Source organism: Phyllobates terribilis, unplaced genomic scaffold (genome assembly GCF_046119375.1).
Source record: "Phyllobates terribilis strain yellow unplaced genomic scaffold, ASM4611937v1 Scaffold_11__3_contigs__length_659146591, whole genome shotgun sequence".
In the NCBI taxonomy this organism is placed as follows: Eukaryota; Metazoa; Chordata; class Amphibia; order Anura; family Dendrobatidae; genus Phyllobates; species Phyllobates terribilis.
Genome location: NW_027362771.1, coordinates 173,531,952 through 173,676,130, shown reverse-complemented (window position 1 = coordinate 173,676,130; position 144,179 = coordinate 173,531,952).

Below are 144,179 nucleotides of genomic sequence, written 5' to 3'. Positions count from 1 at the left end.
TGAGCGAGCATGCTCGACACTGCTAGTTACTCGCCCGAGCATCACTCTACTCAGGATGTTCGACGAGCACCGAGCATTTCCGGGTTACTCAGGCGGGAGCTCTGGTCTCCACCCTGCAAGTTTGGCGCTCTTTACAGAGCCAATGAACATGCAGGGATTTCCAGCCAGTCACTGTAATGCCGCAGCCATGTTGTTTGTGGGCATTACAGTGATTGGCTAGCCGCACAGCGTCACCTCGAGTATTTAAAACCGGGCGCTGCCATCTTGAACACAGTCGCTCCGGATCAGCCAGTGTAGGGTCAGTGCTGCTGAGTTAGGGAGAGAGATATAGTGCGAAATAGGTAGTGTAGGGTCTCTAAAGCCTGCCAAATCAAACAAACAGTCCTTCTCAGGACTAATATCCATACCAGATATCACACAGGCAGGCAGGCAGGCTGTATAGGAGACGCAGCGGTTATACAGCAAACGCTGCATTACAGTCGTGTGTGCTCCTGTTTGTCAAATTGCTAGACTTATCCCCCGGTATCAGGGGCCAGGAAAAAATTTTTTTTTCTTCATCTAAATCCTGTATTTATTTTTTGTCCCCCCAAAAAAAAAATAATAATTTAGTGCGTCTGTGACTGTTCAGACACCAATATATCTGTTTAAGAGAGTCTGGTGTAGGCCAGAAAAATAGTACTGTGGTTTTGCAGTTCCACGGGTCAAATCTCTGTATTATCCTGCTGTTTTGCATTTTGGTTGCTGATGTGGCTGTTGGTTGTGGCACATTTCCACCTTGGCCACGGCCCCGTCCTCTACACGCACCATCACAGGAAAGTGCAGTTCCACGTCCCTTGCCACGCACCTTGCCCATTGTAAATGAAGTAAAATAGCTTACACTCGCATTATCAATGGAAAAATGGTAATAAAAAGGAGAATAAAACCGTGGAAGAGGAAAACCACAGTTCTATTTGTCTGGCCTACACCAGACTCTTTTAAACAGATATATTGGTGTCTGAACAGACAGAGAGACACTATTACTGTTTTTTTTTACTTAAAACAGGCCAAAAGCAGGATAATACAGAGATTTGAAACGTTTAACTGCAAAACCACAGTTCTAATTTACTGGCATATACCAGACTTTTTTAAACAGATATATTTGGGGTTGAACAGTCATCGACACACTCCAGCTGTTTTTTTTCATGTAAAAAAGACCCAAAAGTGGCTAATACACAGATTTGACCCGTGGAACTGCAAAACCACACTTCTATTTCTCGGGCCTACACCAGAATCTTTTAAACAGATATATTGGTGTCTGAACAGTCAGGGAGACACAATTACTGTTTTGCAAATTCGCAGCCAACGCCCCACAGGCCACAATCCTAAATTCGCACATTTCACGACTGCTTGCATTGGAAATGCTGCCTTTTAGGCTGGTGCAGACGGAATCCTTCCGCAACCTTATGGCTATGGCTGTCCCTCAGTACTCGGTCCCCAACCGACACTATTTTGCCCGGTGTGCCATCCCCGCACTACACAAGCACGTGTCCCAAAACATCTGCCGTGCCCTCAACAACGCAGTTACTGGGAGAGTCCACCTGACAACGGACACGTGGACAAGTGCTTGTGGCCAGGGACGGTACATCTCCCTGACGGCACACTGGGTAAACATAGTGGAAGCCGGGACCCAGTCGGACCTTGGGACGGAACACATCCTCCCCACACCGAGGAATGCGGGCCCTATGTCAGTCAGAGTTGCCCCCACAGTGTACAGCTCCTGCATATCATCCTCCTCCTCCTCATGTTCAGCCTCCATCTCAGATATCACATCAGTTACAAGCTGGAAGCACTGAAGAATTGCCTCAGCCAAGCGGCAACAGGCTGTGCTGAAACTCATAAGCTTAGGTGATAAACCTCACACTGCTTGTGAGTTGTGGACAGCTGTGAAAGAGCAGGCAGATCTGTGGCTGAGACTGCTGAGCCTACATCCAGGCATGGTCATGTGTGACAAATGGCAGTAACCAGGTGGCGGCTCTGAGACGAGGCGAGGCGAGATCACACACGTACCATGCCTGGCTCATGTGCTTAACCTCGTGGTTCAGTGGCTTCTTAAATCGTACCCCGAGTTGCCAGATCTGCTTGTCAAAGTACGCCGCCTGTCAGCTCATTTTTACTAGTCGGCTACAGCTTCCGCCGCCCTTGCTGTGTTGCAGCAGCGTTTTCAGCTTCCGGTATACCGACTGGTGTGTGATGTCCTCACACGTTGGAACTCTACCCTCCACATGTTGCAAAGGATTTGTGAGCAGAAGAGAGCAGTTGTGGAGTACCAGCTGCAACAAGGCCGTCGATATTCAGGTCAGACTCCACACACAAGACCTCAGGAGTGGACCTGGATGTCTGACATATGTACCATCCTGACAAACTTTGAGGAGTCCACCAAGATGGTGAGTGGCTATGATGCCATCATTAGCATCAGCATCCCACTTGTCTGTCTTGTGCAACACTCTCTGCAGAGAATTAAAGAGGAGGCATTGCAACCAGAGTATGAGGAGATGGATCAAGAAGCCGTAGCGGGCGATTACACAGCCCAGCCTCATCTCATCCCAACGTGCATTGGGGGACAATGAGGGAGAGGAGGAGGAGGTGAAGGAGGAGAAGGAGGAGGATGAACAGGAGCTGGTATCATGCGCTGTAGACGGTAGTACCTGTACAAATGTCATACCGTCGGTTCAGCTTGGGTGGCCTGAGGACAGGGGGGAGGAGGAGGTGGAGGAGGAGAGAATAGACAGTCATCATCATGGTGAGGACACGGAAGTCTTGCCCGTTACCAGTCTGGCACCCATGGCTGACTTTATGTTACGCTGCCTTAACCGTGACCCTCGCATTGTCAAAATGTTGGGTGACAGTCATTACTGGTTGGTGACACTTTTAGACCCCAGCTACAAGGAGAACTTTCAATCTCTTATTCCTGAGGTGGAGAGGTCAACAAAAATGGGGCAGTACCATAAGGCCCTTGCTGCAGAACTGTTAAAAAAAATTCCCATCTGAACAGGCTAGCGGCAGAGGTCACAGTTCGTTGCCCAACCAAGGCATACAGGTGAGAGAGACGCAACTCCAATCCAGCAGAGGCAGGGGAACACTGTCAACGTTCTTGGACAGTTTTCTGAGACCCGCCCAGCTTACAGGCCCTGAAGCGCGGGGTACTCTCACAAGGAGTGGAAAGTTTCAAAAGATGGTGAGGGAGTACCTTGCCGACCGTACCAGGGTCCTCCGTGATTCCTCTGTGCCTTTTAATTATTGGGTATCCATGCTGGACACTTGGAATGAACTTGCTCTGTACGCCTTGGAGGTTCTGGCCTGCCCTGCCGCTAGCGTGTTATCGGAGCGTGTTTTAGTGCAGCTGGGGGAATTATAATTGATAAGCGCACTCGCCTGTCAACTGACAATGCTGACAAGCTGATCCTTATCAAAATGAACAAGGGCTGGATTGGGCCAGACTTCTCATCACCACCAAATGACAGCAGAGTAACAAAGTCAAATCCACTGGGTTATTTCGGGAGGTGCATTCCCATGCACTGCTTCACACCCACACATGGGTATACGCTTCCTCATTTCGGATGTATTTTGCTCTTCTCCTTATCCTCAGCCTCCACCACTATACCACAAGGGTGACCTTGGTCCGTGTTGCCAGCATTGCAAGTTCCTCCATCCTAATTTTTGGCAGCTTTTGCTTGGAAGGCATAGGCAAAGACTATGGGAGACCCACTCCCCAATAATGGGAATAATGTTTTTAAGATGCTGTACTGCATGGCTCTTGTTTGCCAGCATGGCAATTTCCTCATTCCTAATTTTTGGCAGCTTTTGCTTGGAAGGCATAGGCAAAGACTATTGGAGACCCACTCCCCAATAATGGGAATAATGTTTTTAAGATGCTGTACTGCATGGCTCTTCCAAGGGGCATTTAAACCGTCTTGTTAAGCTACTGCGACCTCCACCACTTTTCCCAGGGGAATTGATAGTCTTTTTATTCCACTGCGACCTCCACGTCTCTTCCAAGGGGCATTAAAACCGTCTTGTTAAGCTACTGCAACCTCCACGTCTCTTCCAAGGGTCATTAAAACCGTCTTGTTAAGCTACTGCAACCTCCACGTCTCTTCCAAGGGTCATTAAAACCGTCTTGTTAAGCTACTGTGACCTCCACCACTTTTCCCAGGGGCATTGATATTGTCTTTTTATTCCACTGCGACCTCCACAATTCTTCCAATGGGCATTGCATTTCCTCCTAATTTTAGTCAGCTTTTACTTTTCAATGCATAGGCGAACACTAAGGGAGACCCACTCCCCAATAATGGGTAGAAGGTTTTTAGTATGCTGTAATCCATGTCTGATTCAAGGGGCATTGCAGTTCCTCATAATTTTTGGAAAGCATTACATTCACTGCTTAGGCCAACAGTGCACAGGAGACCCAGTTGCTATAAATGGAAAAAACAGTTTAGTTAAGGCCCTCTGACCTCCATGTCACTTCCAAGGGGCATTGGAGTGCCTCGAAAGTTTTGGTAGGAATTGCACTCACTGTATGCCCTATAACTGTGTAGCCGAACCTCTCCTTTTAGTACAGAAACATATCCTACAAGACATGTGTGGTTGACTGGCCTGATATTGATGTGAATGGTCCCTGTTCCTCCTGCTCTTTCTCCTTTGCCACCACCTCATCCATCATTCATCACCTGAAGCTTTGTTTTAACGGAAGTCATAGTACTGGGATAGTAGCAGGAAAACTTCCAGCAATCCTCAGAGGAGGTAGGATATGCGCCAAAACGCTGACCACCTCAGGCCTAGCCACTACTACTTACATGCGCTTGCATTCCAAGAAAACAAAGCAGACGCTAACTTCTATCATCATCATGGTCCTCACCTTGGCACGCTCAACTCCCCTGATGGAGAAGCCAAGGCCCACCGGAGGAGTCTGGTTCTCTGGTGGGCTCGTCCAATGCTGCCCTAAAGCAGGCTAGGCTAAGAAAAGTGTGGAGGAAGTTTCAAGGAGAAATAGGGACGGCTGGAGACCGTTTATGGACACCCGACTGCCCCCAGGCGGCTGGGGACCGTGTGTGGACACCCGGCCTCTGGGCGTCTGGCGACTGAGTATGGATACCTCACTGCTGAAGCAGCCATGAGGTAGTGGCCTGCTTCGGCCTCCTCCAAACTAAAAGGCCCCATTTCAAGTGCAAGCAAGCTAGCAGTATGGTATTGCAGCCTGGGGGTGGGTGGGTGGCAGGCTGCATACTTGCGCTTGCATTGCAAGGAATGGGGGAGGTACAATTGAACACTGCCCTGGGACAAGGACTTGCACAGGGATAGTTGCAAGTCTGCATCTTCTGATGCGGTAAAGATCACTTCTGATGGGCACTCTTTTAGGTAGTGACCTGGGTGTCAGAGATGCTTCCATGGGTCTTCCTCATGCGATTCCAATGTCTTTTCAGCTCTGTATGCATGTGTCACACAACACATGGCCAGATAAGATTGTAAAATGTTAAAATGACATTTCCCGGTGAATGCATTTGTCACAGTTAAAAGCAATACAAAAGTGCAAAAACGCATAAAAATGCTACTTGTGAATATAGCCCAAGGTGTGGAGGAGTATTTTTGTTTTAGCTATTTATTTTACCTTCTACTCAAGTCTTTACCCTGGAAAGGAAGTTCCTTAACATATTTCACAGGAAAACCGTTTCAGTTTCGTTTTTGAACGTTTTATTGTGAGCCCCTTAAAGTGGCTTAATACCTCTGACCACGTTATTGACAGCAGTGACCTGGGGGTCAGAAATGCTTCCTGGGGCGATGCCCATGCTATCCCCATATCTTTGGAGCACTGTCACTATCATTTTGGGCACTTTTTAGGCTTTCTACAGACTGCCGGGGGTGCCGTCGCAAAAATGCTCGGGTCTCCCATAGACTAACATTGGGCTCGTTGCTCGGGTCGAGCACCCGAGTATCACGGTGAGCTCGGCCCGAGCTTCGAGCACCCGAGCATTTTAGTGTTCACTCAACACTACTAGAGATGAGTGAATATGTTCGAAAAAGGTTCGCCAATTTCAAATTCGGCAGGAATATGGCACATACAGATTCATGATAGGACACACGAGCATTTATTCTTAAAATCTGCAATGTTTGGCAAAAAGCCGGTAAAAGTGCAGGAAATTATTGCGTTGACACTAAAGTATTTTCATCACTTTGGCTAGGATAGTGGTGGTGGTATGATGATCGGGGGGTGACGTGTTTGATGAGGGGAGGGGGTGGGGCGAGCTCAGAGGAGCGGTGTGCTTGAAAACTTTTTTTTTTCCTAACTTTATTTGTGAAAATTGTGGCGAGCCATTCAGGGCGCAGGAACCATCCACAATGTCCAGACACAAGGGCTTTCAGCCAGTGGTTGCTGTATGACATGTCTCTCTCTATATAAAGAGCAGACATGTTGTTTTAGCGCCATTTTGTCAGTGTAAGAGCACATAGAGGATGCTCCTGGTCTGCTCCTGGATTCATTAGAGATTTTAGATAGTTAGCTAGGTGGTTGCTTCTAAGTCAGATAGTTTAGATAGATAATGTCCTGTGTGGCTGTGAAATTAACCTTCTAGCATATTTTTTTTTCTTGTGCCATTAGTGAGGTCCAGACAAAGACAGCAGGGCACATTTCATAGATGACTGTTGTACAGTGCTTCTATTGTACTCTATGCACGAGTACATCTTTAAAAATCTTTTTTTTTCAGTTGTTACCTTGATACAGCAAGCCATATCTCACCGTGTAATTTTTTGGTGCTGAAATTCAGCTGTTGCAGAGTTAATAAAAAATGTTTTTTTTCAGCTGCTAACATCATTCAGCCCGCCATATCTCACCTTGTCATTTTGTGGCGCTGAAATTTAGCTGTATACAGAGCTCATGCACAACAAAAAAATATATTTTTCCAGGACATCCCTCCTGACAGCACCATGAAGGTTGTCCTTCTATCCTTATAGGGACGGGAAACACATGAGACCCCTCCCACCCACACCCACCAGTGTTTTTCCTGTCTCTGTAAGGACAGATGCGAGAGAAGATGGACGGGGTATTACAGCCTAGCACGGATTACCTAATGGGCTCAAAGGATAATGGGGTCCATCCTCTCCTTCCCTCTGTCAAGTGGTCCAAGGCTGACACCGGTTCCTCAGCCACATATTCAGTTGAACTGGTGTTCCTGGTGCTTGAGCCGCTTCCCTCCCAGCGGGGCCTCTCTGCTCTCACCACCGGCCGAAGAGCGGCTGCTGGAGTGCAGGGAGATGCACTTCCGGTGATGTTAGATTCCGCACCACGTGCTTCTGGCCTGCGTTCCACGGTGGAGCGCAGAGGGTGCCGGGGGCCAGATGGAGATACAGCGCGTACTACCATTTTTCTGGCGTGGGCTCCAGTGTGGAGCGCAGGTGGCACCGGGGATCGGGAGGGATCCGTACCTCATGGTGTGGGGTCTTCCCAACGCGCAGTCCCAAGATGGAGACGCCGCAGACCTCGGTAGACCCAGGTGGCGAGTTCTGATGATGTCATCCTTGTGTAAACAGCAGGGATTTCTGGAGGGGGCGTTTTCTCCAGGTGGTGTCCAGGAAATTACCGAAGACAAGGTAGGCCATATAAAGCTGCCTTGCCTTGTGCAAACACATACACTACTGTGATAGAGTACACCTCTAGATCAGTATGGAGGAAATGTGAAAGGATGAGACTCCTGCTGAGCAGTCCCTGGTGTCAGTAAGTGGCCTCTATTTTGGAGTACCCTCACCCACTTTTTACTACAGGCCTATACTAATAGTCTGTCCTATATTGTACACTAGGAGAAGGTGGTAGCAGCCACCATGACATCCTCTTCAAAAAGAACAGGCAGATCCTCGGGGAACACCAAGAGATGTGCCATTTGTAATATTAAACTACCCAACTCATGGACAAAACAGCTATATGAAGGTTGCACCCTACATGCGTACCATAGTTAGAGAGGAGGTCCAGGCCTCCATCTCTAATCTGTTGCCAGCACAGTCATCTCAGCCAGGCCCACGTGCCATAAGATGGAGTTGACTTCAGATGAAGAGGTCCAGTCCATGAGCTCTGACCTGGAAGATGAGGGAGAGATCAAATCAGAACCCTGGGAAGTAGGCAAGAGGTATCTCTTTTCCTCAGAGGACACCGGCGAACTACTCCAGGCAGTAAGAAGCACTATGCAGATCAAAGAGGCTCTGAAACTCCAGTCGATCCAATATGAAATGTTTGGGGGCCTGATGTTTCAGAAACATTGTGTTTTCCCTGTGAAGAGCCACATCCGGGCAATGATGCTGGAAAAGTGGGAGGATGCAGATAAACGTCTAGTCATCCCTCAGGATTTCAGACTGTGACTACTATTTGAATCGGAGGACACTAAGACTTGGTAGGAGATCCAGAAGATAGATGTCCCAGTGGCCAGGGTGGCCAAGTAAATTTTAATTCCATTTGAAGATTCATCCAGTTTTAGAGAATCCATGGACAGAAAGGCCAATGGCCTCCTGAAAAGAGCTTGGGAGACGTCAGCCGTGGTTATGTAAACTAACTTAGCTGCTACTTCAGTTGCTAGATCCATGCATCTGTGGGTCCGCCAGCTGGAGGAGCAGTTAAGGGGGAAGACACCTAGAGATGACATGTTAGAATGTCTCCCCTTAATGAAATTGGTGTCAAGCTTCTTAGCTGATGCATCTGCAGAGTCTATTAGGTTCACGGCCAGAAAAAACTCTCTATCCAATGCAGCTTGTATAGCCATCTGGATGAAGACTTGGTCGGATGACAATCAGTCTAAGAATAAGCTTTGTTCTATACTCTTTTCAGGGTTAAGAGTGTTTGGTCCAGTACTGGACAGTATTCTAGAAGGTTCCTCAGATAAAAAGGGGTTCCCTGAGGATATGTTAAAAAGATCCTTCCTCTTTCAGAGATCCCGTCCCTCCCAGAGGTAGGAGTTTCGGGGTAAAGATAAAGGCAATCGTTGGAGCTAACCCAAAGGGGGTAGAGGCAGACCCCCCCCCTCCATTTGGGTCAGAGTCAGGAAGTAGTAAACAATTATTCCATAAGAGATGGCGGACGTCTAAAGGAGTTTGTGGACTCATGGCGTCGCATCTCCCGAATTCAGTGGGTGCAGAAAACTATCTCCCAGGAGTATTTTCTAGAATTTACCCGGGAACCTCTGGAGAGATTTGAGGTCACAAATCCACCGATCGGTTCTTTCCATTCTCCTATATGGTCAGACATCAGGGAATTAATAGTCTCAGGAGTGGTAGTTCCAGTTCCCAAATAGGAGCTAGGTCTAGGTCATTACTCGAGTCTTCACTATCAAAAAACCATCAGGAGAAAGCCGCACCATAATAAATCTAAAACCACTAAACCGGTGGATAAGGTACAAGAGATTCAAGATGGAGTCTATAAAGTCCACCATTCCTCTTATAGACAGGGACTCCGTGTTGTGTACAATAAATATAAAGCACGCTTAATATCACATTCCCATTAGTGATGAGTGAGCATGCTCGCTACTGCTCGGTGCTCGCCCAAGCATCTCACTGCTCGAGATGCTCGGCACTCGCCGAGTATTTCCGGGTTGCTCAAGAGGGAACTCTGGTTCCCTACCTGCATGTTTGGCACTCTTTAGAGAGCCAATGAACATGCAGGGATTGCCTGCAATGCACTGCTATGCTGTAGCCACGTTGGTTGTGGGCATTACAGTGATTGGCTGGCCGCACAGCGTCATCAGGTCTATACCAGACCTGGCGCCGCCATGCTCGTCATTGTCACTCCGGAATCAGACAGTGTAGGGAGAGGTGCTGCTGCGTCAGGGAGAGATTTGCTTGTGTATTAGGTAGTGTAGGGAGAAAAAACGTACATTACACATATCCATCTTAAACAGTCCTTCTGAGGACTAATCCATCTGCAGAGATATCAGGCAGGCAGGATGTATAGGCAGGCAGTCTATATAGCAGACTGCAGTGCATATAGCACAAGAGGCTCCATTCCAATTCTGCCTTCTGCTGCTGTTAGATATTTCTATACAAAGGCCCAGGTCTCAGGGGCCAGGAATATTTTCCTTTGGATCTTAATCCTCATTATTTGCTTAAAAAGCAATCCAGAGAACACCATTTTTCTGCGCGATTTGGTTGTTGGCATTGCAGAATACAGCCAGGTCCTTTCCATATTACAACGCTAGAAATCCAGCTATTTAAAACTGTGTTTTCTCCGTCAAATGGATCACATACACGTGGTCAGAAAATAATGCCATTTCTGGCCTCCATTAAAAATTTCTTTCAGTGTGTCTTTGAAGCAATTCACAGCAGTTTGCTGTTCAAACTACTTACCTACAGGCCATCTAAATAAAATTCTGTTTTCTCCATCACACGGATCACATATACGTTGTCAGAAAATACTGCCATTTCTGGCCTCCATTAAAAATTTCCTTCAGTGTGTCAGTGAAGCAATTCACAGCAGTTTGCTGTTCAAACTACTTACGTACAGGCCAGGTATTTAAGACTCACAGCAGTTTGCTCAGGGCCGTATTTGGAGTTTCTGCTGCCCTAGGCACTGTCAGTGGTCGCCTGCCTCCCCCCCCCCCCCAACCCCGGAGCCACCCGGCCGGCTCGGGGCACGAATCAAAAAAAAAATCACAAAAAAAAAACACGCTCAGGCGCCGGCCTCCCCGAATTCCAGCGCCCTAGGCAGGTGCCTAACAGTGCCTAAGGGCAAATACGGCCCTGTAAAGCATAGAGAAAGTAGACCAGTTGCCCTAGCAACCAATGGTGTCCAAACAACCAATCATATCTCTGTTTGCATTTTCAACTCCACCTTAGGAAAATGTAAGCTGAGCTGTGATTAGATACTGAAAAATGTGCTCTGTTGCATGTAAATAAAGAGCATAGAGAAGGTGGAACCGTTGCCCCCAGCAACCAATGGCATCAAACATCCAATCAGACGTCTATTTACATTTTTAAATGTGCCTTGTAAGAATGTCAGCTGCGATGTGATTGGGTGAACCCGGCAGTTCTCTGCACTGTACGCTGTAGTAGAGGCTGGGAGGGGCGGCGGGGCAGGGCTCGGAGGATGGGCAGGTGTGCGGCTATAAATCTCGGTGATGTCAGCGGCTCCGGCAGACTCTGTAGTAGCGCTCGTCGGTGTCTATGAGTGGTTAGAGCTGCGCTGTTATCTTCCATATAAGAAGTGTCACTGGGGTGGACGCCATGGCGGTGAGTGGATATTACACGTCGGGGAGGCTGCTGTTGCTGCTCGGCTGCCTGCACATCACGGTAACGTCTCTCCCCTTCTCAGGGCTTATTTGTTCTCTGGACATGGGGGGCCCAGCACGGTGTGAGCCTCCTCCTTGCGGCCGCAGCCCTCTATATAGCGAGGTAAATTAGAAAAGTTTGGATATATAGATTCATAAGTTATATGCAAGGAGTTTCCCAAGTAAGTCAAGAGCGTCTATTAAATCTCCCTTAGTTATGTGTATAGAAATCACATGGAGTAGTCATATAGATTCATTTAGATACTTTATTAGACACAGCACACAGAAAGCTTTTTATAAAATATCATCTCCGCCCATAAAAACACCAATAGAAAATTCCCAGGCAGTGTGGTTTAGATATATCCTTAAGGCATATGGGTAGTAGTGGATGCCAATGCAAAAGTAAAAAATATACTAGTATATCCCTTTTAAAAGTGTAGAGAGTGAATACAATTTTCTCCAATCAGATATCAAAAGATATTTTTACATGATTAGTACCCCAATTATAACATTATATGCAAGATGGATAGCAACATATTCTTTCAAATATATGAGAGATAGATACAGATCTCTCAGTATAAAGTATTTCACATTATATACGTAATTGATTATCTTTCAAAGAGAGGTTTGTATAGAAGATTAAAGTAGGTTACACTTAATCAGCATTAGGATATTCTAAATATTCCAAGGTAAATAGAAACAAATTCTCACAGGAGTACAAAGAATAGGTATACATCTCTTGAATCAAATATTAGTAAGGCTTTATACTGATGTATACCACAATCAAGTATCCACAATTAGTCCTGTCTATAGAAAGGGATTACTGTAATCAAATATTCAAATACAGACCATTGGCCCTAATAGAAGGTTCCACACTGCCCAGCAAAATTGTATTCACTCTCTACACTTTTAAAAGGGATATACTAGTATATTTTTTACTTTTGCATTGGCATCCACTACTACCCATATGCCTTAAGGATATATCTAAACCACACTGCCTGGGAATTTTCTATTGGTGTTTTTATGGGCGGAGATGATATTTTATAAAAAGCTTTGTGTGCTGTGTCTAATAAAGTATCTAAATTAATCTATATGACTACTCCATGTGATTTCTCTATATAGCGAGGGACTGACTGGCTGGGCCTGGGTGGGGGGGGGTGGAGCCACCAGGCCAGCTCAGGGCACAAAGCAAAAAAAAACAAAAACACCCCCCCAAAAAAAAAAAAAAAACACGCTCAGGCGCCGCCCTCCCCGAATTCCGGCGCCCTAGGCAAGTGCCTACAAGTGCCCAAGGGCAAATACGGCCCTGAGTTTGCTGTTCAAACTACTTACCTACAGGCCAGGTATTTAAAACTCTGTTTTCTCCGTCACACGGCTCACATATACATTGTCAGAAAATGCTGATATTTCTGGCCTTCATTAAAAATTTCTTTCAGTGTGTCAGTGAAGCAATTCACACCAGTTTGCTGTTCAAACTACTTACCTACAGGCCAGATATTTAAAACTGCTTTCTCCATCACACGGATCACATTTAAGTTTGCTCCAAACTCCGTTATTTGTAGTGAGCGTGAAAGATACTGTCCTCCATTTCAAATTGGCAAGGCACGCGGCAAGGGACGTGGAACTGGACATGATGGTAATGGTGCATGCAGAGGCCAAGGACAAGGCCGTGGGCAAGCTAAAATTGTGCCACAACACCCACATCTTCAAACCTGACCTTCCTGTCCCAAGTTCTAGTGGACCACAGCACATCACTATTGAACCCAGAGCAGTGTCAAAAGGTTGTTGGTTGAATAGCGGATAATGCTTCCAGTCACTTTGCCACCACCACCACCAACACCCTGTCTTCCACACGGTCAAGTCTCAGTAGCCATGAGTCTGGAAAGCATATTCCTCAACCTAATCCTCCTTCTTCCCACCATGCCGAGTATCCAGAGACAACTGATCCCACAGTTGGACACTCTGAAGAGCTGTTCACTTTTCCATTTATAGATTCGGGCCTCTTGCCCGGTCCACTTGAAGCTGGGCAAGAGGAGATCACGTGTAGCGATGCCCCAATATTTGAGCAGCCACGGTCACAAGAAGGCAATGGTGGGAAAGTGTCACAAGAGGTGGACGGTGAGACAATTGCCAGAAAGTCAGGAGGAGGACCAGGGTGCGGGAGTGGAAGACGAAGTGGTGGATGATGTAAGAACTGACCCAACCAGGCAGGAGGACATGCAGAGCGAGGACAGCAGCACACAGGGGGAGGGAGGCAGAGCACCCCAACAGGCAGGAAGAAGCAGTCTGGTGGCTGCAGACAGAAGACAGGCAACCGTTCCCTGTAACACCAACACGAAGGAATTTGCCAGTACAACTGTTAGGTCTTCCAGAGTTTGGTTGTTTTTTAAAGACTCTGCCGATAACCACAAAAGGCCCTTTGCACCACCTGCCAGGCCAGCATCAGCAGGGGTGGCAAATCGACCAGCCTGACCACCACCAGCATGATCAGGCACATGGCAACAAAGCACCCGACTTTGTGGGCCGAACCCCAGGGTCCAGGAACAGTGTCTGCGGGTGGCACCATTGCTTTTTCTGCTGAATTGCATGCAAACCAATCCCCTGTCCATGGTGCTTGCGAAGATGCCTCCTGCCCTGCACCTGTCGTGGCAAACTCTCAAGTACAGTGGTGGCCAAAAGTATTGGCACCCCTGCAATTCTGTCAGATAATACTCAGTTTCTTCCTGAAAATGATTGCAATCACAAATTCTTTGGTATTATTCTCTTCATTTAATTTGTCTTCAATGAAAAAACAAAAAGAATTGTCCTAAAGCCAAATTGGATACAATTCCACACCAAACCTATAAAAAGGGGGTGGACAAAAGTATTGGCACTGTTTGAAAAATCATGCGATGCTTCTCTAATTCGTGTAATTAACAGCACCTGAAACTTACCTGTGGCACCTAACAGGTATTGGCAATAACTAAATCACACTTGCAGCCAGTTAACATGGATTAAAGTTGACTCAACCTCTGTCCTGTGTCTGTGTGTACCACATTGAGCATGGAGAAAATAAAGAAGACCAAAGAACTGTCTGAGGACTTGAGAAACCAAATTGTGAGGAAGCATGAGCAATTTCAAGGCTACAAGTCCATCTCCAAAGACCTGAATGTTCCTGTGTCTTCCGTGCGCAGTGTCATCAAGAAGTTTAAAGCCCATGGCACTATGGCTACCATCCCTAGATGTGGACGGAAAAGAAAAATTGACGAGAGATTTCAACGCAAGATTATCCACCATCCGCACAAAGAACCTCGACTAACATCCAAACAAGTTCAAGCTGCCCCTCAGTCCGAGGCTACAACAGTGTCAACCCGTACTATCCGTCGGCGTCTGAATGAAAAGGGACTGTATGGTAGGATACCCTGGAAGACCCCACTTCTTACCCCGAGACATAAAAAAGCCAGGCTGGAGTTTGCCAAAACTTACCTGAGAAAGCCTAAAATGTTTTGGAAGAATGTTCTCTGGTCAGATGAGACAAAAGTAGAGCTTTTTGGGAAAAAGCATCAACATAGAGTGTACAGGAAAAAAAAAGAGGCATTCAAAGAAAAGAACACTGTCCCTACAGTCAAACATGGCGGAGGTTCCCTGATGTTTTGGGGTTGCTTTGCTGCCTCTGGCACTGGGCTGCTTGACCGTGTGCATGGCATTATGAAGTCTGAAGACTACCAACAAATTTTGCAGCATAATGTAGGGCCCAGTGTGAGAAAGCTGGGTCTCCCTCAGAGGTCATGGGTCTTCCAGCAGGACAATGACCCAAAACACACTTCCAAAAGCACTATAAAATGGTTTGAGAGAAAGCACTGGAGACTTCTAAGGTGGCCAGCAATGAGTCCAGACCTGAATCCCATAGAACACCTGTGGAGAGATCTCAAAATGGCAGTTTGGAGAAGGCACCCTTCAAATATCAGGGACCTGGAGCAGTTTGCCAAAGAAGAATGGTCTACAATTTCAGCAGAGCAATGTAAGAAACTCATTGATGGTTACTGGAAGCGGTTGTTCGCAGCTATTTTGGCTAAAGGCTGTGCAACCAAGTATTAGGCTGAGGGTGCAATACTTTTGTCTGGCCCATTTTTGGAGTTTTGTGTGAAATGATCAATGATTTGTTTTTTGCTTCATTCTCTTGTGTGTTTTTTCCTTGCAAGCAAATTAAATGAAGATAATAAGACCAAAGAATTTGTGATTGCAATCATTTTCAGGAAGAAACTGAGTATTATCTGACAGTATTGCAGGGGTGTCAATACTTTTGGCCACCACTGTAGCAGCATCAGGAATCACGTCCTTGTCGTTGTCCCAGCGCAGTGTTTAGTTGTCCATAACCCAGTCCTTGAAACGCAAGCGCAAATATGCAGCCAACGCCCCACAGGCCACACTACTAAATTCTCACCTTTCACGACTGCTTGCGCACAAAATGTTGCCTTTTAGGCTCGTGGAGACAGAAGCATTCTGCAACCTGATGGCAGCGGCCGTCCCTCGGTACTCGGTCCCCAGCCGCCACTATTTCTCCCGTGTGCCGTCTCCGCATTACACAAGCACTTTTCCCAAAACATTAGCCGTGCCGTTAATGCAGTTACCGGTAAAAACCACCTAACCACGGACACGAGGACAAATGCTTGTGGGCAGGGATGGTACATCTCGCTGACGGCACACTGGGTCAACAGTGGAATCCGGGACCCAGTCGGACCTTGGGACTGATCACGTCCTCCCAATGCCAAGGATTGTGGGCCCTAGGTCAATGAGGGTTGCCCCCACAGTCTACAGGTCCTGCACCTCACCCTCCTCAGCCTCCTCCTCCTCTTCAGCCTCCATCTCCGAAATGACTACATCAGTCACAAGCTGGAAGCACTGCAGCACTGCCTCGGCCAAGCGGCAACAGGTTGTGCAGAAGCTAATATGCTTAAGTGACAAACCGCACAATGCTGAAGAGTTGTGGACAGCTCTGAAAGTGCAGGAAGATCTGTGGCTCACACTGCTGAACCTACAGCCAGGCATGGTCATGTGTGACAATGGCCGGAACCTGGTGGCGGCTCTGAGGCGGGCGAGCTCACACACGTACCATGCCTGGCCCATGTGGTGAACCTCGTGGTTCAGCGGTTTCTCAAATCCTACCCGGAGCTGCCGGATCTGCATGTTAAAGTACGCTGCCTGTGTGCCCATTTTAGAAAGTCAGCTACAGCTTCGCTGCCCTTGCAGTGTTTCAGCAGGGTTTGCAGGTTCCGGCTCACAGACTGTTGTGTGATGTCCCCATGCGTTGGAACTCTACACTGCAGATATTGGAAAGGATATGTAAGCAGAAGAGGGCAGTTGTTGAGTACCAGCATCAACAAGGCCGTCGGTATTCAGTTCAGACTCCACACATAAGACCTCAGGAGTGGACATGGATGTCAGATATATGTATCATCCTCCAAAACTTTGAGGACTCCACCAATATGGTGAGCGGCGATGAAGTCATAATTAGCATCACCATCCCGCTTCTCTGTCTTCTGAAACGCTTTCTGCTCACAATCAAAGAGGATGCATTGCAGGCGGAGCACGATGAGATGGAGCAAGGAACCATACAGGGTGATTACACAGCCAAGCCTCATCTCATCCAAACATGGTTTGGGTGACAATGAGGAAGAGGAGGAGGAGGAGGAAGGACAGGAGCTAGTTTCATGCACTATAGACGGTACTACCTGCACAGCTGTCATACCGTCTGTTCAGCATAGATGGCCAGAGGACAGAGAGGAGGAGGAGGAGAGCATGGTCTGTCATCCTCTTGGTGAGGACATGGAAGTCTTGCCTGTTAGTAGTCTGGCACGCATTGCTGAGTTTATGTTTCACTGCCTTTCCCATGACCCTAGCGTTCTCAAAATTTTGGGTGACAGTCATAACTGGTTGGTGACACTACTAGACCCACGCTACAAGGAGAACTTTATATCTCTTATTCCTAAGGCAGACAGGTCTACAAAAATGCTGCTGTACCAGTAGGCCCTTGTTGTGGAGGTATTAAAAAAACTAGATGGTGGCCCAATTCTAATGCATCGGGTATTCTAGAATATGTATGCGGCCGACCAGGCACAATTAGCAGAGCGGTGTTTAAATTTGGCGGCAATATCGGTGATTGGTCGCGGCCGGCGGTCACTACAAATCAGCAGAGTGTTGTTTAAATCTGGCGCCAATCTCGCAGAGCGGTATTTAAATTTGACGCCAAAATTGCTGATTGGTTGCGGTCGGAGGCGGCCGCGACCAATCAGTATAGCGTTTATAAATCTGGTGCCAAAATCGCCGATTGGTCACGGCCGGCGGCCGCGACTAATCAGCAGAGCAGAGTTTAAATTTTCCGCCCATATCGCTGATTGGTCGCAGGCGTCGACCGCGACCAGTGTCATATTAGTGAGGACCGGGGAGCGGCGCTGCCTGAGCGGCTACTTCCGCTGCGAGAATCCTGGAGATGAGCGGCTGCTCACAGCAGAAGCATCCCGACCGGCGGCGCCACTCCCCGGCCCTCCGTTCACACTTGCCCTCCGATGATCAGCGGGCCAAGCCGCTGATCTCCTGACGTTAGCCGCATGGAGGTGTGCGGTGCCGCCTGTCGGGGTACTTGTGCTGCCAGCAGCGGGGAGATGAGCGGCTAGCGCCGGTCATCTCCCTGCTGCATCGCCGCTGACCTCCGTCCTGCAGATGAGCCTCTAACGGCCGCCATCTTTTTCTGAAATCCCGCGTCGCTGATTGGCCGTGGCCGGACCAATCAGCGACGTGGGATTTCCTGGACAGACAGACAGACCGACCGAAAGACCGACCGAAAGACCGACCGAAAGACCGACCGAAAGACAGACCGAAAGACAGACCGACGGGATAAGACGATTATATATATATATAGATTCCCATCTGAAAACGCTGGCGGCAGAGGGCACACTTCATTGGACAACCAAGGAGTACAGGCGAGAAAGACACAACTTCAATCCAGCAGAGGCAGGGGAACAATGTCAAAGTTCTGGGAGAGTTTTCTCAGACCCTCCCATCGCACAGGACCTGAGGCACGGGGTACTCTCACAAGGAGTGCAAAGTTTAGGAAGGTGCTGAGGGAGTACCTTGCCGACCGTACCAATGTCCTCCGTGATTCAGCTGTGCCCTATAATTATTAGGTATCCAAGTTGGATACGTGGAATGAACTGGCTCTCTATGCCTTGGAGGTCCTGGCCTGCCCTGCCGCCAGCATTTTATCAGAGCGGGTTTTTAGTGCCACTGGTGGAATTATAACTGATAAGCGCATCCGCCTGTCAACTGAAAATGCTGACAGGCTGACTCTTCTAAAAATGAACAAGGGCTGGATTGGGCCAGACTTCTCAACACCACCAAATCATTGCAGCTTAACATATACTCCAATCCAGTGTCTTTTCTTGGGAGGTGTATTCCCATGCACCTTTTCACACCCACACATGGGTATACGCTTCCTGATTTTGGCTATTTGCTCTTGTCCTCCTCCTTCTCCACATCCTCCACCACCATATCACCAGGGTGACCGTGGTCCGTGAAGCAACACCCACATAATTTTTTTAAAGGGTGTTTATGATGCCCGTAAAAAATTTTTTTTGCAGTATGTTCATGTATACCCCCCAGGGGTAAATGTTTGTCAGCCCATACATTTAATGCATGAGCATTTCAAGTACAGGAGGCCCGCTCCTTTCTAATGGGAACATTTTTTTTATGAGGCCCTCCTCCATGTTTCTTCCTAGGGGCATTGAAGTGCCTCCAAATTTTTGGCAGCCCTTGCATTCACTGCATAGGCCAACACTATGGGAGACTCTCTCCTTTCTAATGGGAATTTGTCGTTACTGTGGCCCTGCTCTATGTGCCTTTAAATTCTTAGTGGGGTTCTACCCAAATTTTGGCAGCCCTTGCATTCACAGCATGGGCATTACCAGCATAGGAGACCCGCTCCTTTATAATGGGGACATTTTTTTTACTGAATCCCTCCTCTGTCTCTTCAAAAGGGTATTGGGTTGCGTCCAAATTTTTGGCAGCCCTTGCAGTCACTGGATTCGCAATAACAGTATAGGAGACCCACTTGTTAATAATGGGAACAACAAAGCATAGCCAGCAAAATGGCTCTCTAACAATAGCAAGGGCCGTCTGATGGCCCTAAAAAATAAGCTTTATGACTTTCAGAGTCCCTCCATCACAAATGAAACAGGATGGGTCTGATGTGTCACACACCACATTGCCAGATACGGTTGTAAAATGTTAAAATGACAATTCCCGGTGAATGCATTTGTCTTAAAAAAATAACGTAAAAAAAACAAAACAATAGGATCTTTCTTTAGTAGAGATGAGCGGTGTTCAACTCGAACTGTTCGCCAATCTCAAATTCGAGCTGTTTTGGGCGTGTTCGAGCCGTTCGATGAACCCAAACGATTTGCAAAAAATCCGGCTGTTTGAGGTTATGTTCGATAACTGTTCGTGCACCAAAATCGTAACTGGATTTTTTCACAGTAATACTGTTAATCAATGTTAATAGACAGTTTCAGTGTAGAGGGGGCGGGGGGAGGGGCAGGGGATGGATCTCTGCAGAAATAATGAAGATCTCCATTTTTTTTTTCTTTTCCGCATTTACAGTGGGGAGGTGCAGTCTGTCAGCCTATCAGCAGCGCACACACGCAGCGAAGTGCTTTTTGTTCACACAAGCAAGGGCATGTGTCATTGGCAGTGTATGTCACATGTCCTTGCCCTATAAGACTCAGCCATTTTCCCCGTCGCCACCATTTTCTCACTGCTGCAGCTGAGTGTTAGAAGGCACAGCTGCTGCTGTGGGCGCTATACTTTGTAACTGTGTGAATTGCAAGTGAATTTGCTCTTAAATAGACAGATAGGTTTAGGGAGTAGGGACTAGTTCTAATTGCAGCCCTTTTGAGGGCTAGGTTACATCAGTTCCTATCAGTTTTTGCCAGGCAGGTCTGTGCCAGTGCTGTGCAAGTTTTTTTCACAGCATTTGGCTAAATCTAGCAAAGCTAATCCTTTTTGGCCTATTGCAGAGTGTGTTAGTCAGTGGAGTAGCCCATCTGTGTTGCAAGCTACACCACCTGTGTATCTAATACCAATTTTTTACTGCACCTAGCCAAGTAAAATCTTTTGGGCATAGTAGCAGTGTCTGTTACTCATTGTAGTAGCCCATCTGTACCAAGCTACACCACCTTTGTATTTAATAACAATTTTTTACTGCATCTAGCCCAGTAAATACTTTTGGGCATAGTAGCAGTGTTTGTTACTCATTGGAGTAGCCCATCTGTACGGATATGCAGCGATACTAAATAACCAATGGTGCACAAGCTTATGGCCTCCGTATTGGGCAGAACGAGAGCTGACAAAAAACAGACACTCCTGGAACTCTTCCCAATAGTGGAAGCAATAGAAATATTGGGTGCGCGCCTGGCTAACAAAAATATATGCTTTTAACAAAAAAACACCAGCCTAGCGCACTGCATTAATAAGATGGCATCATTGTCTCTCCCAGTGCTAGGCCTACTACGCCAGCTAGCATTCCTGTGCCTAAAACACAATGTATGGGTCCACGCTAGACAAGATGCTGAGGGGTCTAACGCTGCTGCTAATGCTTTATCACAATTCAATTGGCAGATTTTCACAGAGCTCCTCCCCAACGCCCACCCATCGGGCAACAGTTGCCCACCCTCCCTATGGGATTTAGTGGCGAATAGTTGATGCCATTAATCAGAGCGTCAGTTGCCCCGTTGATGTGGCAAGCATATGGTAAGGCATAGGAAGAGTGGACACGACTAGTAGCAGGCAGACGGGTTGACCAATGTGAACAAGCCAGATTACAAGTCACCATAGAATTTCTCCACCAGCTAATGATGAGGGGCATATCAGGGGCATCAGCGCAGCGGTGTCTGACCGGAGTAGCATTTCACTTCCAACTACTGAATTGGGGAGATGTGACAGATTCATCATCAGACAATCCATAAAAGGGTGGAAAATCGGTCAGCCAAGTCAGAAGTGTAGACGTCCCGTCCCGTGTCACAAACTGATTTCTCAAATCATATCCCTGACACCACTAACATGACACTCACAATTTGAAGCAACACTACTGTCTACTGCATTTGCGATCGCCTTCTTCGGGGCGCTATACATAAGCGAATTAGTCCCTCAATCCAAAATTACCACCAGTGGAGGCTTATTACACCAGGATGTAGTCATAGCCAATAATGCAATACGTCTATGCATACGCAAATCGAAAATGGTTCCAGTGGGCAGGGGCACTTGGGTACTTCTAGAACCCACAAACAGTACACTGAGTCGGGTAACAATAGTAAAAACATATGTAACCATCAGATCACAAAGTAATTTCTTCCTATCACACATTGATGGAACGCCATTATCAAGATACAGTACCAGTTCCAAGCTATATTTAATAAATGCCCAACATCGGCAGGGAACCACCCCAAAGATTACGGGACACACTCATTCCGCATAGGTGCGGCCACGGAAGCAGCAAGAGCAGGACTGTCAGAAACGGAAGTTCAAAGGATAGGGAGATGGCGATCCACGTGTTTGGCGAGATACATAAGACCGGACTTGTTATCCTAACGTGGTTTGCTTCTTTTACAGGTGACGCTAAGCCAACAGTGTGGGTGATAGGCCACTCGTATATATATTGGGCAGAAAAAAGGGCGAAAGTCTGCCAAGGCGGGAGGAAATTAGAGTTTCATAACACATATTTCAACTGGAGAGGTATTAGAGGCCTTCTATGGCCACAGGTACTAATGGAGGTAATCAAGGTAGGGAGAGAGGCAAGAGGTCTGGTCATCTTAGTTATACAGGCCGGGGGAAACGACCTAGGTCATCACAAGAGCGCATAACTAATGGCAATAATGAAACTAGACACTGAGCACTTCAGAGAATTTTTCACAAAACTAACTATAGTACGGTCAAAGATTGTGCCGATAGCGGTATGGCAAGGTGCGCGAGACATCACGGCCATCGAATGGACAAGGCGGGTAATAAATATTCGGATGGCAAAATTTAGAAGAGACAGAGGCGGTGTAGTGATACGACCCCGACAGCTGGAAGGAGATAAAGCAGGCCTCATACGGCCCGACGGTGTTCACTTAATGGATATTGAACTGGACATATTCCTGTCAGGACTCCAGGACGGAGTGGAACAAGCGTTAAGAGTGATGGGTGGGGGTCAGAGTCCTGCATAAGAGTACGCAGGATCCTCCATGGCCTGGAAATAGAAAGGACTTGTTGGAGAGTTACACTAGTTGGCCAACTTGCCAGTGTGGAGACATAGGGCATGCTGCAACAAGTTGAATTATTTTAGAAATAAAATGCCTTTCTAATGTAATGAGTATAAAGAGTTAATAAAGCTGTGACCGATCCTCACCCATCTAGTTGTAAGAGTTACATTATTGTATTGTCAAGGAAAGGGGGGCGGTAGGGGGGCTGAGCGTCTGGGTTTGGTTGGGGGTCCCCACAGTCTGCCTAGGCTAGATGCAGTTAAAAATTCTTATTAGATACCCAGGTGGTGTAAATTGCTTCAGAGCTGGGCTGCTACACTGACTAGCAGACACTGAAGCTTTGGAGCAGACCTCTGAGTAAACAGCTCTTCAAACTCAACTATCTGTGTTACCCCAAGCCATAGTGTATGTAGATTCTTACGGTTAAGAGTGGGGGAGGGGCGACCCAACCCACCTGGAATTGACGATGCCAATGTCACGTAAAACACAGGAAGGGGACTCCAAAAAGAGTCTCCATTTTTTCCAAAAATTGTGGCACAGACACCACTTAAGTGGCATCAATTGCCCCAGAGTTGCTTAAAATGGTTGGTGAGGTGATTTTACCAAATCTTCAAGCTTTTACTCTCCCCAGGACGACACAGGGGTAGAAAAGTCCTTGCGGATCCATGATTTGTTCATCTTTATGAACGCGAGTCTGTCTACATTCTCAGTGGACAGCCGCGTGCGCTTATCTGTCAGCACACCACCAGCAGCGCTGAACACAGGTTCAAAGAGAACGCTGGCTGCGGGGCATGACAAGATCTCCAAGGCGTGAGTGGCGAGCTCCGGACATTTTTCCAGATTAGAAGCCCAAAATGAGCAAGGGTCCAGTGACACAGTCATGGCTTCTATGTTCACTTGGAGATACTCCTGTACCATCCTCTCTAGGCGTTGACTGTGTGTCAAACTTCTTGTCTCCTGTGGCCTTGCAAAGGATGGGCTAAAAAAGTGGTGAAACGATTCCACAAAATTGCTGTTACCAGCAGATACTGTGTTACTGTTACGGTTTGAGTGATGAAGACTCGACAGTCCCACGGTTGGCAAGTTAGAACTGTGAGATTCACTACGTGCACCACTGGTGTTTTGTGGAAAAGCACATGTAAGATTCTTTAACAGCCTCTGCTGACACTCCTGCATGCGTGAATCCCTTTCTATGGCAGGAATTATTTTGGCAAATTTACTTTTGTACCGGGGATCTAAGAGTGTGGTAACTCAGTAGCCGGGATTACTTCGAATTCTGACAATCCGAGGGTCATGTTGCAGGTAGTGCAGCAAGAAGGCACTCATGTGTCTTGCGTATCCAGGAGGAACAAGTCCTTGTTGTGTTGGTAGTGAGGTAAGAATCATGCTTCTTTCCTCTGCCCTCTCCCCCCAGCCTAGCACAACAGAAATGTGATCAAGGTCTCCCTCATCTGATGAGTCTTCCATGCCCATCGCCAGTTCGTCCTCCACTTCTTCCTCGGCTCCTCCACCTTCCTTAACAGTTTGGCTGCTACCATGCACCCTGGTTAATCCCTCTCCCCCACCCTCCCATGCCTGCCGCCTTGGTGCTGCCGACCGTCTGGACCTTGGAGATGTTATCCCTTCCGCATACGACTCCTCCTCTACATCCTCCACCTCCTCTTGTCCCACCAAGTGACTCTGAATTCTGTTTAACATGTGCTCCAGCATGTAAATCACCGGAATAGTCACGCTGATAAAAGGCATCGTCAGCACTATACATCTTCGTCGCCATTTCAAAACTGTGCAGAAGGGTGCATAGGTCCCTGATCTGAGACCACTCCTGCAGCGAGATTTGCCCCACCTCTGGATCTCGTTGGCCCAGGCTATACGTCAGAACGTATTGCACCAGGGCTTGTCGGTGCTGCCACAGTCGCTGCAACATGTGCAGAGTTGAATTCCACCATGTCGGCACATCTCATTTCAGCCGGTGAACTGGCAGGCCCAACGACTTCTGTAGAGATGTAAGTCGCTGAGCTGCGGGATGCGAACGGCGGAAGTGAGCACACAACGACCTTGCCCTCTGCAGAAGACCATCTAGTCCTGGATAGTGGACTAAAAATTGCTGGACAACCAGGTTCAACACGTGAGCCATACAAGGCACGTGTGTGACATTGCCCCGGCGAAGGGCCGCACCCAGGTTTGCAGCATTGTCACACACTGCCTTCCCTGGTTGCAGGTCCAGTGGAGACAACCATTCATGAAGCTGGGTCTCCAGAGCTGACCACAATTCCTCAGCTGTGTTACTCACATTTCCCAGACATTTCAAAGTAAACACCGCCTGATGCCGTTGCCCTGCTGCCTGCAAAGTAAGGAGGTGTGCAGGATTCCTTCTGTGCAATTAGAAAGCGGGTGGCATTACCAGACAGGCTTTCGGTGCAGGTGGAGGACCAACAGGAGGTTGATGAGGCAGAAGCAGTGGAGGAACTTCTAGATACGAGGATGGACGCACAACTCGTCGGGACGGAAAGACTTGGACAGCAGCCCTTTGTCCTGCTGTCACCATAGTTACCCAGTGCCCAGTCAGCGACATGTAACGCCCCTGTCCATGCCTACTCGTCCAAGTGTCTGTGGTGAAATGCACCCTGTCACACACAGTTTCTCAAAGAAGCAGGGATATTGTGTGCGACATGCTGGTGTAGCGAAGGCACACCTTTCTTTGAGAAGTAGTGCTGACTGGGCATCTGGTACTGGGGCATTGCGACGGACATAAGGTCTCGAAAATCCTCTGTGTCCACCAGGAGGAAAGGCAGCATTTCTGAAGCCAACAGCTTGCAGATGGTGAAATTCAACCTCTTAGTTTTGTCTTGGCTAGGAGGAAATGCTCTTTTACTTGTCCACATCTGAGGGACCGAGGGCTGGCTGTTGTGCTTACACGGGGTTGAGTAGGGTGTCCCCGGCAAACTGAAGGTCTGTGAGGAAGATGCAGGCGGAAAAGTTAGGTTGCCTTGGTCCAAAGGTGGTGCTCTCGATGTCGGAGAGCGCTCAGCACCAGCTGGTGTTTCCACTTCCAAATGAAATGATGACTTGCCAATCACACTGGCTGTTGCGGGTAAAGAGGTGGCAGGTCTGCGTCCAAAAACATGTGTGACTGCTGTCCCCCCAGTCACAGAGGATGACGAGGCCACGGATGCACAAGATGGGGCAGACGGTGGTTGGCCCGGCCTGCTATGCTGCATTGTAGCACAGTGAGCTTCCCACTGCAACTTATGCTTCATATCCATGTGACGGTTCATGCATGAAGTACTCAAACTATGGATTTTTTGGCCTCTAAATAGCTTTTGGTGACAAATATTACACATATTACAGATAACACGAGTTGGGTCATCCTTATCGATCTGAAAAAATGCCCAGGCTATGCAAGGCTTAGAGCCCATGCGACCTGAAGAGCCACCACGACTTGTGGTCAGAGGCAGAGTTGTGGTTGAGGATGCAGTTGTTGACGTGCTTCCAGTACTCCGTCTCTGTCCAGGAAGGTGCAACCTAACCTCGTCATCAATAGCATCCTCCTCCACCTCATCTGCTGACCTCATCGACTGGCTGACTGTGGGTTGACAGTAAGTGGGATCTCCAACCCATCACCCTGTGTGCTCTCACACCTGTTATCCTCAGAGCCAACCTCTTCCTGCCCTGACTGAAAAGTCAAGTTGTCACTCCAATCAGGTATTTGAGTCTCATCATCGTCTTCATCATTGTCTCCACCAACAGGAGTTACAGTTTGGGAAAGAGGGTCTACATTATGCTCAGAACCTTCTTCCTCTGGTCCTGGATCCGACTCAAAGATTCTGGGCATCAGTGCAGATCATTTCCTCGTCTGGATTAACAGAAGCTCTGGAGCAGACCTCCGTTTCCCAGGCTATAGTATGAGTAAACAGCTGTGCAGACTCAAACATCTGTGTTACCCCATACTCAGATGGGCAGCTGGAGACTTGGGAGCTGTGAGGAAGCAAGTGCGATTGGGGTGACACCTCTGAGGACTGGAGTATTTGTGATGTTGAAGTTGAGGTGGAGGAGAGCCCACTTGAAGGAGCACTTGATATCCGTTGAAGCACCTGCTGTTTTTGTGCCTCATCTGGAATTTGTAGCGATGGGCGTGTCCGTAAGAAAGGGATCGTATCACATTGTCCACGAAAAGAAGTAGGCATCTTAGTTTGGCTTGAAGATGGTCTTTCTTCTGCAGATGTTACTCCCCCCCCCCCCCCCACTGCGGGCAGGCATCCGTATTGGGAGAAGGGGGCTGGCCGTCAGGGTCCACCGTGGCTCTGGCACAAACGCGGCGACACGGAGGTCGCACGGGCAGGAACCGACTGGCCGTGTCTGCTTCGCGTAGTCCCTCTGCCCACTCGCGCCCGTAACCTCAAAGGGATGCTCAAGCGGCTTTTCTTCCCAGGGCTGTTCCCCGCCCAGCAGGAACGTGGGGGAGCTCAGGTCGGCCTTCCACTGTACTCCCTTACCTCCCTCACCCTCTTTCCTTCTTCCGTTCTCCATCTAACCCCTCGGCTCTGTGGAGTCCGCTCTCCCTCCAGCTTTCTCCTTCTCACAGGTGGTGGACTACCGCGTGTATTCACACTGTGGCAAATCTTTTGGGCCCAGGCATAAGAAGTTGTCGAGGTAATGGATAAGATGTGCCCCCTTAGAAGCATCCATTACAACCCTTTCGAGGAAGCAACTAAACGCCTCAAATAGTGAGCAGGATCTGGACCACCCCCATGGGCAAACAGCGATCTATATAGTATGCTCCTTCCCAGAAGCAGCCCAATAGGTGGACACTATTCGGAGGCACAGGTAGTAAGTAACCGGAACACCGCATCAATGTCTGTTTTGGCCATTAGGGTGACCCTTCCCAACTTCTTGATCCGCCTGATTGCCTTGTCAAAGGATGTACAGTATATACTACTGTACTTGGTTCCGCGTCGATGTTGTCATTTACTGACCTGCCCCTTGGATATAACAAATGGTGGATTAGTCCGAATGTATTGGGTTCCGTTTTTGGCACAACTCACAACAGGGATACCACTACGTCTTTTAAGGAAGGTGTTCTGAATGGAACCGACATTATACCTAAAGATATTTCTTTTTTTTAATCTTGTCACGACGTCTGGGTGTTGGTAGGCTGATTTTAGATTTTTACTCCAGCCTTTCTTGATTTTAGAAGGGCATGACATGCCTATATCTGTGTCTCCCCCTCTTTTTACTCCTCCACCTCTTTTCTTTTCGCATGACTATATGTACTGGTCACTTTTCCATGTGTTAGTTGTGTCTTCTGAGCAGTTTGTCAGCTTTTGGACACCTTTGAAGGTCTTTTCTATGTGTTTTTGTTTGCCTGCCATTGGTTTTAACGGTGTTCGACGAACAGTTCGACGAACAGTTCGGCAAACATACCGGTGTTCGACGAACAAAACCCCAACACTACGGGGGTGGCTCAACTCTATTCTTTAGTATAAAAAACAGCATCACCAATTTAACTTCAATGCAATCACATTGTTCAGCTCCGGCACCTCCTCCTCCATCTCCGAAATGACCACATCAGTCACAAGCTGACAGCACTGCAGCACTGCCTTTGCCAAATGGCAACAGGCTGTGTGGAAGATAACATGCATAATGCTTAATTGACAAACCGCCCAGCGCTGCAGAGTTGTTGACAGCTGTAACAGCAGCCTGATCTGTGGCTCTCACCACTGAACATACAACCAGGCATGGTCGTGTGTGACAATGGGCGGAACATGGTGACGGAGAAATGACAGCCGGAGTAGATACGGTTTCCCTCTATGCCAGTCCTTTCACTGAGCTAAATACAACTGTCAGCAAAAAAAGTTGTGGACTGGCTCCGTACCGTCCCTGGCCACATGTTTGTGGTTAGGCGGTCCTTCCCACTAAGTGCACTGGGGAGGGCACAGGTAATGTTGTGGGACCCGTGCTTGTGGAAGGCGGAGACGATTCTGGGAGAAATAATGGCGGCTGGGAACAGAGTATGGACACCCGGCCACCGCCGGCATGAGGTTGTGAAAAGCTTCCACCTCCACGAGCTTAAAAGGCCCATTTCAAGTGCAAGCAGCTGCCCAGAAATCTGGCAGTTTAGTGTTGCGGCCTGTGGGTGGGTGGGTGGCTGGCTGCATACTTGCACTTGCATTCCAAGTAACAGAAAACTAAGCAGATGGTGGCCTCTATCATCATCATGGCCTCATCTCGGCACTATGAACTCTCCTGAAGGAGAAGCCAGGGCCCGCCGGAGGAGTCTCCGGTTCTCTGGTGGGCACGTCCAACACTGCCGAGAAGCAGCCCTGGCTAAGAAAAGTGTGGCGGAAGGTTCCCAGACACTCTATGGCTGCTTTTTTAACGTGGATCGGCCGTGCTTATGCATGTTATTTCTTAAACCGCATTACAGATCATGCCATTGTCCAACTCTGCATTCAAGAAATTAAGTGCGCAAAGAAAGATGTGTGTGTGTCAAAGCACCATCGACAAGTGCGAGTTGATGTTGGACGGACTGCCATTGCTTCCGCAACAAGCTGCATTAGAGAACTTCCTGGGAGAAATGACACCCAGGGTAGATACGGTTTCCCTCTATGCCAGTCCTTTCACCAAGCTAAATACAACTCTCACCAAAAAAAGTTGTGGACTGGCTCCGTACCGTCCCTGGCCACATTCACCTGTCCACATGTTTGTGGTTAGGCGGTCCTTCCCAGTAAGTGCACTGGGAAGGGCATGGGTAATGTTGTGGGACCCGTGCTTGTGGAAGGCGGAGGCGACACCGGGAGAAACACCGCCGGCATGAGGTTATGGAAAGCTTCCGCCTCCACGAGCCTAAAAGGCCACATTTCAAGTGAAATCAGCTGTCAAATATTTGGCAGTATAGTATTGAAGCCTGTGGGTGGGTGGGTGGCTGGTTGCATACTTGCATTCCAAGGAATGGGGTAGGGACAACTGAACACTGCACTGGGACAAGGACGTGGACGGTGATTGTTGAAAGTCTGCAATGACAGGTGCATGGCGGGAGGCATCTTCGCATGCGCCAAGGACCACTTATGATGGGCACACTTTTAGGCAGTGACCTGGGAGTCAGAAATGCTTCCAGAGGTCTTCCCCATGCTGTTCCCATGGATTTTCAGCACTGTATGCATGTGTCTGATGATGTGTCACACACCACATGGCCAGATAAGGTTGTAAAATGTTAAAATGACATTTCCCAGTGAATGCATTTGTCTTTGTTGAAAGCAATGCAAAAGTGCAAAAATGCATCAAAAACGCTACGTGTGAACATAGCCCAAGGTGTGGAGGAGTATTTTGTTTTTGGTTATTTATTTTGCTTTATATACATTGTACATGTCATGGAAAGGATGTTCCTTAACATATTTCCCAGGAAAATCCATTTTGTTTTTGTTTTGGTATGTTTTATTGTGAGTCCGTAAAAGTGGCGTAATACCTCTGACAACGTTGTTGACAGCAGTGACCTGGGAGTCAAAAATGCTTCCAGGTGTCTTCCTCATGCTGTCCCCATGTCATTTGAGCACTGTTCCCATCGATTTGGGCACTTTTTAGGCCCTTTGCAGACCGCCGGGGGAGCAGCCTTAAAAATGCTCGAGTTTCCCATATACTTACATTGGGCTCGTTGCTGGGGTCGAGCACCCGAGTATTCCAATTTGCTCGACCCGAGCACCCGAGTATTTTAATGCTCGCTCATCACTAATTCCAATCCAACCCTACTGTCAAAAGTATCTACGTTTTGCAATAAAGCAGGGAAATCAGAACTGTCACTTTCAATTCCAATGCGTTCCTTTCAGTCTGGTTTTGGCTCCCCTATTATTTACCAAACTGATAGCATAAATTGTAGCTTACCTAAGAGAAAAAAAAGATTATTATAGTTCTCTGTTGATATCCGTATCAGTGACAGATTTAAAAAATCAACTCAGGACGGTCATTGCGACATTAAAAGATCTGGGTTGGATCATAAATCCAGGTAAGTCGGACCTGGTGCCAGTAACCAAGAAGAAGTTTCTGGGAGCTATCCTGCACTGCAGTCGAAGGATCTTTCTGTTACCAGTGGAGAAACAGAGAACTGTGAAGAACAGAGTTCGGCTGTTATTACGGAATCGATCGTTAATAAGAATGGCAATGAAGGTCCAGGGGACTCTCACGGCTTGCATGTGGGGTCAATTCCACACAAGACAGCTTGAGAGATCAATTCTTTCATCCTGTGACAGGTGACAAACTTCCCTGGACAAGGAAATTCCCTTATCCACAGGGGTCAGAAGATCTCTGGAATGGTGGACCATTTCTGAAAACCTCATTTTAAGAGTACCATGGGTGTTGTCTCCTTGCGTCACTATCGTGACAGATGCAAAGAAGGATGGGGAGCTCACATAGGAGAAGAAGTTTTCCAGGGGGTCTGGCCCCTAAACATCCAAACTCAGTCCTGAAACTACAGAGAGCTGCACGCTGTTTGGGAAACCTTAAAACAGAACTACGCTTATTTAATAAAACAACACTTAAAAATTATATCAGACAACATAACGACGGTGTCATTCCTTCGCCACTAGGGGGGCCCAAGACATCATCGGCTGCAGGATTTAAACACGAAAATATTTTCTTGGACAGAGAAGAACGTCTTGTCAATATCTGTGGTACATCTGGAGGGATCCTGAAACTCCATGACGGACTACCTAAGCAGGCAGAATATTCGTCCTACAGAGTGGGAACTCAATGGGGAGGTCTTTCAATTCCTGTGCCATTTATGGGGGACTCCCCAGCTAGACCTTTTCACAACCAAGAAAAATGCGAAGGTTCAGAGATTCTATTCTCTCAATCCAAGGGACCAACCAGAGGGTATTGGTGCCTTAAATCAGGTATGGAAGGGAAATCTGTTGTACGCCTTCCCTCCCATAGCTTTAATCCTGAAAGTATTCAGGAATATTTAAGAAGACAGAGCAAGGATATTGCTTATAGTCTCATTTTGGCAGAGAAGAAGTTGGTTCCCCTTGCTGTGAAAGATGTGCCTGAAGGATCTAGTCCTACTACCAGAGAGGAAAGACCTTTTTTCTCAGGATCCAGTGTTTCACCCGGACCTGGAAAACCTACACCTGTCAGCTTGATCCTGAAAGGGAGATCCTAAGAGCCAGGGGTTTGTCAGACAAAGTGATTTCAAAAATTCAGGCTAGCCGAAAACCAGTCACATCAGCTATCTATAATAAGATCTGGAAGAAGTTTTGTTTGGAGTGTGGCAGTTCTTCAATAGACACCTCCCACCCCGATATTACAACAATTCTAGATTTCCTGCAGGCAAGGTTTAATAAGGGGTTAAGACCCAGCACTTTAATAGTACAGATAGTGGCATTGAGCGTATTTTTTTTTCTCCCCTAGCGTCCCATCCTTGGGTAGCAAGATTTTCTAGAGCCATTCAAAGCATAAGACCCACGTTAAGGAGGTCGGTTCCCCTGTGGGATTTAATTTAGTTCTCAATGTCCTATGTAAAGCCCCTTATGAGCCTGTAGGAGAGATTACTATTGCTAAGCTCACGTTTAAAACAATCTTCATGGTAGCGATCACCTCAGCCAAAATATTCAGTGAACTTCAGGCCCTTTCAGTACAGAACAGTTATATCCAGATCTTCAACGACCGGATAATTCTAAAATTAGATCCAGCATTCCTACCCAATGTGGTCACTTCCCAAAATCTAAAACAGGAGATTGTGCTACCTTTCTTCTACCAACAGCCAAAAAAACTCAAAGCGAGTTTCTTTCATTCTCTAGATGTAAGACAATCAGTCATTCGCTACATGGAGGTCACTAGTGAATGGAGACAGGATAATAACCTATTCATTCAGTATGGGGGCAGAAATAAGGGGAAAAAAGCTTCCAAACCTACAGTAGCAAAGTGGATAACATCCACCATTAGCTCAGCATATGAACCTGCAGGCGAGCCTTTACCTGATGGTCTAAAAGCCCTTTTCCACTAGAGCTATTGCTACATCCTGGACATGGAGAGCCTGGGCATCGGTGGAGCGGATTTGACAGGCAGCTTCTTGGTCTTCCCTTAAAATATTTTGTAGACATTATAAGTTAGATACCATGCTAAGTCACCAAATGGCCTTTGGTAGGAAGGTTCTACAGGCAGTAGTCCCACCCTAAATGTTTCATGCTTTGGTATTCCCCATGGTGCTGTCAGCAGGGACGTTCTGGAAAACGGGGATTAGACCTACTGGTAATATTCTTTGCAGGAGTCCATCCTGACAGCACTGTTACTTTCCTCCCCCTTTTTTTTGTTAATTCTTGTGGTATTGTGAAGGTTAACCTGTACAGGCATTTAATAAATTTGAGTTGCATCCATCCTGGTGTGGTACTAGGAAAATACACTGGTGGGTGAGGGTGGGAGGGATCTTTTTACCCTCTCGTGTGTTTCCTGTCCCTATAAGGATAGAAGCACAACCTCCATGGTGCTGTCAGGATGGACTCCTGGAAACAATATTACTGGTAGGTCTAATTCCCGTTTTTTTAGCTGCTAGCGTGATACTTCAAATCATATCTCACCTTGTCATTTTGTGGCACTGAAATTAGTAAAAAAAAAAAATTTTCAGTTGTTAACGTGATACAGCATGTCATATCTTACCTTGTCATTTTGTGGCGCTGAAATTCAGCTGTGTGCAGAGTAAAAAGAACTATTTTTTTTCTGTTGATAACGTGATACAACGCGCCATATCTCACCTTGTCATTTTGTGGTGCTGAAATTCAGCTGTATGCATAGCTCATGCAGAGTAAAAAAATCATTTTTTTTTCTGTGACTAACTTGACGCTGCACATCACATTTCCCCTGGTTATTTTGTGGCGGTGAAATTATTTCTGTTACAAACGTGATACAGCACGCCATACCTCACCTTGTCATTTTGTGGCGCTGAAATTAAGCTGTATGCAGAACTTGTTCAGAGTCGAAAAATCTATTCTTTGAAGCATATATTCTATGTTATAGAGGCCTCTTCCACAGTAAAATAAAATATTTCTTCTGTTATTAACGTGGTACAGTAGGGGGAATCTCAGTTTGAAATAGTTTGGAGCATATATTCTATGTTATGCAGGCCTCATCCACAGTAAAAAAAATACTTTCTTCTGTTACTAACGTGATACAGCAGGCTAGATCGGAGTTTGAAATTTCTTGGAGAATATATTCTATGTTATACAGGCCTCATCCGAAGTAAAAAAAAATATTTCTTCTGTTAGTAACATCATACAGCAGGCTAGACGTCAGTTTGAAATTTTTGGGTGCTGATATGGTTCGTCACACAGTTGTACACATGATAAAATCAAAATTGGTTTTCTTACTATTATGCTACCTAAAGCAGGCTACATTTCATCTTTTAATTCTTTGGTGGCTATATTCTTCTTCATACAGGGGTTGACATGATGAAATATAAATTTTTTCTGTTACTACCGTGCTATAAAAAGTAGGCCACATCTGAGGTTATAATTTTTTTACACTGAGATTTTGCTTTATCCAAGGATTGTCCACAGTAAAAAAAAAAAAATCTATTTTTTTCTGTTACTACCGTACTACATACAGTAGGCCACATTTTATCTTTTTATTATTTTGTGCTAGTATTGTTCTCCAGCCAGGAGTCCACATTTCACAATATAAATTCTTTGTACTAATAGCGTGGTCCTGAAACCTTGCCACATGTAAGCATTGGACACGGCTTGGAGCAGTATTTCTAGCTTAAAGTTTGATCAGTAACTGGTGGATGAGTGACATGTGTAAGCTTGGTGCTCTGAGAGCGCTGCCAAACTCAGGAAACACAAATGAAGGCTACCTAACTTGGAGACTAAACTTTTTCAAAAATTATGGGCAGATACCACTAAAGTGGCATCAATTTCTATTTATTTATTTTACTCACTTACACAGTGCCAATAATTCCACAGCACTTTACAGACATTTACAGACATTAGTGGCTCTTTGCTTTGACATGTGTAGGAGGAAACAATCTTTTATGTGACCACAACTGTGTGATTGAGGGCTGGCTGCTGTGCTAAGAGAGTGTTGAGTAGGATGAACACAAGCTGCTGGACTGTGAGAAAGGTCCAGGCAGAGATGCTACGGTGGATTGAGAAAGATAAGATATGCTCAGTGTCTGAGATCAGCTAAAAACAGCAGGTATGTCCACTTCCGTAACAGCTGACATTCTCTAACTCACACTGACTGTAGCGGGTAAACAAGTGGAGGTTCTGCGGGAGGAGACCTGAGTCAGAACACTTGCCATAATGACCAAGGAGGAAGAAGCAGAACATGCGGTTGATGGGGCGGTGAGTGGTTGGTGAGGCCTGTTAGTCTGCATTTTAGCACAGTGAAATTCCCAGATTAAAGCATGTTCATCGCGCATGTGCCAGTTTATGCATGTAGTAGTCAAATTGTTGCATATTTTTTCTCTACTCTGTCGTTTTTAATAAAGTTGGTAGATAACATGAGTTGTGTCATTTTTTGCGGTCTCAAAAAAGACCCAGGCTAGGCACCTGCAGACCCACGAATGCTGCTGACCATTTCCAGAGTTGGGGCTGAGGATGCAGTGCTTGTCGTGGTTGCATAATTCGGTGTCTGAGGGAAGCTGCAACGTAACCTCCTTGTCTTCCCTAATTCATCCGGCCCCGGATCAAACTGAAAAAAATTTTGGGCATCGCTGCACATGCTTTCCCCTTCTTGAGCCTGTGAAGCTTTGGATCAGACCTCTGATGCCCAAGAAGAGAATGTGTGAACAGCTCTGCAGACTCATCCATCTGTGGTTCCCCACAGTCAGTTGGGCGGTTGGAGAGTTCCAACATGGGTGAAAACAAGGGTAATTGGGGTGCAACCTCTGAGGACTGTACTGTACTTAAGGTGGAGGAAAAGGAGCAAAGGCCACTTGATGCAGCGCTTGCCAACTACTGGAGAACATGTTCTTTTTGGCTCTCACCTACAAGGCACCGCTGTGTGGCTGCCAAAGAAAGGGAGTGGAGTAGCCCGTCCAGTAACATAAGTTGTCAAAATGCTGCGCAATTGCTCACTGCTGCAAAACAAACCTACTTCTCATCTGTCATATCATACCTGTCTCAACCCTAAACAGCTTTTCAGTACTTTGAAGTCTCTCCTCCACCAACTCCCTCTCCTCTCATCTCAGTTGAAGACTTAGCCTCATTCTTCAAGCAGAAGATTGACAATGTATTGCAAAGCTTTTGTTTAAAGCCCCCACAGCCCCTCCTCAAAACTACTCAACTCTCCTCTTCCAAAACCAGCTTGTCCGCCATCACGAAAGATCATCTTTACTCTCCAAATCACATCCTTACGACCTGTGAACTTGACAATACCATCCCACCTCATTCCAAACCTTACCATAGTCTTCATCCCAAGCCTATCGCACCTCTTCAACCTGTTACTAACAACTGGTGTCTTCCCCTCATGATTCAAACATACCTCAATCACACCCATCCTCAAAAAGCCCTCCCTTGACCCATCCTCTTGTCTAGCTATTTCCCCATCTCACTTCTCCCCTATGCATCCAAACTACTGGAACACCACATCCATTTTAAACTGTCCTCCCACCTCTTCTCTTGCTTCTTCTTTGACCGCTTACAATCTGGCTTCTGACTGCACCATTCCACTGAAACTGCCCTGACTAAGGTCACCAACGACCTACTAACCGCCAAATCCAAGCAATGCTAGTTTGTCCTCCTCCTCCTGCACCTGGCATCTGCCTTTGACACAGTAGACCATTCCCTCTTACTACAGACATTCTGATCTCTTGGCATTACAGACTTTGCCCTTTGTTGGATCTCCTCGTACCTAACAGACAGGACATTCAGTGTCTCCCACTCACACACCACCTCCTCATCTCGCCCCCTATATGTCGGTGTCACCCAAGGTTCAGTTCTAGGACCCCTGCTCTTCTCCATCTACACCTTCAGCGTGGGACAGCTCATAGTGTCTCACAGCTTTCATTATCACCTCTACACTGATGACACACAAATCTACCTCCCACAATGTCTGTCCACTTTGTAAGGTGGCTAATGGTCATGTAATCAATGGGAGGTATGTATCACAGAGATGGCTGGTCTCTGATGTAACCCGGTGTATTTTCTCTAGTGCATGCATGCACTAAGAGGATTAATTGGTGCACATGGGAGCTGGGGCATGGGTTGCTAGGAGAGAATGGGCGGGTCCAGCAACCCACATACCTCACCTCTGGGTGAGGCTAACAGCCTATAAAATGGAGGCTGTTTGGCACATGGTCTGTGTGCTTGGAGGGAGAAGGCCTCCTGTGTGTGTCTTCAGACCAAGCCAGGACACTGGACGCTACCCCAGCTTGTGTGCCACACAGGCCTGAATGAGCAGAGACTTGCTAAGGACGTTTTCTTTGTTTGCCTGAACTCACGGCCATTTGCTCTTCAGTGTTGCTTCTGGGTTTATGGAGCAATAAACCCACATGAACTTTTAAAGGAACATGCCTCCTGTTTTCCTCCCATTGCACCCCAGTCAGTAAAACCCCTACAATTGGTGTTAGACATGCGGGCAGTGTTCCCAGCAGAGACATGTGACTGCTACAGGAAGGACTGCATGTCTTCGGTCAAGTCTGTCGCAAACCAGCAAGTATTGCCAGACAAAATGGAGGACACTTGGTCCAGTCACAGCAACAGCAGCAGGAGACCAACCGGCTGTTGCTACAGCAGATCCAGCAGCACCAGCAGGAACAACGGCAGCAGATGCAGCTTCTGGCCACCGCCATCCAGGGCAGGACGAGCTCCCCAACCGCAGGTCCAGCTGATGATACCCAAGTCCGGAAGGCGGTAAGACAGACTTTGCAGAAAATGACCCCGGGGGATGATGTTGAAGCCTTCCTGACCGTGTTTGAAAGGGTCGCCGAGAGGAAGCAGTGGGCAGAGGTACTGGTGCCATACTTGACGGGAGAGCCCCAGATGGCGTACTATGCCTTAACTTTCCAGGGCGCCAAAGAGTATGGCAAGCTAAAATCAGAGATCCTTGCACGCTGGGGGTGACAATGACTATCCGGACACAGCGAGTTCACCGCTGGGCGTATCACCGGGACAAACCACCTCGCTCCCGAATGTTTGACTTGTTATACCTGGTCCAGAAGTGGCTGCAGCCAGAATCCGCTACACCTGTGCAGATGGTAGAGGGGGTGGTGATGGACCGGTTTGTGCATGCTCTACCGAGGCCCATACAGGCTTGGGTTGCACAGAATGCGGATGAACTGATCTGACTGGTTGAGAGATACCAGAGGGTCGAAGGTTCAGGGGTGGGGCGTCCAAGGTTCAAAGGGGCGGGGGAGGTGGTGCCCAAGGTCCCTACTGGAGATGTTGTTTGCTGGAGATGCCAGGGCCCAGGCCATATAGCCACCCATTGTCCCCTGACCTCTGAGCCTATGTACTGCAGCATAGGATGCCATTGTTCATATTATGCATATGCGGCCTGCAATGTGAACTGTCCACCCAGTGAGGGGACACAAGCATGTCCTGTGAAGGTGAATGGATGGCCAGTAATGGCACTGCTAGACTCTGGGGTCTGGTGACCCTTGTGAGGGCCACCCTTCCTCTCCAACTGATACCGGCGAAAAAAGTCGGTGTACGGTGCATCCATGGTGGTGCTAAGGACTACCCTATAGCCAGAGTGGACATTGAAATGGCCCATGGTCCTGAGTCACACGAGGTCGGCATCATTCAGGACTTGTTGCACCCTATAATTATTGGCCGAGACTTTTGTTTATTTTGGGTTCTGTGGGGGAAGGGTTCGGGGTTCGCTGGTTCAGATAGGAAACCAGTTAACCCTGATGAGTTGTCACCACACCCAGAGTTAGACAAGTTTTCTCTTTGTGTCCTTGTGGGGGATGAGGAGGTAGTGTCAGGGAGTTAGGAGTGACCAGAGAGAATTTTGGGTCTGTCCAACATAGGGACCTAACTCTGAAGGAAGCCTTCAATAATGTTACGGTTGCACAGGAGCCTGGGGCTGACACATGGTTTCCCTATTTTATGTTGAGTGGGGAATTGTTGTACCATGTTACAAAAGTAAGGGAGTAGCTGGTAGAACAGTTATTGGTGTCGGGGCCCTATAGACAGAAGGTGTTGGACATGGACCATTCACATATCTTGGGGGGACATCTAGGGGTGGAAAAACGCAGGAACGATCATGCAGAGGTTCTATTGGCCCAGGTGTCGCTAGGAAATATTAAAATATTGCAGGCCCTACATAGCAATTAACCGCCCCCACCTCTCACTTTCGCAGTCCCCTCATGCCATTGCCCATTATTGAGGTGCCATTCGAGAGAATTGCCATGGACTTGGTCAGTCCCTTGGTTAAATCTGCTAGTGGACATCAATATAGTTTGGTCATCTAGGACTATGCCATCCGCAATCCTGAAGCGATCCCGCTGAGAAACTCCTCCGCAAAACTATAGCCCGTGAGTTAGTCCATATTTTCTCCCGGACAGGGTTGCCAAGGGAGATCCTGACTGACCAGGGAACACCCTTTATGAGTAAGGTAATGAGGGAATTGTGCAAGGTCCTGCAAATCTCCCAGCTGAGAACATCAGTGTACCATCCTCAGACAGATGGCCTCGTAGAGAGGTTCAACAAAACTCTGAAGAGTATGCTGAGGAAGGCCATAAAAAAGATGGAGGAGATTGGGACTGTCTCCTGCCGTATCTGTTGTTCTCTATCTGAGAGGTTCCACAGGCCTCTACGGGGTTCTCGCCATTCAAACTCCTGTATGGCAGACATCCGCGGGGTCTCCTGGATGTAGCAAAGGAAACCTGGGAAGCCGAAGTCACGCCCCACAGGAGCGTCATCGAGCACACAGATCTGATGGAGAGGATAGCGAAAGTGATGCCCATCATAAAAGAACATCTCCTCCAGGCACAAGAGGCGCAGGCCAGGGTCTACAAACACTCATCCAGAGTTTGGAAATTCAATCCTGGTGACAGAGTACTTGATCTGATAACTACCGTGGAAAGCAAGTTCTTGGCCAAGTGGCAAGGACCGTATGAGGTGGTGGAAAAGGTTTGAGAAGTGAATTATAAGGTTCACCAACCGGGACGACGTAAGCCGTACCAGATGTACCACATCAACCTCATCAAGCCGTAGCAAGACAGGGAAGCTGTGGAAGCTCAATGCTTGCTGGGCAAGCCAGAAGGTGATGTTGGAGGAGTTGCAATAGTGGAAACGCTAACGAAGACCCAGAAACAGCAGTGTCGGGAGCTACTGCAGAGGAACCGGGATCTGTTCTCGGAATTGCCAGGCCGCACAAGCTTCATAGAACATGAGTTTCTGACTGAGCCACATATGTGGGTGAATTTGAAGCTCTATCGGATACCTGAGGCCCGTTGAGAGTTGATTTCCAAAGAGATGGCTCGTATGCTGAAGCTCGGTGTCATCGAAGAATCCAAGAGCGGTTGGTCGAGCCCAATCGTCTTGGTCCCAAAACCCGATGGTGAGTGGAGATTTTGCAACGACTATCGGAAGATGAATGAAGTCTCCAAATTCGACGCATATCCCATGCCACGCATCGACGAGCTTATCGAGAGGCTTGGGCCAGCAAGGTACATAACCACCTTGGATGCGACGAAGGGATATTGGTAAATTCCCATGGCTCAGAGAGCAAAGGAGAAGACTGCATTTTCTACGCCGGATGGACACTTCCAGTATGTTTGGATGCCGTTTGGACTGCGGAGGGCCCCTGCAACCTACCAGAGAGCTATGTATCGAATTCTTGCACCCTATAAGCAATACGCCGCAGCATACCTCGACGATATTGTTATCTTCAGGCCAGACTGGGAGAGTCATCTAGAAAAGGTCCAAGCGGTGTTTGATGCTCTCAGGAAGGCAGGGTTTTCAATTAACCAGATGAAATGTGCCATGGGGAAAGAAGAAGCCATGTACCTGGGTTATGTGGTTGGTAGAGGCGAGATCAAACCCTAAATCAGTAAAGTGGAGGCAATCCAAACCTGTCCGAGACCACTGTCAAAAAAACAGATTAGAGCCTTCCTGGGGATCGTCGGCTACTACAGAAGGTTCATCCCAAACTTCGCCATGATGGCCGCATCCCTGACTGACCTTCTTAAAGGGACAAAATCAGCCATGGCCAAGTGGACTGCAGAGGTAGAGACGGCCTTTCAAAATTTTAAAGTGGCTCCATGTAGGCAACTGGTCCTGGTTGCCCCTGACTTCAAGAAAGAGTTTATACTCCAGACAGATGCCTTGGATGTCGGCTTGGGAGCAGTCCTTTCCCATACACGGGGAGGAACACCCTGTCCTCTACCTGAGTAGGAAGCTGTCCTCCTGCGAGAAAAATGATGCAGTCATAGAGAAGGAGTGCTTGGCCATAAAGTTGGCGGTGGACACGTTGCGGTACTATCTGCTAGGTGGAAATTTAGATTGGTATCCGACCATGCCCCACTCAGATGGATCAGGGAAACAGAGGGGAAAAAAGTCAGGGTCACCCACTGGTTTTTAGCCCTACAGGATTTCAACTTCCATGTAGAACATTGAGCAGGGAAGCTACATGGTAATGCTGAAGTCCTATCGAGAATCCCCTATCTAGTGGTAGAAGGTGCCAAGCCCCACAGCTTTAGGCAGAGGGGGAGGTATGTATGGTGGTTAACGGTCGTGTAGTCGATAGGAGGTATGTGTCACAGAGATGGCTAGTCTGTGATGTAACCCGGTGTATTTTCTCTAGTGCACGAATGCACTAACAGGATTAATTGGTGCACCTGGGAGGCGGGGTACGGGTTGCTAGGAGAGAATGGGTGGGTCCAGCAACCCACATACCTCACCTCTGGGTGAGGCTAACAGCCTATAAAATGGAGGCTATTGTTTGGCACATGGTCTGTGTGCTTGTAGGGAGAAGGCCTCCTGTGTGTATTTGTCTTCAGACCAAGCCAGGACACTGGATGCTACCCCAGCTTGTGTTCCACAAAGTCCTGAGCGAGTAGAGACTTGCTAAGAATGTTTTCTTTGTTTTCAAGGCCATTTGCTTTTCAGTTTTGCTTCTGGGTTTATGAAGCAATAAACCCACATGAACTTTTAAATATATATGCCTTCTGTTTTCCTCCCGTTGCACCCCAGCGAGTAAAACTCCTACAGCTTTTTCATCTTTCTTCTCTGCTAGATTTGTAAAAATTAACATGGATAAAACCGAATTCATCATTTTTCCACCATCTCATTCATCCCCCCAAGTGACCTATCTATCAAAGTCAATGGCTTCCCACTCTTCCCAGTCCTGCAAGCTTGACTCTGATCTGTCCTTCAAACATCAGATCCAAGCCCTTTCCACTTGCTTTCGACTCCAACTCCAAAATATCTCCGGGATGCACACATTCTTCAACCATGAATCTATAAAAACACCAGTGCACGCCCTCATCATCTCCCGCCTCAACTACTGCAAGTTCCTGCTCTGTGGCCTCCCTTCTACCACTCTTGTACCCTTCCAATCTATCCTAAATAGCGTTGAGCGAGTATGTTCTATTAACCCTTTCGCAGAGTATGCTCGGGCCGAGCTCCAAGTATTTACCACTGCTCGGTGATCAGGATAAATCGCTCCCGTGTGCATGATTTGCAACGGTTTGACAGTTTTATTACATGTGAGGAATGTGTAAGAAATAGACATTCCTCACATGTAATAAAGCTGTCAAACAGTTGAAAATCATGCACACGGGAGCGATTTAACCTCATCACCGAGCAACTATAAATACTCGGAGCTCGACCCGAGCATACTCGGACAGAACATACTCGCTCAACCCTAATCCTAAACTGTGCTGGCCGACTAATCCACCTGTCACCCCGCTATTCCCAGGTTTCACCCCTCTGTCAATCCCTGCACTGGCTCCCCGTTGCCCAGAGACCCCAGTTGAAAAGCCTAACTTTGGCATACAAAGCGATCCAAAACCTGTCTCCTCCATATATCTGTGATGTCCCTGTACTTACCTGCATGCAACCTCCCATCCTCACAAGATATCCTTCTCCGCTTCCCTCTTATTTCTTCTTACCACAATCGCATACAAGATTTGTCCTATGTGTGACGCCTCTACTCGGAAGCCCCTGTTTACCCTGGGAGATGGGGGACTCTGAGTCGGGTCCTGTGATGGAGAGATGGGGTGCAGCCGTGGCCCGGACCCGACCCGTGCTCAGGGCCGTCACATTAAAAAGGATGGTGTGGGCTTATCTGGGTTGAGTGGCTGATTCCGACTACGCCACCTGTGGCACCCGGTGAAGGCCACGAGCGCTGCCGCAGTCCGCTGAGGCCTGGTGTTAGGGCAGCCGTCATTGTTACTACTCCCCACAGGTGGAGCAGGGCCTCAGGGCAGAGAGACCGGATGGAGGGGGTAGTAGTAGAGGAGAACGGGTGCCGTATCATGCGGTGTAGCGCAGAATAAACAGTCCGGAGGCCATAGGGGTGAACTTCCAAGGCTTTACTCACATCAGAGATGGCAGTAGGAAGGCGACTCCCTGCTCACCGCGGAGTCCTGCGGTCACCAGGGACGGGGATCCGACAACCTCCGAGCAAGTCCAGCATTCAATCGGGACCCCGCACCAGAGTGTTCCTGAACTACAGACCGCATCCTCTACTGTCTGTGTGTGTGAATAGGCCGGGTCTCCCTCTGAGCGCCTCTCAGAACAAGGGCACGGGTGGCAGCTCTGCTCCGTCCGATACCCGGTGGGATCCTCAGGGCCTACTGGGCTTTCCCGACCAAGATGTGGAGTAGCAAGGTCGGGTGTCGGGGGCCGGTACCCCTCTTGCAGCCGGACTCCCTCTAAATATATCAGGTGGTGAGGACAGGTGGCGTACGCCGCTCCGTCTGCATCCTCCCCGGGATCCATTTGCTGTGGAGCTACACTCCTAAGCTCCGGGCCTTCTTGGTCGTGGTCCTTGACCAGGTTGAGACATTCCTCGTCTGCAACCTGCCCGTCGTCCCAAGGCCGGGGTACGAGGGCCGTGTCCCCATCCGCTGCAGGTCCACACAGGATCCACTTTCAGGGTAGGAGATCACAGTACATGACAGCCAGGCAGGTTAACTAACCAGGACCGTCAAAGAATTAAACTCCAAGGACCAAAAACCAAGATGGCTTTTTATTAAATATGAAATTTTAAGTGTCACTAAATTGTGAGTCCTCCACCCTCACCCACTTACTGGTTCCCCTAACTCTTGGTTCCCCAGCCTCCTTGTAACCAGGAGGGCAGCACCTAGTGCATAGTAGCCCCCTCTGGTGGAGAAATGTGGTGTTGGATGCAAGGGTTGGGTCCCGACCATCACGCTGTTCTTACCTCAGAGGAGGAACACTACACTCCATTAGAGAAGTGCAGCATCCCTGTGGCGGTCGAACCCTCAGGGGCGCCACATATGCATCTCCCCTACTGTGGTACTCTCTACCCCAGCACATCAGACACTTGTCGACTGTGGATGCCTTCAAAAGGAAGCTGAAGACCCACTTCTTCTGACAAGCAAACAACCTGCAGCAACCCTGGCACCAGCATACTGCTGCATAACCAGCTGTACCCTCACCTTCTGTATCCTCACCCATCGCTTGTAGGTTCTTTGTGATCCCTTTTGGGCAGGGATATCTCTCCTCCTGTACCAGTCGGTGATCCCTTTTCACATGTAAAGTGCCATGGACTAAATGGCGCCATAATAACAATAATAATTATACTACTTGTACTCTGGGTCAATTGATGACACTTTCCTGGTGTCTGCCCCTAATTTTATCTGTTTTGGCAGCTTTTGGGCCTGTTCAAAGGTGTTGTGTATGCGTTTTGTTCTGCCTCCCATTGAATCCAATGGGGTTCAGATATTTTCGGCAAACTTTCGACAAATTAATTGGCGAATATTGCTAATTCGCCAATTGGAAACCGAACAATGAAATGTTCACTCATCTCTACTACCTACCCCAACCAGTAGCACCTCGGTTTTGGCAGGTACCCATAGAAAAGAGATAGCGGCAAGATTAGGAAGCTGACAGTACAATGAGGTATGTGGCCAGGTGACCTGACTGTCCCAACCCGAGTTCTCCAAATGTCTTTGTGGATTCAGTGATGGGAAGTGGAGTAGATCTGCATTCCAACAGTTTGAACCATGGTTCCTTGGCTACTGTTGTGTAGAGTCTCACTGGAGAGGGAGAGAGGCCCTTTTTATACCCAAATCTCTCATTCAGGGCATTCTCACACATGATTGTGGGAAGGTAGGGGAGGTTATACCATATTGTTTTATTGTTCAATTAATCTGAAAATTTGTCCTCTAAGTTGTGTAGACTAGTAAATTGCAGGGGCCGATACAATATGTAATCAGCAGGCATTCAACAAATTAACAAACATCGGTTGTTCAATTAACCTGCGTATTTTTCTTCCAAGTCTGTCAACTAGTAAACTGCAGGGGCTGATACTATATCTAATCATTCCACAGATTACCATACAATAATAGTCAATGTACAGGCTCATATGAACATTGTCTCATGACCCTTGACTTACTGAACAATATGCCTGGCATAACAAATAAACGCTGTGTCGTGAGAAGCGTCAGCAAAGTTTGCAAGTACATCTTAAGTACATCAATGTTAGCAAATTCATAATTGTACAATTTATGTTTGACAGACTAAATACTATATTTTTGGGGGACTCTAGAACACAGCTTACTTTAAGGTCATCTTCATACATCAGTATAAAACAAGTTCCAGAAAAAACAGTACCAGTGTCATCAGTGTTTTGGATCAGTGTGTCATTAGCGTGCCATCAGTGAACATTCAGTGTGCCATCAGTTTTTTTCTGGTATGGCAAAAGAAAAGAAATGACAAAGTCTCCTATACTTTGCAATATTAAACACATACAGCACACGGATGGCACACGGATACTATCCGTGTGCTGTATGTGTTTTACACGGACACAGACTTGTATTGGCCCTGGTCATTGGTAAGATCTCCTTCACACTTCCATGTTTCCAGTACATGTGTTATCCGGTTATTTTTCACTGATCCCACACATACCCATTATAACCTACGCTGCTGTGCACATGTCCATATTTTTACACATGGAGACATGTCCATTTTTTCCAGCAGCACAGATGACAAGAGATGTACATGTTTAACATTGCAAAGTATAGGAGAAGCATTGTAATATAATTCTCTCTTTATCCATACGAGAAAAACGTTAATACTAAAAACTAGCACATGGATGACACACTGATGACACACTGATTCAAAACACCAATACCGCTCTTTCACATATATGTTTAAACACGGTCATGTGAAAGAGGCTTAAAAACAGACATGTGTGTGTGTTTTGCACGGACACACGGTCTGTGTAAAAACATGGACATGTGCATAGCAGCACACTTTATAATGGATACTTGCGGCATCTGTGAAAAAATATAGTCCACAAGTACTGCAAACATGGACATGTGAAGGGGGCCTAATCGATGAAGCTTTTGCACAGCATATAGTTGCCAGGCCCATGTATAACTAGGGGACTGCAACTTGTCAAACAATGGAAAATCTTTTTCAACAGTTTTTTTGTAATTAATGTTTTAATATTTTTTTCATAATTTTTTATCTTTTTATTTATTTTTAAATACTGATGATGACCCTTCACCCACTCCCCTTTAACCCATCTATTTCCTACTGAGTCAACATTTCTATCATCTGCCGCCATTCCACAGGTCAGGTCATAAATTTAATTGTCAGAAAGGTTTAAATTGATTAAAATTATCAAATGCAAATTATTTCACTTCCGTGTAGTTAGCATCAATTGCAATATATATTACCTAATGGTTTATCTGTCAGTGCAACAAACTGAAATGCATCAGCAAACAGAGTTGCACTGCTTGATAAGACAGGTGCCATCCTGGTAATGTTAAGTGAGGGCAATAACCCTTCACGGTTGACCAAGTGAGTGTCAAATTATTATGTTGATTGCGCAATCCACAGAAAACCAAACGAAGGCAATGCGTGCTCTGTATTTGGAGGATTAAAAGAATCTCTGATCCAGTTTATTTTGCTTAGCATTTTATATTGTTTTGGGTATATCAATAGCCAATCAACTCTACAGCCATATTACAGTACTACAAGTTAACAAATGTTAGTACAATTATTACGGAAACACATATATGGTCATATTATCGTTCGTTCGAAGCACGCTGGAAATTTACAAGGTCAATCCTGGCCTAGACTAGTTAGATAACAGGAGCAGAGTGTCTTGCAGAATGTTCTCTTGAGAAAAAGTTAGTGTGAGAAAGTTGCATGGGAAGAGAAAGAAATAAGTATGTTATGCAAGGAGTGATAATAACATGATTTTAAAGCAAGCAGACAAAATGGAGTTGCTCTAGCATGAGTATCAATATGTCCTTTACACTTAGATAGCATGAATATTAATATGTCCTTAACAGTAAAATAGAAAAATCTTTTTATTCTGCGAAATACAGTGCAACGTTTCGACAATACCAGTCTTTATCATGATTTATGCTTGAAAAAAAATGGTATTGTTGAAACGTTGCACTGTATTTGTCAGAACAAAAAGAAGATTTTTTTAATTTACGTTCAAGTGTGTTTAATGGCCTTGTGTGAACATGCATTTACATTTTTCATGCACATCAACTTACGTTTCAGTTCAGACCTTCAGGTTTTTTTTTTTTTGGTTCAAGCTTGGATGCTGTCCTTCTATTCTAGTGATGATTCATTTTTCCAAGTGAGCTCCATGGAGATCAGGACGCTGCATCCATGTGGGTATGATGACCTGGTTTCTGGAAGTCATGATAGAGTGCTGCTGATAATTTTCTACTTTCAAGGTTCCAGCATGGTGTCCTTTATCCAGCAGATACCCTGAACTCCTATTACATGGATTACTAGGTCAGCAGGTTGGACCACTGTAGAGATCTGGCCCTGTTTACTGCCATGTCCAGTCTCCAGTGTAATACTAGAGTGTTCAATTAAGCTTTGTCACACCAAAATGGAGCAGGTTTATCTGCCACAAGAATGGAAAACCTAAGATTGGTCAAAATGAATCAGGTATGGACAAGTACCGACATTCATTCACCTATTGGCGGATTCCAATAAATTGATCATTCCATCTGCCTGCCTGCTTGTCTGACTGTCCATTGCTTGTCTTCTACAATGGTCTACTGCCACCAGTGTCTATGACCCACTCTCAATCGGGCATCTACTTCCTGTTCATCATGTCATCTGTACTGTCATGCTACTGCTGCTGGAGCCGCCTTTGCCGGCACAACAATACTTAGAACATCCGATTGCCTGCTCTGTACTAACTCTTCCATGCAGCTTCTGCCACTGCCATTGCCTCTGCAGAGCCATGCCATACATCTCCTGGCTGAGTTTCATAGTGTTTGACTGTACAGTTGCTGCCAGGGCTATCATTGCTGGATTATAAATCTCTGCCTGCCCAGTGTTAACTGTCTACGATGCTGCTCTTTTCACTGCATTTCCACACCAGCCATACATCTTCTGGTTGCCACCTGTGTTTCATAGTGCTAGACTCTACTGTTTCAGACAAGCCTGCTATTACTGCCAGACATCATCTTGCTAGTCCTGTCTTAATTTCCTACTGTGTGGCTTCTTTGGCTGCCACTTCCACAGTATAGCCACATAAGCCACAGATATCTTGACTTCCCACTGAGTTTTATAGAGCTAGGCAGTACTACTGGTGTTTGGAAATGTGCTCTCTTGAGGGTATACAAACATGAAACAGCTCCCAGTATTCAGCTAATTTTTGAAAAGGCTTGGTGACAAGTTATAGCTTTTTCACTTTGAAAACAATTCTCTTTATTCTCCTTAAAAAAGGGAATAATTTTTGGAAGGTTTGACAAAAAGCTTTGCTAACTGATTGATCCTTTTCTAATTAAAAAAAAAAATGTTCTGGAACCCAAAAAAACTTGATTTTTTCATTTCTTTCTGTGAGGCCATTACTTATTCAATTTCAAAGCAGTACACCTGTTTTGTCTTTGCCTAATTAAAGAGGTCTTTTTAAATGGCTTGTGAAACAGCTATCACTTATTCATTTAGCAAAGTGCAAAGCTCTTGATTCTACCCAAACAGCAATAATTTTTGCACCCAACTTTGATAATATGTGAAAGCTTCTTTTGCTTGTGCTGCGTGTCAATAAACAAAAGTAAGGCAGGCATCTGCCCCAAAAAAGGAATACTTTTTAATTTTTTTAAACAATATAAATAGTCTACAAAGTCTGAAATTGCAGCGTGTGATTAAATAGGCCACTGGTTACCACCAATTCCCATCTGTTGCTTTATAGTCAGATGGGTTCAGGTCGCTTGGATATTAAAAAGCCGGAGTTAGCATTATAAAATGGGTTCAAACATACTTTCAAGGCAATTAGAGGCTTTTTAGTTATGTAATTCCTGTGAAAATTCAGAAAAGCTGTCAAATTCGAATTTCAAAAGATTCACTCGTCTCTATTGATTTTCTAAGTGCCTTACGTATGCAATTGCCAAAGGTGTTTACTCAAAGGATGAGGCTAAAATAATAGGAGTAAGTTTAAATGAATTAACGTTAGTTTCTATAGGCTAGATTCAAACTTGGGTTTATAATTTAATAAATTCCATAGTTTATTTTTCTATGCCAAATATAAGACATTTACTACACAGAACATTTCAGCTTTCTAGTTAACACCAAAAGTATTTGTTTTAATTATTCTTATTGCTTAATTATACTGTGTATGTTTTTTTTGCCAGTTGTTTTTGTTTTTCTTTCTGTTGCCTTCCAAATCCAATGTAATTTAGATACAAACAATTAATTTGAGTGCTGGCTCAAATTAGCGCTGGCTATCAAAGTACAAAGCAAACCATTACACATATTTGGAACATATAGTATTTCTTTTCGACAGTCGTAATTGAAAATATGTTTATGCACTTGATAGTAGTGTACTTGTGCACAATGCAACAGAGATGTAAATACTCCTACAAATACTTAGACAGTTAAGCGCTTGCTGCAAGACAGTTTTAGCAAACATAAAAAGGAGCAATGACTGTTTATGGTTTGATTATTATGTAAGTAACAGATAAACTAGAGAAAACATGTCATCTCACAGCATCTCTGTAGGAGCTGTTTTTTGTTATATGTATAAAGTAGCATGTTAACCATAATGTGCAAACTTAATAAGGTCATCCAATTTAAATAATTGATTTTTATAAAATAGAGGTCATATACCGACAATGTGGTTTATTTAACACAAGCATATCAGTAAAGATATTCTGTACCTCTAAATGGCTTTGATTTTATTTGGAGATACAGAGGCAAATTCTGTTAGAGACTAAACTGCAGAAGAGTCTATAAGACTATTGTTGGCTCTCACATACGAAGACATTTAAGTATCAATAAAATATAAAATACATATCTTAGTCAATAAAAACTATGTCCCCCTCAATACAAAAGCTGTTGGTATTTATGATAAAAACAAAGAGTACCAAATTTCTTAAAAGACACACAAAAATTAAATCTTTGAAGGCACTGAAGTGGCATAGATACCAGCTACAATGTATGCCAATTTTCTGGTGAACATTATAATAATATTTTGTGTGGTATCAAGCTGCACAATTTTTTCTTAATCTGACTCACTTTTTGAAAAAGTGTCTGCAAGAGAAGGAGAGGGCAAAGGTCACTAAATTTTGAACAACATAGCACTTGTGACAATTTGTACAACTTTTTTGACTTATTTTGTAGAGGGGGATGATGCATTCCTGAAATAGTATGTCAGTCAGACTTCATAGTTGATGTCACAGTTATCAAGAGTCAGTGGGTTTCCTTGGTTGGCTAGTGATAATTAAAGAAACTCATCCTCCTTGATAAAAACCCATTTGGTATTGTCCAGCATCTAAAATTTGTATACCCCTGCCATAACCAAAATGTGACAAATCTGATTGTAGTCTTTAAAAAACTTGTGGCACAGAAAAAGACCAAGTAGACTCAAAAAACACACAAGCATAGAGACTATGAGTTACAAGATAAGTGACATTTCCCCCAATATTTCCTGGAGTACAAGATTATCTAGGAACAAAAAGAGACAGTAGCTAAATACACTGACAGATTCCAAGATCCAAGGGTAGATAGATATACAGGCAACAGCTACGTTTATAACAGCATATATAATTGGAAACTACTAGTGACAATGAGACTGTGACCACAGCCCAATGAGATGAAGCACCTGTATCACCACTCCCTCATAATTCATACAGTATATGTCGTAGAATATTGTAAGCCATGGACCAGGGTGGGCTTACCAGGAACAATCGAAGCCGTGGACAAGGAAAGCAGTAAACACTAAACTTGTCAAATTAACTTTTACTGTTAAACTCAGACTGAGTGCGCTTCCAGCAACCAACAAAATGTAATAGGTTAATTCCCACACACCCAGTCAGAACTGACCGGGACCACTGTGCTACGTCACTGAGTAGGCACAGAAATGTTGGCTACATTACTATAATTTACTTAGTTGAGCACCCACCTAGTGCGGCTACTGAGTATTTACCTGGTAAACTGGAACAATCAAATGGATGCCAGGGGTGGCCTATTGGTGATGCAGCACAGCAGCTTACAAACTTATAAAAATTACTGAAAACTCACTAGGTAGAAGCCAGTTATTTAATTATACATCATTGTGTTCACTTTAAGGACCATGTGAGTGCAATGGGCTGCTCCTCGTAACACCTTTGCATACTTCGGTAGATCCCCTTTGATACAGTGGTCTCTGTAAGTCATTAGTAGTTCAGTAAGCTTCATCTGAAGGGCACTGAAGCATTTAAGTGCCTGTATTTGCCTGTCTGAGTTTGGTGCAAACTATGTGTGCGTGCACGCTCCGACCATAATCCTTGTGGTGAACCTGAGATCAGGACTTACCGATCTGAGTCTGGTCGCTCTGTCATTGGAGAGATAAGCCCACCTGGACGACGGCTGTTTGACCAAGGGATGATAAGTTTCTAACTGGTGTATGGTACCACAGCAGACTTGCTGGAGGGCCCTCAGGGTGTGTCATGGATGTCGGATCCTGGGGATTTAGGCTCTGCAGATGGTGCTTGATGGAAATGTCACATTTACTACTTCTTCTTCCAGCTCTCACCTTCCTCTCCTAAGATGGCCACCAAACCAACGTCTTCTTGACAGGCACTTCCTCCCAATTGCCTGCACTGCCCCCTGGTCTCGGGCTCCATCTGGTTCTGCCCAAATTGCTGTTCACACCAGCAGAACAGAGTCCATTTAACTTAACACAAGTGTCTGCCAACAGAATAGCCATTTCTATTTCTCCTCAGAGAATTGGGGTAACTGCCTCTGAATAAATATCCTGTACAAACCAGTTTAAGCCAGAGTCATTGAGCAGTTACACGGGAAACAATGGCCTCCTGTGGCCGGTGATTAGTGCTGCAGGTAGAAATATTGTCAATTGTAGATTACTAATAAAATAGTAAAACCGCTGCAAATTACATGCAAACAGTTAATGGTAGGTGACGGTCAGTGGCATATTCCCTATCACCTCTCAATATGATAAACATAAAAATAGACAAATTTTGGCACAAAAATGGATGCAGATCAAGGTCAAGATATCGGTCATTTGACAAAGGAGCCTTTGTGTATTAGAGCTATTGAAATAAAGAAGAATCCACCTGATCTTGACCTTGATTTGCATCCATTTTGGCGCCAACATATGTCCACGATTGCGAGGGGCATCATATCCCGATACCACATCCTGCATGAATTTCCTCCTGACTCCATATGGCATCATTTAGCTGTGCGAGGATAGTGGCTGCACTGTGGATGTTTTCTTATCTGTTCAGTGCAGTTGTGCCCATCTCAACATGACTCTTTGAGGTGACATACACCTTTTCCTCATTGTCACTATTCATTTGTCCTCATGTACTTACCCAATATTTGTCTTTTTCTTTGCTTTTCTCCTTGCATACTTTCTCTCAGGACAAGACTCCGATGAGCTCACCTTTCAGTTTTTCATAAATGGGTTACTCTTTCTATGAATAGTGAGCAGTGCACAGCTACAGAGCAAACAGTACTACAAAGTCACCTAACCTCTAACCTACCTATAACAGGTGTCCATTTACCTGGAGTCGGATTGGATGGCAAGGTAAGCTTGCTTACAGAAAAAAAAAATAGGTCCCATAAACACATAGCAGCATATTACTGAGAGAAATGCTGCCCAAGTAATTCATTGGCATGAGATTTAATCTGAAAATTAAATTGTCACAATGCTTGCACACCAGAAAGTGTGCAGTTAAAAAAAATTCCCTGGACAGTGAAAAGGATTTCAAAAATTTCATCTAGCAGGCTACCTAATTGCTCATCATGACTGTCAGTGATCTAGACAGCAGGAACAGCACAGCCCCTAAAACGAGCATCACTGATGACGCTTGGTTTAATGGAGGGGGCAGGGGCTATGACAGTGACAGCAGCCGCATGTTTCAGGGCACATGACAGCTGATCTGTACAGCTGTCATGTGCTCCTAACAGCCGCGGGTGGAATCGTGATCCACCCACAGCTATTAACGTGTTAATTGCTGCTGTCAATCTCTGACAATGGCATTTAACATGCACGTGCCTGAAGCGCGTCACTAACTCCGCCCATCGGTGCCTGTGTCACATGACCGCAGGGTGGGTTGGCATGACAATCCGGGGTCTGCAGGAGACCCCTGCAGATCTCATTGTCGGGATGCTATGAGCTCCGGCCAGAGGTCGTTGCTCATAACAAGTGAGTACTTTTGTTACACACAGCAGGGCTGGAGCTGGAGCCCTGCTGTGTGTAGCACAGGCGATCGGATGATCGTAGCTTCTAGTCTCCAATGGAGACTATTGAAGCATGTGTAAAGTTATAAAAAAATGTTTTTAAAAATATCAAAAAAAGTAAACAATATAAAAGTTCAAATCACCCCCTTTTGCCCCATGCAAAATAAAATAAAAAAATCAAATATAGACATTTGATATCACAGTGTTCAGAATCGCCCAATCAATATAAAAAAAGAATTAATCCAATCAGTAAATGATGTAAAAATCAAAATGCCAGAATTATGTTTTTTTTGGTTGCCGCAACTTTGCAATAAAATGCAATAACAGGCGATAAAAAGATCATATCTACCCCAAAATGGTTTCATGAAAAAATGTCAGGTCGGCACACAAAAGACCTCACCCGGCCCCAAATTTTGAAAAATGGAGACACTATGGGTCTCGGAAAATGGCGCCTTTTTTTGCAAACTTTGGATTTTTTTTCAACACTTAAATAAAAAAGAACCTATACATGTTTGATATCAACAAACTCATAATGACCGGGAGAATCATAGAGGCAGGTCAGTTTTAGGATTTAATGAACACGGTAAAAAAGAAAAGCAATTGTGGATTTGCACTTTTTTTGCTATTTCACCGCACTTTGGATTATTTTCCGGTTTTCCAGTATATGATATGGTAAAATCAATGGTGTTGTTCAAAAGTTCAACTTGTCCTGCAAGATACAAGCCCTCACATGGCCATATTGACATAAAAATAAAAAAGTTATGGCTCTGGGAAGAAGGGGAGCAAAAAACAAACAAAAATGGAAAAACCCAAGATGGTAAAGGGGTTAAAATACACCTGAATCTCTGCAGCTTCGATGGGAAGGACCTTACCAAACATGCAGGCTGCTCTAGCCAAAAGGCATGACCAAGTGAAACCATACCTTCCACAGCCAAAAGGTTCCACCTATCTCTGACCATAAGCCTTCTATGATCTTCCATAAGGAAAACTTAACTTGATTGTGGATTAAATTAATGCAGAAATCGCTGTCTCAAAATAATCCACTTCTCTGCCATTATGGGACTCTCACCCCAAGCCGGAGGCACAAAATGCTTACCTAGTGAATGACATTTTAATTCCCTACCACAGCTGGCTGCCTTCCAGACTTTTTAGTCTGGCAGCCTTCCATTCGTTGAATGAGAGCCTACCTGCTTGTTTTCCTTCCACTGCTCTCCAACACTATAAGCATGGACAACGCTTTACTTTAAGTATCATGCCACTGTAAAAGACCTAAAAAAAAATCTGACTGTTGAATGTGTAGCCATCTGCCAATCATTGCTGCTCTTGGGTTTTCTTTCAGACAGTAATACATTTGAACACTATAGAGCCAGGACTGGGTCAGAGCAAAGCACCTGTCAGACCCAGCCCCAATCTGCAGTGGCGTGGTGAGGCCAGCATGTTGTGACCTTATCACACCGCTGCCCACACAAAACTGGTAAGGATGCAGCTCTGCTCTGTGAAGGAGCTGAAAATGAAATATGTAAATGTGTTTTCATCTTAGATGAGGGGGCCAGGCAGGGGGAAGGGTTGGGGTTGCTGCATGGGCACATTATGGGGCAATGGAGGACCTTATGGGGTCAATCGGTGGATTGCAAAAAATGGGCATAGTATAGAGAAAAGCAGTGGGGACATTATGCAGAGAGGCATTGTGAGGAAGATATAGACAGGGGCAATTTGGGATGATATTATGGAGAGAGGCAATGAGGGGGAGATATGGAAAGGAGCAGTTTGTGGTGATATTTTGGAGAGGGGTAGTGTGTGGTGGGGAACATTATAAAGAGAGGCAGTGTGGGGGGACATTGTGGAGATTGGCAGTATAGGGGTTATATTTTGTGCAGGAAACAGTCAGGGGAAATTATTTATTCATGGGCACAGTATAGGAGATTAATTTCATTAATAAGGCAGTATAGTGACACTTATTTTTAAGGCCATTATGTCGGAAGTGCTGTTGAAGACAGAAGAGAGAGTCTGCAGAAACGAACTTTGGACATGAATTCTCATCATGGCGTCTGGACAAAATGGAGAAGATAAGAAGAAGAAAGACTACAATTAGAGAAAACGTTGTCTATAAGTTACGTGAATTGAAATGTTTATTTGCGATATGCACTATGTCTCATCAGTTCTGTGGTTCCTGTGTGGTCCACAGTCTGGTGATGACTAATAATAACTCCCAGTATTGCCTTACCATTGTTAAGGAAGCACGGGGAATTATAGGTTCATGTGATAAAATTGTATATGAAGGTGACCTGACATTGCAATTGATCACTGTACTAAGCTTGGTGCTGCATTCATGTACTGATGGTGGTTCTGGCATTGCATTCATGTACTGATGGTGGTTCTGGTGCTACATTCATGTATTGACGGTATTTCTGGCCCTGCATTTATGTATTGACAGAGGTTGTGATGCTGTACTCATGATGGAGAACCCACTGATGGTGGTTCTCATTCTACATTCATTTACTGACAGTGATTCTGGTGCTGCATTCAGGAACTAATGGTGGTTCTGGCGCCGCATTCATGTATTGACAGTGTCTCTGATGCTGTACTTATGTACTGACTGTGGTTTTCATGCTGCATTAATTTACTGACAGTAGTTTTGGTGCTGCATTCATGTACTAATGGTGGTTCTGGCACTGCACTCATGTGCTGACGGTGGTTCTGATCTTGTACAGATGTAACAATCCATAAGGAGCTTCATGGCTATGTTAAAAATTAAAAAAATCTTGGAGATTTGAGATCGAGTAGGATTTGGCAAGTTTCTGCTTCCAAAACTCAGTTTAAGTTAGCGTGTGTTCACACTGATTTTTGGGGAGCATAAACTCTCCAAATCCTCCTCAAATACTCAAAATTTGGTTCTGGTGATGTATTAATGCACTGATGGTGGTTCTCGTGATATATTCATGTCAGTACCACTGGGACTAAAAAATGTTGTGCACCCCTGCACTATAATTATGTACAAGAATAAGTTAGGTAACACTGTTTATCACTTTGCCAGTAATACAAGACATGATCTTTATCATATTATTAGCAATACTATAGATGCATCCTATGTGCATATCAAGTTTCCTGGCAGAATAGTTCTGAACCTATAGCAACAGAATTGTTTATTCAAACTCTTATCCTGCCTGGAAATCTGTAGTTCCTTTGTGAACACCAAGACTGGTAATTCTATAGGTAATTGTAGCTGTGTTGGGTAGATAAGCAGCACACATATACATATAGATTACCATATTTTGCAGATTATAAGACACCAAACCACAAGACGCACCTAGGTTTCCGAGGAGAAAAATAGAAAAAAATAGAAGCAACAAAAATGTGGTCGTGACACACTGTTATGGGAGGGATCTGATACTGACACTGTTATGGGGGTAATGTCCCCAAATTCTGTACTAATGTCCCCTATTCTGGTGTATATGTGTCCCATCCTTGATCCATCTTGGTATATATGATACCCATGCTGGCATACAGTTTATAATCCCCATTCTGGTATACAGTATATGATCCCCATCCTGGTATATATGACCCACATCCTGGTATATATGGCCCCCATCCTGGTATATATAATCCCCAAGCTGGTATACAGCATATGATCCCCATCCTGGTATATATGATCCCCATCCTAGTACATATGGCCCCCATCCTGGTATATATGTCCCCCCATCCTGATATATATATACCCCCCACCATCCTGGTATATATAAACACCATCCTGGTATGAAGTGGCATGTAAAAGTTTTGGCACCCCTGGTCAAAATTACTGTTAATGTGAACAGTTAAGCAAGTTGAAGATGAAATGATCTCTAAATGACACTTACTTTGTATTTTAGGTAAAAAAAATATATCTTGGTTGGCTACAAAAAGTGTTCACAAACCATTATACTTTCAAAAGGGGGTGCTACTAGGCACTAACCATCACTAACCATGCAAGGTGAACAAACTTTTGCGTCGGCCCATTTTCCTTTTAGTAATTTTTAAAATGTAAAAGATGAAAAAATATATATATTTTTTTTTGCCCAAAGTACAAAGGAAATGTGTCATCTTTAACTTTAAGCCTTTTAGAAATCATTTCATCTTCAACTTGCTTAATTGTTCACAATGCCAGTAATTTTTGCCAGGGGTGCCCAAAATTTACATGCCACTGTATATGTATTCAGATATATATCAATCTCTCTCTACATATACAGTGCTGGCCAAAAGTATTGGCACCCCTGCAATTCTGTCAGATAATACTCAGTTTCTTCCTGAAAATGATTGCAATCACAAATTCTTTGGTATTATTCTCTTCATTTAATTTGCTTGCAAGGAAAAAACACAAAAAGAATTGTCCTAAAGCCAAATTGGATATAATTCCACCCCAAACCTAAAAAAGGGGGTGGACAAAAGTATTGGCACCGTTTGAAAAATCATGTGATGCTTCTCTAAATATATGTAAAGAGCGATAGATACATATCTACTGTATATCTCTATACATAGAGATATACATATTTATTTATTTGTATAGCGATAGAAGAGGGATAGATAGATAGACAGACAGTGGTGAAATAAGTATTGAACAAGTCACCAATTTTCAAAGTAAATATCTTTCTAAAGGTACTAATGACATGAATGTCAGTAACAACCCATCCAATCCACAGATTCAAAGAAATCAAACCAGAGATGTCCTTAAATTAAATTATGTGTATTAATGAGAAATGACAGGGAGAAAGTATTGAACACACAAAGAAAGAGGTGCAGAAAACCATGGAAAATTATGACACTAACTGAAATCTATCAGTAATTAGAAAGCAATCCCTCCACTCAACTGGCCTATAAAAAGGTGTCTCATTACCAAGGTGTCACACAAGAAACATCTCATTATGGGTAAAGCCAGTGACCTGTCAAGACATTTGCAACCTTATTGCTGCAAAACATTCTGATGGCATTGGTTACAGAAGAATTTCTAAACTACTGAAGTATCCAGTGAGCACTGTTGGAGCAATATTACATATAGTGGAAAGGACATCACCATAAACTGGCCACGACCAGGTGCTCCCTGCAAGATTTCAGGCAGAGGAGTGAAAAGCATTTTTTAGAAGAGTTTTCCAAGAGGCAAGGACCACCTGTGGAAAGCTAGAGAAAGACCTAGCAGGCAAAATTGCTTCAAAGAAAATGAAGTAATGTCCTCAACCTCTATGGCCTTAATGCACGCTCACCACACAAGGCTCCATTACTGAACAAAAAGCATGTTCAAGTGTGTTTACAGTTTGGTCAACAACATTTAGACAAGCCTGTGAAATACTGGGAGAATATAGTCTGGTCAGATGAGACCAAAAATTAACTCTTTAGATGCCATCATACACACCATCTTTAGAGGCCAAAAGGCACTGCATCTCGTCCCAAAAACACCATACCAACAGTGAAGATTGGAGGTGGGAACATCATGATTTGGGATGTTTTTCGGCATACGACCCTGGCAAACTTCATATAATTGAAGGAAGGATGATTTAACAAACGTACTGAAACATTCTTGATTAAAATCTGCTGCCATCTGCCAGGATGAGGAAGATGAAATGAGGGTGGACATTTCAGCAAGACAATGATTCCAAACACACAGCAAAGGAAACTCTCAATTGGTTTCATAGAAAGAAAATAAGGTGTCACGCAAGGTATGGGAAAGACTTAGAGCAACACAAAGTGAACAGGGAAAGGAAGTCCAGATTCTAGGTAAAGGGGGAAGTGGAGACCTCCTGGTTGATAGAATATCACCCTGTCTCCCCTGACTCCCTATATTGGCTCTTCACCAATCGCCGCACGCGTTCCTTGCCCTGTCTTTCCCTGGTGTTTGGCTAAGGCTACGGAAGGAAGGAGATGGAAGGAAGGAGATGAGCACTAGATCCCAAATGACACTAAAGACAACAAGGGGGAACAAACAAAGGGGAATTGCTTAGCTTTAGACGACTCCAAACAACTGTGCACACGTCCTGAACACCAGAGAGGAAGAAGTACTGCTCTTGCTCAAGCCTTCACAAGGAGTAATGAATATCGCCGGCACCTCCCTCTGGGACACAGCTGGTATTTTTATACCCAGGCCAGGGTGTAAATTAGTCAGAGGAAGGTAGCCGCTGGGTCCTAGAGACAGCCCCTAAGAAGGTGTCTGTAATGCCAAACGTAGAGATCTCCTGCAACCAACTGCAAGGCGACTGTCACTTCTATCTGGGTTGAGACATTTAGCTGACTGGAGATATGACAAGTTCTTATGGTCAGTAATAACAGTAATAGGATGGACAGCCCCCTCCAACCAATGTCGCCATTCTTTGAATGCCAATTTGATCGCCAAAAGTTCCCCATTACCCACATCATAATTTCTCTCAGCCGAAGACAATTTTTTAGAAAAGAAGGCGCATGGATGCCATTTACCAGGGGACGGACCCTGAGACAACACAGCCCCAACCCTGACATCCGACGCATCAACCTCCACAATAAAGGATTGGGTAACATCGGGTTGACTGAGTATATGCGCAGTGGCAAAATGATTCTTTAAGGAAGAAAAAGCCTGGAGGGAGGCATCTGACCATTTGGAAAAAATCAGACCCCTTCTTAGTCATGTCAATAAGGGGTCTCACAATTACAGAGTAATTTTGGATGAATTTCCGTTAAAAATTAGTAAAGATCATAAAGCGTTGTAGAGCCTTCAGGTTCTCGGGAAGTTCCCAATCAAGGACAGCATGGATCTTCTCTGGATCCACCCAAAAATGACAATAAGTACCCCAAAAACTGCACCTCCTGAACAGCGAAAACACATTTTTCCAGTTTGGCATATAGTTTGTTATCCCTTAATATCTGGAGCACCTGCTTAACATGCCCCCGATGAGTCTCAAAATCAGGCAAGTAAACCAAAATATCGTCCAGATAGACCACCACAAACCTCCCCACCAAATGATGGAAAATATAATTTATGAAATGCTGGAATATCGCAGGTACATTGGTCAAACCAGACTCTCGAAATGTCCTTCTGGGGTAATGACCGCTGTTTTCCATTCATCCCCTTCTCTGATTCTGACCAGATTGTTGGCTTCCATTTAATCCAACTTGGAGAATACCTTAGCTCCTACAACCTGGCTGAACAAATCGGTAATCAGAGGAAGAGGGTATGGATCATGGATGGTAATTTGACTTAATTCCCAGAAATCTAAACAGGGGTGTAGACCGCCATCTTTTTTCTTCACAAAGAAGAACCCTGCTGCCACGGCAAAGATGAGGGTCTGATATGTCCCTTCTCCAGATTTTCCGCAATTAAATTTCTCATGGCTTGTCTCTTAGGCCCAGAAAGATTATACAGTCTGGACTTCGGTAGTTTAGAGCCGGGGGACAGGTTAATAGGACAGTCATAAGCACGATGAGGAGGCAAATCCCGACACCCCCTCTCAGAAAAAATGCCCTCAAAACCAGACAGAAAAGCAGGTAATACTTCCGTAGAGACAGTAGCAAGGGGAATATCTAAACAGTTCTCATGACAGTAATCTCCCCATTCAATAATCTCCCCGGTTTGCCAATCCAACAACGGATTATGTTTAAAAGCCAGGGAATACTCAAAACAATCGGTGTGGGAAGATTGTCCATAACATAGCAAAGGATTATTTCACAATGAACTGACCCCTCCCCCAGCTTTACATTATGTACAATCTGAGTAAATGCTTTCTGTGGAAGTGGCACCGAGTCGATGGCAAAGATGGAAATAGGTTTATCTAAAGTACAGCAAGCAAGACCATGAGTTTTCACAAACTCAGCATCAACCATGCTGACTCCGGCTCCACTGTCAACACACACAGAAATGTTCTCGGTTTTGCTCTCTAGCACCACATAAACTGTCAGGACAAAGCGGGAACTGCAGATTGGCAACAAATGCACTCCTTGTTTATCCAACTCCAGACTATGAAGAGTTTATCGAGTCTCCCTTTGTTTAGAAATTAAAGGACAGGTCCCAACAAAATGTCCCTTCTTCCCACAAAAAAAAAACAGTCCTTTTTTCTTGCGAATCTCTGGGGAGATGTATGATGCAGAGACACCCACTGAATGCATGGGTTCCTCCACCTCCCCCAGTACTAGTTCACCCACAGACCGCTCCCCCGACAGAGGTATACAACCCCACAAGAAGGCCCAGGAGAAGGTGGTCTCATCCGTCTATTCCAAAGGCATCTATCAAGACATATGGCCAACAACATGGCAGCCTCCAAGGACTGAGGGATTTCATATACTGCCAAGGCATCTTTCAACCTTTCAGTAAGCCCCTCACAAAATTGACTTCTAAGGGCTGAGTCATTCCATTTGAAATTCGTTGTCCATCTATGGAATTCCGAACTGTACGTCTCCACTGACAGATTCCCCTGCTGAAGGCAATGTAGCCTAGACTCAGCCAAGGCGACTCAGACAGGGTCATCATAGATGAGGGCCAGAACTCCGAAAAACCCCTCCACAGACTAGACACAAACTGAGTCCTGCGGTAACGAAAATGCCCATGACTGAGGATCTCCCTGCAATAGAGAGATCACAATACCAACCCGTTGCTCCTCATTACTGGAGGAGTAAGCACGAAGTTTGAAATACAATTTGCATGCCTCCTTAAAACACAAAGAACTTTTCACTACCTTCTGATAACCTGTCCAGGAGGACAACCTTGGGTTCAGGCTGAACAGGCCTACCTTCATAGACCCCCATCATAGGCGACCTGTAACCGCTGATGCGGCAGCTGAACCTCACAGCGGAGGTCATTCACCTTCAGAGACACACGGCGAAACTGCTCTGCGAGCTCTGCAACTGAACCCATACCAAGGGAGAAAGTAAAAAAAAAAGGTCCACACTTCAAAAACACACAGAGAAAAAAAAATACAATGTCAGTTTTATTTATTTGATTTTTCCTTTTCAAAACGTGCTTGACCGGCTATAATGTCACTCCAGGTGTGCGAAAGACTGAGTACAACACATAGGGAAGATGGAAAGGGAGCCCAGACACTATGGAAAGGGGGAAGTGAAGAAATCCTAGTCTGGTCTAGTGTCACCCTGTCTCAACTACGTCCCTATATTGCCTCTTCAGCAATCACCACAAGCCTGCATTGCCCTGTCTTTCCCTGGCGCATGGCTAAGGATGGGAGGAGATGAGCACTAGTCGATCGCCACTAAACTCTATAGACAACAAGGGTAGACAAACAGGGGGAGAATGCTTAGCTTAAGATGACTCCAGACAATTGCGATCTCGGCCTCAAGCTCCAGAGAGGCTAGGAGCTTGTCAGGTAAAACGAGAGTACGCTCCCATAACATAACATAATCTCCTCAACCCCACGGACTTCTACACACCATACGGACTTTTTAAATTTGGTGGTACACTTCTGTTGCCTTTGTTACTGGATACAGTATCCTTATATGCAGTGGTAATTGCAATCACAGTACTAATACACAATTCTATACCTTTAGAAACATATTCACTTCTAAAATATGTGATGTGTTCAATACTTATTTCACCCACTTTATCTATCTACCTATCTACGTATCTATCTATAGTTCTATTCATATGCAGTAATATGTTTTTGGATGTTATTTTAAGGTAAAGCAAAGCAGATAAAAATATTTAGTAAAATAGGTCATGCCTTAGCATAAAGATTTCAAGGTACTGAGGTACTCTGTATAGGTTATTGAGAATGTCGATATGAATTGAAATTATTGCAATATGTATTTTAAATACAAATATTATATCACTAAATAAAAATACCAAATATTTTGTTAGATATGAAGCATGAATTATATCATGAATCATGCCAACTGTAAAATCATGAAATCTTTTTGATTAGGGTGAATCAGCGAAGCTAGATACATTTGGCCCAAAGTCCGCCCGCAGAGCTGGCCAGTTGTCACACAATTTTGTTTCACTATCTTGCCATCTTTGGTCTGCGGTGGATGGACGGAGACTGGCATAAACTTAGGAGTTTATTCTGTAATGACAGCACAATTTTGCAGGTATATAGTAGTTTTACTTTTAAAACTGTGCATCTGTAGACAGTCTATCTGAAAAATGCATAGTACTGCGCTTTTTTGCGCATGGCCACATATCGGTCATTCAACAGTCGCACTATATACCCTTACCCCAAATGTTTCTAATGAGAAACCAAGGGTTTGAATTTAACTTTTCTAACTATTAACTTATTTCTGTCATCTGAAATAACAGGCTTAATCCACACTGCAGTAGATTTTACCTGAATAAGAGAATTATCTATAGCAATTATTCAAAAATAAGATTCATGAAAATAGAAATAAGCAGTCTGATATACATTGTACAGTATATTGATACATATATACAGTTGTAGACAAAAGGTTTAAGACTATTAAAAAATGTTTGTCTTTTAGTCAGATGTTTCTATGGTTACAGAAGTACAATTATAAGTATTTCATAGGTTTCTAAACTTATTGACAAATCAATTTTATGTAAAGATTTAACTTGTAGTGTTGAACCTTATTTTTCAAAGCTTTAGAATTTCAACATGGCATGCTGGATATATCCTTTAAAAAAAGGGATAGTTGTTCCAGCGTCTGGTAAAATAATTATTTCTTTATTTTTCGTCCATTAAAAACTTGCAAAAATTACAAAGGTTGCATAGACAGGGTAGGGGAGCAAGACGCATTTCGAACGCTCACTTGCGTTCTTTATCACTGCATAGCTACACAATGAAAAGGATTTTCTAAAATACTAAAAATGTGCCAATGAAAACAGTTGGAACAAATCACATGACATAATTAACACATTAAGCAACAGGTGCATGAAAACAGTCAATAGTGATACATGGTTTCTCTCTTCAGATTAAAACCCTTTGGGCTTCTTGAATCCAAATTAAATATCCAATACGCTTCTTTTGTCAATAATTTTCGCTTTATATCTCCACCTCTTGCATGTGGAAAAAGTTTTTCAATACCTAAAACTTGCAAAGATGACATGTCACAATTGTGCTCAATAATAAAATGCTTTTCAATAGCAGGGACATTTCTACTGGTGTTAATTGAATTAAGCATGTCATTATAATGTTCATTAAACCTAGTTTTTAATTTACGTGTAGTACAACCTATATGGAATTTATCGCATATAGTACAATTCATATTGTATACCACGTTCTCTGAATCACAATTAATATACTGTTTGATTTTATATTCATTTGAATGATCAGAATAATGAAAAACAGAACTGCACAGTGTGTATGAACACATGCGACATTTCAGCGAACCACATTTAAACTGCCCTTTTTGCTGCAACCAAGTGCTTTTTTTTTTATGTGTGGATCAGAAAAAAATGTTGGAGAAAGTGAGTCACCTAATGAAGGACTGATCTATTGCGTCCTAAAACAAAAGTAAAAAATGATTTTTTGAAAAGTAAACCTGTCATCTCGCTGCAATATAGTGCACAATTTTCAGAAATAAAAAAATTGTTTGTTAAACATCTACCAATACTTTTTGAAGATGTAACATTAGCATGCGTTTTGAAAAAAGGCTGTAATGTTGTAGCAAAAAAGGCACCTTGTTAGGTGACTCACTTTCTCCAACATTTTTTTCTGATCCTCACATAAAAAAAAGCACTTGGTTGCAGCAAAAAGGGCAGTTTAAATGTGGTTCACTGAAATGTTGCATGTATTCATACACATTGTGCAGTTCTGTTTTTCATTATTCTGATCATTCAAATGAATATAAAATCAAACAGTATATTAATTGTGATTCAGAGAACGTGGTATACAAAATGAATTGTACTATATGCGATAAATTTTATATAGGTTGTACTACACGTAAATTAAAAACTAGGTTTAATGAACATTATAATGACATACTTAATTCAAATAACACCAGTAGAAATGTCCCTGCTATTTCAAAGCATTTTATTATTGAGCACAATCGTGACATGTCTTCTTTGCAAGTTTAAGGTATTGAAAAACTTTTTCCACATGCAAGAGGTGGAGATATAAAGCGAAAATTATTGACAAAAGAAGCGTATTGGATATTTAATTTGGATTCAAGAAGCCCAAAGGGTTTTAATCTGAAGAGAGAAACCATGTATCACTATTGACTGTTTTCATGCACCTGTTGCTTAATGTGTTAATTATGTCATGTGATTTGTTCCAACTGTTTTCATTGGCACATTTTTAGTATTTTAGAAAATCCTTCTCATTGTGTAGCTATGCAGTGATAAAGAACGCAAGTGAGCGTTCGAAACACGTCTTGCTCCCCTACCCTGTCTATGCAACCTTTGTAATTTTTGAAAGTTTTTAATGGACGAAAAATAAAGAAAGAATTATTTTACCAGATGCTAGAACAACTATCCCTTTTTTGTTGAGCATATTCTGGTGTGGATCCACCTGGTTCCGTGCAAGCTGGATTATAAGTACTGGGTGAGCTGGCTTTCCTTTTACTATATGTGGATATATCCTTACCGATGACAACCCATTCTTGCCTAATCAGTGCTTGGAGTTTATCTATTGGCTTTTTGAGCACTGACCTCAGGTTCTCAATTGGATTGAGATCTATAGAGTTTCCAAGTTATGGACCTTGTCTCTACAGAGAGGAAGAGGATTAAAGCTCTAGTGCCACCTATAGAAAGTAGCAATCCTAAAAATCAATATCGACTCTCTAACGTGCCTCGTCACATAACTTGGGATAAAAGCCAGAACCAGAATCTCAATTTGCAGAAACTATGTTTCAAGGTACTGACCCTCATCAATGCAATGTGTGAGATGTGGTTTGGCTGGGTGAAAGTTGTCTGACCGGGATTCCAAGGGCTAACGTTTTTCCTTGACACTGCTTGTTAGAGTGTCGATATTGCCTTTTAGGATTGCTACTTTCTATAGGTGGCACTAGAGTTCTTGAGCACTTTGGCACGCAAATCATCAAGATTCCCATTGCAATAGCAGACTAATTATATCATAAATATGCTCAATGAAACACAAGTCGAAAGATTGTGAAGGCCATTATGGCACTTTTAGGCCATGTAGGCTGCTCACAGCAGCAGGAGCAATATACAGCTTGGCATTGTTGTGTTGAAAAAAAGCTTGTAGGTCACTTTGAAGAAATGGCCATATCACTGGTTCCACAGTCAAATCAATATAACTTCAAGCTATTAGTGTACCAGTAGTATAGACTACAGGGGTCCAGCTACTTTGTATTATGCCACCTCACACTATAATCCCAATCCCAGGAGTAAGATCGGTGTGACGCTTCCTTGTAAAGGCCACATCTTGGTGTTGTCCACTTGGTCTCCAAAGAAATCTCTGGCTATCACTGCATCTAAGAAAAAAGTAGAAATTAAATCTTAAAAAGGTTGTCCACTATTCTAACTCAGTTACTGGCTTTACCATAAATTCATAAGGATAATGCCCTTAAAAATCCACGTATACTTTTTCTGCCAATTTTTATGTTGTTTTATGTTGTTCTGCTTCACTTTGTGTCCTGGCTTCAGCTTTGTTTCTCACAGCCATCACATCCTCTTCAAAATTTTCTTCTCTTTTCAGACTACAATTTCTCCATAAGGAGCTATTCCAGACTTACCCAGCCGTTGTTTGTTTGTTTTTTTTTCCCATTCATAATGTTTTGGGACCTACCCAAATTAAAAAGAAAAAAAAAAAGTAGGTGTTTTGCAGAGTACATCCACACTAAGGCTGTGTGCCCACTATGCATTTTTCAAGCATTTTTGCTGCGGAATTTCTGCAGTGAAAACGCTTAAACGCTTGGTAATACGTGCCCCATGGTTCCCAATCATAATCCGCATGTGCTGTGCACATGCTGCGGAAATTATCATTGCGAAAAAAATATGCAGCATGTCCATTAATTTTGCGGACATGCAGTGTAATCGCCGCCATTGATTTGCATTGGACTGCGTGACATCTGCATCACTGCATCTGCACATGCGGATATCACACGGTACAATGTGCGGATGGTACCCGGGTTTGGAGAAGAGGAGACTCTCCTCCAGACTCGGGTACCATAGAACCTGTTAAAAAAAGAATTTAAAATAAAAAATAAAGCTTATACTTACCTTCTGATGGCCCCTGGTCTCCTCAGCGATGCGTCCGGTCTGTTGTATGGGTCGCGGGGGTGTGAAAGGACCTTCCATGATGTCATTTAGTCATGTGATGGGTCACCCGACCACTGACGTAGGCGGTCGCGTGACCTGTCACATGACTAAATGACGTCATGGCAGGTCCTTAAACACCACCGCGACCGATACAACAGACCGGATGCAGCAGAGAAAACACTGGGGGCCATCGGAAGGTAAGTATAATCTTTATTTTTTACCATTCTTATTCTTTTTTTTTTATTAACTATTACTTGGTCACACTATATAAATCCATGCCGGTTGCATGTATTTATATAATGTAACCAAGTTATCAAGCAGTTTTCCAAGTGATGCTAAAATAGCTTGTAAAAGCGCTTGATATCCCGCATGCAGAAATGCATGCAAAAACGCTTCTACCTGGCAGCAAAAACGCATGTAAAATCCGCATGCATTTTTCCTGCCAGGGAGAAGCGGAAAAAATGTGCAGCATTTCTGCATCGTGGGCACTTAGCCTTACTGCTTTGCAGAGTACCCCCACAGAGGCTTTTTTCAGAGTACTCCCACAGAGATGCGTGCAGAGTACACACAGGTTTTTACGCACAGTACTCCCACAGACACGGATGCAAAGTACAACACTATTTTAGAACAGAAACTCATATAGACACAGCAACAGAGTATAAATATTTTCTAGGCACACTACTTGTACAGACATGGCTGCAGTGTACACAGAGGCTTTTTGGCACAGTACAAACAGAGGCTATTTGGTACAGTTCAAACAGACACATTCCAAAAACTTTTAGAAAGCCTTCCTAGAAAAGTGGAATCTCGTTGAGCTGCTAATAGGTGCAAACTCGGTATTATAACCTAAGATATTAGAATAGCATGTCATGAAAGCTTCTGTAGTTAGTGTCCCAATATTTTTCGCTGAAAAATTTAAGTCATATTTCAATTATATTTTTTAAATATGATAGACCTGTACAACGTAATTTAAAATTAATATCCTATTTTCCTTCCTTTTCTGTATGTTTGAGTGTCTGTCTGTCATCTGCAGATAGATTGAATTTAGAATGAGATTATTATAGCTCCTTGATTATAATACTGCACCATACAATTCCAAGTTCAGGATAGTTTAGAATTGACTACATAAAATATAATAAAACCTGAAGAATAACAAATCCCTCAATGACTACACTGCTGTACACCAAAATCCATAAATTGCATTCTATAACATGAATTCTGATTTACCACAATTGATACAAAAGAATAAATATAAGACAGTGTCTTCATTAATTTTGTATTCTTCTTCAAGCATACTGTACCAATTTCAATTTTATGAAAGATTGAGGACTGTCATACCGTAGATATGTATAATTTATAATGGAAAATGTCATGAAATAGAGTAGCTTAGAATATGCTGAGAAACCAAATGAAAATAAAATCAAATATGATTGTATACAGAAAGATAATAAAATAGTGGACTCTTAGACATCAATCAGAATTTAAAAGCAACGCCAATTCAGCCTGAGGTGCATTCTGTATACACTGCTTTAGAAGGCACTGCGTAAAATATAAAACCAGTTCAGTTTATTTGGTAGAATGCATATTAACAGTGCGCGAAAAAAACTGTATATTTGTGTTTTAGAGTTTTTATGCCATGTAAATTTACATTTAAGAAGCAATGCTAAATAAATATATTAGCATACAGGCTTTCATGTTGGTTCCAATTGTTTTTTTTCTGGGTAGTACAACACAAAATGTGAGCACGTCATACTACAGCCTGACTCTGTTATAAATGACTGTTTTTGCTTGCTCGAGTAATATTGTGCAGAGATGAGAAGATCCATCAGCGGATTCAAGTCGTATTTCCTGAAATCCGCGATTCCACATGAATTCGAATAATCTGCAATTTGGCTTGCTACGATCCTAAAAGAAAATGCCCGGCGACATTTCACATGTGCATCACACTGTGAGTGAGTTAATGGCATCAGGTCAGGCATTGCAGTGCAGGCTTCTCCATAATGCCCTGCAACAATCCAATCACATGGTGTAGAACAGCCAATCAGGCGGGTTATCACAAGTCGTTTAAAACATATGGGCGGCCAAGGAACGCCATTTTCTACTTGCACTATGTAGGAATACGAGCGCTCAGAGCAAAGCATAGGGAAGATAAATACAATTATGGTGTTCTTCAGTGCCGATTTACCAAATTGAAAATGTGATAGTCTCAGTCGGTTTATAGAAATCCAAGACTGAAGTGATATACAGAGAACTGTTGTAACAGTCCCATCATCACCACTCAGTGTGTGACTGTGAATTAATACATCTGTGATATACAGCAGCAACAGTACCTTAATAGCTGCTTTTTTTGTTTTTTTGTTTTCACACAGTGCCAGCAAGCAAGGGCAGTATTAAACTACTCATTGCATATTTTACAACTAAATCTAAATTCAATGGTTGCCTCTATTTGTAAATGACAGTGTGATCCCTGGGTTTTTGAGGTCTGCCATTTTTTTAAAGAAAGATTTCCCAAATCCTGAAACTTAAACACAAGTGTTTACCTAAGAAGTGTACGCGTTGTTTAAAATACTGTTTTAAGCCTACTTTATTGCTCCAATAGTCTGATATTAGATGCATACACATGACTACAGTGGTCAGTTGCAAGTGCTTGCTATTTGGTTGTGATTCTACCTAGATTTCCTAGTCTCACCCTATTTGGTAAAAGCACGTGAACTTAGATGCATACACACGCCACCTTAATACAGTGGTCAGATGCACGTGGATGCTTGTGGGCAGTGATTCTGCATACATTTTCCGGTCCAATCCTATTCGCTAAAGACATGTGGCCTTTTTTTCTTCATCTTTAATATAAAAAGGTCTATTTTTATTATTGGAATACCTGTTTTAATTGTCTACGCTTGATACCATACATCCAACCACCATATTGCCATTGTTGACACGTTTGCTACTTATCACGTAGCAATTTTGCAATCTTGCATTTTAGATTTTGTTAAATTACTTTTCATTTTGGTTGTCATTATTTAAAAAAAGTAAAATAAAACAATGGGAAAAAAACACAAACAGTAAGAGGTTAAGGTTTGACTATTCGCATTAACAATTGTAGGCTGCACATTAATACTCCTGGCTGTTGCAGCAAATTGCTTTCACTTACATAGCAACCTCTTAATTTGGGGTTAAAGGGTTAGTGAAAATCAAAAAATTAATTTAAATTAATAAATCTTTAAAAACTAATAACTTTTCTAATTTAAGTCATAGTAAAATTCATTACTAGTGATGAGCGAGTATGTTCAGTTAACCCTTTCGGCGAGTATGCTCGGGCGAGTATATGTTTGAATCACTCCCATGTGCATGATTTGCAACTGTTTGACAGCTTTAATACATGTGAGGAATGCTTAAGAAACAACCTTAAAAAAAGTGTATATATATATATATATATATATATATATATATATATATATATATATATATATTGCTATCTTCTCTACCATTACATACATATATACATGCATATACATACACTGCTCAAAAAAATAAAGGGAACATTCAAATAACAAATCCTAGATCTGAATGAATGAAATATTCTCATTGAATACTTTGTTCTGTACAAAGTTGAATGTACTGACAACAAAATCACACAAAAATCAACAATGGAAATCAAATTTATTAACCAATGGAGGCCTGGATTTGGAGTCACCCCCAAAATTAAAGTGTTCTGTGCCATTTCTATGGAGGGCCACACAGCCCTCATGTACTCGCCGGAGGTAGCTTGGCTGCCATTAGGTACCAAGATGAGATCCTCAGACCCCTTGTGAGACCATATGCTAGTGCGGTTGGCCCTGGGTTCCTCCTAATGCAGGACAATGCCAGACCTCATGTGGCTGGAGTGTGTCAGCAGTTCCTGCAAGATGAAGGCATTGAAGCTATGGACTGGCCCGCCCGTTCCCCAGACCTGAATCCGATTGAGCACATCTGGGACATCATGTCTCGCTCCATCCTCCAACTTCACATTGTACCACAGACTGTCCAGGAGTTGGCGGATGCTTTAGTCCAGGTCTGGGAGGAGATCCCACATGAGACCATCCGCAACCTCATCAGGAGAATGCCCAGGCATTGTAGGGAGGTCATACAGGCACGTGGAGGCCACACACAATACGGAGCCTCATTTGGACTTGTTTTAAGGACATTACATCAAAGTTGGATCAGCCTGTAGTGTGTTTTTCCACTTTAATTTTGGGGGCGACTCCAAATCCAGGCCTCCATTGGTTAATAAATTTGATTTCCATTGATTTTTGTGCGATTTTGTTGTCAGCACATTCAACTTAGTACAGAACAAAGTATTCAATGAGAATATTTCATTCATTCCAATCTAGGATGTGTTATTTGAGTGTTCCCTTTATTTTTTTGAGCAGTGTATATCTTTTCTATTGATTTGATGTAATCTTTGCTATAAATGAATCTTCTACTGCAAGATGATGACTATTGGTTTGGAGCATCTTACGACAGGGTGCCTCCACCAGAAATGGTACATCAGCCTGTAGTTGATTAAATTTTCTGGCAGAATTTTTTGCCACATTTATGGAATAAATTATGATGAATTTGCCTGACAGGCATAATCATACCCAGTCCTTTACAACTGTGCCGCTTTTGAAAGATTTAGTAAAACTAGCCACATTGTAGTAAAAACACCAAAAGTCACAATTTTTTACTGCAATTGGAATTGTAAATTTTTTGGAAAACTTCATGCAGTTTTATGCCAGAGTTTAAGGCTATGTTCACACACGTTGGGTTTTTCAGCGTATTTTGCTTCAGATTTTTCTTCAAATATTCAGCTGCGTTTTGCAGTACCAGCAAAGTCTCTGTTCACACATCTTGTTTTTTTTTTTGCTGTGTATTCTGTGCCTTAGTTGGGTTTTTGGAAAATAGAGCATGTCACTTCTTTCAGCATTTTTTCAGCGTTTTTTCACCCATAGGAAGTAACGGGTGGTGAAAAAAACGCTGAAAAAACGCAGGTACATTTTTCAGCGTTTTTTCAACGTTTTTGATGGCAAAATAGAATGGGGTTCTTTTTTTCCACAGAACTTTATGTATATGCATAAATAGAGACAGAAGGACAGTAAACAAAGGCTGAAAAAACTCTGAAAAAAACGCATAAAAAAATTTAGCAAAACCTAAGTTTTTGACGCAGCTGATTTCCTGCCAGAGATCAGTTTTTCTGCAGATTTCTAAAAAAAAAAAAACACATGTGGGAACATAGCCTTAATGTAAACAGCTTGATAAATCTGGGCCATATTTGTAACAGCCATAACTTATAAGCTTTATTATTTTATATCTTTTATTTTTGCTATGGGAGTTGTGTTTTTTTTTTTTTTAAGTGCTACTTTGCCAAACACTTTAAAATTGTGTTAACTTTCTTTAATTGGTTTAGTGGAGAAAAAACAAATTTTTTATGGATTGTTACGATTAACAGGTTTCAATATATTCATGTTTTTTTACAGGTTTGTGATGTTTATATTTACAAAGTTTTACTAAATGTCATACTTGTAATTATTTTTCATTATTTTTTTTTTTAACAATTTTATAGGAAGAACATTTTTTCCATGTTTTATTTTACCAATTATATACAAGTTTATGGCGATTAACTGGTATACTTTGCTGCCTGCTGAGCTACAAATCCTGGGTTTGACTGGTGGAGAAATCCAAACTTCAAATAATTAAGTGTATTTGAAATCATCTACTGAGCAAAGAGATACCAGGGTATCGCTTCTCCAACATCCTGAGTCAAAGAATCTATATTGGGAGAAAAACCGTACACTCACAGCAGCATCCTGATTGAGATACATTCAGTGAGACTGGACTCCCCTCCCTCGTGGTCCCCTGTACAGCTGAACGGGCTACACAAGTGGTAAACTCACTCCGGGTTATAGATTAACAGATGACAGCGCACCCTTCCTGACTGTAAACTATATTAGGAGAATATAATCACAGTGTTACCACAGCAGGCAGAGTTGATGCAGGCTTTCGCTTCGTGTAATGCTGTGCTGATACACCATGGGATTTATAGAAAAGCATAAAGTAATAAAATGCAAGAAGAAATCTGGGAATCAAAATGTGTTCTTAAAGGAAGAGAAAAGGAGGCTGAATGGCAGTGAAATAAGTACACCACATACAAAAGAAGTGCAGAGTAGAATAGATGATCAGGTGAGGGATGCACGCATGGAAAAAATAAATCACTGGACTACTTTAGGGAACACATTACTTTTTTTGCTGTAGATGTTTGTAAAAAATAAAATCTGTCAGGTATTTGCATTTTGCCTGCATTGTAAAATCAGAAATTATTTTTTTTTCAAAAGTGTCACCAGGAGTTGCAGCCGTACTGATTATCATTTTCAAGCAGCATACAGAATCTGTCACTTGGTTATTGACATAACATGATGGCAACATAATAGTTCATCTTCAGTTTCTGAAAATTTCATTTCAAAAGAGACAACTAATATGCTGGTTCTTCCTGTTATCACATTTACAAAAATAGTCACCATAATTGTTAAAGGAAAAAAGCCATTTTTTAGACATTTGAAAAAGAAAAATACAATTTCAAATAAAGAGCTTAACCATTGTATAAATAAAAATATTTTACTTCATTTAAACTACTTTGAACTTTAATTTTCAATTTTTTGGCTCTTATTTAGCCATTGATTATTGAGGCAAGCACATCATCATTTGCACAAACTTTGCTAGTTTAGTACAATGCTTTAGTCCGTGCTGTAGTTCAGGCTGTTTAGCTCACAGTTTTGTCAAGAGTTTGGAATGGATATGATTATATAATTTTTCAGCTGAGAGCAGAGCAATGCAAGTACAAGTTTACTGCATCAGATTGTAAACAAGTGTAAAGAGTGTTCAAATATCTGGACTCAATGATAAAGCTCTACTCACATGAGACTCAAAAATCCCTTAAAAAAATCTAAGTTCTTATTGTTACCAATACAATAAAAACTGGAATCTGATTGCCAAGATAAGATGAAGCAGTCTATTGTCTGTCCCAACATAAAAAAAAACATTTCTTCATTCTTTACAATTAAAAGAAATGCATCAGTAGGATGAATTATCCTAAGCCGTATATATGGACATGTAAATCATAGAAAGTTGAATAAAATTACTTCTTGATAACTGTAATCTGATGTCTTATTCCATTGAAATCCACATTTTCTTAATATGCAGATGAGCTTTTAAGATCTATGGGCTAGACACGGATCTGTACAAGAATCTGCCCCCATAGATTATTTTAAATGAATGAGCACATTATCAGTGTAAGAAAGAGCAGAGAGCAGAAATTACATATCACACTGGTAATACCCTCTTTCATTTAAAATTAGTTCTTGAGACAAATTCTCAGTGAGATGTGTGTCTGGCCCATAGTTCTTAAAAACTCATTTACATATTGAGAAAATTTGGACCTCTCTGGAATAAGATATCTGATGGCAGATATTAAGGTATCATTTCTTTCAACATTCTGTGACCTACATGTATATAAACGGTTTAGTAGGGTTGATCCTACTGACAGATGCCCTTTAAATGAATGATGCTTTGTGCACATTGTTAGAGAACAGATCTATAATATACCTTCAGTGCATTTACTGTACATTTACTATTGCAGTATACTTGAATTTCTCTGAAACAGTCAGTTTTCAGTGACCTACTAATGACAACTGTGTTTATTTCTGCAGCCATGTTCCAACAAAATGCAAAACAAATTTTACTAAATTTACATTTGAAGTGTGTCCAGAGCTCACATGGTCTTGGCAGAACATGCTGGCATCCCACTAAAATGTCTTTACAGTGCAGGAGCAAATTAGAAGCTAATTAGAGGATGCTTGCTGAGATATGAGATTCCTGGGAGCTTGTGTGTTAGATAGCATCCTAAAATCTTTTACTAACTGTTCCTCAATGCTCCTTTTCCTCTTAATTTGGATGATTTACTTTACATTCACTAAAAACTAGTAAATTAGTACTTAAAGACCTTCTGTTTGTCTGTAGGACTGTCACATTGTCAGCATCCATTTATTCATTTAAATGATTATTAAACGTGTTAATCTCTCTACCAAGCCTGATTTTATTTTTCTCTCCGTATACACTAATAGATTTCCTGAAGTGTTTCTAGAAGATATCTATGATATTCATGTAAAGTCCTGTTTATATAAACATTACCAGTCAAAAGTTTGGACACACCAGTTCATGCAATAATTTTCCTTATTATTGGAATGTGTTATTGTTTATTCAGGCTAATTGCAGCAAAACCAAAACAGAACATGTAATATATGAGGGGAAGGTATGTGTCACTCAGGTTGCTCTCCTGTGTGAACTGAGACCTACTGAATTGCTGCCAGCATGTTATATGCTGGGGGTTAACTGTTTTAAAGGGTGTGGTTTTGTGTGAATGACAGAGATCGGAGGGATGTCATTCACCATACCTCCCCTTAGGGTGTGGCTGAGCATGGTTAAATGTTCAATCCTGTTTTTTATTCTGTGTTGTGGTCTGGAGAGGTAAGGTCTCTAGACTAGGAAAGCTTTAGCTCAGGACGGAGCTGAAGGCTGGACTACAACCTGTGTGGGGCGAATTCCACATACATATGGACTGTGCTACATTTTATCTTTTGTTGTTTTGCCAGTAAGGCCGTGTTTATATTTGCTGGAGTTGCAGGGCTTTATGCCATATAATAAAGCCTGCAGAGAAAACCCGGTTCCTGAGTCTAAATCTGGAAGCGGTCGAGTGAGCCGTCTTACCACAGTTGGTGTGAGAGTGTGAGCATGATTCCAGGAACACGTGTACCTGTCACAGAGATTGAAGGATGTCCTGGGTAAAGGCCGCCAGCCAGCCAGGAGGGGTCTGGCAGCATGGAGGAGCTCCTCAAGCACTTGCTTCAGAGCCAACAACAGTAACAACTGCACTTGCAGAGCCAGCAGAGCCTTCAACAGCAGCACCAGGAGCTTCTACAGCAGCAACAAGAGCAGCAGTTGCAGAGCCAGCAAGCACAGCAAGAGACCAATAAACTCCTGATGCAGCAGATTCAGCAGCAACAAAGTCAGATGGAACTTCTAGTGGGGGAAGTTCGCAGCAGAGAGGCCACCCCTCCCCAACTCCATGTGATGTCTCATACATCCGGATGGCGGTAAGACATGCGTTGCAAAAGATGACCCCAGGGGATGATGTTGAGGCATTTCTGACTGTTTGAAAGGGTAGCAGAGCGGGAAATACTGCCGCTGGAGCAGTGGGTGGAGGTGCTGGCCCCCTATTTAACGGGTGAACTCCAAAAGGCCTACTATGACCTGACCCTACCGGATGCACAGGAGTATGCCAAGTTAAAGACAGAGATACTGGCATGCTCGGGTGTGATTTTGTCTGTCAGAGCAAAAAGGGTCCACCACTGGGCGTATGCTGGTGACAAACCCCTTCGCTCGCAGATGTTTGACTTGTTACATCTAGTCCAGAAATGGCTGCAGCCAGAGTCTTCCTCTCCTGCCCAGATGGTTTAACGAGTGGTGATGGACAGGTTCATCCATTCCCTACCCAGACCGATGCAGACCTGGGTTGCCTAGGGCGACCCTCGGAACGTGGACGACCTCATGGGCCTAGTAGAGTGGTACCAAGTGGTCGAAAAATCTCTTGGGAAACCCGACATAGTCAATTCCCCATACTGGAAAACCCAAAGAGGGCCGGGTTTACCATTTAAGGGGTCTAGAGTCCCAAATGGAGGTCGTCCCAATCCCACGGAGGGCCCTGAAAAGACTGCTGTGAGGGATGTGGTATGTTGGCAGTGTCATAATCCTGGACACATAGTTGCCCAGTGTCATATGTCCCCTGAACCAATGGACTGCAGCCTAGGACGGCGTTACTCCTATTATGCCTATCCGGCCTGTAGCGTGGATGGTCAACCTGGTGAGGGGTCACAGGCGTGTGCCGTGTCCGTTAATGGGGTGATGATGCTTGGACTGTTGGATTCGGGGAGTATAGTAGCCCTAATCAGTGCCAACCTTCCCCACCAGCTGATCTTTGCCAAGACTGTAGGCATTTGCTGCATATATGGGGACGCCAAGGACTACCCTGTGGCGAGAGTGACAGTGGGAACAGACTGTGGTGACCAATCCCACGAGGTCGGGGTGGTTAAGGACCTGATACATCCTGTCATATTGGGGCGCGATTTCCCGTTGTTCTGGGACTTGTGGGGTAAGGAACCGGACTGAGTCCCGTGGACAAAATCCAGGTCCCTAGGGAAATACCCCCATCTACATCTGAAGGGGATGAGTTCCCATTGTGTGTCCTTGCCAGTGACGAGGACGAGACTGTGACTGAGGAGGCCGACCTCCCTGAGTTAGAGGTGCCAGGAGAGAACTTTGGGTCTGCTCAAGTTCAGGACTTGACTTTGAAGGGTACATGGGACAATGTTACTGTCTGCAATGGGATTGCTCAAGAGCTGGGGGCAGCCATCAGGTGCCCACACTTCGCAGTTCAGGGGAATTATTGTATCGGGTGACCAAACCAAGGTGTGATGAGATAGTGGAGCAGCTATTAGTTCCAGGGCCATACCGACAGATGATGTTAGATATAGCCCAGTCACATGTTCTGAGAGACACCTGGGGGTCGACAAGGCAAAGGTTTTACCAGGAGATACTGAACTATTGTAGGTCCTGCCCCACCTGCCAGATAACAGCCCTCTCTTCCCACTTCCGTAGTCCTCTAATCCCCCAACCTGTGATAGAAATCCCCTTTGAGAGGATTGCCATGGACCTAGTGGAGCCCTTAGTCAAATTGGTCCGGGCCACCAATACATCCTGGTGGTCATGGACTATGCGACCCGGTACCCGGAAGCAGTACCGCTGAGGAACTCGTTGAGTAGGAGCATAGCCCGGGAACTTGTCCATATATTTGCCAGGACCGGACTGCCGAAGGAGATACTAACGGACCAAGGAACCCCATTCATGAGCAAGGTAATGAAGGAGCTGCGTAAAGTCCTTCAAATTACCCAGCTGCGAAGCTCCGTTTAACAACCGCAGACAGACAGTCTGGTGGAGCGCTTTAATAAAACCTTAAAAGCAATGCTCAAAAAGGTCGTAGAGCAGGATGGTCGTGACTGGGACTACCTGCTACTGTTCCTGCTCTTCTCGGTAAGAGAGGTCCCAAAAGCCTCTACAGGTTTCTCCCAGTTTGAGCTCCCCGCAGGGGCTCCTGGATATTGCCAAGGAAACCTGGGAAGCCGAGGTTACGCCCTACCGGAGCATCATAGAACATGTCGCCCAGATGCAGGAGGGAATGGGGAAAGTGATGCCTATCGGGAAGGCACATCTCCTCCAGGCACAAAAGGCCCAGGCAAGGGTTTAGAATCGGTCAGCGAGGCTGAGATAGTTCAAGCCTGGGGATCGCGTTCTGGTGCTTATTCCCACTGTCGAGAGCAAGTTCCTGGCCAAGAGGCAAGGCCCTATGAGGTGGTGTAGAAACTCAGCGAAGTTTACTACAAAGTTCACCAGCCTGGCCGAAGAATGCCGCACCAAGTGTATCATGTGAACTTGCTCAAGCCATGGCGAGATCAGGAAACGTTGGGGACTCCTTGTTTGGGAGCCAGTCCCAAAGCAAAAGTTGAGGACATCACAATAGCAGAGACTATTGCCGGCACAGAAGCAATAATGTAGGGAGCTGCTGCAACGGAACCATTACCTGTTTGGGGAGTTACCGGGGCGTATGCAGGTGGTCGAGCATCACGTACTGACGGAAGCGCATGTTAGGGTAAACCATAAACACTATAGGATTCCTGAAGCCCGCCGTGAGGTAATCTCAGCCGAGGTGAAGAGGATGCTGGACCACGGGGTGATAGAGGAATCAAAGAGCGGATGGTCGAGTTCCATCGTTCTTGTGCCAAAGCCCGACGGGGAGTGGAGATTTTGTAATGACTACCACAGTCTGAATGAAGTATTAAAGTGTGACGCATACCCGATGCCCCTCATCGATCAACTTATCGAGAGATTTGGACCTGGTACCTCGTGGTATATTACCACCCTCGACTTGTCGAAGGGCTACTGGCAGATTCCCCATGTCCCAGAGGGCCAAGGAGAAAACAGCTTTCTCAACACCTGATGGGTGTTTCCAGTACACCCGAATGCCTTTCGGACTGCAGGGGGCACCAGCCACCTTCCAGAGGGCCATGGATCAGATCCTCGGCCCACAAAAGAAGTATGCCACAGCTTACCTTAATGACATTGTCGTCTTTAACCCAGACTGGGCTAGTCATCTGCCAAAGGTACAGGCAATTCTAGATGCTCTAAGAAAGGCGGGGTTTTGCGATAAATCCGAAAAAATGTGCCATTGCAAAGGAGGAGGCCAAGTACTTTGGCTTCGTCGTCGGGAGAGGCGAAATTAAGCCACTGGTCAGTAAGATCGACACAATTCATTACTGGCCGCAACCGCTCTCCAAGAAGCATGTGAGAGCATTTCTTGGAATCGTCGGAAATTACCGGCGGTTTATCCCAAATTTTGCCATGATTGGCTCACCACTGACAGACCTTCTGAAAGGCACAAAATCAACAATGTCAAAATGGACGGTTAAAACTGAGATGGCGTTCGAACAGCTGAAACTGGCACTCTGTAAGCAGCAGTTCCTGGTCACACCAGACTTTACTAAAGAATTTGTGCTCCAGACAGACGCCTCAGAAGTTGGCCTAGGAGCTGTGCTTTCACAGGAGATAAATGGGGAAGGGCATCCCATCCTGTATATGAGCTGGAAGCTCTCGTCCTGCGAGAATAATCATGCCATTGTGGAGAAAGAATGCTTAGCCATAAAATGGGCAATAGACACGCTAAGATATTACCTACTTGGTTGAAAGTTTAAATTGGTGTCAGACCATGCCCCTTTGAGATGGTTGAGGGAAAAGAAGGGAAAGAATGCCCAGGTAACTAGGTGGTTCTTAGGTCTCCAAGACTTTCATTTTCACGTGGAGCATAGACCTGGGAAGTTACATGCTAATGCTTATGCCCTTTCCAGAATTCCTTGCTTGGTGTCTGAAGGTGCCCAAACCCCCGGCATTGGGAAGAGGGGGGGAATGTGTGACAGTCACTGGTGTAATATGCAAAGAGAGGTATGTGTCACTCAGCTTGATCTCCTGTGAACGGAGACCTACTGAATTTCTGCCAGCATGTTATATGCTGGGGGTTAACTCTTTTAAAGGGTGTGGTTTTATGTGAATGACAGAGATGGGAGGGATGTCATTCACCATACCTCCCCTCAGGGTGTGGCTGAGCATGGTTAAATGTTCAGTCCTGTTTTTTTATCTGTGTTGTGGTCTGGAGAGGCAAGGTCTCCAGACTGGGAAAGCTTCAGCTCAGGATGGAGCGGAGGGCTGGACTACAACCTATTTGGGGCAAATTCCACATAGATATGGACTGTGCTATGGTTTATTTTTGTTTTGCCAGTAAGGCCATGTTTATTCTTGCTGGAGTTGCAGGGCTTTATGCCATATAGTAAAGCCTGCAGAGAAAACACGGTTCCTGAGTCTACATCTGAAAGCGGCCGAGTGAGCAGTCTTACATTATATATATTATATATATATATATATATATATATATATATATATATATATATATATATATATATATATATATATATATATATATATATATATATATACATACATACATACACATACAGTACAGACCAAAAGTTTGGACACCTTCTCAATTAAAGATTTTTCTGTATTTTCATGACTATGAAAATTGTACATTGACACTAAAGGCATCAAAACTATGAATTAACACATGTGGAATTATATACTTAACAAAAAAGTGTGAAACAACTGGAAATATGTCTTATATTCTAGGTTCTTCAAAGTAGCCACCCTTTGCTTTGATGACTTTTGCACACTCTTGGCATTCTCTTGATGAGCTTCAAGAGGTAGTCACCGGAAAGGTTTTCACTTCACAGGTGTGCCCTGTCAGGTTTAATAAGTTTTCTTGCCTTATAAATGGGGTTGGGACCATCAGTTGTGTTGTGCATTAGTCTGGTGGATACACAGCTGATAGTCCTACTGAATAGACTGTTAGAATTTGTATTATGGCAAGAAAAAAGCAGCTAAGTAAAGAAAAACGAGTGGCCATCAATACTTTAAGAAATGAAGGTCAGTCAGTCCGAAAAACTGGGAAAACTTTGAAAGTGTCCCCAAGTGCAGTTGCAAAAACCATCAAGCGCTACAAAGAAACTGGCTCACATGAGGAACGCCCGAGGAAAGGAAGACCAAGAGTCACCTCTGCTTCTGAGGATAAGTTTATTCGAGTCACCAGCCTCAGAAATCGCAGGTTAACAGCAGCTCAGATTAGAGACCAGGTCAATGCCACACAGAGTTCTAGCAGCAGACACATCTCTTCAACAACTGTTAAGAGGAGACTTTGTGCAGCAGGCCTTCATGGTAAAATAGCTGCTAGGAAACCACTGCTAAGGACAGGCAACAAGCAGAAGAGACTTGTTTGGGCTAAAGAACACTAGGAATGGACATTAGACCAGTGTAAATCGGTGCTTTGGTCTGATGAGTCCAAATTTGAGATCTTTGGTTCCAACCACCGTGTGTTTGTGCGACGCAGAAAAGGTGAATGGATGGACTCCACATGCCTGGTTCCCACCGTGAAGCATGGAGGAGGAGGTGTGATGGTGTGGGGGTGCTTTGCTGGTGACACTGTTGGGGATTTATTCAAAATTGAAGGCATACTGAACCAGCATGGCTACCACAGCATCTTGCAGCGGCATGCTATTCCATCCGGTTTGCGTTTAGTTGGACCATCATATATTTTTCAACTGGACAATGTCCCCAAACACACCTTCAGGCTGTGTAAGGGCTATTTGACCAAGAAGGAGAGTGATGGGGTGGTACGCCAGATGACCTGGCCTCCACAGTCACCAGACCTGAACCCAATCGAGATGGTTTGACGTGAGCTGGACCGCATAGTGAAGGCAAAAGGACCAACAAGTGCTAAGCATCTCTGGGAACGCCTTCAAGATTGTTGGAAGACCATTTCCGGTGACTACCTCTTGAAGCTCATCAAGAGAATGCCAAGAGTGCAAAGCAGTCATCAAAGCAAAAGGTGGCTACTTTGAAGAACCTAGAATATAAGACATTTTCAGGTTTCACACTTTTTTGTTAAGTATATAATTCCACAGGGGTTAATTCATAGTCTTGATGCCTTCAGTGTGAATGTACAATTTTCATAGTCCTGAAAATACAGAAAAATCTTTAAATGAGAAGGTGTGTCCAAACTTTTGGTCTGTACTATATATATATATATATATTTATTAATTACAACAAACAATGAGTAAAGAAACATAAGTGAAACAAACCAGAATAAGTGTTAAACCTTATATTCTTTAAAGTACTCCTTTTTTTCATTCCGATAACTGCTTTACATGCCCATGTCTTTCTCTCAAGCAGCCTCATCAGATGATCACCTGGAATGGCTTTCTTGAGAAAATTCCTGATCTCTTGATGGCTGCTTTGCCTTCTGTCACATCCATGTCTGAATATACTGCTGCAACCCCTTCCCTGGTCACTAGGCGGTGCTGCACTAATACCACGGTTATTTCTGAATGTCAGCATTGTGAGGGATTTTAGCTTTTAGACTAGTTGTCCCTTTCCTGTTCACCTGTTTTGCTGCAGTGAGTTCGTATGTAATTAGCTCTCAGCTGGGAGCCATGGACGGGGTTTCCTTCTACAGAAACGCCAACAGACAGTCCCTAGCTGCCAGATATTTAGTTAGTTCCTGCTAGAACTGGTCTTTCTGATACTTTGATCCTGTGTACTGTTTTGTAGATCCTGTTCTCTGACCTTGGCCTCTATTTTGACCACCTGCTTGCCTCCTGATCTTGCTCCTTACATGACTTCTTAGCATTGACGCAGCGTGGCAACCTCTTTATCCCTCTGGTTTGCTACTTTGGTTGTCAGCCGTTGTGTGGAGATAATCAAGAGGATCATGTTTTAAGACCAGTACAGTAAAAGGGTTAAAAGGGTGAAGTTTACAGTTCCCCTGGAATCTGCCAGATGAAATGGCTTGTGCCCGCCCAAACTGTCTGAGGAAGCTTTTTGCAGCCCGTATCCTCTGACAGATGTAACACCTTTACTTTGTGATAAGAAAGCAAGCAAAGATGTCTCCAGCAGGACCAGGGTTGTATATATCTTGTTAAAACTTCACTTTTAATTTCAAATTGTAAAAGCCAAGGATGAGTTACAGAATGAGCAATATAGCGGCTCTTAGGTACAGCACATTACAACGCGTTTCGGCTAAACCTTATTCATGGAATAATGTGAACTAAGCCTACTAGCTGAAGTTAAATAAAACACTTCTTGGTGATTGCTTCAGGTGTTGGACCACAGCCCAGAGGAGAATTAACCCATTATTGGCAGCTAAAATTAGCTACAGCAAAAAAGCACAAAAACTACATAAAATTGGACATGAGATAGAATGGAATACAAAATTAGTGGAAATACAAAATGAGAGAGATACATGCAGAAACAAAAACAAAAAGATCTTTTATGCCGTGGAGCAGTAAAACACATAATAATGATCATAATAATCACCCCTTATGTCTGGTGAGCATGACTGTTTATTTATACTCTAATGGTTTTTATAGTTAGTATATGTAGTTCTACATAAAAAAAAAAATAAAATTTTGAGAAAAATTTTTTTTATAGAAAAAGTATGCAAAAGTCCTAAATATAAGCATTGAACAATAAAGCAGTTAAACAGTTAGACAGTGCATTCTATTATGACCACAAAGGAAATATATTATCAAAGTACTGTCGAACATAAATACGTGAGACTAAGTGTATTGTAAAATGAGATCCTGTCTCACATTCAGACCTTGTGGAAATCAAGTACACAAGAGAAAAATCCTTAATGATTCTCGGTTCAGGATTTTTCTCCTGTGATAACCACCTCTCTCGGGCTTAAAACCTTTTTCTATTGCTTTAAATCTGAAGTTTAGATCTCCATGGTGGACATTTGCAAAGTGTTTTGAAACTGCTGATTTGTTTAGGCTGTTAGGATTACATGCATCCGACATATGACGACAGATGCATATTTTTAAAGGTCCTGTGGTACAGCCTACATACTGTAGCTTATAAGCAATACATTCTGCAAGGTATATAACCCCTTCTGAATTGCAGTTTAATAAAGTGCTGATTTTGTATATTTTTTTGGTGATTTCAGACTGAAAGGAAACACTTTTGTGTGCGTATTTGCAAGAAATGCATCTACTATGGCCACAATTATAAAACCCTTTTAAAGTGAGCCAGGTTTCTGATGAAAAATGAGATTTTTTTGTACAAAAAAGGCTCGAAGAAACCAGTGAACCTATAGTGGGAGCTTTTTTAGCTATATATTTTATGGAGCAATTGTCCATGATTTTCACTAGAGTAGGGTCCTGATTTAGCATGGGTATATATTTTTTTTATGATATTGACAATACTGTTGAACTGTGTTTACTTTGTGGTCCAACTCATCCAAAGTCATCTCAAATGGGTTGACATCCAATGATTGTGGAGGTCATGTCATCTGATACAGCACTCTAATCCTTTCCTACTTATTCATTGACCTGGATGTGTATTTTGGGTCATTGTCCTTTAGCAACACATGATGGTTCCACTAAGTGTATACAAGATGGGATGGCATGTCATTGCATTATGCTGTGGCAGCCATGCAGCGCAAGTGTGTAATAATTCACCAACAAGGTCACCAGCAAAGCACCCTCACACTAGCACACCTCCCCCTCCATGTGTCAAGGTGGGTACTACACATGTAAAAACTATCAGCACCCTTTTTTGGACCTCACAATCGATTACTGGTTGGTACCAGAAATCTCAAATTTTCCTAATCAGACCACAGTACAGATTTCTACACCTTGTGTTGCTTGGCCCAAACAAATCTCTTCTTGTTTTCAGGGGTCACATTTCTGCAGCAATTTGATCATAAAGCCCTACTTCTTACAGTCCAGTCACCACTGGACAGTTGATTAGAGACTTGTATTTGATGTTTGTGCATAATGTATCAGAGTTGTTATCTGTGGTCCTGTCTATTTGCAGTTTCTTAGGCTGCTAACTGATGAACTTATCCTCTGCAGGAGAGATAATTCAAAATAGCAATTTATGATTTTCATGATTATACTGGAGTATACCTTCGAGGTTCCAGAAATTTCTTGAATTGACTGACCTTCATATCTTAAAGTAATGAAGGAATAATTTTTAGCTTTACTTTGAGTGGTTATTGCCATATTCTGGCTTAGAACTGTTGTCAGAAAAGGGCTCATCACTATTTGGAACTGTGTGCCAACCTGGACTCTGTAAAATACATGTGATGCTCTCAAACACTTTCTGAAGTCAGGTGATTCCACAAATGAATGCTTGATAAGGCTTACAGTGCTGCTCACCATTATTGGCACCCCTTCATTTTTTTCATAGACTTCACAATATCTTCAGAAATAAATGGAAATGTACCAAAGTTATATCCTCACGATTTTTTAATTAATGGTCCAAAGTAATACAACAATAAAACATTGTTTTTCAACTTCCACGTTGCAATTTTAAAGAAGAAACAGAATAAACAGCATGTAATAAAGGCACCCCTAATTAATACTTGGTTGCACACCCTTTGGTATTGATGACACCCTCCAAACATTTCTTGAAGCCATCCATAAGCTTCTTGCACTTCTCAGCTGGAATTTTCTTCCACTCTTCCTTTGTTCAAGCTCTTGAATGTTTGGACGGTTCTTTTTCCCAATGGCAGATTTCAGCTCACCCCCAAAGATTTTCAAAGGGATTGAGGTCTGGACATTTAAAAAACAACAACAGTTTTTTCTTTTTCAACCATTCCTGTATACTTTTGGATGTGTGCTTTTGGTCATGGTCTTGCTGGAGGACCCATATCTTTGACTTAAACCAAGTTTTCTTACACTGGGTAGGATATTTCGCTCTAAAATCTATTGATAATTCTCTGATTTCATGATTCCTGTGATACAGTCAAGGCCTCCAGTACCAGACACAGCAAAGCAACCCCACAGCATTATGGATCCTCCACCATGCTTAACTGTTGGTTAGGTGTTCTTTTCCTTATAAGCTTCATTGAGCTGTCTGTAAACTGTTGCTTTGCATTGCCAAAAAGCTCTATTTTTGTTTCATCTGTCCACAGAACATTTTCCCAGAAGGATTGTGGTTTGTCTTGGTACTCTTTGGCAAAGATAAGTCATTTCTTATATGTCTTTTCTTCAGAAATGATTTCTTCATTGGCCTTCACCCATAAAGCTCTGCTTAGTTTTGTGTTCGGCATATGGTACTTGTTGAAGCCATGACCCCAGACTGTTCCATGTTGGCCTTCAGGTCTTTGGATGTTTGACGTAGTGCTTTTTCCACCATTCGCACCAACCTTCGAAGACATCTCGTCAATTTTCCTCTTTCCCCCACATCCAGGGAGGTTCTTGACGGTTCCTTGCTTGGCAAACTTCTTAAGAACATTGCGCACTGTTGAAACTGGGATACCAAGGTCTTTGGAGATGGCCTTATACCCTTTATAAGACTTGTGTTTTCTAATAACAGCAGTTCTGATGTCCTCAGACAGCTCCTTTGTGTTCAACATTGTGACAAAAGAATAGGGCCTACCATGTGGCTTTTTAAAACAGCAAAATCATTCATTGGCTAATACATGTCACATGGGCACAGACAATTATTTACAGGTGAATCTATTTTGTGATTTACCACAGGAGAGTCAAAATGTGTTTCCATACTAAATTAATGTAAAGGGTGCCAATACAGTCTGTAGTCTCTCTGTAGATTCCAGTACATGTTCAGTTTCTGTGAGGTGATGATATCATTCCTCCAGTCACTGACATACCTCTCCTGGGGCTCATCTACCATCTTCCTGATTCTGGCATTTGTCAGGATGTTGCAATTGGTGTTTTGGTCTGGTTGGGCTTGGGTGAGCTGTTCCAGGGGTCCTGGTTCGTGTGGACCACCTATATGTAGCAGTCCTTTATAGTGATGGGAGCTTGGATTGCTACTATTTAGGTGAGCCTGAGAACTGCTAGGTGTAGAGGGAATCTGCCCAGCTCATCCGAACAGGCACTGTTGGAAGTGCTCCAATGGAACTGGAAAAGTTGCTTACAGAATTCAAGGTAGAATATTTGTTGGGCTAGAATCCCATTTTGACCACTGTGGGTATGTGTGAGGGACCCAGACTTTGCTGCCACAGAGGAGGATTGGGGCAATTATCTGATTGAAGATTTTTAGGAAACCCTCACTGGCGGCTGTAGATGGTAGAGTTCCCTTCAGATGTCATAGAAGGTCTTGCAGGCCTTGTCTTTCAGGGTCTCTATTTTTTGTTTGAAGCAAACCAGGGGAGGAGTCCTGAGGAGATAATTTGCATATTCCCACTGCATTTTGGGGTAAGTGAAGAGTCTCCGCGAGCTCAAAGAACACTGGATTTTGGCTGTTGGAGCTGAAAAGAGGACATCGTTAAACCAGGGGAGGAGTCCTGAGGAGATAATTTGCATATTCCCACTGCATTTTGGGTAAGTGAAGAGTCTCCGCGAGCTCAAAGAACACTGGATTTTGGCTGTTGGAGCTGAAAAGAGGACATTGGTAAACCGCGCGCCGCATTTTGAAGCTTTTTTCACTGTTTTCAGAACATTAACAGTAAGAACATGGAAGAGTCCAGGAGCCATTTGGTGAGCTGCATATCCTGCTACATGTTCACAGACTTGCCAGTGGAAAAGCCAAACTTCACATGCCAGAAATGCAAGCTTGTGTCCCTGTTGGAGGAAAAGTTGCGAAATCTAGAAGAGAGGTTAACTACCTTGAAAATCATTAAGGAAGGTGAAGAGTTCTTAGACAGAGCAGAATTATCTCTTCATGATTCAGAAAGAGAAGAAATTCGAACTGCACCTGACGAAACAGAGGAATGGAAGCATGTGACCCACAGAAGCAGGAGGATCGAGAGGCAGTCAGCACCCATACTGCTCAGGAACCAGTACCAGGCTCTCACGCAGGAGAACCTTGAAGAAATACAGCAAGATAAGACTTTGCCAGCAATGAATAACCTTGTAAGCCCTCAGAATCCTCCTGGATGGAGAAAGAAGAATGTTGTGAAGAAAAAACGAAGAGTGGTGGTCATGGGGGATTCCCTGTTAAGAGGAACAGAGGCCGCTATCTGCAGACCAGACATAACCTCAAGAGAAATGTGCTGTCTTACTGGAGCAAAAATTAAAGATGTGTCTGACAGGATATCAAGACTCTTCAGACCTACAGATCACTACCCATTCCTGCTAATACATGTGGGGACAAATGACACCGCAAGAAAGGACCTGGAAACCATCTGCAGTGACTTTGAAGACTTAGGCAAGAAAGTGAAAGAATTGGGAGCGCAGGTGGTCTTCTCATCCATCCTCCCAGTGGATGGCCATGGAACAATGAGGTGGAATAAGATTCTACAGGTGAACAACTGGCTACGTCGATGGTGCCGTCAACAAGGATTTGGATTTCTGGATCACGGAATGAATTACCTATACGATGGACTACTTGCTAGAGATGGGGTGCACCTTACGAAGACTGGAAAACGTGTATTTGGAAGTCGCCCTGCTACACTCATCAGGAGAGCTTTAAACTAGAACAATGTGGGAAGGGAAGCAAAAGGCCAGAAAAAGCCATACAGCTGACAAATACTATTGAGATCTCTGCTACTGGAAGTGGAAAGGAAGAACAAAGACAAAACAATTTAAATAATAAAAATATGGGAGGAAGAGAAACCAAATCACAAACTAAAATGTTTTTATACAAATGCACAAAGCATGGGCAACAAACAAGGAGAATTCGAACTACTAATGCAGGAAAAGAAATATGATGTCCTTGGAATCACTGAAACTTGGTGGGACGATACACATGATTGGAATACAAGGCTAAAAGGATACAACTTATTTGCAAGAAACAGACTTGATAAACGAGGAGGAGGTGTCGCATTGTATGTTAGAAAAGCGCATATCTGCACAGAGATTGAAGCTTCAGAGACTGGGAGTTCTGTGGAAACTGTTTGGGTAAGAATACAAGGAGAGAACAACGGAAAGGACACCATTGTAGGCATTTACTACAGGCCACCTGGGCAAGCTGAAGATATGGATGAACTCTTTATGTATCAAATGACCAAGTTCTCCAAAAAATATGACGTAGTGGTCATGGGAGATTTCAACTATCCAGACATTTGTTGGGAATCTCTCTCAAGTAAAACTAACAGGTCAAGCAAATTCTTATCCTCTCTTGCTGACAACTTTATCTTCCAAAAGGTAGGGGAGAAAACAAGGGGATCTGCTACTTTGGATCTAATCCTTATAAACAGGGAGGAAATGGTTGAGGAGGTAAAGGTGGCTGGGACCCTAGGAGGCAGCGATCATGCTATTATAGAATTTTGGATAACTAGAGGAGGAAGACATGTGAAGACTCAAACTTCAAGGTTAGATTTTAGAAAGGCAGATTTTAAGAGACTCAGAAAGAGAATAGGAGGGATCCAATGGCTGGATGTCCTTAAGGACAAAAATGTCCAGGAAGGATGGGAAATTTTTAAAAATGAGATTCTCAAAGCACAATCGTTAACAATCCCGAAAAGTAGGAAGAATGGGAAGCATTTAAGGAAACCAGGAAGGATGAACACAGAACTTAAACACATGCTAAAAAGAAAGAAAGAAATGTTTATTAAATGGAAAGAGGGAGGCATATCTAAAGAAGATTATAATGCAGTCTGCAGATCCTGCAGGGCACGTATCAGGTTAGCTAAAGCTGACAATGAATTAAGGCTTGCAAGAGATGTCAAAAGCAATAAAAAAGGATTTTGGGGGTATGTCAAAAGTAAAAGAAAAGTCAAAGATGCTATAGGATTTTTACAGGATGAAAATGGAGAAATGGTAAGAGAGGATGTTGAGAAGGCCGAACTTTTTAATTCCTATTTTGCATCTGTTTTCTCTCAGAAAGAAAATGTAACATCAACTGATCTTCACTGTCCTTTTAAAGGAATAGAGGAATCCAAGTTATCTGTAAACAGAAAGATTGTGAGGGAATATTTAGCTAACATAAATGAGTTCAAGTCTCCAGGTCCAGATGAATTACACCCCAGAGTACTGAAGGAGATCGTAGAAGAAATTTTAGAACCACTCTCCATAATCTTTGAAAATTCTTGGAGAACAGGAGAAGTCCCAGAAGACTGGAGAAGAGCAAATGTTGTTCCTATCTTCAAAAAGGGGAAGAAGGTGGACCCAGGGAACTATAGGCCGGTGAGTCTGACTTCTATACCAGGAAAGATCTTTGAACAAATTATTAAACAACATGTATGTAAGTACCTGGATAAGAATGAAGTGATTAACCAGAGTCAGCATGGGTTTGTAACTAACAAGTCATGTCAGACTAACTTAATTTCCTTCTATGACAGAATCACTGACTGGGTGGATCAGGGAAATGCTGTAGATATAGTATATCTTGACTTCAGCAAAGCATTTGACAAAGTATCTCACACCATCCTTATTGAAAAAATGACCAAGTATGCAATGGACCAGGCAACTGTTAGGTGGATTCATAACTGGCTTAGTGATCGGACTCAAAGGGTGGTTGTAAATGGCTTCACATCCAGCTGGATGAATGTCTCAAGTGGGGTACCACAGGGCTCCGTCCTGGGACCTGTATTGTTCAACATCTTTATCAATGATTTAGATGAAGGAATTGAGGGTAAACTGATTAAATTTGCTGATGACACAAAGCTAGGAGGGATAGCTAATACTAGAGAAGAGAGAGGGAAGATTCAAAAAGACCTAAATAAACTGGAGCAGTGGGCAGCAACCAACAGAATGGTTTTTAACAGGGAAAAATGCAAAGTACTACATCTGGGCAATAAAAATGAAAAAAGCATATACAGAATGGGAGGAATAGAGCTAAGCAACAGTACATGTGAAAAAGACTTAGGTATACTAATAGATCATAGACTGAACATGAGTCAACAGTGTGATGCAGCAGCAAAAAAGGCAAATACAATTCTGGGATGTATTAACAGAAGCACACAGTCTAGATCACGTGAAGTCATTATCGGTCTTTACTCCTCTTTGGTCAGACCTCATCTGGAATACCGTGTACAGTTTTGGGCACCACATTTTAAAAAAGACATAGACAAACTGGAGCAAGTTCAGAGAAGAGCGACCAGAATGGTGACTGGTCTGCAAACCATGTCCTATGAGGAACGGTTGCAGGATTTGGGAATGTTTAGCTTGCAAAAAAGAAGACAGAGGAGACTTAATAGCTGTCTACAAATATGTCAAGGGCTGTCACATTGTAGAAGGATCATCTTTATTCTCATTTGCACAAGGAAAGACTAGAAGCAATGGGATGAAACTAAATGGGAGGAGACACAGATTAGATATTAGAAAAAACTTTTTGACAGTTAGGGTGATTAATGAGTGGAACAGGCTGCCACGAGAGGTGGTGAGTTCCCCTTCAATGGACGTCTTCAAACAGAGGCTGGACAGACATCTGTCTGAGATGATTTAGTGAATCCTGCTTTGAGCAGGGGGTTGGACCAGATGACCCAGGAGGTCCCCTCCAACTCTACCATTCTATGATTCTATGATTCTACCTGACTGGTGAATTCCCAAGCCCAGATAGCTTAATTTGTCCATTCCTGTAAGAGTGCAGGTGTTTAGCACAAATGAAGGGTTCTGGTCCGATCTGGTCTTCCTCCTCTGGAACACCATGATGTTGGTTTTCTTTGGGTTGATCGGTAGTACCAATATGAAGCTAAACTTTTCAGGTTGTGTTGGAGACCTTTCTCAGTTGGTGACAGCAGCAGTAGGTGATCTGCATACAGCAAGAATTTCTCCTAGGTATCATGGAGTGTGAGATCTGGTGCTGTGCAAGATTCCAGAGCAGTGGCCAACTCATTGATGTAAATGTTGAAGAGCGTTGGACTTAGGCTACAGGCCTGTCTGACTCCTCGGCTCTGCTGGAAATAAGCGCTCTTCTACTGTTCACACTCACACTGCAGCGGTTCTCGGTATAGGGGCTTTTGATGACATAGGTCTTCCTCCTATTCCGCTCTCCAGCTGTTTCAGGAACAGGTCCGGGTGCCACACTGAGTCAAAGGCCTCTTTAAAGTCCACAAAACAGGCATATATCTTCCTGTGCTTTGTGTTATGGACTTGGTTTTGAATGAGGCTCTGCAGGGTGTAGATGTAGTCGGTAGTGCGGTGATTTGACATGAACCCTGCTTGTCTTTTGCTTAAGATGTTGTGCTTGGTGAGGAAACTGAGTATCCTATTGTTCAGGATGCTGTTGAATAGTTTTTCCAGGTTGCTGATGACACATATGCCTTTGTAATTAGCAGGGCTATACCTGTCCTGACTCTTGTGGGTGTGATGAGACCTTGGTACCAGGTATAAGGGAAGTAGCCAGCACTCATCACAATACTGAACAGTTTAGCCATTTCAGCCTGTGTTCCTGTATTTCAGCCTGTACTTCAGCATTTTCGGTGGGATTCCATCCAGGCCACTGGCTTTTCTACACCTTATGGAAGAGATTATCTCTAACGTCCTGTAATGTAATTATCCAGAAGGTTTTGGAAATGTTTGACTTTTTCCTCCATTGACTTTAGTTTTGCCTTTATGTTTTTCTGTTCTTGGCTTAGTCTTTCCTTTGAGATGTCTTTGTAGAGGTCTCTGATGTGCTGGAGCAAAATGTTGCTGTTTTGGATATGGATATTGTTGTTTTTTTCTTTTTGCTACCATATGATTGATTCTATAGTTCCCTGAAGGAGTTGTCTTGGAAGGAGCTTTGGAGTTGGTTAAGTTTGGTAAAGATTTAACTCTGCCTTTGTATAGTATCAAATACATCCCTCATACCCAGGTGGTTAGGGTCTCTGTTTTTTCTTTGAGGTTGTTCTCAGGGTCTTCCGTACGGTTTTACATTCTGTGTCAAACCTTTGATTTGTTTTTCTTTTGGCCTCTTGTAGTTGACTTTTTTTTAAGGTTGGACAATATGGCCATGCTGTAGAATAAAGCATTGATATCTTTTGCAGCTTGACTCAATCCTTGTGCGTTAGCCTTGTACTCATAGTTGTAGAAGTGTGGAACATCTATAGTATTTTGGGCCTGCTGGGAGCCTCTGTAGATTTCATGTACAGAAGTTGGCTGTGATCTGACAGGTGCGTTTGTGGGGCGACTATGAAGGCAAGTGTGGCGCCCCTGTGGGTCCAGTTGCCACAGAGGTACTGCATCTCAGTCAGAGGTGTGGTACACCACTCTCAGGTAAGGAGGGAGCACTACCCGGGATCCAACCACTCACATCCAACACTACACCACTTCATAAGGGAAGGTCCAGATAGCTCCTAAGGGAGAGCAGAGTCCTGGTCCATGTCAGGAGAGTGGAACTAAGTAGAGGAGGTGGGTGGAGGAAGTAGTTTAGGAGAGCACTGACAGAAGAGTATAAAAGCAGGGTAGAAACATCTAGAAGGGTCCATTCCTGCTTCCAGTCCCTGGAGCAGGAGTTCAGTCAAGAGTTATGGTCCTAGGAGAGAGATGAAAGGAGGACTGTGGAGGAGTAGGGCCCAGTCAGAGAGGCCCAGGAGGAGAGAAGACAGGAGCAGTGGGAAAGGCTCCAGAGATGGAAGTGATCCTAGGGGCACGGCAAGTGCGGGATGCCATCCATGCGCCCGAGTTCACGCTGATCGTGGAGGGATCATGGCTGCAGTAGGGGACCGGCCCCAAACTAGTGGAGTACTTTAAGGCTCAGCTAGCAAACCGGAGGTTACGGTATCTTCATGTGACGTAGCCAAAATCCACACAATTGCTTAAAAGGTGGCCATATAGGACCAAGGGGACAGACCTGACGTCGCCCGACAAGGTCCGAGGCCACTGGCTCGGGACACTGTGTGAGGCGCAGGGCAGGAGGGTGAGAGCCAGTGCAGAGAGAGAGATGACCAGGAGAGGTACACAGAAGAGGGTCCCGTTCAAGTGCACCCAAATTAACAGAGTTGGCTGGATCACTTCCCCGGAGGACACAGGACGATGTGGGCAATTACAATCTGGCCATTGTAACCTGGAGCAGCTTGGCAACTGTGAGTAAATATTTGAAGACTGCACCCCACTGTGTCCTTGCCTAATTGCTGCGCCACCTGCCTCGCACTACACCAGCAACATCTACCTCATCAATCCTATATACTGCCCTGGAGTTTAGCTCTGCCCGTGGAGAGTTGCACTATCTCTGCCTCGTCACCATCAGCCCCAGTGGATCTGCACCACAGCGGCGGCCCCATACAGCCACATACCATGGGTGGCATCATGAACTTTATTCCCCAATTTGTCTTTCCATTTTCTTTATTTGACCGCCGTGGGCCACGGAACGGGTCACTGCCACAGTGACTACCCCAATAGAAAAGGACCGGCCGAGCTACCGAATACCCCACAGCTCCAGGGGGCGCGTCAATTCTTGGCGTCACAAACAGGATGAACTGACCCGTTAAAACAGATCCTGTGTGCCTATAGACTGCGCTTGTTACTAAAGCAGTGAAGCCAGCCCCAGAAGAACGGGCGCCATTATGTGTGTGCTAAAAGACGAGAAGAAACCTCCCATCGTGGGCCGGGTACCGGAATGGAGCAAAAAAACGGAGCCCGCCCCATGCACCTGTAGCCATATACTTAGACTTGTCCATCAGTTTGGGTGAGTCGCCCCCTGGTGTGGCCAACAGCAAGCTGGAGTGGAACCACACCCGAAAGAAGAGAGGAGAAGGAAAACCTTGTAGACAGGGCGGGACCACAGGCGGAGGAGTCAGAATGCATCCGGCCGGCGCCATGGAGGGAGGTGATAACCAGACTCCCGCCCGTGGCCTGCAGGCAGAAGACTCCCCCCTTAATCAGGAGGGGTTCCTGAGTCAATTACCCTTGGAGGACATGGGGTTCCTGCACACCAAGTTGCAGGAGCTGGTCCGGCGGATGGAGGAGGCCCAGAACGTCGCAGTCACATGGTGGAAGGACGAGCTGCTGGAAAAGCTCACCCGGCAGCAGTCAATGCTCAGTCCTGCCACAAGCACCCCAGCCCCAGCGGGGCCTGTCCTGAGCCCAGAGAAGACGCACAGCACCGGAGCATCAGTAAGCGCAAGTAACAGCAGCGCCCCTGCCCAGGGTGCCGACGACACCCTCCTAGGCCTTCTAGAGGAACCATCTACCCCTGCACCCGACTGGGTGTACGGGCGTGCAAGGTGGGACTGGTCTGCATGGGTCGAGGACCGACAAAAAGCCCCCTTAGTGCCCACGCCAGTGCCCCAGGTTGCCTACGTCAGAGTAGAGGAGTACAGGTGGGATAACCCGGAGGGCGACCTCATGGGATTCCCCAGGGAGACTCAAGCGGAGGCCCAGCCGAGGGAGGAGAACTTCCGGCAATAACTCCTGAAGCTAGAGGCAGAGCGGGGAGAACAGCGGGAGCGGTGGGAGATGAAAGAGGCCCGTAATATGCAGGCCAAGACCCGGGCCCGCAAAGCCAAACCCACCAAGCAGAGCATCCGTGCAGAAGGTACCGTGGTGAAATTTGATCTTGAAGGAGGTTGGGGCTTTATCCGGGAGCCTCAGGTAGCCATGGACCTGTTTGTCAACCAGCGTGACGTGGAGTCCCACCTACAACAGGGACTCCTGGGACGGGATCTGTACCACAGAGACAGAGTAACCTACACCCGTCACCGTGGAGAACGTGGGTGGTACACCCTGAATGTGCACAGAGTGGAGGAGGGCGTAACCCTGCCATCAGAGGCTGATGACCGGCAGGGCCATCTAGTGGTGAACATATGCTACCCTGGAGGGAGCACCACCACTAAACTAATGTAAAATAGTTACCCGGTTAAGGAAAAGGACATTGTAGTTGTGGACGTTGAGCAGCCCGAACTTTTATTATAAAAAGTTAGCACTTCTTAAGGTGCTTCTTGTTGGTTTTATTGACCACTGAACAAAAACCCGTTTGGTGTGGCCGAAGACCTGGTCCAACAAGTGGATCAGCTATGCCCTGCAGCCACACCCAGGGCCTACATTGGGGTTTTTTGTGGACGGGTCCCCCACATTGCACTTACACCAGTGAGATGGAAACCCTGATAACGATCTCACTACAGCCTTCTGAACTTGTTTGATAAAATGTTTTTTAAAGTGATCTTACATTGATTTACACACCCAGTAGTTCTATGTAACGTTTAAGAAAAAGTGCCTCTCATAAAGGGAAGAAAAGTTATTTATTTACGGTTTTATCCAGAAAAGCATTTTAAAATCTTGCAGGTCTTAAATTCTTGTTTAATTCTGTTCCAGCCCGCGGAAGTGTTGTGTTTAACGGGGGGAGAATATGGCGCCCCTGCGGGTCCAGTTGCCACAGAGGTACTGCATCTCAGTCAGAGGTGTGGTACCCCACTCTCCGGTAAAGAGGGAGCACTACCCGGGACCCAACGACTTACATACAACACTACAGCACTTCATAAGGGAATGTCCAGATAGCTCCTAAGGGAGAGCAGAGTCCTGGTCCATGTCAGGAGAGTGGAACTAAGTAGAGGAGGTGGGTGGAGGAAGTAGTTTAGGAGAGCACTGACAGAAGAGTATAAAAGCAGGGTAGAAACATCTAGAAGGGTCCATTCCTGCTTACAGTCCCTGGAGCAGGGGTTCAGTCAAGAGTTCTGGTCCTAGGAGTGAGAGAGGAAAGGAGGACTGTGGAGGAGTAGGGCCCAGTCAGAGAGGCCCAGGAGGAGAGTGAGGAGAGAAGACAGGAGCAGTGGGAAAGGCTCCAGAGATAGAAGTGATCCTAGAGGCAGTGCGGGATGCCACCCTTACGCCTGAGTTCACGCTGATCGTGGAGGGATCAAGGCTGCAGTAGGGGACCGGCCCCAGACTAGGAGTACTTTAAGGCTCAGCTAGCAAACCGGAGGTTGCGGTATCTTCATGTGCCATAGCCAAAATCCACACATAATTGCTGAAAAGGTGGCCATACAGGACCAAGGGGATAGACCGGACGTCGCCCGACAAGGCTCGCGGCCACTGGCTCGGGACACTGTGTGTGAGGCACACGGCAGGAGGGCGAGAGCCAGCGCAGAGAGAGAGACGACATGGAGAGGTACACAGAAAGGGGTCCTGTTCAAGTGCACCCAAATTAACAGTTGGCTGGATCACTTCCCCGGAGGACACAGGACGATGTGGGCGATTACAATCAGGCCATTGTAACCTGGAGCAGCTTGGCAACTGTGAGTAAATATTTGAAGACAGCACCCCACTGTGTCCTTGCCTAATTGCTGCGCCACCTGCCTCGCACTACACCAGCAACATCTACCTCATCAATCCTATATACTGCCCTGGGGCTTAGTGCAACTCCCCACAGGCAGAGCTATCTCTGCCGCGTCACCATCAACCCCAGTGGATCTGCACCGCAGCGGCGGCCCCATGTAGCCACATACTACGGGTGTTGTCAAGAACTTTATTCCCCAAATTATCTTTCCATTTTCTTTATATGACCGCCCTGGGCCACGGACCGGGTCACTGCCACCGTGACTACCCCAATAGAAAAGGACTTGCTCGGCTACCGAGTACCCCACGGCCCCAGGAGGCGCGTTACAGGCATATTTGCCAGATCTATATCTGTAATGGCATAATCTTCTACACTCCTTCCTACAAGGGAGTTAAGGTTACACCTTCCTAGAGAGTCTCCCTTGGTGCGGTCATTAAGAATATGAAGTCATAAACTTCCACATAAGTTCAGGAGCTTTTTGCCACTTTTGCTGACTGTACTGTCATAGCCGTTTCTCCATACTCCCTATGGAACATAGCTGTTCCGTGTGTACTGAAGCAAGGCTGTCAGTTTCTGCTCAAAATATATGAATTTTTCCATCCATGGTCAGAAAGTCGTTCTATCCCTGTTCTTGCATTGAGTGAATTCATGTATAGTACATGGCTCTGTGTGTATTGGGCATTAGATCCACGGCCTTGGTTGTATTGCACATGATGGGCATTAGAAATATGGTTTTCGAATTATCACATGATAGGTAGTGATGAACGAGCATGCTCGCTACTGCTCGGTGCTTACCTGAGCATCTCACTGCTCGAGATGCTCGGCGCTCACCTCTTTAGAGCGCCAATCAACATGCAGGGATCGTCTGCCACACACTGTAATGCCGCAGCCATGTTGATTGTGGTATTACAGGGATTGGCTGGCCGCACAGCGTCATCAGGTCTGTATCAGACCTGGCACCTCCATGCTTACCAGTCACTCCGGAATCAGACAATGTAGGGAGAGCTGCTGCTGAGCTAGGGAGAGATTTGCTTGTTTCTAGTAAGTATAGGTATTCCAGACTATATTAGAGACACATTTCTATCTCAAATAACAGTCCTTCTGAGGACTAATCCAGCTGCAGAGATATCAGTGCTAGGCAGGCAGGGTATATATCAGACTGCAGTGCACATAGCAAGAGGATTTTTTTATCTTAATCCTGATCATTTTCTTAAAAAGCAATTCAGAGAACACCGTTTTTCTGCACCATTTGTTTGTTGGTACTGCAGAATACAGCCAGGTCCTTTCCATATTACAGAGCTAAAAATCAAGCAATTTAAAACTGTGGTTTGTCAGTCACACGGATCACATATAATTTCGCTGAAAACATTGCCATTTCTGGCCTCCATTGCACTGAAAATTCTGGCCTCAATTAAAATTTTGTTTCAGTGCGTCAGTGAAGTTATTGACCCCAGTTTGCACTTAAAAATAGTTACCTACAGGCCAGCTATTTAAAACTGTGGTTTGTCCGTCACACGGATCACATCAATTCAGCCATTTGTAGTGAGCGTGGAAGATATTGTCCTCCATTTAAAATGGGCAAGGCACGTGACAAGGGACAGGGAACTAGACGTGATGGTGGTGGTGCTTGCAGAGGCCGAGGCAGTGTGCAAGCTGAAATTGTGCCACAACAAACAGCCACATCATCTCGCTCGACTTTCCATTCCCAATTAATAGGCAACTGCAGAACACCACTATTGAGCACAGAGCAGTGTGAAAAGGTTACTGGTTAGATAGCAGATAATGCTTCCTGTCACTTAGCCACCACCACCACCCTGTCTTCCACATGGTCAAGTCTCAGTAGCCGTGAGTCTGGACTGCATATTCCTCACCCTGATCTTCATTCCTCCCACCATGCCGAGTGCCCAGAGACAACTGATCCCACACTTGGCAACTCCGAAGAGCTGTTCACTTTTCCATTTATAGATTCGGGCCTCTTGCCTGGTCCACTTGAAGTGAGGCAAGAGGAGATCGTATGACCATGTCTGCTAAAATATTTGGGCATCACTACATACAAAGGCGATTGTGGGAAAGTATCACAAGGGGTGGACGATCATGAGACAATTGCCAGAAAGTCAGGAGGAGGATCAGGGTGAGGAAGTGGAAGACGAGGTGGTGGATGATATAGTAACTCACCCAACCTGACATGCAGAGCGAGGACAGCATCACACAGGGGGAGGGAGGCAGAGCACCCCAACAGGCAGGAAGAAGCAGTGTGGTGGCCGCAGACAGAAGGCAGGCAACTGTTCCCCATAACACCAACACGAAGGAAGTTGCCAGTACAACTGTTAGGTCTTTAAGAGTTTGGTTGTTTTGTAAAGACTCTGCCTATAACCCCAAAAGACTATTTGTACCACCTGCCAGGCCAGCATCAGCAGGGGTAGCAAAACTATCAGCCTGACCACCACCAGCATGATCAGGCACATGGCAGCAAAGCACCCGACTTTTTGGACCGAACCCCAGGGTCCAGGAACAATGTCTGCCGGTGACACGACTGCTTCTTCCGCTGTTGTGCGTGCAAGCCAATCCCCTGTCCATAGTGCATGCGAAGATGCCTCCTAACCTTCACCTGTCGTTGCACGTCCTTATCCCAGCGCAGCGCTCAGTTGTCCATACCCCAGTCATTGGAATGCAAGCGCAAATACGCAGCCAACGCCCAACAGGCCACATTACTAGATTCCCACATTTCACGACTGCTTGTGCTCGAAATGTTGCCTTTTAGGCTCATGGAGACAGAAGCTTTCCGCAACCTGATGGCGGCGGCCATCCCTGGGTACTCAGCCCCCAGCAGCCACTATTTCTCCCGTTGTGCAATCCCCACATTACAGAAGCACGCGTCCAATAACATTAGCCGTGCCCTCAACAATGCAGTTACAGGAAAAGTCCACCTAACCATGGACATGTGGACAAGGGCTTGTGGGTAGGGACGGTACATCTCACTGATGGCACACTGGGTTAACAAAGTGGAAGCCGGGACCCAGTCGGACCTTGGGACGGAACACATCCTCGCCGAGGATTGCGAGCCCTAGGTCAATCAGGGTTTCCCCCACAGTCTACAGCTCCTGCACCTCATCCTCCATCTCCGAAATGACCAAATCAGTCACAATCTGGAAGCACTGCAGCACTATCTCAGCCAAGCGGCAACAGTCTGTGCTGAAGCTAATATGCTTAGATCACAAACCGCACAATGCTGAAGAGTTGTGGACAGCTCTGAAAGAGCAGGCAGATCTGTGGCTGACACTGCTGAACCTACAGCCAGGCATGGTCATGTGTGACAATGGTCGGAACCTGGTGGCGCCTCTGAGGCGAGGCGAGCTCACACATGTACTATGCCTTGCCCATGTGCTTAACCTCATGGTTAAGTAGTTTCTCTAAACCTACCCAGAGATGCTGGATCTGTTTGTCAAAGTACGCCGCCTGTGTGCCCATTTTAGAAGTCAGCTACAGCTTCCTCCGCTCTTGCCGTGCTTCAGCAGCGTTTGCAGCTTCCGTCTCACCGACTGGTGTGTGATGTCCCCACGCGTTGGAACTCTAAAATGCAGATGTTGGGAAGGATTTATGAGCAGAAGAGGGCAGTTGTTGACTAACAGAATCAACAAGGCCGTCGGTATTCAGTTCAGACTCCACACAAGACCTCAGGAGTGGAAATGGATATCAGACATATGTACCATCCTCCAAAACTTTGAGGACTCCACCAAGATGGTGAGCAGCGATGACGCCATAATTAGCATCACCATCCCGCTTCTTTGATTGTGAGCAGAGAGCGTTTCAGAAGACAGAGGATACATTAAAGGCGGAGCAAGGAACAATACAGGGTGATTACACACAGTCCAGCCTCATCTCATCCCAACGTGGATTGGGTGACAATGAGAAAGAGGAGGAGGAAGAACAGGAGCTAGTTTCACGTGCTATAGATGGTATTACCTGCACAACTGTCATACCATTTGTTCAGCGTGAATGGCCTGAGGACAGGGAGGAGGAGAGCATGGTCTGTCATCCTCTTGGTGAGGACACGGGAGTCTTGCCTGTTAGCAGTCTGGCACGCAAGGCTGAGTTTATGTTATGCTGCCTTTCCCGTGACCCTCGCATTCTCAAAATTTTGGGTGACAATCATTACTGGTTGGTGACAATTCTAGACCAACAAGGAGAACTTTATATCTCTTATTCCCGAGGAGGATAGGTCTACAAAAATGGGGCAGTACCAGAAGGCCCTTGTTGCAGAACTATTAAAAAAATTCCCATCTGAAAACGCAGCGGTAGAGGTCACAGTTCGTTTGACAACCAAGGAGTAGAGCCGAGAGAGACACAACTTCAATCCAGCAGAGGCAGGGGAGCACGGTCAAATTTCTGGGAGAGTTTTCTCAGCCCCTCCCATCGTACAGGCCCTGAGGCGTGGGGTACTCTCACAAGGAGTGCAAAGTTTTGGAAGATGCTGAGGGAGTACCTTGCCGACCGTACCAATGTCCTCCGTGATTCCTCTGTACCTTATAATTATGGGGTATCCAAGCTGGACACGTGGAGTGAACTGGCTCTCTACGCCTTGGAGGTCCTGGCCTGACCTGCTGCTAGCGTTTTATCCGAGAGGATTTTTAGTGCCGCTGGTGGAATTATTACTGATAAGCGCAATGGACAAGGGCTGGATTGGGCCCAACTTCTCAATACCACCAAATGATAGCAGCGTAACAAACTCAAATCCAGTGTCTTTTTTTGGGAGGTGTATTCCCATGCACCTTTTCACACCCACACATGAGTATACGCTTCCTGATTTTGGCTATTTGCTCTTGTCCTCCTCCTTCTCCTCATTCTCCACCACCATATCACCAGGGTGACCGTGGTCCATGATGAACACCCACAATTTTTTTAAAGGGTGTTTATGAAGCCTGTAAAAAATATATTTTATACAGTGTGTTCATATATACCCCCTCCCCCCGAGTAAAGGTTTGTCAACCCATACACTTAGTGCATGGACATTACAAGTATAGGAGCCCCGCTGCTTTCTAATGGGAACATTTTTTATGAGGCCCTCCTCCACATCTTTTCCAAGGTGCATTGGAGTGCCTCCCAATTTTTCGCAGCCCTTGCATTCACTGCATAGGCCAACACTATGGGAGTCCCACTTCCTAATAATGGGAACATTTTTTCATGAGGCCCTCTACGTCTCTTCCACGGGGCATTGGAATGCCTCCCAATTTTTAGCAGCCCTTGCATTCATTGCATAGGCCAACACTATGGGAGACCCACTTCCTAATAATGGGAACATTTTTTCATGAGGCCCTCTACGTCTCTTCCAAGGGGCATTGGAGTAGGTCCAAATTTTTGGCAGCCCTTGCATTCACTGCATAGGCAAACAGTATGAGAGACCCACTTCCTAATAATGGGAACATTGTTTTCAGGAGGCCTTCCTCTAAGTCTTTTCAAAGGAGTATTGGGGTGCGTCCAAATTTTGGGCAGCCCTGCCACTCACTGCTTACGCAATAACAGTATAGGAGACCCACTCTTTAGCAATGGGAACAACAAAGCATAGCTGGCTGATGGCTCTCTAACAATAGTGAGGGCCGACTGCTGGCCCTTTAAGAATAGTAAAGGCCGCTTGATGGCCCTATAAACATAAGCTTTGTGACTTTCAGAGTCCCTCCTTCATAAATGAAACAGGATGTGTCTGATCATGTCTCACACACCACATGGCCAGATAAGGTTGTAAATTATTAAAATGACATCTCCCGGTGAATGCATTTGTCATGGTTGAAAGCAATGCAAAACTGCAAAAACGCATCAAAAACGCTACGTGTGAATATAGCCTAAGGTGTGGAGGAGTATTTTTGTTTTTGGTTATTTATTTTGCTATATATATATATATATATATATATATATATATATATATATATATATATATATATATATATATATATATATATATATATATATATATATATATATATATATATATCTCATTACTCTGGAAAGGATGTTCCTTAACATAATTCCCAGGAAAATCCTTTTTGGTTTCATTTTTGTATGTTTTATTGTGAGTCCGTAAAAGTGGCGTAATACATCTGACAAGGTTGTTCACAGCAGTGACCTGTGAGTCAGAAATGCTTTCAGGGGTCTTCCCCATGCTGTTCCCATGTCATTTGAGCCCTGTTCCCATCTGCAGACCGCCGGGGGGAGCCGCCTGAAAAATGCTCGAGTTTCCCATAGACTTACATTGGGCTCGTTGCTCCAGTCGAGCACCCAAGCATTCCAATTCGCTCGACACGAGCATCGAGCGCCGAGCATTTTAGTGCTCGCCCATCACTAATGATAGGCATTCGATACACAGCTTTAGGTATCATATGATGGGCATTCAATACATGGCTCTGGGCTGTATCACATGATGGGCATCAGATACACAGCTCTGCTATGTCAGTGTAGGCCTCCTCCAGAGACTCCATCCACTTCTAGGGGACTAGTAGTATAATGTGTGAGGTCGCTCTGTCTATTTCTAGGGGAGCAGTGGTGTAATGTGTGACTTCGTTTTATCCACTGCTAGGGGAGCAGTGGTGTAATGTGTGACATCACTTCCATCCACTTCTAGGAGAGCAGTGGGGTAATGTATTGTACCGCTCTGAACACTATGGGAGCAGTGAAGTAATGTTTGACATTGCTTCGTCCACTTCTAGGGGAACAATGGTGTAATGTGTGATCCTGCGCCATCAACTTCTATGGGAGCAATGGTGTAATGTGTGACATGGCTCCTTCCACTTCTGCAGCCATGTATCTAATGCCCATTGTATTGCACATGATGGGCATTAGATATACAACTCTTGTTTGCATTAAGGGCATTAGATACACAGCTCTGGGTTATATTGCACATGATGGGCATTAGATGCACAGCTCTGAGGGTATTGCGCAATAAGGGTATTCGGTACACAGCTCTAGAGGAAATCATGCATGATGGGGAAATTGGAGCTTGCAGCGTAGCTGCAGCCTTAAAAAAGATGGCCAGCATTTTTACCAACAGCAATGACCAGGAAAGACCAGGAGGCATGCCCAGGTCCCAGCTAGGGTCAGCCACAATACAGGAGATGCGCTCAGACACCAATCTCAATCTCTTATATACAAGGTCTGCCATATTTGAGGTGTATAGGTGTCATGATCAGACACTTACGCACCAGAAAATGAAACTTGCAGCCCCCAGTGGCTGAAAAAAAGATTAATAAATACAAAATGTTAAAGCAGTGTATTTCATTTTGTATTAAACATAATTGATTACGAAATCAATAATTATAAATATAAAAAATAAAAATCATGGCACCTTCCCTTTAAAGAGAATCTTAAAGTAGGATGAACCCTTCTAAGCCATCTATACCTGAATGTGCATGTAGGTTATATAAGGTTGAATAAAAGGATACCTTGATTTTTCCAATTCGATGTCTTATTCCAGAGAAATCCACATTTTTTCTAAATATGCAAATGAACTGTTAATATCTATGCGCTAGACATAGGTGTCCCTGTGAATCAGCCTCTAGAGCTTATTATAAATGAAAGGAGATGTTACCAGTGTGATACATGTAATGACTGACAGTCTGCTCTCCACATCTACATATCTCACTCTCATAACACCCCTTTTCATTTAAAATAAGCCCTGGAGACAGAATGTCAAGGAGATTTCTGTCTGACCCATAGATCTTAACAGCATACATAAGACTCACTCAGTATGAGACATAATGACAAACATTCTGCTCTCATCATTGCAGACTGATGAGGTGTTGAAGCACAGTAGACCTGATTGTGATTAAGAGCTTTCAGCTTTCATCTCCAGCAGTCAGTGTGTGTGGGTAGAAGCAGATCTGCAGGGTTGAGTCTCATTACAAATACTTCTAGTACCTCTCAAATTCAAATGAGCTTTATTGGCAGTACCAAAAACACATGAGGATTGCCAAAGCAAGTGTAATGCTGCCAACACTGCTGTACTGCACCTTACCCACACTGACTGCAGGAGATGAAAGCTAAAAGCTGTTAATCACACTCAGGTCTGCTGTGCAACAACACAAGTAATCCCTCTGTAATGAGGAGAGCAAACTGTCATTTTGTCTCGCACAGAGTTTGTTCTAAGCTACAGTGGGGGCATGATCTATTTCTCCCAGAAGTGTTTATAATGAGACTCAATTCTGCAGCTCTGCCTCTCCCACCACACTGACTGCTGCAGATGAGAACTGAAGGCTGTGACTTTATTACACTTCAGCTTTGCAAAAGTAATCAATCACTCTGTTGTAGGGAGAGCAGACTTTGTCATTATATCTCACACTAAGCCTGTTCTAAGCTATTGTGGGAGTGTGTTCCTTTTCCCCCCAGTGTGTTGTTGCCTACTTATGATTGGTCAACGTCAGAAAGATGAAGAAGTACACACCTCCAGTTAAATCTTTCTGGTAATGCTCACTAGGACACAAAAACAAGAAATAACTGTTTAGGTGCCAAATAATTTGATTGCTAATATCTCTGCAACGGAGATATTACAGTGAGTCTCCAGTTAAACATAATAAAATTAACTCTTTCATTGGCCTATACCACCAGCAATGACTGTTTTTGTGTTCTAGTTTGTTCTAGACCACTTCTCCTATAGGTCACCAGGAATGCAGACATTAACACTTTCACTGTGCTCAAGTACCAGGCATATTGCCACAAGATGATTACGGTAAGTACTGTAACCAGGGGAGGACTCCGACAAAAGAGATCTCTATTCAAGAACAGAATATGGGCCTTTAGCAGTCCAAAATCTCATCATATTGCACAATTGAAACTGCTTTGGAGGTGGAAATGGTCCCCTTGCCTCTGGGCCCCTGTGTGACTACACAGGTTGCACTAATGGTATGTCCACCCCTGACTGTGCCTAACTATGGCTAATTATGTGGCTATTTACAACAGTATTTGTTTGCTGTTGTCTTACATCTCAGTTTAGACAGAAGAGGTTTAAAACTTTACCTACACAATAGTCACAAAGGCTTAGGAAGAACATAGAGTATGAGGATTGGGAACTGTACTGTATGCTAACCTAAGCATTTGGCTTTACATAGTACGGTATCCTTTTCAATGAGAAATCTTTCAGAATTTTAAGCTCAAAGTTGAATTCTGTGCATTACTTAATGATTTGTGACCTGTTTAAGATGTCCTTTAGGAATAGTTTTCTGAGTTCTTTTTTACAGTAAACCAAGTAGGATGTCATTCCAAAGTCTCATATGTATTTCCTAATCAGATTTCAGAATATGTGTAGCATTGGTAATCTCCCCAACATACCCTGTAGGTTTAAATATTTCATACCTGACTTTCAACAGCTGAATAACTAGTATAATAAATCAGAAGATGTGAAAATGCCTATAGCTATGAGAGAAATTTTCTAAAATGACATGAATGATTTGAAGTGCTTAGCTGAAATGCAGAATCAAATAGTTAGAATTTAACAAAAACAGAATGATAGCACTTACCTAACTAATTAATTATAGATAAAACAAATAAGCAATATGTTGTCCACTAAATTCCTAATGACATTTGCAAAATGGGTGGATGTGTGTGTGTGTGTGTGTGTGTGTGTGTGTGTGTGTGTGTGTGTGTGTGTGTGTGTGTGTAAACCCCTTAACATTGAAATTGCAACACCAAGAAGGAAAAAAGGAAAGAAGGCGTGAAATGATCAAAATCACATGGTTAATTGACATGTTAATGATATACAAATGATGAAAAAAATGGAAACATTTTCACAACATCTCCATTTAATAATAATAATAAATATATATTTTTTTATTTGTATAGCGCCAACATATTCCGCAGCACTATACAATTAAGTAGGGACATGTACAGACAATATAAACAATACAATGTATGACATTTCAACAGTTACAGGAGGAGTGAGGACCCTGCTTGAAAGCTTATAATCTATATGAAAATGGGGGGACGCAATAGGTAGAACATGGTCATCAGCCAGTATCTGTCTAAGAGCAGTTACCATGTGCTATTTGGTGCATGGAGGATGTTGAGACAGATGAATAGGCAGGAGCAGATTCTGATTAACATTTAGGAGGGAACAAGGGAGAGTTGGGTTGGTGAGGTGATAGGCTTGTCTAAACAGAGGTGTTCAAACGTGCTTTAAAAACACGAGGGATAGGTATCAGTCGGATCGTTTGGGGCAGTCCATTCCAGAAAACTGGTGCGGCACGAGAGAAGTCTTGGAGATGGAGGTGTGAGGTTCGGATTAAGGAGGATGTTAGTCTTCGATTAGTTGCAGAACGGAGGGCACGGAAGGGGTGATAGACAGAAATGAGGGATGAGATATAGGGCGGTGCAGAACTGTGGACAGCTTTGTGGGTCCATTTAAAGAGGTAGTCTCAAAATCATAATAGGGTCTTATAATAATGTAAAGGTATATGTATTAATTTGTGCCAATTTAACCCATTTTTAAATCTACCCCCCTTTGCACGTTACTCCTTTTAAAGGTGACGCTTTATTCTTTACATACTGTTAAGTGGCCATTGGACCATCGTTTAGTAGATCCAGCTCATTGTCAATCAGGCGCAGTGCATGGCTGTGTTTTGAGACAGGTTATTAGTCTACAATATATGTTTTGCTACAACCATTATTTTGTTTTTTTTTACCTCTTTTATGATTAAAATTTGAATGTATAGTAAGTCCATCTAAGTGTGATAAAAGCCAATTTCTTTTTATTAAATATTATGTAACACATCTTCTGATGTCTTTTGATGTTCTTTGCCTTAAGTCATGTTTTACACTAACCAATATTTCTTGAAAATAATAAGTTTATTAGTTACCAATCCTTAACTTTATTTAGTGTGCAAAGCAATATTAAAGGGGTTGTTCACTTAAAAGTTGTGTATTTCTACAGGCCTGCTCTCTCTAAAAATATCACAATCAACCCTACTTACACCTTGTCACTTTAACGTTGCTGCCATCCACCAATATCCCAAGTCATTGTTGACTGGCTGCATTGATAATGTTCTTTCTACGGCATGTGACTGCAGCAGCCAATCACTCAGCTCAATGGTCTGGTGTATCGTCATAGTCACTGTATTGTTATCTCTTATACACTAATCTGTTTTTATTAATTAATTCTAACCATCTATATCTTAGTCATCCCTCTTTTTGTAATACTCTATGATGCGATTTTAAAGACTTTAAAAGAATTTCCTTTTGGAAGGAATGGTTGAAACTAGTCCCTTAGCAGTCTCACAGTTGGTAAAATGAATAGGCAGAACTTTGCGTGTCAATATAAATGCATAAAAAGGAAGTCCATAGCTATAATAATATATTTTCAGGTGAGGTTAGAAAGAAAAAAGGATAATTACTTCTAAATTGTATGTTTTTCTCCAAATATATTTTAAACATTGGCTGGTTTACCAGTTATGTATAATAAATACTTCTTCATACGTTCAAGGCTTTAATCACAATACGATAAAAATAGCACAAGCAAACTAAATGCTTTAAAATGTAGCAAACTGAGAAACCAAAGAACTACTGTATAGTTTGGACATTAAAGAAAAAAGATTGATGCATTGAATGTAACTTAAATTCTGATATATTTAGTAATGGAAATGAAAGGTAAACAATATGTTTAACTGGACATCTAAATGAAAAGTTCAAAAAATCTTTAAAATGTGCTACAGTACATAAAGGGTAACTGTTAATAGGTTTCCCGCTATTAAACTGTTGCCATAACTTTAAGGTACAATTACGGTGGTTTGCATTAAAGGGCTTCTTCAGTGAAAACATGTTATCACCTAAGATAAGTGACTTATTAATAGGTAGGGAATCGACTACTGGAACACACACACTGATCAGAAGAGCAGGTAACTTTTATCCCTGATTCAAAATTGAATGGTTGGACGGATTTTTGACTGCAGCTCCTTTCATCTTATATGGAGCTACAAGAAAAAGCAAAGCGCAACCCTCGGCAGCCATATATGGAATGAATGGAATGGTGGTCAAACATGACACTCCATTCTAACTCTGATAAAAGTTCCCCACAGTTTTGATTGGTGCAGGTCCCAGTAGTCAGACCCTCACCTATCAATAATGTGGATAGGTGATAGCCCCTTTAATTGCATCTCTGCCATTGTAGTATATCACAGGGCAGGAAGGAATAACATTTTCAGGTATTTAATCTCTCATTGAAATAAAGAATCTTCTCCTTATCTATAGAAAATTGAATAAGTTATCTCCATGCACAACACAATCCACTATACCAATGCCAATAATACCACATATAAGGACAAATACCGCCACATCTTGACCAGACCAATATTACCGATACATAGTAACTGAATAATACTACCATTCTGATCATTAACAAAAACCATAGTGCTAATCACTAGTGACACTTATAAACAGGAGCTCTGTAGAAAATGTATAGTGTAAATGTACACCAAGGATCACAGGTGACATTTTAAGCAGAACTCTGTAGATAGTATATAAAGTATGTGTACAGGTAATATAGTGATCAGTGACGTGACACACAAGCGCTCTGTAGATATTATATAGTGTATATGACCAGTGAATACAGTGATCACCAATGATATTATGCACAGGAGCTCTCTTGATATTACATAGTGTAAGTGTAAAGGTAATACAGTGATCACCAGCGACAATATACATAAGGTTTCTGTTGATCCTATGTAGTACAGTGGAAGAAAAAAGTATTTGATACACTGCCGATTTTGCAAAATTTTCCCACCAACAAAGAATGGAAAGATCTGTAATTTTTATTGGGAAGAGCATCTTCAGCACGTGTCCCAGTTGCTGCAGAGAGTAGCCAAAGCCCAGCTTACCATCTAACCCAACAAGTGCCAGATAGGGATGGTAGAGGTGCTATACCTGGGATATCGGGTGGGATGTTTGAGCATTATTCCAGAACCCACAAAAGTAGAAGCCATTACCCAGTTAACCAAAAACAAATCTTAGGGACTGCAAATTATTATTCAAAGTTTATCTCCAATTACAGTACAATAGCCAAGACCCTCACTGACCTCACCACCAAAGGGTATGCCCCCAACCTCACCTGGACCACAGAATGTGAATCAGCATTTCTCCAGTTGAAAAGTCAGCTAGCCCCGAGCCCAGTCCTGACTGCTCCCGACTTCTGCCGTCGGTTCATTGTCCAAACAAACACATCTGATACTGGACTGGGAGCCTTATTCACCAAGTGGGGGCCGACGGTCAGGAACATCAGATAGCCTATCTCTCCGAGAAGCTGTTGGACCTGGAGAGGACATACACCAAAATAGAAAAAGAATGCCTGGCTATAGTCTGGGCCCTGAAAAAATTTCAACTGTACCTCTATGGCAAGGAGTTCAAGATCCTAACCGACCATAATCCCTTAAATTGGCTAAATTGCAATGCTGGGGGCAACGGTCGTTTACTCAGATTGAGTCTGGCCTTACAGTCCTGTGGCAAAATGGCAAAGATCTTGGAAATTATGCCGTACTGACGTACATGACGTAAATGTGGAGAAGGCGGATCAGAAACCAATAACTAAAACCCGTCTACTGTGACCCACGCCAGGATCCAGCAGTCTCCGGGACAAATTAAGAAGGTGAAGGAATGTGACAACTCAGCATGAATCTCGTCACTTATGCTGGGGTGAACTATTGTTAATTATGACAGACATATTCCTTTATTTAGTACGTCAAGGAAAATGAGCCATTGTTTCATGTGACATTGTCCATTGCCCGTTTTTGTATGCTAATTTGTGGAATGCCTGCTGATTACGGATTGCATCAGCCCCCTGCTGTGTGCTAGGGTCCATCATTTGGAAAACAATTATGCAGACTAATTGAACTAGCGAACAATGAGGAAACAGTCATAATTATCTTCGCCCCCTAATCCTGTGGGGCAATGCACTGAAATGGGAGCTGAGGGATATATATGGGGCCTGATCCTGTCACTGGTGTGATTCTACAGGACTCCAGCCTAGGGATCATGGTTCCAGCTGGTGGATTACAGAACAGCTACACTGCCAGACACTGAGCCCACAAATTCGTTTGGAGAACCCTGTTTGGGACAATCTGGTCACCTGGCCACATACCTCACTGTGCTCTGTCAGATTCCTAAGCTTTCTGCTACCTCTTCTCAGTGGGTGCCCACCAAAAGTGGGGTGCTGCTGGCTGGGCAGTTGAACCTTGATGCCCTGGAAATGTAGGACAATCACCAATAAGTCGTAATGTGGAGATATCTACCTTAACCAAGGTCTGTACCACAGGAGCACATGTGGTGTTTGATGTCCCTCTACCCCAAGGTTGTTGTGTTAAGTTTTGTAATTTGTCATTTGTTTAATAAAGGCCTTTTTTACCTATATTATGCTGTGGTTGGTTGGCTTATGGGGGCTTCTGACCTCTAATCTAAACCTACCCTATCCATCTCTACCTACTAGTTAAATCATCTATAGTAGGCATACTGATCCTTCTGTCTCTTCAATCCACAAAAGGACCTTAACCTCTATTCTTTTCACTTTCATTAAAGAGTCCCACCATAGTCTGAAACCCATCAAGATCCTTTTCTGTAAGTTCTAACTTTTCTGGCATTATATTAGAAGATTTTTTTTCGACTTTAATTTGTGGCCAAAAGATTAATGTTCTTGACCCAATTAAAGCAATTAAAGGAGGTAGTGGGAACATATGTTAGACCTTTCTTTCAAACTCCGTAATCATCTCTCAACAGTGAATAAGAGGACAGATTGTTAATCTGATTATGATTTATTGTGCTCTTTTCCTTAGGTGATAGCTTATATGGGCTTTTTGTTCTAAAAAAAATTAAGAGTGCGATGACAATGCAATGGACCGAGAGCTGTACCCTGTATCATAGTTGAGCCTCTTGATGTTACCCCTTGACCCAATCTGCTTCTTGATCCTTCCCTTCAATTTATTAATACCATGTAATTCATTCCTATATACTAATGTGTACCTAAAGTGAATAAAAATACAGATTTACATTAAAAATACGCATTTATACTGCAGCAATAGCCATATACTAGGTTCTGCAGCAGAAAGTTTAAATGCAGAAGAAATCACAATGGCATGGTAAAATATATTAACAGAAAACATCAATATTGTCTTGAATCACAATTTTAAATCCCAAATAGTATTCACCGGGTGATGCGCACTCTTCAATGTAATTTAATTTGTCTCCAAACTACTTTAATAAAGTTGTATAAGTGCAGTGTGATGGCTTGCACCTTTAAATTACAAAAGAGCACACGCATTTCTGATCTAAAGACCAATTTAGTTTTAAACATCTCATAAATTTTAGGTTTGTCCTACAATTATAATGCACTTGCTCATTATATTTTGCTGTGTAAACTGAATACAGTAACAATTTCATTGCAATTAAGGGTAGCCAATTTGATAATACTAAAAGTTGGAAGGATTGAAAAGGCAGAAAGTTATATCCCAAGTATTTATATGGTTTAACAAATATTGAAGAGTTTTGACTTAGGAAATTTACATTGTGATAATATGACAAGTAGGGGTAATAAGTAGAACACATGACCAAATGCAGGTGCTAATAAGTTTATGAGTTTGCAGGAAATACTATGTTACCACAGACTCATGTGCTCGTTGGTGGTTGAAGGTGGACTTATGTTTTGGCCGCATGTGGCAGTCACACCTTGGATAGATTACATAGTTTAGCTAAATTACAATTAATCTTTAAATACCGGAGCGGCGAAGAAGACTACACTGGCTCGTAAATTTGATATTAGGTGAAGGAAACTTAAATTAGCGGCACCATTCCAGTGGTAGAATAAAAAAATCTTACTGGAGTGGTGCTTTAAGAAGATATTTTCCAGAGAACCCACTAGGACATTTTCACAACTGCATCCGAACTTCAAGCATTATTGTACTTAAAGGAATTATAGCTTCAGATATCTTCTGATTATCTTTTAGAATTAAACAATCCCCTTTCTCAGTATCAGTCCCAATTCCTTAATTTATTGAGGCATGCACTTATCATTGGCATTTGGTCTCAACAATAGTTGGATGGCTTTATTATCAAAGATGCTACCATCATGACTATGTTACACCTTCTGGGCATGCAACCATCTCTGGCTCTAACAATCTATGCAAACCATTATATGACTTGTTTGATTTTCATTTAACACTGATTGTTGAAACTCTTCCTTTCTTCATCAAGGATATGAGTTATGTACTTTAAAATCTGGATGGTTTTCATCTCGACAGTGATATGCTTCTTGTCTCCCACGATGTAGAGACCTTATACACTTCTATCAAACACAAACAGAGTGTTACTAGTCTAACTACTCTAATCTGTTCTTGCAGCTGTGGGAGGGGGGATCTTATTGATCGAGCCAGACCCTAGTATACAGCAGGTGGACTGATAACATTTTTGTTGATATGGCAGGGACCCTTGAACAACCAAAATACTTTTATGTTTTGGCTCAATCCCAAAAAATACAATGTTAGAATTTACTACCAAACCAACCACAGCTTTGTTGAATTTTTAGATCTTTTGATGCAGGTGGACTAGCATGGATATCACTGCAGAAAATACTGTCTTGCATTTTAGAACTTCATAGCCTCTCTACCTGATAAGAAAAATTTCTACTAGATAATTGGTATGGGCTTGCAGGATCTGTTCCAATGACTACAGGCATGCTAAATGTAAACTATTTTGTCTTCTAGATTCCAAAAATGGGGGCATAGTCAATGATGTATCTATCACACCAAAGATAGAGAGAGACTTTCTTAACTACCTGAACAAGACAGGATGAGATGTTGTCTGCTTTACAACTGATTTTCACTCAAATCACCAACAAGTGTGTAAGGTTTTACTCCTCCTCTATGAGTCCAAAAATGTCAAGGGCTTTCTGGTTCACGGACATCACCTGTAGGTATGAGCGAACGTGCTTGGTAACACTCGAATATCACTAGAGTATCTGGGTGCCTGGATATGCTCGGCACTCGGTGAGCATTAGCCAGTGCTCGGATTTGAAGCCCGAATCCCCGCCCCGCATGTTTGGCGCTTGTTACACAGCCAATAATTGCTGTGATTGGCTGTCCGTATTACATCAGGGGTTGTAAAAGAATAGGCACTACCACGCTTGGCACACTGATGCTAATACACAGCTCAGGGACAGTTCTTATTTGAGGGAGAAAGTGGTTGTCCAGGCCTGTGTGCACAGTTTAATCAGAATCCTCTAGTGTTCCCCACTGGTGCTGAACTATCATACTAACAGTCCTTCTAAGGGATAATCTTGTGCTTTTCTGTTTGTATCAGATACATTCTGTGTTTAGCCTAAGGAGGGACAGTTGTAGGAGTAGGAAGAGTGGCAGAATACATCCTCTAGGCAGGGCTAAAAGCTTTGCAATCCATTACTAAATATATCTCTGCTGAACATGACCTTGTTCATTTTTTTTGGGGGGGGGGGGGGGGGTGAAAAAATTTACTACATTGTCATTCATAGAGTAATACGTGGTTTGTGTTCCATTTCGGTGGCATAAAACAGCAAAAAAGCATTCAAAAAGGTTTCTGGATTGATTTTGTTATCTATAGTGTATTAAGTATTATAGTACTTTGTGTTACATTTTGGTGGTTTATAACATTTCAAAAAAGCATTCAAAAAAATTTCTGGATTCAATTAGTCATCCATAGAGTAATACGTGCTTTGTGTTACATTTCAGTGGTATATAACACTCCAAAAAAGCGCTTAAAATTTTTTCTGGAATAATTTAGTCATCCATAGAGTATTATGTGCTTAATGGGCGACAAGGCGACAAAGATGACAGAATCCCGGGTGACTCCCGAGTGAGCAACCGGAGGAATATAAGAGCCAGACCAAGGTGGTGTGACAGTGGAGGTGGCAGGAGCCTGTAGTCCGGAATTGCCCGCTTTCCTAGAACCAGAAAGGCCCGAACCCATGCGGCAGCCTTCACCACTGGGGTTCTTGCAGACTGTGGATGGGAGAGCCAGGATCCAGCAACTGGTGAGCAGCTGGCAGATGGAAAAGATAGGTGGGTGAACATGGACATAAAAGTATAAAGGTAATATCTACATATATTCTGATATCACAACAGGTAAGTATATCAATTTACACAGATATCAGCAATAAATCAGGAGTGTTTGTTTTTAATAATCTATCTTAATGAGATGTACAAGCATCCCCTAACAAACACATCTTGATGGTATACAGTAAATTCACAAACCAACATGTCAGAAAAAAAGTCATGTATGTTTGTGTGGCACAGAGAAATGTGTAACCATGTCTAAGCTAAATTGAATATACAGGGAGAAAATAAGCCCATAAGTAAACTCTGAAGTGAGTACATACCGTATTTTTCGGACTATAAGACGCACCGGACCATAAGATGCACCGGACCATAAGATGCACCAAGGTTTTAGAGGAGGAAAATAGAAAAAAAATGTTAGCAAAAAATGTGGTCACGATGCACTGTTAAGCGGGAGGAGGTCTGCTGCTGACACTGGTATAGGAGTAATGTCCCCCAATTCTGTTAATACAACTCACTCCATAGAAGTGAAAGCTGATAACACTAATAAATAAGGGGAAAAGGTGAAAAAACTAAAATTATATACATGATTTAATAAAGTGCAGAGAGAAAAGAAATACATAAATATATTAACCACTTCGCGCCAGAGCCTGTTTTTGCCTACTTGACCAGGCCAATTTTTTCAATTCTGACCACTGTCACTTTATTTAGTAATTACTCTGGAACGCTTCAACGGATTCCCCTGATTGTGAGATTGTTTTTCTCGTGACATATTGTACTTCATGAGAGTGGTAAAATTTATTCAATATCACTTGCGTTTATTTGTGAAAAAAATCAGAAATTTGGCAAATTTTGAAAATTTTGCAATTTTCAAACTTTGAATTTTCATGCCCTTAAATCAGAGAGATGCGTCACACAAAATAGTAAACAACATTTCCCGCATGTTTACTTCACATCAGCACAATTTTGAAACCAAAATTTTTTTGTTAGGAAGCTATAAGGGTTAAAAGTTGACCAGCGATTTCTCATTTTTCCAACAAAATTTACAAAAACATTTTTTTAGTGACCACATCTTATTTGAAGTGACTTTGAGGTGCCTTTATGACAGAAAATACCCAAAAGTGACACCATTCTAAAAACTGCACCCCTCAAGGTGCTCAAAACCACATTCAAGAAGTTTATTAACCCTTCAGGTGTTTCATGGGAATTTTTGTAATGTGGAAGAAAACAATGAACATTTTTTTTATTTTCACAAGGGTAACAGGAAAAAATGGAATACAGAATTTGTTGTGAAATTTCTCCTGAACACGCCGATGCCCCATATGTGGAAGAAAACCACTGTTTGGGCGCATGGCAGGGTTTGGAAGGGAAGGAGTGCCATTTGACTTTTTGAATGTAAAATTTGCTTGAATAATTAGCGGACGCCATGTTGCATTTGGGGAGCCCCTGATGTGCTCTAACAGTGGAAACCCCCCACAAGTGACACCATTTTGAAAACTAGACCCCTTAGGGAACTTATATAGATGTGTGGTGAGCACCTTGCACCCCCAGGTGCTTCACAGAAGTTTATAATATTGAGCCGTAAAAATAAAATTTTCACATTTTTCCCACAAAAAAATGTTTTTCATCCCCTAATTTTGCATTATCATAAGGGTAACAGGAGAAATTGCACCATTAAATTTGCTGTGCAATTTCTCCTGAGTATGCCGATACCCCATATGTGGGGGAAAACCACTATTTGGGTACACTATAGAAAAAGCGAAAGCGAGTAAAAATGGCATAAAACAGCAATATTTTATTAGTCAATTATAAATATACAATGGTGACACAAGAGATATTCATATAAATACAAAGACAATGGGTGATAATTGGATCAAAAGAAGCAAAACCTCGCTACATCTTCAAACCCCTCATACGTATATATTCCAGTGTACAATGGGTACAAACAGAATCCACAAGAAATTTAATAAAGAATAAAGAAGGAAAAGAGGGGAAAAGACAGATAAAATATGCGGGGAGGATGGAACCAGAGAGAGAGTAAGTATCAAACAAACAAACAGGATGAGATAACCCTTATTTCTAATCCCCAAGTGGGAGGCCATAATAAATAAATAAATGGGTCAGGGCACTCACCCAAATGATTGAGGACTCTCAAAAATGTGGAGGGCACAGGGAGGCAACCAGTTAACATCCGCAAGGGGCCTCAACGCGCGTTTCGCGTCGGCTTTATCAAGAGGCACATGTGCCCGCGTATTTTATCTCTTTTCCCCTCTTTTCCTTCTTTCTTCTTTATTAAATTTCTTGTGGATTCTGTTTGTACCCATTGTACACTGGAATATATACGTATGAGGGGTTTGCATTATCATAAGGATAACAGGAGAAATTGCACCATGAAATTTGTTGTTCAATTTCTCCTGAGTACGCCGATACCCCATATGTGGGGAAAGATCCTAGTTACTTACCGGTAACGGGATTTTACAGAGCCCATGACAGCACCATCTGAGAGAGAGGGCATCTGCCCACCAAGGACAGGAACCTACTGAATAAAAAGGCGGTACCTCTCCTCCGCATCAGTTTTGTTTCAGAGCAAGAAAGGGCCTCCGAAGACAGGTTAATACATAACCACCACCTCAATATTTGTACTAAACACCTTAAAAAGTGCACACCACAGTGATAAAGGGGAGGGAATTAATAGGGTGCTGTCATGGGCTCTGTAAAATCCCGTTACCGGTAAGTAACTAGGATCTTTTCCCCTTCTCCCATGACAGCACCACCTGAGAGATTTATAGAGATCAAATACCAGAGGGAGGGATCACCGTTTGCAACACCTTCCTACCAAAGGACAGATCAGTAGAAGAGGAAAGGTCAAGACGGTAATGTTTGTAAAATGTAGCAGGGGATGACCAAGTTGCCGCCTTACATATGATGTCGATGGGCACATCAGCCTTCTCAGCCCAGGAAGCTGCTACCGCTCTGGTGGAATGGGCCTTCAGGTTCTCTGGAACCGGCAGATTGCTAGAAGAGTAGGCTAAGGTAATAGTATCCCTGACCCATCTAGCTATGGTCCCCCTTGTAACCTTAAGTCCTTTCCTAGCCCCCTGAAAGGATATAAATAAGGCGTCACTCTTTCTCCAGGCTTTTGTAACTTCCAAATACCGGACTAACACCCTCCTAACATCTAAGGTGTGAAGCTTATATTCCTCAGAATCCCTAGGATTAGGATAGAAGGAAGGGAGAGTGATTACTTGCGTCCTATGGAATTTGGAGGCTACTTTTGGAAGATAATCATGAACCATGGTCTTTTGGGCCAGAATGGGGCGATCACTATAACCCTCGCCCGTTCCTCTCGGATCTTCCTCAGGATAGTAGGGATCAGTACTAAAGGGAGAAAGGCATAAGCTAGAGTAAAATCCCATGGAATCTGCAGCGCGTCCACCGCAAACGCCCCCTCCTTTGGATTCAGGGAGCAAAAAGTTTCGGTCTTCCGATTGTGTCTGTCTGCAAATAGGTCTATCTGGGGCTGTCCCCACCGTCCCACAATCTGCTGAAAAACGGCTGGATTCAACTCCCACTCTCCTTGTTTCAAGGTGTGACGACTCAAGAAATCGGCCTTTATGTTCTCTTCCCCTTTTATATGCAGCGCCGAGAGCGTGACCAGCCGACTCTCGGCAAACCTGAAGATCTGATCCGCTACTAACATCAGAGGGAGAGACCTGGTACCCCCCTGATGATTATTGTAGGAGACTGTTGATCTGTTGTCTGACATTATCCTGACTTGAGGACCCTGAAGAGCAGAACTGAATTTTAGAGCGTTTCTCGCTGCCAACAGCTCTTTCGTGTTGGAAGAGAGACTTGTCTCGCTGTCCGACCAGAGGCCTTGTACAGAACGATCCCTTAGGTGAGCTCCCCAACCTTCTGCACTTGCGTCTGTTGTAATTGTATCCGACACCTGGAAGGTCCAAGGAACCCCCAAAGATAGGTTGACCAGAGATGTCCACCAGTCCAGGGAGTTAATCACGACATCTGGAAGAGACATCTTCCCATTCAGGCGACCTTTGAGCCGCCTGTCCGCTGCCAGAATCTCCTGTTGAAGACATCTGGAATGGTACTGGGCCCACTGAACCGCCGGGATGCAAGACGTCATTGTACCCAACAGAGACATTGCACTCCTCAGGGTCATGGTCGGATTGCTGATAACCTGAGATATTAGGGATCTGATCTTCAGCTTCTTTTCCTCTGGCAGAAGACAGGTTTGGTATTCTGAGTCCAGAATGAGACCCAGGAAATACTGAACCCTCTTTGGTTCCAGCCTTGACTTCTCCAGATTTAATAGCCAACCTAGGCGTCTTAGACTGGCCATGACGTCCGCCTGGGCTAGAGCACAGAGTTGACTTGATCTGCCCACTACTAAGAAGTCGTCGAGATAAGGGATGACCAGAATATCTCTTTCCCTCAAGTGCGCTGTGACCTCCAGAATAATTTTTGTGAAGACTCTTGGCGCCATGGAAATGCCAAAGGGAAGAGTTGCGAACTGAAAATGCCTTACGTGCCTGCCGAATTGTACAGCTACTCTTAGAAACTGTTGATGATGTGGCAAAATCGGGACGTGGTAGTAGGCGTCCTTCAGATCGAGGACGCACATAAAACAGTCCGAAAATAACATCTTTATGGCTGATTTTATTGTTTCCATCTTGAACGGCCTGTAGACTAAATGGTCGTTCAGCCTCTTTAAGTTCGCAATGGTCCTGAAGGAGCCGTCCGGCTTCTTTATTAGGAATAGAGTCGAATAGAATCCTCTTCCATGCTCGGGTGCAGGTGTTTCCACCAGAACTCCTTTCCTGAGCAGAGAGAACTTCCTGCTGTAAGGCTATCTGTTCCGCTAAACTCCTGGGGGCTGATATTTTGACAGTGTTCTTGGGCCTGCTTTTGAACTCTAATGTGAGCCCCCTCCTGATTATCCCTAAGATTCAAGGATTGGATGAATTTTCCTTCCAGGCAGGCAGGAAGTGGGACAATCTTCCTCCCACCTGGGGGGAACTGTCACTTAGGGGCTTTCTTATTCTCGGAGGAGGGACCCCCGAACATGAAGCCTCTGTTATACAGCTTTCTGTCTTTCCAGCTTCCTTGGTCTCTGGGAGCTTTACTGCGGCTGTATTTTCTCTTCTGAAAGGAGCTGTTAAACCGGGAACCAGACACCGTGGGAAATCCATGTTTTTTGTCTGCGGCTTTATCTAGGATGTCATCTAGACCTTTGCCAAACAAGAAGTCCCCCTCACAAGGGATTGAGCACAGTTTAGACATTGACTGCACATCCCCTGGCCAGCTCTTGAGCCATAGCGCCCTACGGGCTGCATTAGAGAGGTTTGCAGACCGGGCAGCCAGCCTAACTGAATCTGCCGATGCATCTGCCAGGAATGCAGCCGCTCCCTGCACAAGAGGAAGGTCCGATAGAATTTTCTCCCTGGACACATTCCCCCTGATCTGGTCTTCCAATTGTTGAAGCCAGATCATCATAGATCTAGCGGTGCAGGTGGCTGCTACTGCCGGTTTAAGGGCCCCTGCTGACGACTCCCAGGCTTGTTTAAGGAAGGACTCCGCTTTTTTATCCAGCGGGTCTTTTAAGGCTCCTAAATCCTCAAAGGGCAGAGTGGATTATTTTGAAGATTTTGAAATGGCCACGTCAATCTTAGGGGTTTTGTCCCATTTAGCCGCATCCTCATCCTCAAAGGGGTACCTCCGCTTGGAGGATGACGGCAGCTGACCCTTCCTCTCCGGTTTCTTCCATTCCCTTTCTATCAGAGATTTAATCCTGTCATTGACCGGGAATGAGCATCTCCTCCTTTGGTCTAAGCCCCCGAACATAACATCCTGGACTGTTCTGGGCACCTTGGTATCGGTAATACCCATAGTCCCTCTGACCGCTTTAACTAGTCTCTCAGTATTATCAACCAAAAAACAAGGTCTGCCCTCCCATCATCATCCGAAGACTCCGATGATGATGAGGAGAGATTAGAGGAAGGCAGTTCTCTTGTAAAACGGGACTCCACTGATTCCTCCGATTCTGAAGAAACTAGTTTTCGTTTATTCTTTTTGCGTGAGGTTAAGCCTCTTAAAGACTCTCTGACCTCTGTTTGGATTAGATCCTTTAATTCTAAAGAAAACCTGGGGGACTCCTCTGCAATGGTTTTCTGAATACAGTCCGAGCAAAGGTTTTTGGCATAGGAGGTGGGAAGACCGATTTTGCATAAAGCACACTCCCTGTTTTTACTTTTAGCACTACACTTCTTCACCTCCTGCCCCAAGAAATGAAAGGAGAAGAAGGAGGAAAAGAGAGAAGAGCACATTATTCAGGGTGAGACTTTCACGAAGATCACTCACCACACTGCCGTTCAGACTAGGATACCGGAGGCGGTGGTTGCCGTTCACATAAGGGCTCCCATCTGGCGGAGGTGGACTGACGAAGTCTTTTCTGACCAGTCTTGCCGGAACTCGCACACCCTCCACTGCTGTGACTTTGTCGATGGGAAAATTCTCGATGCTCCATTTGCTTAAGCTGCTTTGATGGCTGCGGCTGCTGCTGCTGTACCTCCTGTGGCGGTGACAGCTGCTGCCCAGGTGACTGCGGCTCCTCATTCATCATGGCGGGTATGCAGACACCGCCATCTTGATTGCTCCCCTTCCTTAAAAGCAGTAGGGCTCCACCTCCTTTAGGCTCCTCCCTTCCGGCAGCATGCTCATTAAAAAAAAATATATACATTTTTTTTTGAAAATTTAAAATTCAGCCAGCTGGTGCGCTACACCGCAGATCTGCTCCCTTCTGTGCATGCGCAGCCCAGCGGCACCCGGCGTGCTTGCAGCGGGATAATGGCTTTCCACCCGCGCATGCGCAGACCCGACTTCCGGCGCACTTCGTGATAGGGCGCTCCAGCACCCCGCGCGTGCTCAGCCCGGACTTCCGGCGCGCTCCGGAAGACCTGCCGGCCGGCCCACTCAGTTCGTCTTGCGAGGCGCAGACCCGGCCGCAGGCCCCCGGCGCACGCGGGGAGGAATCCAAAAAACAGCACCTCCTCCCCACACGCAGACCCGGGCAGCAGCCAGATGGGCTGGGAACAGGGACCATCTGCTGCTTCCACGGCCTCCGGGCCGCACCGTCCATAATCCAGGTACGTGAGATACCACCTGGTGAGGCTCCCATCAGGGACAGGAACCAAAACTGATGCGGAGGAGAGGTACCGCCTTTTTATTCAGTAGGCTCCTGTCCTTGGTGGGCGAATACCCTCTCTCTCAGGTGGTGCTGTCATGGGAGAAGGGGAAAAACCACTGCTTTGGTGTACGGCAGGGTTCGGAAGAGAAAGGAGCGCTATGTTGGCTGGGATAGGTTGCAGACTCCATGTCACATTTGAAGAGTCGCTGACATGCCGAAACAGCAGAAAGCCCCACAAGTGACCCCATTTTATAAACTACACCTCTCAAGGAATTCATCTAGGGAAGTAGTGAGTATTTTATAATTTTTAAATTGATACCATTGGGCAGTGAAGAAAACAATTGTATTTTTACCACAAAAAAATGTTTTACCCTCAGATTTTACATTTTCACACAGGGCAATGGGTAAAAATGGTGCCGAAATGTGTCACACAATTTCTTCTAAAAGTAGCAATACCCCATATGTGGCTGTATCATCATACGGCTTAGCCATACGGCGAGATCTGGGAGGGACGGAGCGCTATTTGACAATTGGAGAACAAATTATTGTAGAATAGGCATTTGGATTTGCACAAAATTTTCTGAATTTCTTTTGGGGGGCAAGGGCCATTTCGCTTTTCCAGAGCCTTTCTGCCATCAGTAACTTGGAAGTCCCTTATATTTTTAACAGATGACAGACCTGAGTGGGGACTAGCTTTTTTTGAGGACTGAGTTGAAGCTTTTATTGGGAACATTTTACGTAACATTTATCCGGCGCTCTAGGCTGAGCACTTGCATCAGGGCTTCCATCTAAATTTCCAAGTGATGTAATTCAGATGAAATCCCTGCAGGATCCATTCACTATAATGAGGCAGCAGAGTTACTCTGGACTCCATCTGGCCTCTGTTAAGTGGTGTCCTTTTTTTCAGAAGTGCACAAAACTGTGGCCAACCGCACTTTTATGCACGCCTAAAAATACTGACACCGTGGGATCACAGGCCAGGTGGCATCCACAGTGGCCTTTATCTGCCTCATTACAGGGAATCTTCCATCATGGGCTCCGTCTGAATCACGTATTTCAGAGATTTACACAGAAACTCTGGTGTAAGTGCTCAGCGCAGAGCACAGGATAAATGTGAGCAGAGCCTTACTGCGATCTTTGGGAGACATAATAAACAAATCAGTAGCAGGTGAAGAATTGGTTTTATTTATTTTTTACGCCGTTCCTCGTGCGGTATAAGTGATGAGATTACTTTATTCTTCGGGTCGGTGCGATTACAGCGAAACCAGATTTACATCGGGTTTTTATGACTGACAGCTGTCACACACCAAGACGCTTTTTTTTTTGGAAAATCTAGTTTTTGTATCGCCATATTTTGAGAGCTATAATTTTTTCATATTTCGGCCGACAGTCATGTTATGGCTTGTTTTTGGCGGGACGAGTTGACATTTTTATTGGTACCATTTTCGGGTACGTGACATTTTTTGATCGCTTTCTATTCCGTTTTTTGGGAAGTAAAATTAACAAAAACCAACAATTCAGGAATTGTTTTTTGAGGTTTTTTTTTTTAGGTCGTTCTGCGTGTGGTAAAAGTGATAAGGCAGCGTTATTCTTCGGGTCAGTACGTTTACAGTGATACTACACATACTGTATTTTTTTATGTTTTGGCACTTTTACACAATAAAACAATTTTATAGAAAAAATTGTTTTTGCATCGCTTTATTCTGAGAGCTATAACTTTATTTTTCGGCTGATGGAGCTGTATGGCGGGGTTTTTTTTGCGGAACAAGATGACGTTTTCAGCGGTACCATTTTTATTTCCATTTTGTTTTTTGATCGCATTTTTTTCCACTTTTTGTTTGGTGATATGAGGAAAAAGCATAGTTTTTTGCTCCGTTTTTTATTTTTATTACGGTGTGCACAGAAGGAGTTAATTAGTGTGACCGTTTTATTGATCGGGTTGTTTCGGATACGGCGATACCAAATGTGTCCTTTTTTTGTTTTTGCATAAATATATGGATTTATTGGTTAAATATTTTATTTATTTATTTTTAGTTATTTTGTGATTTTAACAGTTTGAAAACATTTCTTAGACTTTTTTTTTACATTTTTACTTAGTCCTGTATGAGACATTAATTTTTATTTTTCTAATCACTGTTCTCATGCAATGGACATTGCATGAGAACTTTGCTGCCAGTTTCACACTGTCTGTCTCCTGCTGGACTCAGCTGCAGGATGAGCACAGCAGGACACCATATATGGCAGATCTGGAGGCGGTCATGTGACCTCCATCTGCCATAACAACGGCAGGTCCTGGAAGACATCAGGGGGCCGTCGGAGAGGTAAGTGGACGATCCCCTTTCCTCTCACTATCTTCTATATGCCTTGATCACTATAGATCGCGGCATATAGAAGATAGCAAAGGGTTAACATCATTGGGACCTGATCCAATCAGGTCCCGATGATGTCCTCTATCAGAGCTGTCGCTCTGAACCGTAACCGCAGAACTTGCAGGACCCTGGGGGTCCTGAGGTCTGCGGGACCACCGACCGTTCATAAGCGTCGGCGCTGCACAGAGCCCAGGCAGCGCCGACATTTATGTACAGTGGGCGGTCGGGAAGCGGTTAAGTGAATACAAGGAATAATAAATACTACATAGTATATATCTAAGTACATATAAGTGAAATAATGCAATAAGTTACTTAGTAGTAACAAATATAATAAAAAACTAAGTGTAAGTAATTAAAATAAAGTTCCAAGAAAATAAAAAAGGCAATTAAAAAAACAGGTGTAAGCACTAGTGTTGAGCGAGCATGCTCGACACTGCTCGGTACTCGCCCGATCATCACGCTACTTGGGATGTTCGGTGAGCACTGAGCATTTCCGGGTTACTTGGGCGGGAGCTTGGGTCTCCTCCCTGCATGTTTGGCGCTCTTTACAGAGCCAATGAACATGCAGGGATTGCCAGCCAGTCACTGTAATGCCGCAGCCATGTTGTTTGTGGGCATTACAGTGATTGGCTGGCAGCACAGCATCACCTCGAGTATTTTAAACTGGGCGCCGCCACCTTGGACACAGTCGATCCGGATCAGACAGTGTAGGGACAGCGCTGCTGATTTAGGGAGAGATATATCCTGCAAAATAGTTAATGTAGGGTATGTAAAGGCTGCCAGATCAAACAAATAGTCCTTCTCAGGACTAATATCCATCCCAGATATCAGGCAGGCAGGCTGTATAGGAGACGCAGTGGTTATACCAGCAAACGCTGCATTACAGTCCTGTGTGCTTCTCCTGCTGCTGAAATTGCTGGATTTAGCTCCAGGTCTTGGGGGCCAGTAAAAATCATTTTTTTTTCATCTAAATCCTTTTTTTTTTTCCTCCTTCACACTGTACAAATACCCGTCTTATTAACCTTTTGGTGTCCCCCCCCCCCCCCAAAAAAAAAGTGTGTCTCTGATTTTTCAGACACAAATATATCTGTTGAAAATAGTTTGGTGTAGGCCCGAGAAATACAAGTGTGGTTTTGCAGTTCCAAGGTTCAAAACTCTGCATTAACCACTTTTGGACCATTTGTATCTAAAAAAAAAAACAGTTTGAGTGTGTCGCTCACTGTTCAGCCGCAAATATATATATTTAAAATTTTCTGGTATACCCCAGTAAACAATAACTGTGGTTTTGCCATTCCATGGTAAAAAATCTCTATTATTCAGCTTTTGGTATTTTTTCTGTAAAGAAAAACAGTAATAGTTTCTCGCCGATTGTTCAGATTGTTTAAAAGAGTCGGGTGTAGGCTAGAGAAATAGAACTGTGGTTATCCTCTTCCATGGTTCTAATCTTTTTATTACCCTTTTTCCATTGATCGTGCGAGTGTAAGCTATTATACTTCCTTTACAATGGGCAAGGCACGTGGCAAGGGACGTGGAAGTGGATGTTCTGGTGATGGTGCGTGCAGAGGACGGGGCCGTGGCCAAGGTGAAAATGTGCCACAACTAACAGCCACATCTTCTCGCTCCCACTTCTTGATCGAATTACTAGGGAAGCACAGAACACCAGTATTGCGAACTGATCAGTGTGAACAGGTTATTAATTGGATAGCAGATAATACTTCCAGTTACCTGGGCACCACCACCTCCGGTCTGTCTTCCACACAGTCAAGCGTTAGTAGCCGTGAGTCTCGACTGCATACTCCTCCTCACCCTGATGCTCCTTCCTCCCACCATGCCGAGTGTCGTCAGACAGCAACTGAACCCACACTTGGACACACTGAAGAGCTGTTCACTGGTCCATTTCCAGACTTGTGCCCCTCACCTGCTCCGCTTGAAGTGGTGGAAGAGGAGATCCCATGTAGCAATGCCCAAATATTTGAACAGCCACAGGAAGTCGACGCTGGCAATTTGTCACAAGAGGTGGACGATGACGAGACACAATGGCCAGGAAGTGAGGAGGAGGATCGTAGTGCGCAAATGGAAGAGGAGGAGGTGGTGGATGATCTAGTAACTGACCCAACGTGGCAGGAGGACATGCAGAATGAGGTGAGCAGCACACAGGGTGAGGGAGGCAGAGTACCCCAACAGGCAGGAAGAAGCAGAGTACCCCAATGGGCAGGAAGAAGCAGTGTGGTGGCAGCACATAGAAGGCGGGCAACAGTTCCCCGTAACACCAACACGAGGGACGTTGCCAGTACAACCTGTAGGTCTTCCAGAGTCTGGAATTATTTTAAAGACTCTGCTGATAAAGGCCATTTGTACCACCTGCCATGCCAGCATCAGCAGGGGTGACAAAACTACCAGCCTGACCACCACCAGCATGATCAGGCACATGGCAGCAAAGTACCCGACTTTGTGGGGCGAAACCCAGGGTCCACGACCAGTGTCAGCGGGTGTCACCACTGCTTCTTCTGCTGTTGTGCATGCAATAGAAGCCCCTGTTGTGTGTGCAAGGCAATCCCCTGTCCATACTGCATGCAAAGATGCCCCCTCCTCTCAGTCTTCACTTGTTATGGCAGTTACTCAATAAACAGCATCAACGTCCATGTCCACGTCACACCGCAGCGTTCAATTTTCCAAAACCCAGACCTTTCATTTAAAGCGGAAATTTGCAGCTAACGTCCCACAGGCCACAGTCCTAAATTTGCACATTTCACGACTGCTTGCGTTGGAAATGCTGCCTTTTAGGCTGGTGGAGACGGAATCCTTCCGCAACCTTATGGCGGTGGCTGTCCCTTGGTACTCGGTCCCCAGACGACACTTTTGCCCGGTGTGCCATCCCCACACTACACAAGCACGTGTCCCAAAACATCTGCCATGCCCTCAACAACGCAGTTACTGGGAGAGTCCACCTGACAACGGACACGTGGACAAGTGCTTGTGGCCAGGGACGGTACATCTCCCTGACGGCACACTAGGTAAACATAGTGGAAGCCGGGACCCAGTCGGACCTTGGGACGGAACACATCCTCCCCACACCGAGGATTGCGGCCCCTATGTCAGAGTTGCCACCACAGTGTACAGCTCCTGCGCATCATTCTCCTCATGTTGAGCCTCCATCTCAGATATCACCACATCAGTTACAAGCTGGAAGCACTGCAGTACTGCCTCAGCCAAGCGGCAACAGGCTGTGCTGAAACTCATAAGCTTAGGTGAGAAACCTCACACTGCTTGTGAGTTGTGGACAGCTGTGAAAGAGCAGGCAGATTTGTGGCTGAGACCGCTGAACCTACATCCAGGCATGGTCGTGTGTGACCATGGCCGTAACCCGGTGGCGGCTCTGAGGCGAGACGAGATCACACACGTACCATGCCTGGCTCATGTGCTTAACCTCGTGGTTCAGCGGTTTCTTAAATCGTACCCAGAGTTGCCAGATCTGCTCCTCAAAAGTACACCGCCTGTCAGCTCATTTTCGCAAGTCTGCTACAGCTTCCTCTGCCCTTGCTGTGTTGCAGCAGCATTTGCAGCTTCCGTCACACCGACTGGTGTGTGATGTCCCCACACGTTGGAACTCTACCCTCCACATGTTGCAAAGGATTTGTGAGCAGAAGAGAGCAGTTGGAGTACCAGCTGCAACAAGGCCGTCGATATTCAGGTCAGACTCCACACATAAGACCTCAGGAGTGGACCTGGATGTCTGACATATGTACCATCTTGACAAACTTTGAGGAGTCCACTTAGATGGTGAGTGGCGATGACGCCATCATTAGCGTCAGCATTCCACTTATCTGTCTTTTGCAACGCTCTCTGCAGAGAATTAAAGAGGAAGCATTGCAGCCAGAGTATGATGAGATGGATCAAGAAGCCGTAGCTGTCGATTACACACAGCCCAGCCTCATCTCATCCCAACGTGCATTGGGGGAGAATGAGGAGGAGGAGGAGGAGGAGGAGGAGGAGGAGGAGGAGGAGGAGGAGGAGGAGGAGGAGGAGGAGGAGGAGGAATTACAGGAGCTTGTATCATGCGCTGTAGACGGTAGTACCTGTACAACTATCATACCGTCGGTTCAGCTTCGGTGGCCAGAGGACAGGGGGGGGGGGGGGAGGAGGAGGAGGAGGAGGAGGAGGAGGAGGAGGAGGAGGAGGAGGAGGAGGAGGAGGAGGAGGAGGAGGAGGAGGAGGAGGAGGAGGAGGAGGAGGAGGAGGAGGAGGAGGAGAGCATGGTCAGTCGTCATCTTGCTGAGGACACGGAAGTCTTGCCCATTACCAGTCTGTCACGCATGGCTGACTATGTTACGCTGCCTTAACCGTGACCCTCGCGTTGTCAAAATGTTGGGTGACAGTCATTACTGGTTTGTGACACTTTTAGACCCCCCCGCTACAAGGAGAACTTTCACTCTTATTCCTGAGGTGGAGAGGTCTACAAAAATGGGGCAGTACCAGAAGTCCCTTGCTGCAGAACTGTTAAAAAAATTCCCATCTGAACACGCTAGCGGCAGAGGTCACAGTTCGTTGACCAACCAAGGCGTAGAAGCGAGAGAGAGAACTCCAATCCAGCAGAGGCAGGGGAACACTGTCAACGTTCTGGGACAGTTTTCTGAGACCCACCCAGCTTACAGGCCCAGGCGCGGGGTACTCTCACAAGGAGTGGAAAGTTTCAAAAGATGGTGAGAGTACCTTGCCGACCGTACCAGGGTCCTCAGTGATTCCTCTGTGCATTTTAATTATTGGGTATCCGAGCTGGACACTTGGAATGAACTCGCTCTGTACGCCTTGGAGGTCCTGGCCTGCCCTGCCACTAGCATGTTATCGGAGCGTGTTTTTAGTGCGCTGGGGGAATTATAACAGATAAGCGCACTCGCCTGTCAACTGACAATGCTGACAAGCTGACCCTTATCAAAATGAACAAGGGCTGGATTGGGCCAGACTTCTCATCAACACCAAATGACAGCAGAGTAACAGTCAAATCCACTGTGTTATTTCGGGAGGTGTATTCCCATGAACCGCTTCACACCCACACATGGGTATACGCTAACTCATTTCAGCTGTTATTTGCTTATCTCCTTATCCTCAGCCTGCACCACCACTAAACCACCAGGGTGACCGTGGTCCGTGTTGCCATTAGAAAAAGTTCCTCTGTCCTTACTTTTGTCAGCTTTTGCTTGGAAGGCATAAGCAAAGACTTGGAGATCCACTCCCCAATGAAGGGAATAATATTTTTAAGATGCTGTACTGTATGGCGCTTTTAAGGTGCATAAAAAGCATCTTGTTAAGCTACTGGGACCTCCACCACTTTTCCGAGGGGCATTCACACTGTCTTGTTAAGCTACTGCAACCTCCACAACTTTTCCAAGGGGCATTAAAACCGTCTTGTTAAGCTACTGGAACCTCCACGTCTCTTCCAAGGAGCATTCAAACCGTCTTGTTAAGCTACTGCGACCTCCACCACTTTTCCAAGGGGCATTAAAACAGTCTTGTTAATCTACTGGGGTCTCCACGTCTCTTCTGAGGGCCATTAAAAGCGTCTTGTTAAACCACTCTGAACTCCACAGCTCTTCCAAGGGGCATTGAAATGTTGTTTTTAATTAACTCTAACCTCCACGACTCTTCGAACGGGCATTGCATTTTCTCCTAATTTTTGGCAGCTTTTCCTTGGAAGGCATAAGCGAAGACTATGGGAGACACTCACCAAGAATGGGAATAATGTTTGTAATATGCTGTACTGTATGGCTCTTGTAAGGGGCATTAAAACAGTCTAGTTAAGCTACTGCGACCTCCACCACTTTTCCGAGAGGCATTAAAGCCATCTTGTTAAGCTACTGGGACCTCCACGTTTATTCCGAGGGGCATTAAAAGCGTCTTCTTAAGCCACTCTGAACTCCACAGCTCTTCCAAGGGGCATTGCAGTTCCTCAATTTTTGGAAAGCCTTCCATTCACTGCTTAGGCCAACAGTGTACAGGAGACCCAGTTGCTATAAATGGAAAAAACGGTTTAGTTAAGGCCCTCTGACCTCCATGTCACTTCCAAGGGGCATTGGAGTGCCTCAATTTTTTGTAGGCATTGCACTCACTGTATGCCCTTATAACTGTATAGCCAAACCGCTCCTTTTGTTACAGAAACCACCTACAAGATATATGTGGTTGACTGGCCTGATATTGATGTGAATGGTCCATGTTCCTCCTGCTCTTTCTCCATTGCCACTACCTCATGTAAGTGTGGACACCCGGCCGCCGGGCGGCTGGGGACCGAGTATGGATACCAGGCCACCAACTCAGCCATGACAAGGTAGCCAGATTCGGCCTCCACAAGCCTAAAAGGCCCAATTTCAAGTGCAAGCAAGCAAGTTGTATGGTATTGCAGCCTGGGGGTGGGTGGGTGGCAGGCTGCACAATTACGCTTGCATTCCAAGAAAACAAAGCAGATGCTAACTTCTATCATCATCATGCTCCTCACCTTGGCACTCTCAACTTCCCTGATGGAGAAGCCAGGGCCCACCGGAGGAGTCTGGTTATCTGGTGGGCTCGTCCAATACTGCCCTAAAGCAGTCCAGGCTAAGAAAAGTGTGTGGGGGGAAGTTGACAGGAGAAATAGGGGCGGCTGTGGACCGTTTATGGACATCCGGCCACCCCCTGGCGGCTGGGGACCAAGTGTGGACACCCGGCCGCCGGCGGCTGGGGACTGAGTATGGATACCAGGGTGCCAAAGCAGCCATGACGTGGTGGTCAGATTCCGCCTCCACATGCCTAAAAGTCCCAATTTCAAGTTCAAACAAGCAGTATGGTATTGCAGCCTGGGGGTGGGTGGGTGGTTGGCTGCATATTTGCGCTTGCATTGCAAGGAATGGGGGAGGTACAATTGAACACTGCACTGGGACAAGAACTTGCACGGGGGATAGTTGCAAGTCTGCATCTTCTGATGCGGCAAGGATGACTTCTGATGGGCACACTTTTAGGCAGTGACCTGGGTGTCAGAGATGCTTCCAGGGGTCTTCCCCATGCTGTTCCCATGTCTTTTCAGCACTGTATGCATGTGTCACACAGCACATGGCCAGATAAGGTTGTAAAATGTTAAAATGACATTTCCCGGTGAATGCATTTGTCACGGTTGAAAGCAATGCAAAAGTGCAAAAACGCATAAAAAATGCTACTTGTGAACATAGCCCAAGGTGTGGAGGAGTATTTTTGTTTTTGGTTAGTTATTTTACCTTATACACAAGTCTTTACCCTGGAAAGGAACTCCCTTAAAATATTTCACAGGAAAGCAGTTTCAGTTTAGTTTTTGAACGTTTTATTTTGAGCCCTTAAAAGGTGGCTTAATGCCTCTGACCACGTTGTTGACAGCAGTGACCTGGGGGTCAGAAATGCTTCCTGGGGCGATCCCCATGCTGTCCCCATGTCATTTGAGCACTGTCACTATCGTTTTGGGCACTTGTTAGGCTTTTAAAAAACTGCCGGGGGTGCCGCCACAAAAATGCTCTGGTCTCCCATAGACTAACATTGGGCTCGTTGCTCGGGTCGAGCACCCGAGTATCACGGCGAGCTCGGCCCGAGCTTCGAGCACCCGAGCATTTTAGTGCTCGCTCAACACTGGTAAGCACATAATACTAATAATAAATAAAAAAATATATAAATGCATCAGTGTATAATAATATATATATAATTTACATATAAATATGGGAATAAAATTGAAAACATATAGGTGTCAACTAGGGTAGTATAAATATAGCAGCAGATGGATGTAATATTCGTAACGGGTAGTGTTCAAGATAGAAAAATATACAGTACAGACCAAAAGTTTGGACACCTTCTCATTTAATGATTTTTCTGTATTTTCATGACTATGAAAATTGTACATGCACACTGAAGGCATCAAAACTATGAATTAACACATGTGGAATTATATACTTAACAAAAAAGTGTGAAACAACTGAAAATATGTCTTATATTCTAGGTTCTTCAAAGTAGCCACCTTTTGCTTTGATGACTGCTTTGCACACTCTTGGCATTCTCTTGATGAGCTTCAAGAGGTAGTCACTGGAAATGGTCTTCCAACAATCTTGAAGGAGTTCCCAGAGATGCTTAGTACTTGTTGGCCCTTTTGCCTTCACTCTGCGGTCCAGCTCACCCCAAACCATCTTGATTGGGTTCAGGTCTGGTGACTGTGGAGGCCAGGTCATCTGGCTTAGCACCCCAACTATCTCAGTCTTGTTCAAATAGCCCTTACACAGCCTGGAGGTGTGTTTGGGGTAGTGTTGAGCCACCCCCGTAGTGTTCGGGTTCGGTTCGTCGAACACCGGGATGTTCGAGGAACTGTTCGTCGAACTGTTCGTCGAACACCTTAGAACACCGTCGAACACCGTTAAAACCAATGGTAGGCAAACAAAAACACATAGAAACACATAGAAAACACCTGCAAAGGTGTCCAAAAGCTGACAAACTGCTCAGAAGACCCTCTCTTTAAAAAAGCCGGCCGGCAAATTCAGCAGCGGCATACACCGGTACCCGACAATTTAGACAAGAAGGAATAGAGCATCACACATAGATTAGATAGATAGAAACATGTCAGTCACACATATAAGAAGCACAGTGACAGTGTTGGTTACTGCACTTGTCATTTAGTGTAAAGGATTTATTAAAAAAAATATTAGTGTTTTCATGCACCGTCTCTTTAAAAAAGCCGGCCGGCAATTCAGCATCTGTACCCGACAATTTAGAACAGAAAGAATAGAGCTTCACACATAGATTAGATAGATAGAAACATGTCAGTCACATATATAATAAGTACAGTGAGAGTGTTGCTTACTGTACTTGTCATTTAGTGTAAAGGATTTATTTAAAAAAATAATAGTGTTTTCATGCACTGTCTCTTTAAAAAAGCCGGCCGGCAATTCAGCAGCGGTACCCGACAATTTAGAACAGAAAGATAGAGCTTCACACATAGATTAGATAGATAGAAACATGTCAGTCACATATATATGAAGTACAGTGATAGTGTTGGTTACTGTACTTGTCATTTAGTATTAAAATAAAGGATTTATTATTAAAAAAATTGGCGTGGGGTTCCCCTTAATTTTAGGCTCTAGCGGAGGTTAAGCAGACGGCTGGGGCAGATGTTTGAAGCCTGGGAAGGGGGTAATACCCACGGAGCTTCCCAGGCTACTAATATCAGCCCCCAGCTGAATACATAGCCTTTACTAGCTATTAAAATGGGGGACCCCCCAAAAAAAATGACGTGGGGTCCCCCCTAATTTAATAGCTAGCAAAGGCTAGGCAGACAGCTGGGGGCTGATATTAATAGCCCAGGAAGGGAGCCATGAATATTGGCCCCCTCCCAGGCTAGAAACACCAGCTGTCAGCTGCCTGCGCTTCTCAGTGTCTGCGGGATGACAGACTGGATGGCAGCGTTCTGCTGCGGTCCAGCCAGTCATCTCGATGTAGCAGAGCTGAAGCTGTCGTGGGAACCATGGAAAGGTAAGGATGAGGTTGGTTTATTATTTTTCTTTTATTGCAGGAGATCGTTGGCTTCAGCTGGAATGGGTGTGATGGTAAGTATGGTTTAATTTAGAACAATAAAGAACTGTGTCTTTATTTCAATTAAAGGACTTTATTCTGGGTGTTGTGTTTTTTTTAAATACTTTACTAGAAATTCATGTCTAATACTGGCGCGACCCCATGAATTTTGGGCTTGGGGCCAGCTGATAATACCAAGCTGGCCCTAACCCCTTTATTACCCAGTGAGCCACCGCACCAGGGCCCTGGATGAGTTGGGTACAGCGCCAGAAGATGGCGCTTCTATGAACGCGCCATTTTCCGGGGTGGCTGCGGACTGCAATTTGTAGCGGGGGGGGGCCCAGAAAGCTTGGGCCTCCCTGCGCTGCAGATTCCAGCCCCCAGCTGCCTATTTGTACCTGGCTGGACACAAAAATAGGGCGAAGCCCCACGTACTTTTTTTTTTTAATTATTTCATGAAATAATTTAAAAAAAATTGACGTGGGGCTTCGCACTATATTTGTGTCCAGCCAGGTACAGCAGGCAGGAACGGGCTGCCCCCAACCACCAGCTGCCTATTTGTACCTGGCCGGACACAACAATATAGGGAAGCCCTTTTTTTCTTAATTATTTCATGAAATAATTTAAAGAAAATTGACGTGGGGCTTCGCCCTGTTTTTGTGTCCAGCCAGGTACAACTAGGCAGCTGGGGGTTGGAATCCGCAGCGCAGGGAGGCCCAAGCTTTCTGGGCCACCCCCGCTGCAAATTGCAGTTCGCAGCCACCCCGGAAAATGGCGCGTTCATAGAAGCGCCATCTTCTGGCGCTGTACCCAACTCATCCAGGGCCCTGATGCGGTGGCTCACTTGGTAATAAAGGGGTTAGGGCCAGCTTGGCATTATCAGCTGGCCCTAAGCCCGAAATTCATGGGGTCACGCCAATATTAGACATGACCACCATGAATTTCTAGTAAAGTATTTAAAAAAAACACAACACCCAGAAAAAAGTCCTTTAATTGAAATAAAGACACAATCCTTTATTGTTCTAAATTAAACCATACTTACCATCACGCCCATTCCAGCTGAAGCCAACGATCTCCTGAAATAAAAGAAAAATAATAAAGCAACATCATCCTTACCTTTCCATGGTTCCCATGACAGCTTCAGCTCTGCTACATCGAGATGACAGGCTGGACCGCAGCAGAACGCTGCCATCCAGCCTGTCATCCCGCAGACACTGAGAAGCGCAGGCTTGCTTGCGCTCCACAGTGTCTCTCTGTGAGGGCATCCAGATGAGCCGAGTTAATGTCCAATGAACTCGGCTCACCTCATGCACGTCACTGACAGCGTGGGAAAATTCTCCTGCACTCAGCGCTTCAGTGGGAGAATTCTCACGCTGAAGCGCTGAGTGCAGGAGAATTCTCCCACGCTGTCAGTGACGTGCAGGAGGTGAGCTGAGTTCATTGGACATGAGCTCACCTTATGCACGTCACTGACAGCGTGGGAAAATTCTCCTGCACTCAGCGCTTCAGTGGGAGAATTCTCACGCTGAAGCGCTGAGTGCAGGAGAATTCTCCCACGCTGTCAGTGACGTGCAGGAGGTGAGCTGAGTTCATTGGACATGAGCTCACCTTATGCACGTCACTGACAGCGTGGGAGAATTCTCCTGCACTCACCGCTTCAGCTTGAGAATTTTCCCACGCTGTCAGTGACGTGCATGAGGTGAGCCGAGTTCATTGGACATGAACTCGGCTCATCTGGATGTCGTCACAGAGAGACGCTGAGCAGCGCAAGCAAGCCTGCGCTTCTCAGTGTCTGCGGGATGAGAGGCTGGATGGCAGCGTTCTGCTGCGGTCCAGCCTGTCATCTCGATGTAGCAGAGCTGAAGCTGTCGTGGGAACCATGGAAAGGTAAGGATGAGGTTGCTTTATTATTTTTCTTTTATTGCAGGAGATCGTTGGCTTCAGCTGGAATGGGCGTGACGGTAAGTATGGTTTAATTTAGAACAATAAAGGATTGTGTCTTTATTTCAATTAAAGGACTTTATTCTGGGTGTTTGTGCTTTTTTTAACTTTGACTATGGGGTTAGTAATGGGGGTGTCTTATAGACGCCTCTCCATTACTAACCTGGGCTTGATGTCAGCTGGCATTATAAGCTGACATCAACCCCAACCCTATTACCCCCTGCCACCGCACCAGGGCAGCGTGGAAGAGCGAGGCTAAGTGCCAGAATTGGCGCATCCTATGAATGCGCCATTTCTGGGGCGGCTGACGGCTGGTGTTTCTAGCCTGGGAGGGGGCCAATATTCATGGCTCCCTTCCTGGGCTATTAATATCAGCCCCCAGCTGTCTGCCTAGCCTTTGCTAGCTATTAAATTAGGGGGGACCCCACGTCATTTTTTTTGGGGGTCCCCCATTTTAATAGCTAGTAAAGGCTATGTATTCAGCTGGGGGCTGATATTAGTAGCCTGGGAAGCTCCGTGGGTATTACCCCCTTCCCAGGCTTCAAACATCTGCCCCAGCCGTCTGCTTAACCTCCGCTAGAGCCTAAAATTAAGGGGAACCCCACGCCAATTTTTTTAATAATAAATCCTTTATTTTAATACTAAATGACAAGTACAGTAACCAACACTATCACTGTACTTCATATATATGTGACTAACATGTTTCTATCTAATCTATGTGTGAAGCTCTATTCTGTCTGTTATAAATTGTCGGGTACCGCTGCTGAATTGCCGGCCGGCTTTTTTAAAGAGACGGTGCATGAAAACACTATTATTTTTTTTGATAAATCCTTTACACTAAATGACAAGTACAGTAATCACTGTCACTGCACTTCTTATATATGTGACTGACATGTTTCTATCTATCTAATCTATGTGTGATTCTCTATTCCTTCTATTCTAAATTGTCGGGTACCGCTGAATTGCCGGCCGGCTTTTTTAAAGAGACGGTGCATGAAAACACTATTTTTTTTGATAAATCCTTTACGCTAAATGACAAGTACAGTAAGCAGCACTTTCACTGTACTTCGTATATATGTGGCTGACATGTTTATATCTATCTAATCTGTGTGTGAAGCTCTATTCTTTCGGTTCTAAATTGTCGGGTACAGGTGTATGCCGCTGCTGAATTGCCGGCTTTTCATGTTTCACTGTTGGCACTGTTCCCATCGATTTGGGCAATCACTGTAATGCCACAACCACCATGGCTGTGGCATTACAGTGAGTGGCAGACAATCCCTGCATGATTGGTGCTCTAAATAGCGCCAGACATGCAGGACACGCTTTTGGTGCACGAACAGTTATCGAACATAACCTCGAACAGCCGAATTTTTTGCAAATCGTTCGGGTTCGTCGAACAACTCGAACACCGCCCAAAACAGCTCGAATTTGAGATTGGCAAACAGTTCTAGTCGAACACCGCTCATCTCTAGTTTGGGGTCATTGTCCTGTTGAAAAATAAATGATGGTCCAACTAAATGCAAACCGGATGGAATAGCATGCAGCTGCAAGATGCTGTGGTAGCCATGCTGGTTCAGTATGCCTTCAATTTTGATTAAATCCTCAACAGTGTCACCAGCAAAGCACCCCAACACCATCACACCTCCTCCTCCATGCTTCACGGTGGGAACCAGGCATGTGGAGTCCATCATTCACCTTTTCTGTGTCGCACAAAGACTCGGTGGTTGGACCAAAGGATCTCAAATTTGGACTCATCAGACCAAAGCACAGATTTCCACTGGTCTAATGTCCATTCCATGTGTTCTTTAGCCCAAACAAGTCTCTTCTGCTTGTTGCCTGTCCTTAGCAGTGGTTTCCTAGCAGCTATTTTACCATGAAGGCCTGCTGCACAAAGTCTCCTCTTAACAGTTGTTGAAGAGATGTGTCTGCTGCTAGAACTCTTTGTAGCATTGACCTGGTCTCTAATCTGAGCTGCTGTTAATCTGCGATTTCTGAGGCTGGTGACTCGGATAAACCTATCCTCAGAAGCAGAGGTGACTCTTGGTCTTCCTTTCCTGGGGCGGTCCTCATGTGAGCCAGTTTTTTTGTAGCGCTTGATGGTTTTTGCAACTGCACTTGGGGACACTTTCAAAGTTTGTCCAATTTTTCAGACTTACTGACCTTCATTTCTTAAAGTAATGATGGCCACTCGTTTTTCTTTACTTAGCTGCTTTTTCTTGCCATGATACAAATTTTAACAGTCTATTCAGTAGGACTATCAGCGGTATATCCACCAAACTTCTGCACAATACAACTGATGGTCCCAACCCCATTTATAAGGCAAGAAATCTCACTTATTAAACCTGACAGGGCACACCTGTGAAGTGAAAACCATTTCCGGTGACTACCTCTTGAAGCTCATCAAGAGAATGCCACGAGTGTGCAAAGCAGTCATCAAAGCAAAAGGTGGCTACTTTGAAGAACCTAGAATATAAGACATATTTTGAGTTGAGTTGTTTCACACTTTTTTGTTAAGTATATAATTCCACATGTGTTAATTCATAGTTTTGATGCCTTCAGTGTGAATGTACAATTTTCAAAGTCATGAAAATACATAAAAATCTTTAAATGAGAAGGTGTGTCCAAACTTTTGGTCTGTACTGTATATCAATTGATGTGTGCTTAAACAGCAACAATATAGCAGCAAACTTGTAGAATGTCCATGGCAAATAATGTTCAAGGCCATGAAATAAGGACCAGCAAAATAAGAAAAAGGATAAAAAGAGTAAGGATTAAAAGTCACGCAATAAAAACAATATGCTAGCAATATTAAAAAAGATACAGTTCAAAAGGTAAAGATAAATGGCCAGTACTCTAAATATTTACAATATACAAAGAATATATATGCCTACAGTTAAGTATATAAGAGGACCCAATAAGGGTACATATATTTTTTGCGGAAGCGCGGGAGAAATGTTACATCACTAAATTAGAATATAGTCAAAAAGTTAATTTATTTCAGTTCTTTAATACAAAAGTGAAACATTATATAGAGTCGTTACAAACAGTAATCTATTTCAAGTGTTTATTTATGTTAATGTTGAGGATTATGGCTTACAGCCAATGAAAACACAAAAGTCATTATCTCAGTAAATTAGAAAACTTTAGAACAGCTTGAAAAGTGTTTTTAAATTCCGAAATGTTGGCCTACTGAAACGTATGTTCAGTCAATGCACTCAATACTTGGTCGGGGCTCCTTTTGCATCAATTGCTGCATGAATGTGGCGTGGCATGGAGGCGATCAGCCTGTGGCACTGCTGAGGTGCTATGGAAGCCCAGGTTGCTTTGATAGCTGCCTTCAGCTCATCTGCATTGTTGGGTTCGGTGTCTCATCTTCCTCTTGACAATACCCAATAGAGAATCCATAGATTCTCTATGTGGTTAAGTTCAGGCGAGTTTGCTGGCCAATCAAGCACAGTGATACTGTTGTTTTTAAACCAGGTATTGGTACTTTTGGCAGTGTGGACAGGTGCCAAGCCCTGCTGGAGAATGAAATTTCCATCTCCAAAAAGCTTGTCGGGAGAGGGAAGCATGAAGTGCTCTAAAATTTTCTGGTAGACGGCTGCGCTGACTTTGGTCTTGATAAAACACATTGGACTTATACCAGCAGATGACATGGCTCCCCAAACCATCACTGATTGTGGAAACTTCACACTAGACCTCTAGCAGCTTGGATTCTGTGCCTCTCCACTCTTCCTCCAGACTCAGGGACCTTGACTTCCAAATGAAAATTGGAACTTTGGGACCTTATGAAGTGTGTCAATGACTGCCTTCTGATATCTGTCAAGTCAGCTGTCTTCCCTATGATTGTGGAGCCTACTGAAACAGACTAAGGGACCTTTTTAAATGCTTAGGAAGCCTTTGCAGGTGTTTTTTGTTAATTATTGTAATTTACTGAGATTTACTTTTCATTTGCTGTAAGCCATAATCGTCAACATTACCAGAAACACTTGAGATAGATCACTCTGTTTGTAATGATTCTATATAATATACGAGTTTCACTTTTTGTATTGAAGAACTGAAATAAATTAACATTTTGATGATATTCTAATTTAGTGAGATGCACCTTTAGCTATTGTGGTCATTAAGCCCAAATGGAGAGATGGTGTTCAGTTTATAAATCCTTTTAGTTTCTTTCTGTACGAGGAGTTTTTTCCAGTTTCCCCCTCGAGGGATCAGAAAAACCCTTTCTATCCCCTTAAATATCAATAAATTGAAATGCTGTTCTGTCCAAAGATAGAACAGACCAATGATTCATCAATATTTTGTATACCTCATCACTACCGGAGTTGTTATCAAATATACACCGTAAGTTAGAATTTGCTTCCTCTTTTTGGAGTTTATTCTTCAAGAGATCAGTCCTTTCACTGTGGCATGCTCTAACATAGGCTCTACAGATTGCTTTCTTTCCATATCCTCGGTCTCTGAAACATGTATGCAGATCGTCCGCTTGTTTTTCAAAGAGGGAGTTATTAAAGCATATTCTTCTGGCCCAATTGGGTGGTATCATGGTGGAGGTACATCGATGATGTACGTTTGATATGGCAGGGGTCACAAAAGGAACGCTGTACATTATTTAACAAACTAAATAAGAATGATTTAAACATCAAGCTAACCTACAAAAGTAGTAGACATCTGCTTGATATTCTTGACGTCTCTATACAGGTCAACTGCCATGGGTACTAACAAATGGATTTGTTTTGATAGAGTTTGTCTGCCAATACCCTCCTAAGTGCTACTTCCCAACACCCCAGACATCTGGTTAATAACATTCCAGTAGGACAGTTCTTGAGGGCCAGAAGAATATGCACTGTCACCCGCAGATACTGTTTCTGGACTCTGGCGTTCGGCCCCACTAGTCGGGTGCTTTTCGGACATGTGACTGAGCATGCTGATGGTGGTCAAGCTGGTAGTTTTTCTGCCCCTGCTGATGCTGGCATGGTTGATGTTGCAAATGGCTTTTGTGGGGTTATCTGGACAGTCTTTAAAAAAGAGACAGACTCTGGAAAACCTAACAGTTGGACTGGCAACTTCCCTTGTGTTGGTGTTCTGGCGAACAGTTGCCCTCCTTGTGTCTGGCCACCCCACTGCTGGTTCCTGCCTGTTGTGGTGCTACACCTCTCTCACCCTCTGTGTTGCTGTCTTCGCTATGCATGTCACCCTGCCAGGTTACGTCAGTGTCTTTATTGTCCACCACCTAGTCTTCCACGTGCACACCCTGGGCCTCCTCCTAACTTGATGTCTATTGTGTATCTGCATCATCATCATCATCTGTATCATCATCATCATCTGTATCATCATCATCATCTGTATCATCATCATCATCTGTATCATCATCATCATCTGTATCATCATCATCATCTGTATCATCATCATCATCTGTATCATCATCATCATCTGTATCACCATCATCATCTGCATCATCAGCGCTCAGCTGTGATCCAACCGGTCATCTCAATGCCATCCCAGCGTGGGAAAATTCTCCTGCACTCACCGTATGCGCAGGAGAATTTTCTCACGCTGTCAGTGACGTGCATGAGGTGAGCTGAGTTCATTGGACATGACCTCGGCTTATCTTTATGCCGTCACAGTGAGACACTGAGGAGCGCAAGCATGGTGGCGCTTTTCAGTGTCTGCCGCATGGCAAGCTGGATGACAGCGTTCTGTATGCGGTCCAGCCTGTCATGTGAATGTAGCAGAGCTGAAGCTGTCGTGGGAACCATGGAAAGGTAAGGATGATGTTGCTTTATTATTTTACTTTTATTGCCGGAGTTCGTTGGCTTCAGCTGGAATGGGCGTGATGGTAAGTATGGTTTAATTTAGAATAAAGAATTGTGTGTTTATTTCAATTAAAGGACTTAATTCTGGGTGTTTGTGTTTTTTTTAACTTTGACTATGGGGTTAGTAATGGGGGTGTCTTATAGACGCCTCTCCATTACTAACCTGGGCTTGATGTCAGCTGGCATTATAAGCTGACATCAACCCTAGCCCTATTACCCCACTGCCACCGCTACAGGGCAGTGGGAAGAGCGAGGCTAAGTGCCAGAATTGGCGCATCCTATGGATGCGCCATTTCTGGGGCTGCTGATAGCTGGTGTTCCTAGCCTGGGAGGGGGCAAATATTCATGGCACCGTTCCTGGGCTATTAATATCAGCCCCCAGCTGTCTGCCTAGCCTTTGCTAGCTATAAAAATAGGGAGGACCCCACGTCATTTTTTTGGGGGTTCCCCATTTTAATAGCTAGTGAAGGCTAGGTATTTAGCTGGGGGCTGATATTAGTAATAGAGATGAGTGTTGTTCGACTCGAACTGTTCGCCAATCTCAAATTCGAGCTGTTTTGGGCGGTGTTCGAGCCGTTCGGCGAACACGAACGATTTGAAAAAAATTCGGCTGTTCGAGGTTATGTTCGATAACTGTTCGTGCACCAAAATCATAACTGGATTTTTTCTCAGTAATGATGAAAATTAATGTTAATACGCAGTTTGAGTGTACAGCGGGGTGGGGGGAGGGGCAGGGGATGGATCTCTGCAGGAACAATGAAGATCTCCATTTTTTTTTCTCTTTCCCGCATTTACAGTCAGGAGGTGCAGTCTGTCAGCCTATCAGCAGCGCACACACGGAGTGAAGTGCTTTTTTCACACAAGCAAGGGCATGTGTCATTGGCAGTGTATGTCACATGTCCTTGCCCTATAAACCCAGCCATTTTCCCCGTCGCCACCATTTTCTCACTGCTGCAGCTGCGTGTTAGACGGCACCGCTGTTGCTGTGTGCGCTATACCTTGTTAATTTCAAGCCAATTTTCGCACAAATCTACAGATAGCTTGGGAGTAGGGAATAGTTGTGATTGCAGTCCTTTTAAGGACTAGGTTACAGCATTTCCTACGACTTTTATCAGGCAGGTCTGTGCTCTTAAATAGATAGATTGTGGGAGTAAAGACTAATTGTAATTGCAGTCCTTTTCAGGACTAAGTTACATCAGTTCCTATCAGTTTTTGCCAGGCAGGTCTGTGCCAGTGCTGTGCAAGTTTTTTTCACAGCATTTGGCTAAATCTAGCAAAGCTAATCCTTTTTGGCCTATTGCAGAGTGTGTTAGTCAGTGGAGTAGTCTGTGTTGCAAGCTACACCACCTGTGTATAGAATACCAATTTTTTTACTGCACCTAGTGAAGTAAAACCTTTTGGGCATAGCATCATTCTATTAGTCCATCTATACTGACCTCCATCAGGTTACAAATTGAATATAATTTTTTTTCTGCATCTAGC